Genomic DNA, 144,179 nt, shown 5'->3' with positions numbered 1-144,179 from the left:
CCTGAGGAGAAGCAGAGAGTGATAGCGAGGAAGGCCAGTGTTCCTGGGGCTGATAGTGGCCACCTGCAAGGGCAGCTCCAGGTTGATTAAGGCTTCTTGGGCTGCCTTGAGCCCACCAGGGCATTGCAGTGAGAACCAGTTGGTGGGAACTCTCCCAGGATCTTCCTGCCTAAGTTCTGAAAAGCAGCTACCTTGGTTCTTCTGACTGAGGTCTTCAGTGACTATTTCCCAAACTTCTGGATATACCCTTAACTGCCCTTAACTCCCCAATTCTTCCCACAATTGTGTAAACAGAAATCCTATACTAAACACACATGTATTAAATGGCTCTATTTTCCTGTCCAAACCCAGGCTGACACTGTAGGTATCTGGCAAACTGGCACCTTGCTTCCATTCTGCCTCTCCATGAAGCACTGGCCAAGCTCTTAGGAATTGCTAGGATAATGTCCCTAATTCTGGCCTTCCTCCAGATATTCTTCTTTACCATTTTATCACTCATGGACTTGTCCCTTTGGTTTCCCCCAAGCTGGTCCAAGTTAGTCCATTCCAGGTTTGTTGCCTTAACTGATGTGCTCATTCTAGAGAGCTGTCCATTATGAGCTGCTCAGAGTTTATCACTTTAATTAAAGACCTCCCACTTAAACCAAACATTATTCACCTGTAAGTCTTCTGTTTTCTGCTATTTCAATATTTTAAGAGTTCCCAGTATAAATCCACACAATCCAGGAAGTACAGGAGAAACTTCAGGAAACAGGCTTTAGTCAAGCGTGGTTCACATGCCTCTTTCTGTAGGTTTTATTAATTCTCATGACCAACTTGTGAAACAGGTACTATTCTCACTTCACAGCTGAGAAAATTAAAACTTAATGAGGGGGAAGATGGTGCAGAAAGAGGGTCCTGGGCTCACCTCATCCCATGGATACACCTAGAAAACACCCACACCAGTGTAAGCAACCCAGAACATGACCCAAAGACTGGCAGAACAGATTCTCCTCAGCTAAATGTAGAGAAAATGCCACATCAAGGAGGGTAGAAAGGGTGAAAACACAGTCAAGAGCCATGCGGAAAGGGAGGAGTGGAGCAGAGAGTGTGGAGAGGAGAGAGGAGCAAAACCCCAAGCCAGGCACCCCAAGCACACCAGGCATGGGGAAGCTGCACTGGGAAGATGAATCCGTATAACATTTGGCTTTGAAAACAAGGGGGCAAATGGTGGGTATTTATCATTCTAACAGCTGAGTAATATCCCATTGTATATATAGATCACATCTTTCAATGGACACCGAGTCTCACAGTTTGGCTATTGTGGACATTGCTGCTATAAACATCAGAGTGCAGGTGTCCTGGCATTTAACTGTATCTGTATCTTTGGGGTAAATACCCACTAGTGCAATTGCTGGGTCATAGGGTAGCTCTATTTTTAACTCTTTGAGGAACCTCCACACAGTTTTTCAGAGTGACTGTACTAGTTCACATTCCCACCAAAAGTGCAAGAGGGTTCCCCTTTCTCCACATCCTCTCCAATATTTGTTGTTTCCTGTCTTGTTAATTTTCACCATTCTCACTGGTGTGAGGTGGTGTCTCATTGTGGTTTTGATTTGCATTTACCTGATGGCAAGTGATGTGGAGCATTTTCTCATGTGCTTGTTGGCCATGTCTATGTCTTCTTTGGTGAAATCTCTGTTCATGTATTTTGCTTATTTCATGATTGGATTGTTTGTTTCTTTTATGTTAAGTCTAATAAGTTCTTTATAGATCTTGGATAGTAGCCCTTTATCTGATTTGTCATTTGCAAGTATCTTCTCCCATTCTGTAGGTTGTCTTTTAGTTTTGTTTGACTGTTTCTTTTGCTGTGCAGAAGCTTTTTATCTTGCTGAGTGAAGTAAGTCAATTAGAGAAGGACAAGTATTATATGGTTTCATTCACTAGGGGAAAGGAGAGAAAATGAGTGGGAAATATCAGAGAGAGTGACAGAACATGAGAGACTCCTAACTCTGGGAAACGAACAAGGGGTAGTGGAAGGGAAGGTGGGCAGGGGGATGGTGTGACGGGCACTGAGGGGGGCACTTGATGGGATGAGCATTGGGTGTTATATTATATGTTGGCAAATTGAACTCCAACCAAAAATATACAAAAAGAAAAGAAAAGAAAACAAAGGGGGCCTAACTTCCAGAGTTATTACAATCAGTGGAACTTAACATCTGGAACTTTTAAATCAGTGAACATGGCTCTGGGAGAGCTGGTAGGGCAAAGGGAAACTAAATCCCCACCCTTACAGAATTAACATTAACAAACAACCCCACGAAGATATAGCATATAAGTAGCAGTTTGAAAAATGACTGGGGTAAACAGGAGGGAGACTTATCTACTAATCTCAGAGATGTACCGGAGGGACAGGGATCTTTGGGAAACTTCTCCAAGAATATAAGGGCTGGCAGGCACCATTTCCCTCCCTTGCCCCACAGCCTAAACATATGGATGCCTGCAGGAACCAGTGCAACATGAACACTCTCTACCTATCTTGCTAACAGCACACACCACTCCCATGTTCTTCTGTTGACCCATCCTCCTGCAGACCCGCTCTAAGCAAAAGCCCATCCAAACTGGTGCCACAAATGGCAGTGTGCAAACAGTCCCAGCAGGGGCAATTACCACCCTAAAGTTAATCCTGCTTTGAGGAGAGGGGAAGATAATCACAGACACCAATCTGACTGAAACCCCATCAGTGAGTTGGGAGCAGACAGCTGGTCTGCCTACAGGCCCCACCACCAATGAAAGCTTGTCAGGGGATAACATAAGGAAAGCACGTTATAGTTTCATGGGACTACATCTCTGGCAAGCACCTGGTCTGACTCAACTCATGCCCAAAGCAACTCAAGACTGGCCTACTAACAACACAGGAACCAAGCCCGGCCCACAACACACGAAGAGAGCCATTGCAGACAATGAAGGCTGAAGGCAAAAGTGACTCAGCCACAAACACAACACACATAGCAGACATCTATAAGTGCTAGGTTCTGGTGAACAGGGGACACTGCAGTACAGGGCACTACAGGGCTTCTTCATTAAGTCACCACTTTCCACAGCAGGAGACATAGCTGGCTTTCCTATCACATAGAAACAGATACAGAGAGAGACAAAATGAAGAGACAGAGGAATATGTCCCAAAATAAAGACAAAATCACAGCAAGAGAGCTAAATGAAACAGAGATAAATAATATATCTGATAGAGCATTTAAATAATGGCCAAAAAGACCAAGAAAAGAGTAGAGGATCACAGTGGGATCCTCAACAAAGAGCCAGAAAACATAAAAAAAGAACCAATCATAGATGAAGAACTCAATAACTGAAACTAAAAATACTCTATATGGGGGGGCACCTGGGTGACTCAATCAGTTAAGCATTTTTCTTTGGCTCAGGTCATGATCTAGGGTTCTGGGATCAAGCCCCATGTCAGGCTCCCTGCTCAGCAGAGAAGTCTGCCTCTCTCTCTCCAACTGTGTCTCCTCATGCTCATGCTCTCATTGTCTTATTCTCTCTCTCTCTCTCTCTCTCTCTCAAAAATAAATAAAATCTTTTTAAAACACACTACAGGGAATAAAAATAGACAAGAAGAAGCAGAAGAATGGATCGGTGACCTGAAGGACAGAAAAAATGTAATCAAGCTGAACAAGAGAAAGAAAAACGACTAATAAAAAAGTTTTTTAAGCATAAATGACATCAAGCATTATAACATTTGTATTATAGAAATCCCAGAAAGTGAAGAGAGAGAAAAGGAGGTAGAAAATTTATTTGAAGAAATAAGAGCTGAAACCTTCCCAAGTCTGGTGATGGAAATAGAAATCCTGATCAGGGAGGCATAGAAAGCTCCCAATAAAATCAACCCAAGGAGGTCCACACCAAGACACACAAGGTGCTGAAAGAAAAAAAAATCTACAACAAAGAATGTTGAATCCAGCAAGAAAAAATTCCTATCTCTCAGAATAGGAGATAAAGAGTATTTCTAGGCAAATAAAAGTTAAAGGGATTAATTCATCATTACTAAACCAGCCTTACAAAAAAAAATGTTAAGGAGGACTCTTTCAGTGCAAAGGAAAGAACATAAGCAAGAGTAAAAACAGTAGGAAGCACAAAAGCAGTAAAAATCAAGTATATTATAAAAATCACCAATGGATTCACAAAACAAAAGGATATAAAGTATGACACTATATATCTAAAATGTAGGGGGAAGAGGAGTAAAAATTTAGTGCTTTTAGAATGGATTAACACTTAAGCAACCATCAACTTAATATAGAATCCTCTATGCATAAGATATTTTATATAAACCTAATGGTAACCAAAAATTGAAAACCAGCAATATATATGCAAAATATAATGAGAAAAGAAACGAAGTATACCACTAAAGATAGCCAGCACACCGTGAGAGAAGATATCAAGAGAAGAAAGGAACAGAAAAGAACTACAAAAACAACAATAAAACAAGTAACAAAATGGCAAGACATAGGGTGACAGAATGGATAAAACAGCAATATTCATCTATGTGCTGCCTACAAGAGACTTTTCAGACCTAAAGACACCTGCAGATTGAAAGTAAAGGGATCAAAAAACATTTATCACGCAAATGGAAGTGAAAAGAAAGCTTGGGTAGAAATACTTATTTCAGACAAAATGGACTTTAAAACAAAGATTGTAACAAAAGACAAGGACATTACATAATAATAGTAGGAACCATATAACAAGAAGATAAACAATTGTAAATATTTATGCACCCAACATGGGAGCAACCAAATACATAAAGCAACTAATAACAAACATAAAGGAAGTAATCAACAATATTACAATAGTAGTAGGAAACTGTAATACACCACTTGCACCAATGGATAGATAATCCAAATAGAAAACCAGTGAGAGAAGAGTAACTTTCAATAACACATTGGACTAGATGGATCTCACAGATATATTCAGAACATTCTATCCTAAAATAGCAGAATACACATTCTCTCAAGTGCACATGGGACATTCTCCAGAAAAGATCACATGTTAGGCCACAAAGTCTCAACAAATTAAAAACCACTGAAGTCATACCATGTATCTTTTCCACCCACAATGCTATGAAACTAGAAATCAACCACAGCAAAAAATCTGGAAAGAACATAAGTATATGGAGGTTAAATAACATGCTACTAAACAATGAATGGGTCAACCAAGAAATCAAAGAAGAAATAAAAAAATCATGGAGACGGAGGAGGGGCAAGATGGCGGAAGAGCAGGGTCCCCAAATTGCCTGTCCCCACCAAATTACCTAGATAACCTTCAAACCACCCTGAAAATTTACGAATTCGGCCTGAGATGTAAAGAGAGACCAGCTGGAACGCTACAGTGAGAAGAGTCCGCGCTTCCATCAAGGTAGGAAGACGGGGAAAAAGAAATAAAGGAAGAAAAGGCCTCCGAGGGGGAGGGGCCCCGCGAGGAGCCGGGCTGAGGCCGGGGCGAGTGTCCCCAGGACAGGAGAGCCCCGTCCCGGAGGAGCAGGAGCTGCACCAACCTTCCCGGGCGGAAAGGGGCTCGCAGGGAGTTGGAGCAGGACCCAGGAGGGCGGGGATGCCCTCGGGCTCCCGGGGACACTAACAGACACCTGCGCCCCGGGAGAGTGCGCCGAGCTCCCTAAGGGCTGCAGCGCGCACGGCGGGCGACCGGAGCAGCTCGGAGGGGCTCGGGAGCGGCTCCGCGGAGGGGGCTGCGGGGCGGGAGCGCGAATCCACCAGCGCAGGCCCCGGAGCACAGGGCGCCGGGACACAGCCCAGGATCCGGCCTCCCCCGGGACAGGCAGAGGCCGGGAGGGCCCAGGACAGCGAGGACGCTCCTGCCCCGAGCTGAGCAGATCAGCGGCCCCGCCCCGGAGCCTCCAGGCCCTGCGGACGGAGCGAGAGCCCCAGCCCGTAGTTACTGTGGGAGCTGAATCCAGGCTTCCAGAGTTGCCATAGCAACTGCGGCTGTTCCTCCTGGGGCCTCACGGGGTGAACAACCCCCGCTGAGCCCTGCAGCAGGCAGGGGCAGAGCAGCTCCCCCAAGTGCTAACACCTGAAAATCAGCACAGCAGGCCCCTCCCCCAGAAGACCAGCTAGACGGACCAGTGATACTCCCCCGTGTTCCAATACAACTTGTTTTTGGCCACTCTGCACTGAGCAAAATGACTAGAAGGAAAACCTCACCTCAAAAGAAAGAATCAGAAACAGCCCTCTCTCCCACAGAGTTACAAAATCTGGATTACACTTCAATGTCAGAAAGCCAATTCAGAAGCACCATTATACAGCTACTGGTGGCTCTAGAAAAAAGCATTAAGGCCTCACGAGACTTCATGACTGCAGAATTTAGATCCAATCAGGCAGAAATTAAAAATCAATTGAATGAGATGCAATCCAAACTAGAAGTCCTAACGACGAGGGTTAACGAGGTGGAAGAACGAGTGAGTGACATAGAAGACAAGTTAATGGCAAAGAGGGAAACTGAGGAAAAAAGAGACAATCAATTAAGGGACCATGAAGACAGATTAAGGCAAATAAATGACAGTCTGAGGAAGAAAAACCTACGTTTAATTGGGGTTCCCGAGGGCGCCGAAAGGGACAGAGGGCCAGAATATGTATTTGAACAAATCCTAGCTGAAAACTTTCCCAATCTGGGAAGGGAAACAGGCATTCAGATCCAGGAAATAGAGAGATCCCCCCCTAAAATCAATAAAAACCGTTCAACACCTCGACATCTAATAGTGAAGCTTGCAAATTCCAAAGATAAAGAGAAGATCCTTAAAGCAGCAAGAGACAAGAAGTCCCTGACTTTCATGGGGAGGAATATTAGGGTAACAGCAGACCTCTCCACAGAGACCTGGCAGGCCAGAAAGGGCTGGCAGGATATATTCAGGGTCCTAAATGAGAAGAACATGCAACCAAGAATACTTTATCCAGCAAGGCTCTCATTCAAAATGGAAGGAGAGATAAAGAGCTTCCAAGACAGGCAGGAACTGAAAGAATATGTGACCTCCAAACCAGCTCTGCAAGAAATTTTAAGGGGGACTCTTAAAACTCCCCTTTAAGAAGAAGTTCAGTGGAACAATCCACAAAAACAAGGACTAAATAGATATCATGATGACACTAAACTCATATCTGTCAATAGTAACTCTGAACGTGAATGGGCTTAATGACCCCATCAAAAGGCGCAGGGTTTCAGACTGGATAAAAAAAGCAGGACCCATCTATTTGTTGTCTACAAGAGACTCATTTTAGACAGAAGGACACCTACAACCTGAAAATAAAAGGTTGGAGAACCATTTACCATTCAAATGGTTCTCAAAATATACCCTAAAAACTATAGAACACTTCTGAAAGAAATTGAGGAAGACACAAAGAGATGGAAAAATATTCCATGCTCATGGATTGGCAGAATTAATATTGTGAAAATGTCAATGTTACCCAGGGCAATTTACACGTTCAATGCAATCCCTATCAAAATACCATGGACTTTCTTCAGAGACTTAGAGCAATATTTAGATTGTGTGAAAGAAAGCCGGGAATTTTAAAAAAGAAAACCATATCTGGGGGCATCACAATGCCAGATTTCAGGTTGTACTACAAAGCTGTGTTCATCAAGACAGTGTGGTACTGGCACAAAAACAGACATATAGATCAGTGGAACAGAACAGAGAACTCAGAAGTGGACCCTGAACTTTATGGTCAACTAATATACGATAAAGGAGGAAAGACGATCCACTGGAAGAAAGACAGTCTCTTCAATAAATGGTGCTGGGAAAATTGGACATCCACATGCAGAAGAATGAAACTGGACCACTCTCTTGCACCATACACAAAGATAAACTCAAAATAGATGAAAGATCTAAATGTGAGACAAGATTCCATCAAAATCCCAGAGGAGAACTCAGGCAACACCCTTTTTGAACTTGGCCACAGTAACCGGAGAAGGACAGTGTATGTTCTCATTCATTTGGGGAATATGAATAATAGTGAAAGGGAATATAAGGGAAGGGAGAAGAAATGTGTGAGAAATATCAGAAAGGGAGACAGAACATAAAGACTCCTAACTCTGGGAAACGAACTAGGGGTGGTGGAGGGGGAGGAGGGCGGGGGGTGGGGGTGAATGGGTGACGGGCACTGAGGGGTACACTTGACGGGATGAGCACTGGGTGTTATTCTGTATGTTGGTAAATTGAACACCAATAAAAATTAATTTATAAAAAAATCATGGAGACAAAAATAAAAACACAACAGTCTAAAATCTTTGGGATGCAGCAAAAGCTGTTCTAAGAGGGAAGTTCATATTAATACATGTCTACATCAAAAAGCAAGCAAAATATCATATAAACAACCTAACCATACACCTAAAGTACCCAGTCTGAAACTTTGCATCTTTTAATGGAATCATTTAGCCCATTCACATTTAGAGTAACTATTGAAAGATATGAATTTAGTGTCATTGTAATACCTCTTCAGTCCCTGTTTTTATGGATTATTTCTTTGGGCTTCCTCTTTCTTTTACGTGGCAGAGCTGTTTGGTGGTCAGAAGTAGATAGAAAAATAACAACAAACAAAACCTAAAACCAGCAGAAGGAAGGAAATAATAAAGATTAGAACAGAAATAAATGATATAGATACTAACAAAAAACAATAGAACAGATCAATGAAAATAGAATTTGATTCTTTAAAAAGATAAACAAAATCAATAAACCTTTGGCCAGATTCATAAAAGAAAGAGAGGGTGGGGAGACTCAGACAAAATCAGATGATAAAGGAGAATGAACAAACACCACCATAGAAATATAAAAGATTATGAGAATATTATGAAAAATTATATGCCAACAAATTGGACAACCTCGAAGAAATGGATGAATTTCTAGAAACATATAACCTCCCAAAACTGAATCAGGAAGAAGTAGAAAATTTGAACAGTAAAATTACCAGCAATAAAAAAAAATCAGTAATCAGAAGCTCCCACTGAACAAAAGTCCAGGACAAGGCATCTTCACAGGTCAATTCTACCAAATATTTAAAGGATAGAGGCCAGATGTCCACTGACAGATGAATGGATAAAGAAGATGTGGTCTATATATACAATGGAATAGTACTCAGGCATTAGAAAGAAATCTTGCCATTTGCAACAACGTGTATGGAACCAGAGGGTGTTATGCTAAGCGAAATCAGTCAGTCAGAGAGAGACAAATGCGATATGGTTTCACTCATATGTGGAATTTAAAAAACAAAGCAGATGACATAGGGGAAGGCAAGGCAAAATAAAAGAAGATATAAACAAGAGGGAGGCAAACCATAAGAGACTCTTAACTATAGAAAACAAACAAGATTGCTGAAGGGGAGGCAGGCGGGGGGATAAGTAATTGGGTGATGGACATTAAGGAGAGCACTTGATGTAATGAGCATTGGGTGTTATATGCAACTGATGAATCCCTAAATTCTACCTCTGAAACTAATAATACACCTTATGTTAACTAAATTGAACTTATTTTTTAAATTAATACCTATTTTTTTCAAACTATTCAAAAAAATAGAAGAGGAAGAAAAGCTTCCAAATTCATTCTATGAGGCCAGGATCACCCTGATACCAAAACCAGAGAAAAACCCTTTAAAAAAAAAAAAAGGAAACTACAGGCCAATATTTATCATGAACAAAGATGCAAAAATCCTCAACAAAATATTAGAAAACCAAATCCAACAGTACACAGATATGTCTCCTAAGGCAAGGGAAACAAAAACAAAAATAAACCATTGGGACTACATCAAAGTAAAAAGCTTGTGCACAGCAAAGGAAAAAATCAACAAAACTAAAAGACAACCTACTGAATGGGAGAAGGTATTTGCAAATGACACTTTCAAAAAAGAGTTAGTATCTAAAATATATAAAGAACTTATACAACTCAACATAAAAAAAGCCCTGAGGAAACAAACAAACAATCCAATTTTAAAAAGGGCAGAATTCATGAGCAGACTTTTTTCAAAGAAGACATACAGATGGCCACTAGACCATGAAAAGATGCTCGACATCTCTCATCATCAGGGAAATGTAAATCAAAACCACAATAAGATATCACCTCACACCTGTCAGAATGGTAAAACCAAAAACAAAAGAAACACTTATTGGCGAGGATGTGGAAAAAAAGGAATACTCGTGGAATGTTACTGAGAATGCAAACTGGTGCGGCCACCTTGGAAAACACTATGGAAAAAAATTAAAAGAATTATCATATGAGCTAATAATTCCACTACTGGGTATTTGCCCAAGAACACCAAAACCCTAATTTGAAAAGATATATGCACACTTATGTTTACTGCAGCATTATGTACAATAGCCAAAGTATGGAAGCCACACAAGTATCCACTCATTGACAAATGAATAAAGCAGATGTGATATATACATATAATGAATACTACTCAGGCATAAAAAAGAGTGAAATACTGCTATTTTCAACAACATGGGTGGATCTAGAGGTATGATGCTGTTAAATAAGTAAGTCAGAGAAAGACAAATACCTATTTGTGGAATTTAAGAGGTAAAACAAACGAACAAAGGGGGAAAAAAAACAGACTGTTGCTTACCAGAGGGGAGCTGGGTGGGGGGAATGGGTGAAATAAGGGAAGGGGATTAAGACCAAATTTATGATGAGCATTGAGTAATGGATAGGAATCGTTGGATTACTATATTGAACACCTGAAACTAATATAACATTGTATGTCAACTATACTCGAATTAATTTTTTTAAAAAAACTTAATGAGTTTAAGTAACTAACAAATGACAGCATCACAATCTGAGGCTGGCTTCTGACTTCCATTCTTTTGAGAGCATAATGGCATTTCTCCCTCAACATGACACACACCACAATGACTGAAATGGAAAAGACTGCCATTGTCTAGTGCTGGCAAGGATGCGAGCAGCCTGACTTCCATGCACTGCTGGTGGGAGTGGACGGTGGTTCCACCGCTTTGGAAGACTATGTCAGTTTCTTATCAAGTCAAACATAAGGGTACGTGGGTGTCTCAGCCAATTAAGTCTCTTACTCTTGATTTCAGCTCAGGTCATGATCTCAGGGTTGTGATGATGAACCCCAAGTTGGGCTCTTAGCATGGTCTGCTTGAGATTCTCTCCTTCTCCCTCTGCCTCTCTCCCTGTTCATGCTCGCACTCTCTCTCTTAAATAAATTAATCTTAAAAAATAAAATTATACACTTACTATATGGTCTCAACAATTTCATTTCTCGGCATTCACTAAAAGGAAAACATATGTGCACAAAAAGACTCTCACATGAATGTTTCATACTGGTTTTATTCATCGGAGCCCCAAACTGACAACAACCCAAATGTCCATCAACATGTGAATGGATAACCAAATTATATTATTATACAATGACATACCACTCACTGATTTTTTTTAAGAAAGAGTATGTTATTGATACAGAGAACACAGATGAATCTGACAACCACTGTGAGGCAAAGCCATACACAAAAGAGTACATCCTCTACGTTCCATTTATGTGAAGCTTTACAATTACACAAAATGTAAGTGGTTGTTTCAGGTGGGGTGTCAATGGGCTGGAAAGAAACATGAGGGAACTTTCCAGAGTTCTGAAAATATTTTATATGTTGACAGGATGGTTTAAAAACTCCTCAAACTTTCACTTTAAAATCTGTATATTTTATTATGTACAAATTATACTTTTAGAAGCCCAATGTGCTATCCATTGCTCAACAGAGCCACCTCAAATTATCCTTTCAATAAAAAATAAAAATTATAGTAACATTTTTGTATTTTGAAGGTTTGGTTAATGATCTTTAGCTTGCCCACATCTTCACTTAAATTTAAAAAAAAAATCACAAACACAAAACATTTATAAGTCCCAAATAAGTGACCTTATTGGTATTTATAGATTCCTTTCTCATTCTCCTAACTGCATTTTTTTTTGTTCTGGCCACTAGACATGTAAAGTAGGAAGATTTATTAAAGTCAAATTTATGGGGAGGCTGAGTCTATATTAATAGGATGCATCAATTATTTACAGATCACATATTATATACAATATGGCCATATAAAATTTCTTCTTATGAAATGATGCTATTAATCCACTGTCAGGAGGACATGTCATTTCAATACTAGTACACATTATTTCCTTTAATTTATATAAAGTTGTGAGTAAACAAGCATGCCTCATGCATGCCAAGTAAGAGTGTAATCAACAGAGGTGTCAATGCATATTGACTCTTCTTTCTGCCGTGGGGTAATTAAGCACAAATGACAGTTCACTTTCATGTCTAGTTACATTTTTTCTTACACTTTTAGTTTCTCAGAATGTAGTTTATGTCAATATAATCAATCTTCCCTGACAACCCATACCTCTCAATCACTACATACAAAGACAGGGATGAATTTGTCTCTCACATGTTGGATGACTTTGAATCCTGCTCTCACGCATGAGCAGTACTCCCTTGATTTGTTAAATGGCAGGAGGTATCAGTAGGTGTTAAATTGTATTATTTTGCAAGTATTAGTAATAATGTGATACATTAGCCCTGGGTACTTGTGATAGCATATTCCTCTTTTGATGTGGAATATATATGCTAAAATTTTATTAAGAATTATATCTGTTTGGATGTACACTTAGTCCAAGATTTTTCTTTGGTAAAAGTACTTTTGATGACCATGTTTTAGGGTCTGAATTATAAGACGTTTGAATTTCACCAAACGTCCCCTGAGCATAATAAGGTCACATTTCATTAATATCCAGAATTATCAAGCCCTTAGCCCCTATCAATATAATTTCCTCCATCAGAGTCTTTCAATTATTTCTGGGAATCCTCGGAAAATACCTGACATTCTAAAGAGCAAGTCTCTGAGGCCCTGACTCATATCTGCTTACAGAAAAGCCACATGAGTATGACCCTGCTAGGAGCACTGCTTCCAGCATCTTCTGTGAGAACGCTGCCTGCCTGGCACTTGTCCTCTGACACTCCTTGGTGTCCACAGTTGTCCTGGTGCCCCTAATAGTACTGAGGAGAATGTCCTTTCCCCAATAAGCAGGCACCCTTTGTCACCCAGGGCCAGGCCACTCACCTCACAAAGCCCCAGGTGATGGCAGCCCATGAGCTTCTACAGGCAACCCCTCTTTCCATAAGGGTCAGACTTTGAGGCAGGGAGGCTCCATAAGACAAACCGAGCAGGATTCTGGACCTGACTTTCACACTGTGGCCTATCATTACTAAAGAAGAGAGATATTTATTCTTTATAGAGTTTCCAGCATGCAAAACAGAGAGGAGTTTCAATCTGGGAGTTTCCCCCCAACAGCCATGGTCTATGGAATTCTACATGAGATCATGGCCTTTTGGTCAACATGATTTTTTGGTCAAGACTGAGGGCAGGGATTTTCTTAAAGACCCCTTCCGGCAGGTCTTCAAGTCTGTACAGTTAGAACTTTAGTATCAAGACCCAGTTAGGAAGTCATCAGGGTAGGCTAGCTCTCTCATGGTCCTTGGCCTGGCTGCCAATGTCCTTCCTGTAGCAGATAAAGTTGCATAGGAGTCTGGCATCATGGGCATCATGCCAGCTCATGACCTACTGGCTTCCAAGAAAGGGTCTGTCACTAAATGTGCAGTATCATCGACTTACACAAAGTTTAACAAGCCATTGAAGAGGAAACCCCACACAGCCACACATACAGAGCAAGAAGCTCTGCATAGGCGCTCAGCAAGCAAGCTCCTGTCCTTCAGATATGCCAATCCTGGAGCTGTTCACCCCCACCTCACTTTTCCCCTTCACCCCTCGCCCTGCTGGTCATGCACCATGGGAGTGGAGACTTGGCAAGCTGCTCCTCAGGGCTTCTGGGTCTGCTGCATTCGGCCTGGGTCCTGCAGCCCCATCTTTTTCTTTGTCCTCAGGATGGTAGTGGCTTCCTGCTATCACTAATTTCTGGGATGCCTTCCATCTCCTGGTTCAGTACTAGCATCTTCATTCTTTAAATAATAGATTAATCTCATTAAGTCCCCTCTTGTAAATACTTGAAATGCTATCTTGTTTGGAAAATAAGTTTCTTAAGGTGGGTTCCTGCTTATGACTTCCCCCACTCCTGTCTGTTTAGGTAAAAAAAAAAAAAAACGACATGAACAATTACCAACTTTTTAAAATATTTTAAATGATGGCTTTAGAACGATTAAATATTTAGCTTAGAAAAGCTTTCCAGTAAATTTATCAAGTCTGTATTCTTACATGTCAAGCTTGTAACTTTTATTTTACTTGTGTTGCTAATTCATGAATATCCACATTTCCTATCATACCAATTTTAAAACATTTCATTTCTTATAATGTCATCTATTTTTTTTTGAAAGATTTTATTTATTTATCTATGAGAGACACACAGAGAGAGGCAGAGACATAGGCAGAGGGAGAAGCAGGATCCCATCCTCCCGATGCGGGACTGGATCCCAGGATCCCAAGATCATGACCTGAGCCAAAGGCAGACACTAAACCACTGAACCACACAGGTGCCCCTAATGTCATCTATTTATCAAATTAATTAGCCCACTGATGAGAACAATATGCTCCCTTTTTATTAACTATTATGGTCCTTTTTCTTCCTAATTTTATTTATTTACCATTTCATTATTTAGTCTCATAAAGCATTATCAATTTCATTAATATTTTCTAAAATAAATGCATTTGGTTCACCAGTTCTGTTTAAATTGCTTGCTATTCACCTCTGGTATTATTTTTTAACCCAATTTCTCTTTGTCTTTTTTATTTTTTAACAAATGCAAGTATTTAAGGTAACATAGTTTCCTAAGCACTATTTTGGTGGCATTCTCTTAGTATTGACAGGTGATATTTATATTTGTATGATATTGAATACTCTATGACAATATTTTTGATCACTTACATAATGGGGCATTGCTTAAATTTCTTTTTTGGTTCCATAGAATTGAGTACCCCGATTTTTCATCATTATGCATTTCTAATCCTGCTCTACATTATGAACTTTGCCTTTTGTTAATTCATCTTCCTTCTTAAATGTCTGATCTGCTTGGGTCTCTGTGGGATCTTTGGCATCAGGGCTTGCTTGGCAAATGTTCGAGGTCTCCAGGTGCTGGAAACAGCCTCTCTTAACAGGCAGGAGGGAAAATCCATGTAGGCAGGCACCGGACTTACCAATTCCACTTGACCCACCACTGTTCTAGAAACAAGATCAAGGGCAGCCCCGGTGGCGCAGCAGTTTAGCACTGCCTGCAGCCCAGGGTGTGATCCTGAAGACCTGGAATTGAGTCCCACGTCAGGCTCCCTGCATGGAGTCTGCTTCTCCCTCTGCCTATGTCTCTGCCTCTCTCTGTGTGTGTGTCTCTCATGAATAAATAAAATAAAATCTTTTTTTAAAAAAAGTATTATTAAAAAAAAAGAGAACAAGATCAAAAGCTACCCTCATTTTATTTATTTTCAAAATTAACTCTCCTTTAAATACATCAGTCTTCTCTTTTTCTTGTTCTTATACACACATGTCTTTATGCTTTTGTTTTAATTTACTTGATAATTTTGTTCTTGGGGGGGTCACTGAGGTCTGTTCAGAAGTGAACCTCTTTGAAACACCCTTGTTCTCAGGTTGTTTCCAAGCCACTATCCATGGCTACCTCCCTGGTTATATTTTCATTCATTTTCTCTTTCAAGTTCTTTTTTAACCACGATTGCCCTCAGGGTGCTATGGTGGGGACAGGGGAGACAAAGCAGTAAACAAACGGGGCACTCTCCCTTCTGTCCTAGAGCTGGAATGTCAGTGCGGGAGGCAGCCGGAACCCAGCATGTCCTGCAGGGTGAGGTGTCACAGAGGTCCCGCAGGGTGGAGAGGTGCCCCCTGCAGGACACGGCCAGAGCTCTGGCCTAGGTGTCCTCTGGCATCACAGGGTCTGGCAACTGAATCCCTTCCCTCCCTGGACGGGAGGGTTGGGGGAGCTTTCATTTCTCTTGTGGGCCGTTTGTGCAGCAAGGCTACAAACTGTGTTGGCTCACACTGTACCTGCGATCTGCGATCCCGCTCACCCTTTTCTCTGGGTGGCACCTCTGCCCTTCGCAGCCTCCAGGCATCAGAGTCTCCGGGATTTACAAGCACCACACATTCCCTAGTGCATCGTGTGTGCACATTTGCAGTTGCTGTCTCTTTTCAAGAAGTCAGTACTTTGTTTCCAACGGGAGTCGCAGGCAGCCCTTAAAGTGTACCTTTAAAGCAGGGCTGCAAGTGCACCTCTGAGTTCTTGCACGCGGGCTCTTGCCCTTCCAGGCTGCAGTAAACTTGCATTCCAGAAGTGGTTTAATTCCACTTCTTGATTTTCTCCTCTTCCTCAACAATGCAGCAAGAAAGCCATGAGGTGAGGCCGAGGGAGGCTCACAGCCCCATGCGGAGGAGGGAGGAGGGAAACTAGAGGCTCAGAATGGTGTGTGGGAGCCTGAGAGGGATGGAGGGCTGGGATGGGATGGGCACCAGTGTCAGGGCCCCACGGTGTGCACCCACAGAGGACGGTTGCCAGCTTGCAGGGTTGGATCTTGGGCAGGGAGACACCTTCTGAGCTTGAGGGAGGCGGCGATGGAAGGATGGTCTCGGACAGGGAGATGGCCCAAACAGGCAAAGACGTTCAGGGAGATGAAGACAGATTGTTCATTATCAAGGAAGAGATTTGCATATATGGAATTGAAGAAAACCAGTGTTAGATTCGGATTGGAGGGATCAGTGCACCCGGGAGGTAGGTAGATAAACAGACTAGATAGATAAGCAGTTGTACAAATAAATGTAAGTAAAAATCCGTGTGTGTGTGTGTGCGTGCGCACACGCATTCACACATCCCGACCTCTGCCCACTAAGAGGGTCTGAGAGGGGTTCTGTCCCAGTAGCAACAAACCTTGTGCCCAGCACTTGGTTTCTAAACACACCACCCTCCTCTAAGAGGAGGCGCTGAATACAGAAACAGTGGATTCCAGGGCTGGAGCAGGAAAAGTACAAGGTATGCCAGGAAGTCTTGTGCCAGAAAGAAAGGGCATGTTCAAAGGATGATGGAAGGACACTAGGACACCGAGGAGTGAGATGAAGGGGCTCCCCTGGCCAGGTCTGGGGCAACACAGGCAACAAAATAAATGACACTCGTTGAATAGATGGGAAATCATGATTCCATGCTCACCAGTAAAATAGATTAATGGGTTGAAGTTGGATGAGAAAGGGGTAATTTAAATAATCTAACATCTTGAAGGGGAGAACAGTAGGTTTTCCAAGGAGAAGCTTGGCAGACAGCGCTTTCACCAAGTGACCCGAGTGAACACCATCAGAAATGAGGCATCGGAGACTGGGTGCCACCTCAGAGGATGCCTTAAGAACACAGCAGCATTCAGGGGCATCCCTCCCAAAGACAGGTAATCTGAATCTAATTGGGACAAAATGGCAATCAATCCCAAATCGAGGAATACTCTCTAAAATAACTGCCCCGTGATCTTCAAAAGTGTCAAGGGCATAAAAAAGCAAAGAAGTCTGAAGGACCATTCCAGTTTGAAGGAACCTAAAGACACAAGGACACCTACATGTAACATGTGATTCTGGACAGGACTGTTTTCCCACAAAGGGCGTTGTTGGGACAACCGGTGACACTTCAGTGGAGCAGCGATAATGTGTCAATACTTTTTCATGATTGTGATGATTGTGTAATACAGGAAATACACTTAAAATATCCGGGAGTGATGAGGCATCAGGTTAGCAATTGGTTCTCCAACAAGTCAGGAAAATAAAAGGTCTATGTACTGTATTTCCAACTTCTTTATAAATTTAAGATTGTTCCAATTTTTAAAAAATTTAAATAAAACAAGAATAAACTGTATTGTTTTTCAAAATGTGCTGGTTGTTTTTAAAATACATTTTTTTCTGGCTTTTATTATCTACCCCTTTTTGTCTGCCATCTTCCCAGAATTGTTTGTGTCTCTGATCCTACAGACTATAAAGCGTTTCCAAGTTACTCAATTCTCTTGGAAATTGAAGTAAAATTTCTTGTCAATCTAAATCTCTCAGCCTAACATCTCCTGAAGATTATTTTTTCTTTGAGACAAAAAGGAAGAAGATCCCTGACTACCAAAAAGAGTCCCTTATGCTCAGCATAAAACATCCTGCAGGTAATTTGTGTCAAGGTTGCCGAAAAGTTATTTGAAAAAGAAATTAGAAATTGTCTTTTTCTTATTATACACTTTCTGCTAACCCTCTCCTTCATCTGGATAGCAGACATGCTGGGTACAATATTCCACCTGTCACTATGGTTTAATAGAAATCCAGAGAGACACCACAAAAAGCAATGTATCTTATTGATCATACTGAAGATATTTATGACAGTATGGCCATCGTGTCAAGTTTTATTCCATTAATGCTAAAATAAATGAGTTTGTCTTATCTCCAGGCATCTGAAAATCCTTGGCAATAAAGGCCTATTTACTTGAGCTGCATCAATAATCTAAAATAATAAAAATAAGGCAGAAAAACCCAGCAGACCTACAGTTTTTCATTCCATGTGGAGGACCTGTGGCCTTATTCCATGTATACTATGCTTGCTTCATGGTCGTTGACTATTGTAGAGATGCACATGCATACATTTCGTGCTCTCAGCACTCCCCCCAGCTATATTATATACACACAATTCACTGCCATATAAAGAAATGAGATTATTAGAAAAGTACTTTTAATTAGTAAATCATTCATGTAAGCAAGATTCAGGCTGATGAGTTAATGGTTGGTAAATATTACTTATTTAATTATTTAACTTATTTTAAATCTTCCATCTCTCACTGTTACCTGACCCTTGGCATGGTCATGGCCAATCTTTTTCATGGCCACAGAGTCAATGTTTTTTTTTTTTTTTTCCTGCACGGGCCTAAGATACATATTTGTGAGAAGAGGAACTGAAATAAAGTAGTTTCTCAGTATTGAACACACACACACACAAAAAAAAAAAACAAAAACAAAAACAAACAAACAAAAAAAAAACAAAAGGTAAGTAGTGCCCTTCTGAAGGTTGTGAATTGAATGAAATATTGTCAACTTTTGAAGAAAAATCAACTTATTCCATTTCACATTATGTATGTTGTAAAATAAAATATACTGACTGCTGAGAAGTGGCTATCATCCTCAGATTGCCAATTATCCAAAATTACAATTTAATGCACCAAATGTTTCAAACATAATTAATTTGGTCTTTATGTGTACAACAAGATGTGTTGAATACCTACTAGTCCACGCCAGGAACCATGCTAGGCAGTGGAGAAACATAGATAAATTAAGGAGAATTCCATCTTAATGACTTCACAGTCTAATAGTAACAGCAAATGAGCCCAGAGATCACAACAAATGTGCAAAAACTCCCGTAGGTCCAGTGAGGGTGCGGAGGAAGAAAAATCAGCCCAGAAAATGAGAAGCTCTGAAACACCACTGGGATGGTGTCTTACAGGAGTTTATTTGGCAAAGTGAGAAGGACAGGGGAAAAAGGGCAGCATGCAGGCCCATAGAGATGCAGCAACAGCCACCAGGATCTTCAGGGAGCACCTTACAGCTGAGAGTGGCTACTAGTGGAGTATGGGGCAAGGATTGGGACCTGGAATAATCAGAAAAAAGCTACGTCTTCCAGTCCCTCACTTACCATGTCAAAGCCACTGACTTAGGTACGAAATGTGGTCACTTTTAAGATGTAAAACTATCCACATAGTCTCCTAAATTGGTAAAAATCTCAGCCCACTGTCTTAAATTAGCTACAAAGTAAACATTCACTCAACATCTACATGAATCCCGCTAACTTGATGAAGGAGTGATGGCAACAGTGAGTCCATCTTTGGCCTTCCATCTTGTTCTCCCCTCTGGCACACAGATGGCACCACATTAGGTAACTCCACTGTGACCTCACCATACCCCTCGCTCCGTTAAAGCTGGGGATTAAGATCTCCAAAGGGACAGAAAAGAGGGACAGGTGTGTAGTGCCCTGAACCATCTTCCCCTCCACCCATCGGATTGCCCCTGCCAGCAAGTCACCCTGAATAAAACCGTGTGAGTGATATGGAATGGCCTGCTATGTTTTTCGGTATTAAAGTGTCTTCTCAGGGGGATCCCTGGGTGGCTCAGTGGTTTAGCGACTGCCTTTGGCCCAGGGCGTGATCCTGGAGTCCCTGGATCGAGTCCCACATCGGGCTCCCTGCATGGAGCCTGCTTCTCCTCTCTCTCTCTCTCTCTCTCTCTCTCTCTCTCTCTCTCTCATAAATAAATAAAATATTTTAAAAAAATAAATAAAGTGTCTTCTCAGTCTGGAGGGTACAGTATGGAAGCTCCTCCAACTTCTAAAACTTGACATGAAAGAAACATTATAAACCCAACAGCAGTCTGATCTGCTTTGCTCCAGACAAGTTTATTGTTATTCTCTAAGGAACCAGCCAGCTTGACGTAACATAGAACCAACCAGCAACTGGACTCAATAGGTTTAGCTCTTTTTGGTTCCACTGTCAAAGACAGCTGGCAGAGAACCTAAAAAAGAAAGTCAACATCACAAAATCTCGCCAATTTAGTGAATCTGGGGAAAGCATTTAATAAGAATAAAAATTCTTAAAAGCCCAGAATTTTTATTTTTTAATAGTCTCAGGTATAGCCATTGACCAAAACCAGACTAGCAATGGGTAACACAGTGGACACACTAAGAAATTATGAAATATACCCATATAAAAACATTCTATAATTGGCATGTGGTTCCAGCTCTTCTTTCCTGCACAACTTTTCCAAGAATAGTCTTTACGTGTGGTCCTAGTTCCTGTCCTCTTGCTTAATGCTCAAGTCTACCCTTGCTTCCATCATTCTGAGACTACTCCAAGTCCACCTGGACGTGCCTACTGGACTCACATCCTATTTAACCTCTGCTGGAGTGGCAGCTTGTCTCTTCCAAAGAACCACAAAAAAAAACATCCCCCATTTCCTGTTCTCTTCTTATACTATGACCTTATGACCTTGCCCCAGCCATATCATGAGGTGGGGTCTATGTCCCCTCCCCGTGAACTGGGAAGGCATTAGTCACTGCCTCAACTACTAGAGTACGGCGATGTGGCACTCCATGTCTTCTGAGGAGAGGTCACAAAGGGCAGTAGGGCTCCTGTGCTCTCTCCCTTCTCCTTCCCCCAACACCATCCCAGACTGCAGGAGGAGGATGTGATGGGACAATGCCAGCTAACATTCCAGTTGACAGCATTAACTACTAGACATCCTTCCTCAAGGAGTGTTCACTCTTACGTGGGAAGACGAGAAAAAATACATGTACTGGCATGACTGAGGGATAAACACTGGTTGGGGAGGACCCAGAGCTAACGGAACACAGGAGAGACTCCCAGACCAATATGGGAGGGATGGTGGGGGGTTAGTCAGAGGAGCTTCCCAGGGGAAGTGAGAGACGTTTCCCAGAGAAAACTGTGTCACTCCATGGACAGGGATGTTGACACTGAGATCTGAAAGGTAAGGAATAGCTGGGTAAAGGCAGTGGAGGAGGAGGGTGGGGGAGAGGGTAGAAGTGTACCTCCAGGTACCTTCACCATCGTACCCCACCCAACCTTTCCAGCCTCACTTTATCCTTATTCTCTCCATGCCTTGTACTAGGCTATAGTTACATGAAACCAAGTGTGTAGTCATAGTATTTGCTCGAAAAGCAAACACTGAGTATCTAAGGGCCTGGGATTACATGGACAGATAGGGTCACTACCAACAGAGTTCACTGTCTAGTGAGAGAGTGTGGTTATTTCACCCAACAATTCATCTTCATCATACACATTTATTGATGAAAGAATGCAAAGATGACTTTCCAGGGTAGGGGGCTGTGACCTAAGAATACAAGAACAGATTTGAATAGCCAAGGAGTACAATTTTGGGAGAAGTTGAGTTTGAGATACTTGTAGCCATTGAATTGAAGACATCCAGCTGGCAACTGAAGCTAAAGGTTCAGAGGGAGCAGTCTGCCCTGAGGATGGTAGCAGAGCATGGTGATGGTGCATCCTGGTGGCAGGACAGGAGGGTGGCAGTGTAAGATGCTGGCACCACAGTATGACAGCAGGATGGCCCAGTGGCTAAGCACCCCGGCACCAGACTGAACTGAGTTCAAATCCAAGCTCCATCACCTCTCAGCCCTGAGATCTTGGCCACCCTCCACCTCCCAGCCTCATCCATGAAATGAGGGTGAGCATGGAATCTACCTTAAAGAGCTTGCATGAGAATAAAATAATGATGGGCACTGTTATTTGGGGGACACGGTGTTTCTGTTATGTATGGGATGGCTCAAAATCAACTTACTTTTGGCAGCATTTGGAAATAATTTGTCTCCCTTAAATTTGGGCATTCTTCCTAACAGCTGAAGAGAGTTATGTAACCCAACCTGTTCCCGTCAATGTTGGCTGCGGGGAGACTGAGTTCAGTGTAATACTCAGCCACGGAAACCAGAGATATGGGCCATTAGCACAGATAGTGTTCAGTTTGATTTTGTATTTTAATGGTTTCCCTTATATATCTCTTTCTAGCAAATTGCCTCAAATCCTTTTTTTGGAGGCAAATGTAATATAAATATAAATAAATAAAATTCACTGAAGGGAAATAACTTTGCGATGTAAAAAATGCAAAATGTTTCAGCAATGCCTATTTGAAATAATGCAAACCAAACCGAATCCCTTATTTTAAAAGTGGTGCTCTAGCTCTCCAGCGCAAACATACTTCGCTAGGCTGGCATGAGTCCACACTCACGGGCGAATCCTCCTACTTGCCAGTACTTCTTTCTTGGCCCCACTGTGAGACCTTCCTCTCCTGGCGTGTTTCCCTCCTCCCTCTTCTCCAGCCACACTCTTCTCGGCAATGTCCTGGCCTGTGGCATTAGGTACCATTTACACACCTAGGACTCTCACACCTGAATTGCCACGCTACTTCCCTGAATCCCAGATTCATATATCCATCTGCATCTTTTTTATTTCCACTTGAGAAGATAAGAATTGTTTTGAATTCAGCACAGCAGAAACTGAACTACTGACTGTCACCTTAAGCCACCTCCAACGCCTGCCAGATTTGCTCCTCCCGCAAGCTGACGTCTTTTCCTCTGCGCTCTTTCCACCTGCTCCACGCTGCCGTCCTCGTCACTCTGCTGGACAGCTGCAAGAGCCTGGTCAACGTACAAGCCACTGTGTGGTTCACAGCAGCCTCTGGTCACTGTTTCCCTCACAAACAGAGTAATATCTAAACCTGCAATGGTTTCCGCCACAAAAGGAGTAAAAGCTACACCTCTTGCTGGGATCTGCAAGGCCCTGCTGCACGAGGAGACAGTGCAGGCCCCCAACTTCATCCCTCCCACCTGCCTCCTCCTTCCTAGACTCCCACTGCTTTCCCCGGGATTCCCTTCTCTCTCTTTCTCCACTGGGCTCCTTTCAGTTGCTGGACATTCTTGCTAGGATGTTCCTTCCTGGGCCAATTTGCTGCCTCCTGTCATCACGTGGATCTCAGCTCACATGTTACCCACTCAGAGAGCACCCCCCTTCCCAGGCCTCCCCCAAGTACTGTCTGAGCCATTACTTAGCATCTCCAAGTACCTCTTCGTATTGTGGAGACATCCCAAGGTGTCTGCTTACCGCAAAGCTGAAGGTGTAGGAAAGGAGATATTCTCTCTCCCGTCCACCAGGAGCTGAAACATTCACTCATGACCTAAGCAGAGTCCACCCGGCACCCTGCCCCTGAAGGGCCAGAGGTTGGCAGGGGGGATCTGAGAGCCAAGTGGCAGCGTGCTTCCAGCCACAGCAATGCAGTGCAGACAGGCCAGAGGGAAGGCACATGCTTCTGTGACAGGGCCTTACCTGAGCCTTGTCTCTCCTCACTCCTGACCAGGCCTTCCAGTGGATTCCAGAAGCAGCCTAACACTTTCAAAATTCTTTTTGTTATTTCAGTTGACCAATTTGTGCTGTTTGCTACTTAGAACTCTGACTTCTCCATACTTACCATTATCTAAAATTACCTTATTTGTGTCTTTGTTTACAGGTTTTCTATCCATTTTCCCCTCTAAAAGGTAGAGTCAGGGCAGAAAATTTGTCTTCATCAACAGTGTGACAACAGTACATAAATACTGTTCTCGATAAATATTTGCCAACTGATTGGTTGAAATGAGTCTAGAGCTCTTATGAACAGAAATACTTTGTATTTTATATGCTCCCTTATAGCCCCAAAGATACTCCTATAGGTTTAAATTCTAGAGAAAGTAAGATAAAAAAAAAAAAAGTTTTGAAAGGATTTTGAGATGGTAAAGAAATTGATGCCAAGACCAAACGCCACATAGCTCTGATTCATCTGTTTGAATTCAGGCCAGAAGCATCTAAAAGGAACTATAAATCTGGTAGCTGCGAAGTTATCTAATATCTGGAAAGTACAAACCATTCAGCAATCCCATGCACATATGACATGCTCCGCAAGGCCGCCAGGACAAGCCTCTGCTGACGACGGCCCTTCCTGGGGGCAAAGACCCAAGCCCACTAGCACTAGCCTCCCACATGCTTCTGTTCCCAGTCACCATGACACACTGAGTATCATCTGAGGAGGATCAGGACTGGAATCAATGGTGAGCCGTCCTCGTGTCCAGTGATTGAGGGTGACAGGTACAGTGGTTCCATGCCTTTTCTAGCACTTTCCATCTTGGTGCATATCCAGAAGACCAGAGCGTTAGAACTGTACCCTTTCCTAAGAATGCTTCCATCAAATGAAATAAAGTATTCTGGGATCCCTGGGTGGCGCAGCGGTTTGGCGCCTGCCTTTGGCCCAGGGCGCGATCCTGGAGACCCGGGATCGAATCCCACGTCGGGCTCCCGGTGCATGGAGCCTGCTTCTCCCTCTGCCTATGTCTCTGCCTCTCTCTCTTTCTCTCTCTGTGACTATCATAAATAAATTAAAAAATTAAAAAAAAAGAAATAAAGTATTCTACCTCCAGTAGACAAATTGGAAGTGGAAATAATAGGGAGAAATTTAATAATAGAGAGAAACTCGAGGCAACCCAACTGGGGACGATACTCAAGTTTTTTATCAGAACTACAGAGAACCAATTAACCAGGACAGAACCAGACACATGGTCAGTATTAATAAAATGCCACTTGAGGAAATGAATAAAAACACCAGAGCTCATCTTTTGAGGTCCTAAAGTTTTTTTAGGTAAAAATCTCCTCTGAGGGACCAGAAAGAATACTTATAGATCCTACTCCTGGGAAGTGCCCATCTGATAACCTGTGTATTTTGCACAATATCAATATCACTGCCTCCCTGGTACATCTGAAGCAAATTCCTGGAGTCCTTAGAGGTCTTCAGACCTGGTTCCAGAACCCATAGCCTGGCTCTAACCAACATTGAAAGTCACTGAAGGAGGGAGCATGCAGGAGGATGGTGGAGAATGATGAGTCTAAGATTTGGAAAATGAAGGAGAAAGAATCAAAGCAGCCATGGGGTCAGGAAATATTGTCTCCACTCCTCCCTCTGACCAGTCACCTCACTTTCCTACCCTGCCTCTTCTTCCACAGCTGGCATGAATGATTCCAAGAACTCTTCCAAATCCCAATCCAATGACACTGTACAGTGCTCACTGAAACTTTCCTGTCAACCCATCATCAAGTTCTCTAGGAACCAAAAAAAAAAAAAAAAAAGTCGCTAAAGTTTCTTACCCTTTTAGGAAAAAAAAAAAAAATTCCAAAATAAGGTGCTCCCTTAAATAGATATGTGCCTGTCTCAGTAGATAGCTGGAATTGTCACTTGAGAACAACTGTAAAAGAATCAATCAAGAAGCTTCATAAATATTCCAGGCTCTTGCCTCCTACCACCTCCGTAAAGCTCTGTAAAGCACTCGTTATGACAGTGAGCCCCAGCATTCGTCTGTCTTCTTACGTGGGGGAGATAATAGCAGAGCCACCAACTGTGCTACTGGGAAATAAATGGTGTCGGCAGGTTCAACAACAAATTCTGGACTCAAAGCATTCTACCTTAGAAACTTGGTTTGAGTTCCAACACAAAGCTCACAGGCGCATGGGATCAATCAAAGCATCGGTTCAGCACCTGTGCTGATGAGGTCTGACCAACTCTGTGCAGAAGCCTAAATATTAACTTTAACATATATATGGTCTCCTTGCCCCAAGGGGCACCCCCAACGCTACTTTTCACGGCAACTAAAATCGTACATGGGTTGCCTGGCCGGCTCAGTCTGTGGGGCGTGTGACTCGGGGTTGGGAGTTCAAACCCCACACTGGGTGGAGAGATTACTTAAAAATAAAATCTTTATTAGTAATTTAAAAATAATAAAAAATAAAATCGTAGAGATTTCCTTATCCATGGAAAATCTCCACTGACGGTTTTAGGCAAGCAGGACAGTTCGTACGTGGTAAGTGTGAGTATACTGTTTAAGTGTCTCTCCTTTTGTATGGACACTTTTGAGGAAACAGCTGAAACCCATTGTTGTAGTAGTTAAAAAAAAGATTCACTGCAAAATTTTGTCATTCCACGGTTTTCTTCTTTACTGGTGGGTGTTGTGTTCAGACCAAGAGTGTAACGATTTCATCTCCGAGAGGCTTTCTACTCCAGCTTTATGGCTCTTCCCCTACACAGCTCCCGTCTCACTGCAGGGCCAATGAGTAGCATGGCTCCCTCTTTCAATCACTCGGCGTTATTTCTTAAGGAGAGGTCCCATGGAGCTGGTTACTCACAAAACAATCCTTCATTTCAGGGCTATTAAGGAGTTTCCATTAAAATACATGGGCCAAGGCGGGCCTCATTTCTCTTGGACAAAGATAGGAACTGTCAAGTGAGGCAACCACAGTGGAGCTGGCGGGCAGGTGGAGGGGGTGGGATTCCTCTGGGGGCTGCCTTTGTAGGGGAAATCATCATCATACTCAAGGTTAAGGTAGGGCATGCTGGCCTGGGATGCCCTGCATCCCGGTCCTGTCTACTCAGTGCAAATCAAGCAGGTCCTTCCCTCACCTGGGAACCTCCGAGGGTCAGCTAACAGAATGACGATGAGTCCTTTGGACAAGGTGGATTTGGTGCCCATGGAGTCAGCCCTGTGGCTGGTACTAGAGACCCAGAAACCAACCAGACACACAGTTCCCACTGCATTCCAGTGATAAGATGTAGATGATGAAGATGGAAGAGCATACTAGCTCACAACCAGCTCAGCAAGGCACTTCTCTAGACTGGGTGCTCAGGGTTCATCTCCCTAGGTGCTGTCATAAACCACAGGGTCCCCTTCCTCTTTAAGGCTAAGTAGTATTCCACCGTATGTATACACAACATTTTCTTTATCCACTCATCTGTCAGTGATATTTAGATTGTTTTCTGTATCTTAGCTCTTGTAAATGAACACAGGAGTTCTCCTATCTCCTCAATAATCCTGATTTCAATTCCTTTGGGGGAATACCCAGATGTGGGACTGCTGGATGCTATGGTAGTTTGAGTTTTAATTTTCTGAGGAAGCATTATTCCACTTCTAGAAGGTATCTAAAATAGAATCAAAGAGTAGATCAGTGGTTGCCAGGGGTTGGGGGACTGGGGACTGGGGAGTCTTAGTCGATTGCCATGCAGTTTCAGTTAAGATTGATGAATTAGCCTAGAAACTCCGCTAACCATCACTATACCTATAGTCAGCAATATTGTATCACACCCTTAAAAATCTGTTAAGAGGGTAGATCCCATATTATGTTCTTACCATAATAAAATAGAATTTTAAAAAAAGAAAGAAGAGAAAGAAAAGAAAGAAAGAAAGAAAGAAAGAAAGAAAGAAAGAAAGAAAGAAAGAAAGAAAGAAAGAAAGAGGATTTGACAACTAATTTACACAAAGGTGCCAGGACTGGCAATGGCAAAGCAATTTACCACTTTGATGTATTTGTACTAATACTAAGAAAGGATTCTTGAATAATATAACCACAGGATTGGATTTGGGGCACCAGTTTGTAGCTTCCTGGCCTTCCTTGAAACACCCATAAAGACATTTCTGTTCCGCCAGCAGAGACTGTCCCGAGCACAGACACTCATTCAAGAAATCGTTACCCTTCCTTCCATAAAGCCCCAGGTACATCTCCTCCAAAAGGTTATTCAACCAAAGCCACCAACAGATTGACTTTTCAGTAAGTCAACTAGTCAGCTGGTCAGCAACATGTAAGGACCACCTCCTCTGTGACGCCCAAGTTCCCAGGCACAGTTCTAGACAATACAAACATGGAACCCACCAGAATTCACGGTAGAGCATCACAGTGAGATCGTGTGCCCTACCTGTGTTCTGTGAACAAAACACACCATCCACACAACGTAAAACATCCAAGTAGTGTGTTTGTCTTTCTTCTACAAGCAATTAGAAGGAAGCAAAACAAGTTAGAAGGCAGAGGGCTAGGGTCTAGAGGTAATTTATTCAGACTTCATACTCTCCAAGGATAATAAAAGGTAGTAAATACTAAACTAAACACAGTCAGCAGCAGGGAGCCACTCAAAATTTATTCTACTCCAGATTAGTGACGATTAAATCATACCGTGGTCTATTTTAAAATACAGTGCATTTCAGTACTGCATATGTTTAAAACATTCAGTTTTCTCTTTTGGCTTAAAACAAAGAATACAGTTCCTTCATTTTTTTTCAACAATACTTCTTACATTTCTCTTCTCCTCCACAGCTGAGAAGGAGCTTTCTTGCCTGAAATACAACTTGTGCCTCCTTAGAACAAGTAAATTTATTCTTTAACTATATTGCATGAGAATGTGCATGATTTTTCAAACTAGCAACTTTCCATGAATTTAACAAGGGCACTGGAACTTTCCATGAATTTAACAAGAATTTAAAGAGCCATCTGCATATATAAAACTGAGAGATGATGAAATGCAGAGCAAACAAGAGAAGTGGGGGGTATGCCCCTTCCTCCTGGGCTCCCCCTTCATCCCCCTCCCAGTTCCTTCTGACTCCCCGACATCTGTGTGGGCCGATGTCATCCTCTGCGACTGGGGGCAGAGGGTGCTGCCTCTGGGGGCTCCCCACTCGGATCCCTGACATCTTGCCCAGGATTGAGTTCTCCTGGTGATGCTGCTGAGCCGGAGAGCCTCTGCCCCCAGCACAGTTCCCAGTGTAGGCTCTCGGTCTTCATTTGTGGAATCGAGATCACCTCCAGTTGACAAATATGAAATAAGGGACTAGAATTCTCCAAAGGTTTTCGTCAATTAAAACAACTCACAAGTGCTAAGTGCAGGTCATATAAGTATGTCCACAGGAGGCATGTGACACACACTCACATGTGATGCCACATATGGGCCTTTGGGAACATTGAGCTCTGACACTGGGCCTTGGACGCTCCATTGCTTTTCCTCCCTTCCCAGGGCTTGCACACCCCAGCTTCCCGAGCTGCCCATTCGGTGGCCCACCCCCACATATTTAATACACAGTAAAATCAGATGTCTCCTACCTTAGGATATGAGCTTAGTCATGCTCAACAAACCTTTGTTGCCTATTTTATAAAGTCTCAATGTAAAGAGCCCTCAACTCAGTACTGTTGACGGGCAGAGGCCTGCAGCCAGGTGGGCCCCTTTCATCTGTGAGACCAGAGACGCTAAGCCCCAGGGCAAGAGCAGCAGCACACGGTCAGGTTACCCTCCCTGGATCTGCTGCTCACAATGGCCCTGAAGACAGACCCCTGAGAGCAAGGATTCAGTAGGAGGTGTGTGGACCACACGATCCCCCTTGGATCATCTCAAATATTTCCCGTGTCCAAAAGGACACACTCAGGGAAAATGTGAGGTGATAAATGAAGAGCTGTGAGAATATTTCTCATGAAAAACTGGACAACTATATTTCTGAGATGCTTTGACTATAATCCTTCTTAAAGACAGGAAGGTGACGAGATGATTTATTCAAATAACTTCCCATAGTAATACATAGAAACCATTGCAAAGACGAGCATTCCACTTTTGCAATGCCCTACAGAAAAAATTCTGCATGCCCTTCTGCTGAGCTTCTGTAGCATTTAACAACCTTCTCTGGTTCTGCTGTTAGTAGTAAGAGCAGCAGTGTGATGGCCGTGGTGGTGGTGGTGGTGGTGGTGGCTGTGGGGGCTGTAGGAGTAAAAGTAATAGTAGCACAGGTTCCACTTTTCATCTGTAAGACTTTCTGAACTTTTTGAAGGTTACAGAGCTTGTCGAGGATTTCTGAAAGCCATGAATGTCCTTCTCAGTGTGGCCGACAGTTATACATACATAGTTTGATTAAATATTTGATTAAAAATTTGACTAAATGAACAAAAAATATTCATAACTTGATTACAAAATAATTCTTATGGTTTGAAATGAGAGGCCAAAATTCAGGTGTTGAAGCCATAACTTTATTTGGAGAGAGGGTCTTCACAGAGATAAGCAAGTTAAAATGAGGATGTTAGGATGAACCCCAATCCAATATGACAGGTATCTTTACGGAAAAGGTAAATCTGGACACAGAGATACACGTAGAGGAAAGACAATAGGACGAGTCCAAGGGATAAGATGACCTCGATAAGCTAAGAGCCTGGGACGAACACTTCCCTCCCAGCCTCAGCAGGAACTAGTCAGCTAGCACCTAGATTTTGGATTCCCCGGCTCCAGAACTATGAGACAGTAAAATTCTGTTGTGTAAGCTGCCCGGCCAATGGTGCTTTCCTAGCGTAGGCTTAGCAAACTGTAATTCTGTAAACTTAGCAAACTTAAATACTGTAATTTTGTTGATATGTGTACCTATAGTTCATTTCACTGCTGTGTGAACATACTGGAATTTATTTATCCAATCTGTTGCTGGTGGAGTGTTTCCAGGGCTCTCCAGTGGTGAGTGATGCTGTTATAAACATAACACGATACCTGCCTCTCTGTGCTTGCATTTACTATCATCAGCATCGTTATTTATGCCTTGTATTAATCGATCATTCAATTTGTAAAAAACCGTAAAATATGATTTGATGTTAATATCTTATGCCTCAAATATTGTCAGTTTACAACATGAGCATAGTTCTCATTAGAGAACTTGTTAGCAGCCTTCGCAATATTGTTCACCCCCAGCGACCCCCCCAGAATGTTTGTTTCCATGTCCAATTATAAGTTCAGAGTGATCTCAATGACAAGATGCAGACAAGAGCTGAAGACCCTGTAGAAACGAGGGCTGTGCTGGTGTCTTCCTAGATCTACATAGTGAATGTCGATTCACCTTTGTGGCTATAACTTTTGGTTATTTTCCTGGAGAGTCCTCATTAATGATAAAATATCATCACCTGGCCATTAGAAACCTCATCTTTTTTTGGGAAAATATCATTCTTTGGATATAGTCCTCTCATAACAACCTCTTGAGGTAAGAAGAAAAATTGCCCTTAGATGCTTAACGGAGTAAAGCACACAGATAGGATTTAATTTCCCAAGCGTCAACCTGCAGGTCAGTGGTAATATTTAAAATAGAGACTGAGTGTCCAATGTCCCATTGCTGCCCCATCCATTAAATGACGCCAGTTCCCTTGGTAAGCATTAGCCTTCAGTTCTTGCTCAGAAGAAGTGAAGCCTTTGTACACTTCATCTAGTCTTCTTGACATGAGCTTAAACGGGTAGAATCAATATTTTAAAACTGAAACAAGCTTAAAAATCACCTTCACCCAATCTCTCCCATCTTAAATATTTCAAAAACAAAACAGAGAAAATGGCATTCTTAAAACCATACACCTATTTAGCTATAAAACAAAAATAAGAATCCTGGATCTTCAAAGTCCCAGAATTGGGCTCCTTCCGCAGGACAACCGTACAATTCTCACTGTGTCCTGGGCAGCCTGACACTTTGCAGTCAGCACCTGTACGAGAACACCATGGTTCTCTGGGCCGGTCTGCAGACCTGAATAAAGAGCAGTTAATGATGGAGAGTGGACATGCAAGGATTCCTCTCCAGTTGAGAAATATTATGTGACCAGAGAATTTTTTTTTCCTGTTTGAGCAAAGAAATCTGAGTTTGTATTATGAATATGAATAAAATGATGAGCAACATCACAAAGAGCAGAAAAAAAGAATGAAAAATATGAACATGGTAATGCTATGCCAGTTGTATATCAAAATTTTAAGAAAAGATGTCATATAGAGAAAAAAAGGAAATATTATTTATTGGGCACTTCTGAGGTGGGCATCGTACTGGTCTTACTTCACATAAGATCTTATTTTTTTTCTTTCCAAATTTTTGTTTAAATTCTAACTCATGCAATGTTGGTTTCAGGAGTAGAATTCAGTGATTCATCACTTAAATACAACATCCAGTGCTCATCACAAGTGCCCTCCTTAATGCCCTTCATTCATCTATCCCATCAGCCACCCACATCCCTCCATCAACCCTCAGTTTGTTCTCTGATTATCTTATGATTTGTTTCCCTCTCTCTTTTTTCTTTTCCCCTCCTTCCCATATGTTCATCCATTTTGTTTCTCAAATTCCACAGATGAGTGAAATCATATGGTATTTGTCATTGTCTGACTGACTTATTTCACTTAACACAACACCCTCTAGTTCCATCCACGTCATTGCAAATGGCAAGATTTCATTTTTTTTTTTGGCTGAGTAATACTTTGTTATATGTATACATATGTGTGTATATATATGTATTTATATCATATCTTCTTTTTTCATTCATCCATTGATGGACATTTGGGCTCTCTCTGTAATTTGGATATTGTTGATAACGGTGCTATAAGCCTTGGGATGCATGTACCCCTTCGAATCTGTATTTTTCTATCTTTTGTGTAAATACCATAAGGTCATACTATTACCCCCATTTAACTATAAAGTAACTGTGGCTTCACAAACATAAGTAACCCACCCAAATAAGGTAAATAACAAGGCTGTAATTCAAACCTTATTATAATGCCCTATACGTGCAACTATAATTTGGTGCAGTGAGGGTTTTTGTTTTCTATTTTTGATGATAGTAAAGTAGAAATCCAGTGTAAGTATGAAGGAGAGAACAAGTATATCAATATATACATATATTTATATTTATAAATATATAATCACATCACCTTCAGAAACTTTTTAAAATTTGGATGTACGTTGCATTGGATAGCACCCACAGATGGTTGCTATCATTCCTCTTCTCCCTCAAAGTGCATTTGCCCCACCCTCCCCTTGAATTTGGCCTCGTGATTCACCTTGACCAATGGAATGCGCAGAGGCAACACAATGCCAGCTTTCAGTCTAGCCTTTCAAGATCTGGCAGTTTCTGCATTATGTCTAAGGAGAAGCTGGCTGCCGTGTAAAAAGCCCAACTACCCCAGACCCCCTTGCTGTAGGAAGTCTTGGCTAGCCTCGTGGATCAGCTGCATAGAGGAAAACTGAAGCCCCAGGCCTGGGAGCGAAACCTTCCTGGGCCTACCAGCGAAGCCCAACCTCCAGCGAAATGGAGTCATATAAGGGACCCCAGCCAAACCCAGGAGCAGAGGAACCCTGGCCCAACTGCCAGCAAAGCCTAGTCAAGCTACAGAATCATGAGAAATAACAAATTATTGCTGTTTTACAGTAAAAGATAACTAGAACTTCATCCTCATAGATATTCTATGTATGCACAAAGGTATGTTTATATGCGTATTCAAAACCTATTTTGTGCTCTGCTTTTGTCATTTAGAAATACTGTCCATTTTCACTAAATAGTCACATTCTTCTATAATGTGATTTTTAAAGTGACTACACAGTATCTCCTTGTGTGGCTCTCTCATGGTTTGTGTGATGATTCTTATACTGCTAGGCAGACAAGTGACTTCTATATTTTCACAAGTAGACACAGGCCCATAGTGAGCAGGCCTGTGTACAAATCTGTGCCCAAACAGTTCACTTTCTTTGCATGAATTAGAGCCTCCAAGGATTAAATGTTTTTTTTATGGTGCTGGTCAAACTATCTTGAACAAAAATCATCCCAATTCCATTGGTACCAGCTGTCTAACACCACCAGGCACTCTTTTTATTACTCACTTCCAATTTGGTAGATGAAAGATGGTCTCTCATTGTTTTAATTTGTCTTTCATTAATAAAGGATCAGACCTTCCCTTCTGGGTGTGAGATGCCCATGCCCATCATCCTCTGCTGCCCCAACCTCGTGATGATGTCGAACATAATGTCTGACACTCAAGGGTAAATGGACAAGGCTACCAGGAAAAGTATATGATGGAAAGAATATTTTTAATACATGAATGACAGGAATAATTTTGTAGTAGGGCCTAAAGGGTCATAATCAATTTTTCTGACAGAAGAATTTCACAATCCATTGATTTAAAATCACATGGATGGATGAGGACGTTTCTGGAGCATTTGTACCTGCCACTTATACTTGTTTCCTATGTTTATAGAACACTGTAAATCACTTCTCAGGCAAGCCATTAATTGACAAAATACATTTCCACTTGATAAAAATTCTAAAACCATTATTTTATAACATGAACTTATAGCAATAGGAACTAATTCTCAAATTCCTCATCTACACAAGTCAATTTTTAATTAAATAAAACACTACTAGCCTTCAGCAGTCATATGTGAGAAGTTTTATGTGAGACGTTACTCTTGGCACTAACGATAAGAAAATATTATCAAGGGATCCCTGGGTGGCGCAGTGGTTTGGCGCCTGCCTTTGGCCCAGGGCGCGATCCTGGAGACCCGGGATCGAATCCCACGTCGGGATCCCGGTGCATGGAGCCTGCTTCTCCCTCTGCCTATGTCTCTGCCTCTCTCTCTCTCTGTGACTATCATAAATTAAAAAAAAATATTATCAAATAAAAAGCAGATCTGAGACAACATCATTTATAATGTGACATTCTATACACAGAATTTTTCAAAATTACTTCATCAAAAATTTTCTTTAGCTTTACTTATCTGAAATACAATAAATAGAGAATAAAAAGTGAAAAAAAACTAAAAATGTACAGTTTAGGAGAATGCCACAAATACAACTTTAGAATCATGCCGCATTTTCACATTATTGTTAAAAAGAAAAGCAACTACGTTTTTGCTAGCTTTGCTCCTACTTTGTTTTTTCTTGTATACTCTCCCCCACCCCTTAAATATCCCCCCTGGGTTCCATTTGTTCCCTCCTATTTATTGCATATGTGTGCTGTGTGCTCATTATTGAGCTGAGCTCCACGTAGACGTCCAGTTTTACAGATGTTTACTGGTCACAAGAGCTAGAGGCGAGTAGCATTAGCCTCAGCTGACAGATGGGGAAACTCAAAGTTAAATGAGTTAAGACACTTGCTCAAGTCATAAAAATATTCTCTCCCTGAGAATATTCTCTCAGTGTCATGAGCTCATCCTAATACCAGAGTGATGCCAGAGAGTTCCCAGATCTGTGTCTTTTGTCCTAAATTTTCTGTGTGCCAGAACCATCTCGTGAGATACTCCATCAGCATTGCCACCTCCATGGGCCACAGGCAGCACCACCACAATGACACATCTGATGGGTCCCCGTGGTCTTTCTTCCTGAGCCTGCTGCTCACTCTACATGGCCTGGTGCTGTGGGGCCTTACTAGCTACTCAGGGACCCCCCACCCTGGGAGCCCCGGAGCCCCCCAAACCCCCAGCTCTCCTCCTATTCACTCATGCCTACAGTCACTGCTGCACCTGTGCCGCCAGCCAGGTTCCGGGCAAGACCCGGACCATAAAACAGCGACAGCCACAAGACTCTGTGAGCACAGGCTCTGCCTCCTGCTCATGTTCCAGTGGGAAGATGGAAGAGTCCAGTGAAATCTAAACAGAAGTCATTGTCAGCACTCATATGCAGAATATAAAAAATAGTATAAGAGACCACAAGGGAAGGAGGGGAAACTGAGTGGGAAAAAAATCAGACAGGAAGACAAATCATGAGAGACTCTAACTCTGGGAAACAAACGGGGAGGGTCACTGGAGGGGAGACGGGGTGGGCTGATGGGGTCACTGGGTGACGGGCACTGAGGAGAGCATGGGATGCAATGAGCACTGGGTGTTGTATGATGGATTATTGAACACTATGTCTGAAACTAATGATGTAGGATATGTTGGCTAGTTGAATTTAATTTTTTTTAAAAAAAGAAGTCATTATCATCATATTAAGTGGCATAAAATGATGGGGCAGGATAGGAACCAAGGTCTGCTCAGGCCTGGTGGGCATAGGGGGTGTCCAAGAAGGTGGGGAAAGCCAGATGAGCTGGAACAGCACCGGCAGGAGGGAAGGGCGGAGAGGAAGACAGTGCAGGCCTGTAGGGCAGGGGTGGGGGCAGGGGTGTGAGAGGACACAGGGGAACAGAAATCAGATTTTAAATTTCTGTCCCCATGAAGAGAAATCTCATAGAGGAAGACATAGACATGGCCAACATGCACATGAGAAAATGCTCTGCATCACTTGCCATCAGGGAAATACAAATCAAAACCACAGTGAGATACCACCTCACACCAGTGAGAATGGGGAAAATTAACAAGGCAGGAAACAACAAATGTTGAAGAGGATGTGGAGAAAGGGGAACCCTCTTACACTGTTGGTGGGAATGTGATCTGGTGCAGCCACTCTGGAAAACTGGAGGTTCCTCAAAGAGTTAAAAATAGACCTGCCCTACGATCCAGCCATTGCACTGCTGGGGATTTACCCCAAAGACACAGATACAATGAAACGCTGGGACACCTGCACCCCGATGTTTCTAGCAGCCATGTCCACAATAGCCAAACGGTGGAAGGAGCCTCGGTGTCCATCGAAAGATGAATGGATAAAGAAGATGTGGTTTATGTATACAATGGAATATTACTCAGCCATTAGAAACGACAAATACCCACCATTTGCTTCGACGTGGATGGAACTGGAGGGTATTATGCTGAGTGAAGTAAGTCAATGGGAGAAGGACAAACATTATATGGTCTCATTCATTTGGGGAATATGAATAATAGTGAAAGGGCATAGAAGGGAAGGGAGAAGAAATGGGTGGGAAATGTCAGAAAGGGAGACAGAACATGGAAGACTCCTAACTCTGGGAAATGAACTAGGGGTGGTGGAAGGGGAGGGGGGGGTGGGGGTGACTGGGTGACGGGCACTGAGGGGGACACTTGACGGGATGAGCACTGGGTGTTATTCTGTATGTTGGCAAATTGATCACCAATAAAAAATAAATTTATTATTATTTTTAATTAATTAATTACATTTCTGTCCCCTCGATTTCCAAAACATCTCGCAAACCTGTCTCCTCTCAGTCTGGAATACGGCCACAGCTCGCCGACTTACCCCCGCCCCTTCTCACCTCCAATCACCCTAACACTGCACGCCGGACCTCCAGTCCCTGCTCAAAGCCTCGGGCTCGGGGATCCCGGGGTGGCGCAGCGGTTTAGGGCCTGCCTTTGGCCCAGGGCACGATCCTGGAGACCCCGAATCGAATCCCACGTCGGGCTCCAGGGGCATGGAGCCGGCTTCTCCCTCTGCCTGTGTCTCTGCCTCTCTCTCTAACTATCATAAATTAAAAAATTAAAAAAAATAAAAAATAAAAGCCTCGGGCTCCCCATCACCTCCAGCTCAGGGGCGGGCTCCCCGGGCCTGCCGCCGTTCCAGGCACAGGTCACACCAGCCCATTCCTCCGTGGGGTGCCCCTCCTGTCCTAACGTTTTTCCCGAGAGCCCCCAGCAGAGTCCTGCTGCCTTTGCACTCATCTTACCGCCCACCAGGTGCATGTCTATGCAGTTCCCTGTGACTTAGATATGCATCATTTCAGGAAAAAATACGCCTAGGAACCTAGTCAGTCTGTCAACAAACCTTGAGGCCAAGAAGCCAGGGATCCTCCTTGGACCTGTCAGGGGAGCTGAAAGACCTACTGCAAGAGGGGCAGTGAAGAGGAGCCCCCCCCCCCAGGGCTCTGGTCTACACCCACCCCCCGCCGCCCCCAGCCATGCTCTTGCCTTTGCAGTGAGCGCCCCTGCTGGATGGTGAGCGCGCGGCGGCACCCGGACAGCCGGCCCCTGGCCCACCCCCAAAAGGACAGAGGTTAAGTCGTTCACCATCACAAATCACCGTCCTGATTGTAACACAGGAGTTTTTAAATAGACAAGGACTTAATTTCAATTCCTGCCTAGGGGAGTGTGTGTTGTTAGCGAATTTGATGCGCCGTGGCCGCTTGAGGAACGCGGCTGCCCCGCCGGTGGGGCCGGAGGTCAGGTTCTCCTGGCCCAGGACAATCCGGGGTAGACACCGCGCACTTCTTGCGAGCTCGCCTATCCTCGACTCTCTTCAGCTTTATTCAGAAAGGGAGAAAGAGCAGGAGCTCACCACAGTGCAGGAGAGGGGGCCTAACAGAGGGCCTTGGCTCCCAGAGGAGTCCCAAGAGGGCTTAAAGAATGAGCATAGGTTTGGGATCGGGGGACACCGGGATGCACAGCTGCCTCAAGCAGAGATGTTGCAGGAAGACCTGCTCCTGAGGAATCGGAGACGAGTGGTCGTGGCCCCTCTGCGATGCTCCCTGGCCAGCCACCTTGCAGACCCCATACCAGCCGGGCGCTCTGGGCTCTCCCCCAAGGTGTCTGCAGTTTGCCAGCGCCCTCCTTCTCTCCTTCTCCCATCTCTGGGAGGATAAAAGAAGGTAGGATCTTACTAGCTCCCTGCTCATGAACAGGATCATGAAGAGAAGACATTAGTCTCCCCTTGAGGCTGGGGATCACAAGGTGTGAGAGCAGGTCTGCGTGCCCCCTCTACACCCCCGTCACAGGACAGATGCCCCAAACTGTGCTGGAAGAGGTGGATTTTGTTACTGAGGATAAGGGCAATTTCAAAGGAAAAGGAAAAGTGACACTGGCCTTCAGAGAACCAGGACACCGACAAAGCCTTCTTTGGAACACACATGCTCATGCCCACACTCACCTGCCCACAGATTTGTGCACCAAAGTGTAATGAAGCCCCTCGTTATCTGTCCCCCAGGGGGAGATCCCACTCCGGGCCCCTCCCCAAGTTCTGTGACATTGAGTGCTTTGGCCCCAGCTCCAGTGGCACCGGTGTTTGTGGCCTGTCTCTACCTGCTAGGTGAGCCGTAAGGGGAGGGGAGGTGGATTCCAGTCCCGCAGGCAACTCCGGGGCAGCTCCTCCTGCAGGAGAGCCACCTTTTCTGTTTTCACCAGTGAACCGTCTCTGCAGATGCCGCACTGGCTAACCTCCAATGTCAGCACATCTCCCTCAGAGACAGCACAGCCGTGACACGAGGAGCGGAGAGCACCACCTAACCAGTGTGGCACGGGTCCTCCCCCCAGTGCTGTGCTGAGTCCTGCCATGTCCCAGAAGGGCTCCTATGGCCTCTGATGGCTAGAGGCTGATTTGTTACAGGACAGGAGCCCAGCTCAGGTTGTCTTTCTACGGAGGAGAGGGTGGGGGCTGGGGGTGCAGAATGCCCGTGCCACCTGCCCTGTCTGTAGCACACTGAACTTAGTGTATGGGTGTGAGAGCACATGTGACCTAAGTGAGACTTCAATTGCTTCGTGACTAATTATAACTGTAGTGGGCAGAGGGGAAGGAATGTTCCAGAAGGCAGATGCTGGCCTTTGGTGTCAGATCACCTGAGTATCAGTATCTTCATTATGACCTTCATTTGTCTTATTCGTACAAGTGAGAAGAGGAGTACCTACTTTCCAGGGGTGCTATGAGGATGAACTGCATGATCTGAAAGCATCTACCCAGCGCCTGGCTTGCAATCCACGGTGCCTTCTGTTCTTTTCTGCTAAGTCTTACGATTGGGTCAATAATAAAGAGAATTCTAAAGTTGCTCCGTCGTTCCCAAAAGCAAGTTGTTGTAAAAATCTTCAAAAAGAACAAAGGGGCAGTTTTAACTCCCGTATAATTTAAAGTAGATTCGGGGGGGGGGGCGGGGGAAGGATGGACACATTTTTCAAAAGCATCAAATATGCCAGCAATGGGAAAAAACGCCGAATCATCTCTAGACCATAGACTTTCATACAGTTCTTAATTGTTCTAATAACTCACTTTTACACAGAGATCAAGTTACCGTTGAAGGAAATGATATCCTGTTAATGTCTTATTAATAACAATTACATTCTTCAGAAATTGATACAGAAGGCAGAATTCAATTGGTTCAAAAAGATACAACTTCAACTGTATCATTTGGTTGGAAGTGTTCTGGTCACAAAATGTCCATAATTACTGTTATTCTCTTCATTATTTGAGCCTGAAATTACAGTGCTGACATCCCTTTAGTGACAAAAGCACTTTTCACAGCCAAAAAATTTTAGATATGGCTTGTAAGTCTCTTTTGATTGGAACTCTGTTGGATGCAGCTGCAGTATTTCTGAGTTAAGCTATGTTCATATGTTCTCATTCTGGCTGGAACATTTCAGCCTCTGTTGTTTTGATTGCAATATTGTCCAGCAGGCTGGGCTTATGATTAATTCACGTTATTAAGATGACTAACACTCCTTTCAGATGGCAGTCGAAAATCCACAGCAAGAACAGCATTGAAAGTGATTTGACTGCAGATTCAGGAGTGGAGGTTATGTACTTTTCTCCTCCTATAGTTCAGCAATATTTAAGCAGGATGCACTTAACATCATGTAGGCCACGATGGCTTCTCAAGGACCCTGTGAGTGGCCAGAAAGAGGAGTCATAATCCCGGTGTTCCCAGGGGGAGCATGATGAAAGCCCAGACACAATCGGTTCACTGCTGAGATAAGCATCTTGGGGTCCCAGCAGGAAGTCAGAGGGAGGACTTTAGTAGAAACACATTGGAGATGTCTGGCTAGCCCATTCCTTCTTTAAAATATCACCCACATTCTGAGTTACAGGGTGGCTCTAGGAGATACCTAGCATTGTGCCAGAGTGGGTACCTGACCCAGGGTGAGCCAACAGGATTTTATTTTTACCTTAAGAGTTTGAATTGGAAGTTAAAAAGCATGTACCTGGACTGTATTATTCTGGGCATTGACCACATAAGCCCACATAGAGGTGGGGATACGTCTCGCACTCAAAAGCCACTCGCTTATTGATGCTATGAGTGGGCACGAGCTAAAAGTCCACAGGGAAACCAGTCCACAGAAACAGCATAGCATAAATCAGATGCACATGGGAAGTGGAACTTCTGGAGGAGACTGCACAGAACACTTACCAACACTTACCAACAACTTACAACTGGGAGTTACGACTCTGTTATATCACTGCTGTAGATCCTCACCTACCTCAAAACCAGGACAACTGGAAAACTCCAAATACCAAGGGCCACCACTGCCCATCCCACGACCAGCACAGGGATAGGGCTGATGGGCATGGGGGGCATGGGAAGGAGACCTCTCTTACCATGACTCTAAAATGACCCTCACAGATCACTCTGGCAGCTTAAGGTATAACTGGATGTTCTTGCAGTATCCTATAATTCTTCCTCCAATTTGCTTATTCAACATAATGCAAAAATACAAAATTGGAATCAGAATACATGGGCTCAACTCCTGGCCTTATTACTTCCTGTCTGTTTATATTGGGAAATTATTTAATCTCCCCAAATCTCTCCTCCTTTAAAAAATAGAAGTGATTGTAGTATCTGTCAATTATTTCTATTTTACTCCTTTACAAAGCCTTCTTTGTTCAAGAAGGAATTAGCTTGAGTGGAACCTAGATCACATCTCTGTAGCAACAAAGGGCATCATGATGGCTAACTTCATGTGTCAACTGGACTGGGCCATGAGGTGCAAAGACATTTGGTCAAATATAATTCTGAGTGTGTCTGTGAGGCTGTTTCTGGAGGAAGTGAACATTTAAATCAGGACACTGAGTAGAGCAGATTGCCCTCCCCAAGTGGGTGGGCCTCATCCAATCAGTTGAAGATCTGAAAAGCACAAAAAACTGACTCTTTCTGGAATAAGAGAGAATTTCTCCTGCCTGAATGTCTTCAAACTGGGACACTGTTTTTTTTTTTCCTGCCTTCAGACTCAAATTGAAACATTGGCTATTCCTGAGTCTTGAGCCTGTCAGACTCAGACTAGAAGTACATCATCAGCTCTTCTGAGTCCCCAGTTTGCTGACTGAGGATCTTGGGATATCTCAGCCTCCATACTCATGTGAGTCAATTCCTTATAATAAATCTCTTTCTATATATATGCACATCTTATTGGCTCTGTGTCTCTGGAGAACCCTAACTAACATAGACATATTGTATAACAGTCCTCTGTCCATATTGGTTTTCTCCATCATACTATGAGACCTTCAGTTGCACAACACATAATATATCATCAGGCAGAGAGTAAGTGCTCAATAAATGTTGGGTGAAAGAATGTCTGCCTTTCAGATTGGCTTTTGTGGCTGTTCGGAGGCATAAATAAAATGTATGAGTACTTGAAAATGGCACAACTCTATACACAAAGTAGAAGTAGATATTGCTCCACATTCATCCCCAAGCCCAATCTTACTGGAGAAAATCAAGTCAAATGAGGACTTGCATGTTTTTAACCTCTCTGTTTTCAATGAACCTCGATTAACTCTAAATGTAAGCAAGGACTGCCTCTTGTTGTGCAGCACCATTCTTGGCCCTGAGGACAAATGATGTAGACCAGGTCCCCAAGCTTCTATTCTAATGGAGGTGGGGGCAAACTTTAAACATGTAAATGCATAAACAAGCAATATAATCACTAATGATGAAAACAGAGAGGGAAACCAAGGAGGGTCATCCTGGAGCACCACCTTCCCCACTAGGAGATCTCCCCACTTTTGTGTTTTTCCAGGATCTTCTTAGCTCATTTTCAGTCTCCCCACCTCAGGAAGGAGCTTTAAACAAACTCTGAATTCATTCAAATTAAGTTTCTTACAACAGAATTTCTATCACATCATTTTCTGCTTAAAAAGCTGTGTTGTTGTCCACTTCCTTGTAGTAATGTCGAAATGGCTTACTGGTGCCCAGGGCTCCTGGGGTCTGTTCTCAACCCATCCATACCCTCCCATCTTGTTAATCCATGGATGTACCTACCCACTTCCCATTTCATGAGTGTGCTGTGCCCCATCTCCACTCCATGCCTTCATTCACTCTACCCCCCAAGAAGTCCCCTCTTAGCTTCCTCTGACCTTCATATGTGCAGAGTTCATCCACTACACGGACAAAGGGTTGGAACACATGTTACCTGCTTAATAATAATAGTTCCTTCCTTTCCAGCTAGAAGAAAACGCTTGCTCCCCCAAGTCTTACAGCACTTGTCCAAAACTCCCGTCTGGCGCTGCCTTGTATTATCATTCTTTAAGAACATGTCACATCTTCCATCTGGGAACAAAGTGTTTTATTCAACTACATTTTTCCGATAGTCCAGTACAAAACAGCATTCAATAAATGTTTGCCAAGTGGGTGAGTTTGGTGAAAAAACAAATGGCCCAGCAAGGAAAAAAAGGAAGAAGCCCAAACTTTTCATATTTTCTACTTGAACTAATGTCATATTCATAGTAACTCTCATATAGATACATTCATCATTCCTTACAGACTTTAGTGACAAGCAGGCACCACAGAAGTTCAGGAAGTGAGAATAATTTCTTTAACCAAGAGTGACCGTTTTGGTGACAATTCAGCAAATTATGTGCTAGGTATAACTATGAACCATTTCCAACAATTAAAAAATAAGTAATTTTAAAGTTTTATTTTACAGAAGATTCTAAGTTTTTGAGTCTAGTGACTACTCCACAATCATCATGGTGACACTTCCTGGCAATAGGACACCCATGGACAGCCCTAACAGCAGTGTCAGGGCTCGAATATCCTGTTGGAACAGGTAGCCCCGTGGATGGTCAGCATGATGGTGAGGCTGTCTTAGATCACTCAGCCCCAGGTGAGCCACCATATGACCACAGCCATACGAGGAGCCTCCAGTGAGACCAGAAAACCACTCAGTCCTCTGACTGCTGTCCCACAGAATCATGAGCAGGTAAAACAGCTGTTGTAGGGCACAGACTTCAAGGCATTTTGTAACATAGCAGGAGATGATTGATATGCTGTCTACCACTAGGGGAATAAACAAGAAATATGTGGGATCACGACAGTCTAGTTAAAAGCAACAAACCAGGTATATATTCAGCAGTATGAACAGATATCAAAAAAAAGTGGAGAGGAAAAAAGCAAGAAAGAGAGTGGGATTTATAGATCAACACCATGTAGGGAAATTAACGCTAACAATCACTATCATCACAGGCCTGACAGGGATACCTGTACACCTATGCCTGATCAACAAGCATGAGTATCTGTGGCAGAAGCAACAGAGGAGACCGCTGTCATCGAAGGTTAACCGATTCCCAACACACTATGGTGTGTGAGGCATGGGTGTCATAACTGTGCTGTAGACTAAAACTGAAGGGCCTTGCAGAGACCATGGCATGAGGTATCAGGGGAATCTAAGTCTCTGCAGCTAACTAAAAATAAAGATAGTATTTACTGTGTTTACTCAGATTGCTTTGCCAAGTTTAAGTTCTCAACCCACATTAAACAATCAAAACTAAAAATCATAGGTGGTGGAATACATTTGTGGTTTATGCAAGAGAGAGGACACCGAATTGTAACCTGTAGTCGAAGAATAGATTGATCCTGTATCAAAAGACTGGCAAGGAGCCCCTGGGTGGCACAATCAGTTAAGCGTTCAACTCCTGGTTTCGGCCCAGGTCATGTTCTCAGGGTCATGTGTCGGACTCCACGCTGGATGAGGAGTCTGTTTCAGACTCTCTCTCCCTCTCTTTCTGCCCCTCCTCTCCATGCTCTCTCTCTCTCTCTAAAATAAATAAATCTTAAAAAGAAGAAGAAATCTTAAAGAAAAAAAAACCTGGCTACATACTTATGTTTTAAATTAAAATATTTAGATTATTCATGCAAACATTTCCTTATGATCCCCCCCCCCCCACTTAACTGAGCTTTTTCCATTAACTATCCAAATATTGGGTTCCTTCAGATTGCAGGCTGCTTCTGTATACAACAATATATTGCTCAGACTTTGGAGAGGCACGTGGTAACACGAGTGTCTTGTTTCTGCCACAGGAGCCAGTCTACCACATGGAGAAGTGGGTGTTCGTTCTCTCAGTCCTTCTGAGGTGGGAAAAGGAAATTGACCTTAGACAGGTGTTGAGGAGGACCGGATTCTCCTCTCTGAAGAATTTTCCCAATTCTGCTCAGCGTCCGCATTCCAGCCCCTGTCACCGAGGTGTGCAGCCAAGTCATGATCCACAGACACAATTCATTGTGATATGCTGCCCAGTATAATACAGAAAAATAATAACTGAATTAGACGGACATTAATAACGGGCCACGTGTTTCCCATTTCATTTAATACAGCGATTCTTTGAAGAATCTATTGTCATTATACAGACGACATTTTACAAATGACAAAAGTGGGAGTCAGAGAATTAAATCACATGCACAAGGCTACTCAGTGAAGGGGAAGCAGATGCCAAAATCAATGCTTTAACCATTCTACTATCCTGCCTCCAGGCCGAAGGCCACTTGCAATGAAAACCAAAATTGAAGGACTCTTGGTGATTTTTCTTGAACATGAGAAATACTCAACTTTAAGACTTATCTGATCTCTATCACAATTTCTTCTCCATTCTGTCCTATTCAGATGACTACGCCAAGACTTCAAAATAAACAGGTGTTTTTAAATAATTCATTTAAAAAAAAAAACTTTTCTAAAAATTTAGGGAGAAAATGTTTGGTGAAGTCCACACAGCCATTTCAATTTTACCATGTTGTCTTTTCTCTTATTTACATGTCCTCTTCTATTCTCCAATGACATCGGTGTGTTTTCTACCACACGCGCACATGCACATGCACAGAGCTATCCTTCCTACTTGTCATCATTGTGTCTCCTTTCTTCCACTGGCGCAGGAGCCGTCTCCATACTTTCACTTTCATCTCTCCCAAGAAGAAGAGCACTGCACCCAACAAAGACAGGCAGACCGCTCTACATACCCCCATATAAACAGCAGTCATAAAATATATTTTAAGAAATGTAGTCTCATGAAAATATGCCTCCAAAAATTCTCAGAGTGCTCATTACAGAGCTTGGTGCAACCAGGCAGTTGTGTGATGTAGTTGCACAAACATGGTGCTACCTCCAGTGTCCCTGGAGCCTCGGGTCCCACACAAGTTACCATTTCCTCCTGCACCTGTACAGGCCCAAGCAGAATGGCTTGTCGCACCCACATCACACAGCAGAGACAGTTCTAGAAGTCTGGCACATACAAAAGAAACACAGCGCCATTGGCTTCCATTTTAATATAACTGAAAAAGCTGAAGTAAAAGTTTCAAAGTGTACCCCTCCACTCTTCCGTCACAGAAACAAACACACAACTCATCTGCATGTGAAGCCCTCAGCCCAGCGCTGGGTCATCTGCAGGTCACAAAAGTCTTGGTTCCTCCCTTCACCTTGTTTTCAGGCCTCACATCCATTCCAATTTCTGAAGGTCCCCATGGAAGAGGAAATAGCCAGAGAGCAGGCACCTCCCATAGGTGTCTTACCCATGTGATGGCATGACAGTGATTCCCCACTGTGTGGCAGGGACTATCTCTGTTTGGTAGATGGTGAACCCAGGATGGGAGAAGGGAAGGATGTGGCCCTGATCACATCCTGGTAACTGACAAGCTTATGACTTGAATCGGGATTTGTTGAACTACAAAGTGTTCCTGCTTCCCACTTCATCCTCCTCATTTTACATGTTGGTCAAGTGCAGTTTCTCAGTGAAATGCAGCTTTCTAAAGTAACTTATTTCAGTATACCCACCAGTCATAGCTAAAATGCAAAGGCCGGGGGGGTTGGGTAAAGACAATTTCCTTTGAGGTCCAAAGTTCCTCGATTTGGAGCTTTAATCATAACCTTTCCCTTATAAGGTCCTCCTCTGTCCCTGCTTCCAGCTGACCTCCCTCCACGGCTGGTCCCAGTGGAAGCCCCTTCTCTTCCTCACGCCTGTCATCTCACAAGTCTTGACAACCAAAAGCAAATGATGGTGATTCTCCATTTTGCATGGCTACTAATAAAATATGCGATCCAAATTATAAAGCCAAAGCCTTTCACTTATAAAATGTTTTAATCTTTTCCAAAGCACCTGCCCATTAGAGACACAATTGTGTTTATTCTTTCCACATTTTTTAGGGGCCTTCTGATTGACACTGAGCAAACACATGGTCAGAACCAAAAGGAAAAGTCTAAGAATAAAATGGAGACTTAGGATAATAAGGCTATAACTGCAAGGCCTCAGGCTGGCCTTCACGATCCATGACATCTATTTGCTTTTCAAGTATTAAATAGCAATTATCTCCTTGACCTACATAAAGTGCAGGAGTGTTAAAGAACTTGCCAAGCTCAGTACAATAGGCTGAAGTATGTTCAGAAATATTGAATCCATGTTACTCATGTTAGTGACTTTTAGTAAAACCAAGTCAAATTATGATGGCAGATTAAGACAGATTTTCATTCATTTATTCATCGAGTAAATTATATTTTTATTGGGTATTGATTGTGTGCCAGGCACTGTGGTTTGTCAGTATCCTAGTAGGAAAAGGAGCCCAAACATCCTGTGTGCCTGCCTCCACTCGTCATCATCACCCTTCCTCCAAGAGGACTGATCCTCCCAACTGTATGCAGAAATAGATGTGGTGAACGCCTCCCTGGGGGGCTGAACACCCCACTTCCAGTATTGGTTTGTGCTGGTGACTAAGAGAAGAATCTTTGGGAGCTTTAGAAAGCTACTAACAGACACTAGGTTAGGTGTGTTCCAAAATTTTCACCTAAATTTTCATCTTCCTACTGCAAGGTTGAGCACAGTCCTATAGTAGGGCCTCTTTTTGAGAGTCCAAAGTTGATGCTAATGCCCTTGAAGTACATTCCAACGAGAGAGCAGAAGGAAGTGAGCCATGCCATGCCTCAGCGTTCACAACAAGCCTACTTGACTTACCCATCACCTAAAACAACTTTGCAAATTGCTACATAATAATGAGTAGCCCCAGGGTGACTCAAGGGCCATAATTGTCTTAATGAGATTTTGTAGTTCCTCCCAGTCAAATCTGGAAGTGACAGCAGAGCTCTGATTACAGGAATTCAAGACTCAGCTGTGCATCACTGGCTCCTTGCTCATGGCAGAGACTACTCCTTGCTTTCCATCAATTTGAAAGCTACACAGAGCAGTTCTCTTAAAATCAAGGAGTAAGTGACTATTAGTGTAGCCTAATGTGTGGTGAACCAATACCTGAAGAAAAAGATGTCAAAGCAAGTAATGGAAATGTTTGTAATCGCGTTCTCTTCCTGGCCCGATAAATTTGCATCTTAAAACTCAAATCATAGTTTTTTACAGTGATACCTCGTTTTATTGCACTTCACTTCCTAGCATTTCACAGATTCTGCACTTTTTACAAATTGAAGGTTTGTGGCAGCCCTGCATCGAGCAAGCCTACCAGCACCATCTCTCTAACGGCATTTGCTCACTTCGAGTCTCTGTGTCACAGTTGGGTGATTCTAGCAATATTTCAAACTCGTTTTGTTATTATTATCTTTGTTTTATATATATATATTTTTATTGGAGTTTGGTTTGCCAACATATAGTATAACACCCAGTGCTCATCCTGTCAAGTGCCCCCCTCAGTGCCCATTACTCAGTCACCCTATCCCCCTGCCCACCTCCCCTTCCACTACCTCTTGTTCATTTCCCAGAGTTAGGAGTCTCTCATGTTTTGTCACCCTCTCTGATTTTTCCCATTCATTTTATCTCCTTTCCCCTATAATCCTTTTCACTATTTTTTATGTTCCCTGTATGAGTGAAGCCATATAATGATTGTCCTTCTCTGATGAATATGTGGTATATTATTATCTTTGTTATGGTGATCTGTGATCACTGACCTCTGATGTTGCTCTTGTAACTGTTTGGGGACATCATGAGCCACACCCACATAAGATGGAGAACTTAATGAATTTTGCGTGTGCTCTGACTGCTTTCTATCCACTGTCTCCTCTCATCCAGCCTCACTATTCGCTGAGACACAGCAAGATTGAAATTAGGACAATAAATAACTCTATGATGACCACTGAGTATTCAATTGAAAAGAAGAGTCACACCTCTCTCACTTTAAATCAAAGCTAAAAATGAGTAAGCGTGTTGAGGAAGGCATATCAAATGCTGAGACACACTGAAAGCTGGGCCTCTTGCACCAAAAGTAGCCAAGTTGTGAACTCAAAGGAAAAGTTCCTGAAGGAAATTAAAGTGTTACTCCAGTGAACACACAAATGAGAAAGCAAAACAGCCTTATTGCTGAGAGGGAGAAAGCTGGATAGAAGATCAAACCCACCGTGATTGTCCCTTAAGCCAAATCCTAATCCAGAGAGAGGCCCCAACTCTCTTCAATTCTGTGAAGGCTAAGAGATGAGAAAGCTGCAGGAGAGAAGTTAGCTGGTTCCTGAGGCTTAGAAAAGTGGCTCCATAACATAAAAAAGTATAAGGTGACACAACAAGCGCTGATGTAGAAGCTGCAGCAACTTATCTAGATCTAGCTGATGTCATTACAGAAGGTGGCTACAATAAACAACAGATTTCCAGTGTAGATGAGACAGCTTTCTGTTGGAAGAAGTCATCTCGGACCTTCCTTACTGAAGAGGAGAAGTCAATGCTTGGCTTCAAACTTCAAAGGACAGGCTGACTCTTGTTAGGGGTTAATGCAGCTGTGGCTTTAAACTTAAGCCAATGCTCATTTACCATTCCAAAAATCCTAGGGCACTTAAGAATCATGCTATAGCTACTCTGCCCCTGCTCTGTAAATGGTACAACAAAGCCTGGATGATGGCACATCTTCTTACAATATGGTTTACTGAATATTTTAAGCCCACTGTTGAGAATTACTGCTCAGAAAAAAAGATGCCTTTCAAAATGTTACTGCTCACTGACAATGCACCTAGTTATCTAAGAGCTCTATGGAAATATACAGTAAGATAAATGTTGTTTCCATGACTACTAACACAACATCCATTCAGTAGCCCATAGACTCAGAGTAGTTTTGACTTCAAGTCTTATTATTTAAGAAATACATTTCCTAAGTCTGCAGCTGCCATCGATGGTGATTCCTCTGATGGATCTGGGCAAAGTAGGTGGAAACATTTCTGGAAAGAGTTCACCAATCCACATGCCACTAAGAACATTTGTGATTGGAGTGCCTCGGTGGCTCCCCACTGACTCTTGATTTTGGCTCAGGTCATGATCTCGGCATCATGAAATTGAGTCCCAAGTCAGGCTCTGCACTGAATGTGGAGCCTGTTTAAGATTCCCTCTCTCCCTTTCCTTCTCCCTCTGTCCCTCCCCACCCTAACTCTTTGTCTCTCAAAAAAAAAAAATTGTGATTCATGGGAAGAAGTCAAAACACCAACATCATCAGAAGTTTTGGATAAAGTTGATTCCTACCCTCATGGATGACCTTCAAGGGTTCAAGGCTTCAGTGGGGGAAGTAACTACAGACGTGGTGGAAACAGGAAGAGAACTAGAATTAGAAGCAGAGCCTGAAGATAGGACTGAATTGCTGCAAGTTCATGACAAAACTTGATCGGGTGAGGAACTGCTTCATTTGAATGAGCCAAGAAAGTGATTTCTTGAGATGGAAGCTACTCCTGGTGAAGATGCTGTGAAGACTATTGAAATAACAACAAAGGATTTAGAATATCCTATAAACATAGTTGATAAAGCAGCAACAGGGTTTGAGAGAACTGACTCCAATTCTGAAAGAAGTTCTGTGGGTAAAATGCTATCAAACAGCATCACATGCTACAGAGAAATTGTTCATGAAAGTAAGAGCTGATCAACATGGCACACTTAACTGTTACATTATTTTAATGAATTGGCACTGTTACTCAACTTTCATTGACCCTCACTTTCATCAATCAGCAACCATCGACATTGAGGCAAGACCCTCCACTAGCAAAAACATTACAACCCACTGAAAACTCAGATAATGGTTAGCGTTTTTTAGCAATAAAGTATTTTCAAATTAAGGTATGTACATTGGTTTTTAGACACAATACTATTGCATTTACTATGGTGTAAACATAACTTTCATATGCACTGGAAAGCCAAAAAAATCATTTGACACATTTTATTGTGATGCTCAACTTATTATGGTGGTCTGGAACTAAACCACATCTTCAAGGTGTGCCTGTGTATTTGAGTGTTCATTTAGGCTCACAATCCTTTGTTCAGCCCTTTAGGTATGAGGGATTGACATAGAAGGGCTTGGGTTAGGTGGAAATTGTATGAAAGTCAGAGGTAGCAACCTCCATCCACCCACTTTTTGTTCTTTCACAGTGTTCTTGAGAATTGCTGATACATTAAATGAGATTACAGGTGTATGTAAATTTATATATTGCAAAGATTTTTAAAAATCTAAATAAAACCAAACTTTAGATACATTACAGTATGATCAGGAAATCACTTTTTAATAGAAGTCTATAAATATGTAATGTCTCTCTAAGGAATACTGAAGATCTTAATAGATAGATAGATAGATAGATAGATAGATAGATAGATAGATAGATATAGATAGTTATAGATAGATGATAGATAGATAGATAGATAGATAGATAGATAGATAGTGAATGGGTAGATGGATGTATAGATAGAGACATGACACATAATGATGATGGTTTTAATTCCATACAAAATATTTCAAACATATCCTTACATATCATTTAGCCACTTAATATTTTGCCAATATTGACTTCTTATCAGCTGAAGTATTAGTCCCTTTATCTTCTTTCCCTCCGTAACCACTCACCTGAATTGAAGTTTGTCACTCCCATGCATATTTTTAATACTTTAAATACACTATCTATAAATCCATGTTTCCATAAAATATATGGTAGTTGGTTTGGAAGATGTTAAACCTCATACAAATTGTATCATATTGTAATGCTATGTTTTTGAGATTTATCCACATTCATGCATGTACCTCTGTTTCATTCATTTAAACTGCTGTATAATATTAATGTTTTATAAATATTCCACAGATTTAAAATTCATTTTCTTGTTGATGAATGAACATACAGGATTTTTCCCATTTCTTGCTATCACAAACAGTGTCAAAACATTACATATCTCTCCTTATACACATGTGCATAAATCTTCCTTTTGATAACACACTTAGAAATAAAATTGCTAGATTGCTGTGTATGCAAATTTTCAACTTACTGGAGAATACAAATTTGCTTTTCAAAGTGGTTTTACCCCCACAAGCAGGATAGATCAGTTTCTAGGCTCCACATTCTGACTAAAACTTCGAATTGTTAGATCTTTATATTTTTTTCCAATTGAAGAGCAGAAAATAGTATCTCAGGTTTTAATTTGAACTTCTCTGATGACTAGTGAGGTGGACTATTGTTCCTGTGTTTGGTGCCTGTCCATTCTTCCTGCCCTGCGACTTGTCTATTCATATCCTGTGTCATTTTCCTTGTGAGTTTCTAGTCCTCAGCTTATTGCTTTCAAGGAGTTTAATACACTCTGGATATTAATCATTCACCAGCTATATGTTTTACAAACATATGTCAGTCCATGTTTGTCTTTTCATTTGTTTATGAATGGAAGTTTCCTTTACATGTAGTCAATTTGATGTGGACTTTCTTCTGTGTTTGTGTTATTTTTGTCTTTTTACTTAAAATCCTACCCTACGCTGAGGTTAGATATTCTCTGATATTTTCATTTCAAATTTGAAATCTTGATTATGTCTTCAGTCTCCCTAGAATGTACTTTTGTGTATGGTGTGAAGTAGGAAGTCTAATTTCATGTTTTTAATTATTAAAATTTTAATTTAAATTTTATTTTTTATTTAAATTTGAATTTATTTAAATTTTATTTAAATTTGGTTTAGTTAACATATACTGTATTATTAATTTCAGGGGTAGAATTTAGTGATTCATCAGTTGCATTAACATTCAGTGCTCATTACATCAGTGCCCTCCTTTATTCCCATCACTCAATTACCCCATCCCCCTCCCATCCATCTCCCCTCCAGCAACCCTCAGTTTGTTTCCTATACTTAAAAGTCTTTTGTGGTTTGCCTCCTCTCATTTTTATCTTATTTTATTTTTCTTTCCCTTCCTCTATGTTCATCTGTTTTGTTTCTTAAATTCCACATATGAGTGAAATCATGTGATATTTGTCTCTGACTTATTTCACTTAACATAATACCCTGTAGTTCCATCTACATCCACATCCATGTATGTATATCTTGCAACTTTGTTGAATTCCTGTAACAATTTTATCCATTTCTTGGTGGAGTCTTTCAGGTTTCCTTCATAGAATATCATGTCATCTGCGAAGAATGAAAGTTTGACTTCTTATTTGCCAATTCTGGTGCCTTTTATTTCTTTTTATTGTCTGATCACTGAGGCCAGAACTTCTAGTGGACGTCTCATTTCTTAGGGGAAAGGCTCTTAATTTTTCCCTGCTGAGGGTGATATTCACTGTGGGTTTTTCATATATGACCTTTATGATACTGAGGTATGTTCCCTCTATCCCTACATTGTGGAGCGTTTTTTATCAAGAAAGGATGTATTTTGTCAAATGCTTTTTCTGCATCTATTGAGAGGATGTTAATGGTTCTGATGCTTTCTTTTATTAATGTGGTATATCATGTTGATTGATTTGTAGATGTTGAATGATCCCTGCAGCCCAGGAATAATTCTCACTTCGTCATGGTGAATAATCCTTTTAATGTACTGTTGTATCATGTTGGCTAGTATCTCGGTGAGAATGTTTGCATTCATAGTCATCAGTGATATTGATCAGTAATTCTCCATTTTAGTGGGGGTTTTGTCTGGTTTTGGGATCAAAGTAATGCTGGACCTCATAAAATGAGTTTGGAAGTTTTCCTTCCATTTCCTCTTTTTGGAACAATTTCAGAAGAATAGGTATTCTCTAAATGTTTGGTAGAATTCCCCTGGGAAGCTATCGGGCCTTGGACTCCTGTTTGTTGGGAGATTTTTGATTACTGATTCAATTTCTTTACTGGTTATGGGTCTATTCAGGTTTTCTATTTCTTCCAGTTTTGGTAGTTTATAGCTTTCTAGGTATTTATCCATTTCTCCAAGATTGCCTAATTGGTTGGCATCTAACTGCTTATAATATTCTCTTATAATTGTATTGGAGCACCTGAGTGGCTCAGTGGTTGAGCGTCTGCCTTCAGCTCAGGTCATGATCGCAGGGTACTGGGATCAAGCCCCACATCGGACTCCCCATGGGGAGCCTGCTTCTCCCTCTGCCTATGTCTCTGCCTCTCTGTGTCTCTCATGAATAATATATATATATATATAAAGTTGTATTTCTTCAGTGTTGGCTGTGATCTCTCCTTTTTCATTCATAATTTTATTTATTTGGCTCGTTTCTCCCAAATAAGGAGTCTAATTTTAATCTTTTGCATATGGGTCTCCAATGGTCCCCTGTCACCATTTATTGAAGAGTCCATCATTTCTTGTTTGAATTATAATTCTACCTTACCATAAACTGTTTCTGTTATGCATGATTTTGTTTCTGGGTTCCCGACTGTATGTGTTTGTAAATCGATATATTACCCTTGAGCTAATTCCACACTGTTTTAATTACCATGGCTACAAAATAAATCTTAGAAGTATGTCTACTATCTTCTTCCTCAAAATCATCTTCTCCATTCTTAGTCCTATAGTTTTCCATTTGGCTTTTTGTCTTACCAACTATAAAACATTTTTGCAATGAGGTTGCAATTAGATTGCATTTGTAGATTAACTTGTTGGAAACCGATGATGTTGTTAGAGTCTTTCTATCTACAAAAATGGTAACTCTATTTAGTTACATTTTCATTAATGTCGTTGGAGAAAGTTGTATGTCTTCTCCATAAGGGTCTTACAGATCCTTTGTTGAGTTTGTTCCCAAGAGCCATAGAGTTGTTAGTTTTGGTTTTGGGTGGATGTTTTGGCAATTACAAATAATACATTACTTAAATCTTCTAATTATTGATTTTCAAAATAAACTGAATTTTACTCATGGATCTTTTATCCAGAAGCTTTGATAAAGTCTCTAATTTTAATAGTCTTCCAATGGGTTAGCTTGGGGTTTTGATGAAGAAAATCATATCATCTGCAAATAATAGTTTGAGTGTTCTTTCCAATCACGTTTTTCCCTTTCTCCAGCCTTCCTGCACTACCTCAGACTTTTATCCAAAACGTTACACAAAGTTCACAAATGGACAAAATTAAGGCATTTAGGAATGCATACCTAGATTATTAAAGTATGGAGAAAAATAAGGATGTGATAACCTAAAAGTCAGGATACTGGTTATCTTGAGAGCAAAAAGAATTTTCCTTGGAAAGGCACCTGGGGACCCATGGGGTGAGGGCAGTACTGGGTGGGGGTTTTGCAGGGTTTTGAACCGTAGTTCAGCCATCTGTACACTTTTCCTTCATGCAGTTTTCCTATATGTTCTATAATTGACAATTTTTACAAGATTTTTAAATTGTTTAAAAATGAATTTGGAGAACATTCTGTTTTCATGTGCTCCAGAACAGTTGGCAAAATGTTGGTATTATTTGGTCCTTACAGGGCAATTACTGTGGAATCATAGATAAATTTTATTACAGACTTCGGTAGAGTAATATAAAATGAAAAATCAGTTTTAAATTCTTTAAACTTAGTGAGGGTTTTTTAATAGATGGGGCTTTGATTATTGAATCTCTCTAATGATTTTATTTCATTCATATGTTCCATTTCTTATTAAATCAATTTCTGTTGTACTTTTCCTCAAAAAATCATGTTTTCTTTGTTTTCCATTGAATAAATTAATTCATAATCTTCTCATATTTTCAATCTCTGTCACATCAGTACTTTTGCCCTTTTTTCCATTGTTAATATCATTTATATCTACACCCTTTTATTTTCCCATTGTACTTCATTTTGTACTTTTTAAGCTTCTTACCAAAAGCCTGTATTGCTTTTATACTCCTCAAAGATCTAAGAAGTCTCTTTCGATTTGGGGAGGAAAAAAATAAGACCCCTGGGCATTCTTTCATAACATGCAGCAGCAGCAGGTCGGGCAGCAGCCTCACCCTCGTGTCCTAATTAACTGTCCAGCATGTCACAAGTCAGGCTTGCTAACCTCAGTACAGGAAGATGGATGTCACACAGCACTTTTTAAAATGAAAATGCTTCTATAGGAATGATTATCAGAGCAAACAGATTCCCTTTCACATGTGTATCTTGCCCAAGGGAAACTCCAACCCTGGGTTGTCTCTAGTATGGGAGGGAAGTGCATTTACCACAAATCCTTGCTCTTGTGGTCTCCTGAAAGCAAGTGTTTCATTGTTTCCATGACCACTGGCCACTGGAATGAAACTTGCCAACATCCATAGAAAGGTCACTTCCCTCAATGGGAAGAAAGTAGACTGAGCTATTTTCACCAAACGCTAATATTCTGAGAGATTGTAGGAATGCAATGTATTAGGAAAATTATCCCATTTACTTTTCAAGCAGGAGTCATTCATCAATTACTTCATTTTTGTCATGCCCCTTAGCTGCTTCTTGGCTTTTATTTTAAATAGTAGTACTCCATGATCTCAATTTATCTTTATCTTGTATTTTAAGCTATAGGGCATAGTACGTAAAAACATCATCCTCATAGGTCAGTGTTTAACTACATCTCTTTTTTAATTCTCAGAGACAGACAGGCTCTCTCAACTCAAAATCTCATCCTCCCTCTGCCTCACAGTCTATAGAGCTGGTAGGCTACAAGGTAATTCTGCAAATGACAGGAGCAGTGATTTATCATTTGCAAGGTTCACGGATTGCTAAAAGAGGGCTTATCCCAATGTTTGTTAGGTGAATTCCATCCCAATCACATACATCTCCCAGAGGCTAACTCTGGCTAAGGAATTTCACAAAAACTACATTCCCAAAACCAAAGCTATTAACTTCTCTGGACATAGAGCCGTGAAATGTGCTGTGAGCAGAGACTGGGGCACAATCTCCAGGATTCATCTGCCTCTAAAAATAACTGGCCTGATCAGATAAACAAAGCACCATTTCTTTAACGGATATTAGCGGCTTAATTATTTGAGTCAAGTCGGGAAGACATGCATAATTGCACTCACTTCGACGAATTCACTGGAGTTGGACATTTGTTGACTGCCTACCATGTGAAGGATGATATCAGTTGGTTACTGTAATCGCTTTCTTTGCAAACTTTAATGAAGAATGAAGCTTCATCAATTCAACATGTCCTCTCTGTGGGCTTTATTTAGCATGCTATCTCGGTCAGCAAGATTCCCTTCTAGATGATATCCTGAAGGTCACTGTGAAAGTGAACAGCAAAGTGAGAAGCAGGGTGCATCCACTCTTTCAATGCCCAGATGGTTACAGTAAACACTCTAACCTCGATGCAATCTCAATGCTCCTAACTTTCTAAAATTGAATGGTTTCAGCTGCATCCTGCCTTCCTCATCCACACATTAATGTCTTCCTTCAGATGCACTCACAGTTTAGCTGCTGAGGAGGAGGGAGAGAATTGCGCCACAGCGTTCAATACCATCTGCAGCTGGTTGCTATATATACCGGATTTCCGATCCCAGGATGGGCACAACTGACTTCCTTTCACAGAACAAATTCTCTAAGATTCCAATACAGCAAGTGGAAAACAGAGTTATGAACCCATTTTTAATTCACAGGGAGTTTCAATTTCCTCACTGACAGGTGTCCAGAACTTTAATTTGAGCTCTGAAATTTTAGGTGTATCTTCAAGTTAAATAGACGCTGAAGGTTGAAAACAGGGCAATTACTGTGGAATCATAGATAAATTTTATTACAGACTTCGGTAGAGTAAATGTTGTAGAGACAGGTAATAATTTGTACCTGCTATGTACTCAGTAAATATTTGTCATACTGGATTTAATAACCTGAGAAGGAGCCTGAATAAAAGCAGCTCTCTTCAGTCTATCATAGCTGTGGCTTCTCCTGTGTTTCTCAGGATCGGACCCTGTCCTCTACTGGACTCTCCAAGGGCAAACACGAGCTCCACAAGGAATTTCTACTCTCATTACCATGTGATTTGTCATCCTCCACACTGCACCAATGGGACAGTAAGGACACAGTTCTCTATCTGAGGCTGAATTCCTGGTGGCCTTAATTTAGGATTCAGAACTCTCAGGGAATATTTTCCCAGAAAATGAATGCTGTTAATGTTTCTGGTGGAAGGAGAAGGTTGGGGGAGAACGCAGTAAGAGCTACATTACATGTTTGCCATTGTGAGCTACTGAATCCACACCCACCTCTACCTCCCTCCAAATTTACACAGGGTGACCCTGTCATGTTGCACTGTGCACGTACTACACCAGATGCTTTGACTTCCATTGCTCATTTATTTCTGTGGTGAACTCCATTCGGGGTTATACACAGCATGCAGATTCTCACCATCCAGAAAGTACACAATTGCCCACTCAAAGAGCAGTGTATATTCATTTTGGAAGGACTCAGTGACCAGCATTAACCTCTTGGCATCAAGCACCTGGAATGTTTACTTCCAGCCTCCTCCATCCAATGAGACAGCACATTCCCCTCCCCAGGATGGCCCACCAGGGCGGCCAGTGCTGCTCCATCAGACTGTGAGCAGGATAGTAGTAGACTCCTTGGCTCAGCCAGAGCACAAACTATCCCTCCTTTGAGATCACAGATCCCACGAGATCCCCTGGCTAGGCTGTGCATGTTTTGAAGGCAAGAGGAACAGGGATATACAGAACATGCAAAAACAGAACAATGTCTCCCATGTGCTACAAGGCTGGGAGTGTGTGTTCTGTGAATGAATGAATGAATGAATGAATGAATGAATGAATGAACGTGTTTGAGATTCCTTCTGCTAGCAGGTGTTTCTCAGAGGGAAATGTACAAATATTATCTGATGGGTTCAGAGCAGATACGAGAAGGAAAAGTCTTGCCCTAATAGAATACTATTACACAGGAGTCTGACATTTGGCCATGACTTCTGAGAGGGACTTTGTATGTCTAGTTTGCGAGTCCTTACTGAGTCTGATGAGCTAGGATAATGAACAAAAAGATGCACCAGCCCTGCCTAGAGGGCAAATCTTCTATTCCAAGCCTCTACTTCTCTTTCCTTAGGCCTTTGTAGGCCTGTCCCCTACTTGGTCTCCTCCATGGCTCCCTCACCCCTGATCTTTTTGACCATCACCCTCTTCACCGCCCCCCCCTCACTCTATCCTTGAATTAAGAAAGAGTTCTTTTCTGTCTTCTGCTTTGGTTCCTAAGGCTCTCATAACATGGTCAGCTATGTGTGGCTGCCTGGAGACTGGCTAGGTGTTCTCCAAGTGGGGTCCTGGGAGCAGCAGATTGGTCTCATCTGGGAGCCCATTAGAAATGCAGAGTCATGGCTCCACTCCAGGTGTTGTGAATCAGAAACTCTGGGGAGTGAGACCCAGAAATCAGAGTTTTAACGAGTCTCCCTCAATTCAGATGTGAGCTACACTGTGAAAACCCCCACTTCAATCTAATCTCCCAACCCCAACCTGAGGCCCTCCTACATGGGAAATGTTATTCTGGGCATGAAGAGCAGCTCTGGAGCACAGGACAGGCCCTCAGGAGGCTGTGAGGCTGTGTGGGGCTGTGGTGTAGGCGACAAGCACAGGGGACACGAAGGAAGGCATCTTCCTTCACGTGAAAGGAAGAAAGGATGACAGAGAAAGGCGAGGGCCCAGCCAGCGGGTGGCAGGGACATGGTGTCCCACCCCAGAGAAACAGAACCAACAGGAAATAGGCCTATTTGTGATTCACTTTAAGAAATGGCTCACTCCTCTGTGGGGGCTGGTTAAGTCCAAAACCCACCGGGCAGGGCCGTAGACTGCAGACGCATCAGGCAGGGGTGGATGTGTAGTCTGGAGATTGAATTCCTTCTTCTCGGGGAAACCTCAGTTTTTACTCTTACGTGAAAGATGAGGCCCACAGAGATAGTGGAGGGCCATCTCCTTCACTTACAGCCAAAGGATTGTGTTATCTACAAAATGCCTTCACAGCAGCACCTCAGTTAGTATAAGTTAGTATACCAGCCTGGCCAATGTGGTGCGTTAGACTACCCACCACAGACCCCAGAGACAGACCCCACCTGTATGGAGATTGTCTGAGGACCACTATCACATGAGACAGTGCAAGCTAAGACTGATGTTCCCAGAGGACCAACGTCCCAGCAGAGGCAGAAAACCTGCCATTTCAGTGTAAGATCTCAGCCCAGAGATCACACAGCTACGGGGCAATGTCATCTAGATGGATTTCACTGCCCACACTTGTAATTGAGGTCAACAAATAGTTATTGAGCAGCTACTAAAGACACAAAATTAGGCATCTTTTCCACTGCAGCCAGACCTCATCTCCCATCCTGGTGAGCCATGCAATCTGCTTTATCTCGGAGCGAGCAAATCTCGTCATCTTAGAAACCATGGCACCCAGATCAGGGCCCCACGCTGCACAGATGCACAATACATGTTTGGATCACTAGTCAAGGTTTCCTACCTGTGGGTTAGAATGAGTGCCATCAAGTACCAGCAAGAACTTGCAACTTAAATGTGAAGTATTTGCTGGAGCGCAAGGAGAGTTCACAGATCTGAAACCCCAGAACTCATACTGAAGTCTGAAGCACGGAGTTTACATTCACCAGCTACACAATAATCTCACCCCTTTCGTGCAATCCAACACATTTGAAAAGACCTGAAGGCAATCCTCAGGATTCTATCCAAGTTCCAAGCCCATACAGGGTCTTGAGGGAACAATCTCCTCACATAGCTCAGCATCTACAGATTGGCAGGGAGGATGTCATACACAGAAGTGATGCTCTCTGCCACTATTAGGTTTTTAACATAAATCATAGTGGTTAAAATGCATAGCTATACTTCCTAATTTAATAACACCTGCGAGGAATAAATGTGAATGGTAACGTAAATCCATGAGATGACATTAGGCTCTCTGCTTCCGGAAGGAAACTTTTCACCTTTTCCTATTACCATGTGGAAGGCTTTCCACTTTGCTCCCCTGCCTCCCAGTGAAACAAAGTTTTGCCATCTGGGGACTTTTTCCTGTGCAGAGCTTTGAGGATCTCTGTAAAACATAGTTATAAATGTACCGTAATTATCTCCTTGTGTGAGAGAGAAGAGCCTACAATTTATGGTCGGGCATCACGCGGGCCTATTTTCGCTGCACACAGAGTGCGTAGTAAATAGACACGTCAGCACAGTCACTTTAGAGGGCCGCTTCAGAGACAAATTTCTCTTGCATGACCTGTCATTCCACTTGGGCAGAACAAATAATAAGGCAAATTAGCAATTGAGTTGTGCAACAGTGGCCAGTGGGATCCTATTACAGAAAGAAAGTATCGTGTTCTGGGAAGATGGGTGGCCAGGGTTTCTGAGTCTGTAAGAGATACCACTTAATCTCATTCCATGACAGCCACAATTTCTTGTGCCTGAATCAAAGGCAAGGAATCCGGATGTATTGGAAAAGCACAAGAACCAGGAGCAACAGAGGACTACTGGGGTGTCAGCTGGATGTGAATAAAAGATCAAATGATTTTTCTTGCAGGCTCTGGAGTCTACTTACATCCGAATTTAACAGAGTTCGTGCAGCCGCAAACTAAATTTCAGATTTTTAAATATTTTATTACATTATAGCGACATTAATAGAATTACACATAAAATGTACTCATAATTCCATGACTTCCACAAATCAAATTGCATCTATTTGTCCATTTTTCCATCTAGTTCCTGTTACAAATATATATATATATATATATATGTATAACTTTTGCTGAACTTAAAATGCACTGCAGCTAAGAAGTGCTTGACATTTTAAATCAATACAAAATGTTTTTAACCCCGTCGTTCTGACCCTGAGGATATTTAGTCTCTATTTATCAATAAAAACGTTTTCCTCAGAACTATGGCAACGCTAAAGGCCATTAAGCCAACACAACCCTTTGATGGGCTCTCTAGACGGCATGAGTGAACGGTGCAAGCCATTCCCCCTTGGGAGCACCAAACCCTTTCCATGTACAGTTCACAACACCAATCTGACTCATTTATTTTTTTTTTGGTCCCTATTAAATTTTACACATTAACATTTTTGCCACTAAGTGTCTTCTTCAGTCCTTTTTATTTATTCCAGGTCTAAAGTTTTTATGTGAGATTTCGGTGACCACAAGTCTTCTTTTGGGCTATTTGCACCGAGGCTACCGTTCCTAAGATTGTGTGCAACCAAAACATCTCTGCAGCTAAAATGCTAGTGTACAAACATCCTGCTTTAGTTATACATACATCACATAGTAGGATTTTTCTTTTGTTTCCCATGGGGACAGTTATCCATGATTGACTAAAATCCTGTAAGAGGTGTACCAGAGATCACTCCAACAGCTCCCCTGATGCTAAGGGAGGCCTCAGCCTCCCTTTATTTTTTTTTTTAAGATTTTATTTATTTTTTATGAGAGAGAAGCAGAGACATAGGCAGAGGGAGAAACAGGCTCCATTAAGAAGTTCGATGTGTGACTCGATCCCAGGCCCTGGGATCACACCCTGAGCCAAAGGCAGATGCTCAACTGCTGAGTCCTTGCCTCAGCCCCCCTTTAAAATACCAGTGGTGGAGCCAGGTGGTCAGATGTACACTATGCACCTCTGGTCAGGGGAACTCTGGCCCAGGAGTTACATTCTATTTTTGACAGTTATTTAGTCTCAGGCGTTGGTGCAACACAGAGAGGAATGCTTAGCAACAATTATCAAAACGGGAGCGCCTGCAGGGTGCCGTTGGTCAAGCATCAGACTCTTGGTTTGGGCTCAGGCTGTGATCTCAGGGTCATGAGATCATGAGATCGAGCCCCACATCCGGGTCTGTGCTCAGCGAAGAGTCTGCTTGAGATTCTTTCTCCCTCTTCCTCTGCCCCTCCCACTCATGCTCACTCACTCTCTCTCTCTCTTTCTCCCCAAAATAAACACATCTTTTTTAAAATAAGTTATCAAGAGAGGGAATATGTTTCCTAACAAGAGAAGGTCTTGTTTTTAAAAGAATAAATGCCTGGGGCATCTGGGTGCCTCAGCTGGTTAAGTGGCCTACTCCAGATTTCGGCTCAGGTCATGATCTCAGGATCCTGGGGTTAGGCCCCGTGTTAGGCAACATGCTTAGCAGGAGTCTGCTTAATGATTCGCTCTTCCTCTTCTTCTGACCTTCCTCCATGTGCTCTCTAAAATAAATAAAAAACAAACCTTAAAAAAAAAAGTGCAGTGCCTTGAATGCCCATCAGAGATGCTTCTGCATGGAAATACTACCCATGTTGTCTCTCCTTTTTTTTAATTGTGGTGAGAACATTTAACATGAGATCTAGCCTCTTAACAAATGTTTATGTATGCAATATTGTAAAATACAGACACTGTGTTGTACAGATCACTCAAGTTTACTCCTCTTGTGTAACTGGGATTTTATACTCACTGAATACCTCCCCCACTTCCCTCCTCCCCAGGCCCTGACGGCTGTTTCACTCTCTTCTCCTCTGAGCTTGACTATTTTAGACACTCTGTCCTTTTATGACTGGCTTACTTCACTTAACATACGGTCTCCAACATTCATCCAATACAGCAGGATTTCCTTCTGCTTTAAGGTTGAGAAATATTCCACTTTACAGATACACCACATTTTCTCTATCCATTCATCATCTATAAATAGACTGTGTCCATCTCTTGGCTGTTGTAATGAACATGGGGATGCAGGAACCTCTTCAAGATCTTGATTTCTTTTGCATATATACCCAGAAATGGGTTTATGATAGCTCTGGATCATATGGTATTCCTATTTTTAATTTTTTGAGGACCTTCCATCCTGTTTTCCACAGCGGCTGCACCATTTTTCATTCCCACCATGGCGCACGAGGGTTGCAATTTCTCCACAGCTTCACCAACATTTGCTATCTTTTGTTTTTTTATTTTAGTCATCCTTCCAGGTGTGAGGTGATACCTCACTGTGGCTTTGACTTACACTTCCCTAGTGATTGGTGATACGGGCCATTTTTCTACCTGTTGGCCATATGCCTATCAAGTCTTTTGCCCATTTTTAAAATCAAGTTATTTTTGCTATTGAGTTGTAGGTTGCCTTTCCCACAATAAGTGTCATGGAGTATGTAGCAGTGTGCAGCAACAGTTAGGCACGGACTTTAAATTAGACAGATGAATCCTAGCTCTGTTACCAGATGTCCACCTCTGGGCTTTTAACCTCTCTGAACCTCAGCACCTCATTGTACAACGATGTTAGCACACACCTATCTCACAGGGTTTTTAAGGTTTTGTTTTGTTTGTTTGTTTTAAGCATGGGGCTTGAACTCATGTCCCTGAGATTAAGACCTAAGCTGAGATCAAGAGTCAGTCAGATGCTTAACTGACTCAGCTACCCAGGCGCCCCAGGTTTCTAAGATTTTCAAAGATACAGTTAAAGTTTCTTAGGCTGTGCCTGGCACACAATAAGCATTCAATTTTTAAAATGAAAGCTATTATTTCATGATGAATTTCTCACTTTCTCCCCAGCCCACAGCAAGTCAGCAAGAGATCACAGGTGTTTCATCTCAAGTGTATGAGCACATGTCGGAATTAGACACATAAAAATGAATGTACTTTTTTTAATACCCATTTCACTGTGACTCAGTCATATGACTGTGGGTCAACCAGTTAACATACAGTTGTCCTCGGGGTAATTCCCAGAGTTCATTTTATAACCCCCAAGAGGCCAGAAGGTAAATGAGATGGTTAACTAAGGCCAGCTGTCGGGTAAGACTCTATAACTTGACATTCAACAGATAAATCCGTATTATGCATTTCTCAGAGCACCCACTCATCCCTGTGCATCATTTTTAGGAACAAACTATAATTTCAGGTACACCTGAAATGACGGGTGTGTGAGCCTGAGTATCCTTGTTTCTCCTGCTTTGAAGACTGGGCCCGTCACTGTTTATAGCTGTGCCCAGACGAGCTTTCTTCCCCGACCTTGCCCACAGCCTGGTGGACCTTGCCCGCTGGGTGGACCCTGTAGCTGTAAAGTGGGAGAGGTGCCTTCAGCTGCTCCTCCTCTCTCCAGGCACCTGCTGCCCCCCTTTCTTGCCCTGTGCTTAATCCTACTGAGCTCTACTCAGTGCAAGTGGCTTTCAGCCCCAGAGGCCTCTGCAGCCCAGGTCTTGTCTAGTGGAAGCACAAGGAAAATCCAGATGTTTTTCCTTGAAGCCCCAGGAGACAACAAAAGACAGCCTTTGCTGAAGTTGATGTGATATCTCACATACGAAACGTACCCTGGTGTGCAGGACCCACTCCTTAACATCAGCTCTTTAAAGGCACATCCTTTACCTTATGAGCACTAGAAAACATTTTTGCAGAATAATTTTCTCATGTGAGCATTTTCTTTCTGCAGCAGTAACTAACCAGAGTTATCAGAGGTTAAATGACAATGAGGCCACAGTCAGGTCACATATAAAGATCATCTTTAAGAAGACTGGTCAGATCTTTGGTCTGATTTTAAATCAGGCAAGATTTTGTATCTGGAATACACCTGAAATAAGAATATGTCCCTTTTATTCTACACTATTGGTAGGTATGCTTTTCTGGGTGTAACTTGCACTTGTTTCCTTTGCCAACTGCATAATTAAGAGTCTGCACCTGTTACTTTTCTCGAATTGATTTAGCTCCATAAGCCTCCATCCTCTCGTTGTATTTAAGACATCCAGCATAATGCCTCCTGCTTTGCAGTCAAAAGGCTTCCTCTTAGACAAAGGAGTATGATGAGTAAATGCTTTTATCTTAGGTGTCTGACAACTTAATGTCACTACATACAATCCTAAAATGGCCAGCCCCCTATAAGGTTTACTATTTATGTTGGGCACATGTGTGAGCATTTAGGACGCACACTAATATATTTTAGCTCTTGAGAAACATCTCCCTTTCCCCCACTGGTGATTCCTACAGCCATGAAATTGGGTCCAACGAGGTGGGCACCTGCAGTGGGTGGCATGGGGGATCCACACCTTCCAGACGGATTGAGGAAGGCTCCTCAATTGAAGCAGCATGGTGAGGGAGGACGGGCTTAAGGAGGGTAGTGAGGACATCCGTGCAGAGGAGTGGTTGTAATACGGTTGATTTTGATTTGGTTTGAGGCTTTTCCTAATGCCGTCCTGAGCCAGTCCTGAGGCTACAGGTAGGTCAGTCCCCTTCCTAAGTGGCTGATTAAGTCCACATCCCACCCAACTCCTTTACCAGAGGGGCTCTCACCAGCCAGTGCCACCATGCACCTGTCCGAGCGGCCCCCGGTCCAGACCCTAGACCACCAGGGGGCAGCTCAGATTATTCCAATTTGCCAATCCACAGGAGCTTTCAAAACCTAGCTTTACGCACCAGGCTTTTCATTCATAAGATGGTCCCTGAAGTTGCAGCGTGCTGTTACCCTGTCCTCGGGCACGACTCCTGGCATGGCCCTGCCTCTCTCATATGAAACTGCCTTTCACCTAACCCAGCATTAGTAAGTTGTGTCCCAGCATCAAAAGACTCTGTAAATCTTATAAAATGGTGGCCCTACTGTGAATTTTCTGGGCCCATGTGAGATGAGGAGGTTGCATATGCAGGAATGGGGGGCACCGAGGTATATGTTGGGGCCCTGGCAGGGTAGGAAGTGTCTTCTCATGGCAGAGCATGCAATCACGGTGTGCCCAGGGTGAGGTGGAGGCATCTGGTCAGAGGGGAACAGTGGGACAATGGGCTAACATGCTATCTCTCCAAGTTCCTCCACTGTGAACACACTCTTCTGTCCTTTGTATCAGCAAGTACCTTGTGGCAAGATGCTCTGAGACTGTGTCCCTATCTTGTTCTTCATATTTTCACCCACGAATTTTAGCATCCATTGATGATCCCTGCCTAAAAAAAAATCAACTATGGTTTGCCAAATGGTAAGGATGCAAAGTTTTTTGAAAACGAAGAATAACTTCAGAGACTTTTGTGCAGTACTTGCAAACTATGGCGTGGGGACTTTGGGAACACAAGCAGGCCCATTCACGTGAACACTGTCTAGCTGACATCACGCTGCAGTGGGACAGGTGAGCAGACGCAACAGGCACTGTGTGTCCCCACAAAAGTTCAACTGTGATCAGGCCCTTCACAGAAAGGGGTTGCCAACCCCTTTGTTTTAGGAAAATATTGCATTATGAGACAAGTAAAATGTTTTCTAAGGAACTAGAAAAATAATTCTGATAAAAGCCTGACCAAATCATCAAAATAAAAAAAAAACAGATTAAAAAGCAAAATTGAGATGATATTCCAGAAGCAGAACATAGGCTAAGATAGAAGATGGAAAAGATCATGTCTTTTGCCCATTTCATGATTGGATTGTTTGTTTCTTTGCTGTTGAGTTTAATAAGTTCTCTATAGATCTTGGATACTAGTCCTTTATCTGATACGTCATTTGCAAATATCTTCTCCCAATCTGTAGGTTGTCTTTTAGTTTTGTTGACTGTTTCTTTTGCTGTGCAAAAGCTTCTTATCTTGATGAAGTCCCAATAGTTCATTTTTGCTTTTGTTTCTCTTGCCTTCATGGATGTATCTTGCAAGAAGTTACTGTGGCCAAGTTCAAAAAGAGTGTGATGGGCAAAAGACATGAAGAGAAATCTCACCGAGGAAGACATAGACATGGCCAACAAGCACATGAGAAAATGCTCCACATCACTGGCCATCAGGGAAATACAAATCAAAACCACAATGAGATACCACCTCAAACCAGTGAGAATGGAGAAAATTAACAAGGCAGGAAACAACAAATATTGGAGAGGATGTGGAGAAAGGGGAACCCTCTTGCACCGTTGGTAGGAATCTGAACTGGTGCAGCCACTCTGGAAAACTGTGTGGTGTTTCCTCAAAGAGTTAGAAAATAGATCTGCTCTATGACCCAGCAATTGCACTGCTGGGGATTTACCCCAAAGATACAGATGCAGTGAAACGCCGGGACACCTGCACCCCGATGTTTATAGCAGCCATGTCCACAATAGCCAAACTGTGGAAGGAGCCTCGGTGTCCATCGAAAGATGAATGGATAAAGAAGATGTGGTCTATGTATACAATGGAATATTCCTCAGCCATTAGAAACGACAAATACCCACCATTTGCTTCGACGTGGATGGAACTGGAGGGTATTATGCTGAGTGAAATAAGTCAATCAGAGAAAGACAAACATTATATGGTCTCATTCATTTGGGGAATATAAAAAATACTGAAAGGGAATAAAGGGGAAAGGAGAAAAATGAGCAGGAAATATTAGAAAGGGAGACAGAACATGAAAGACTCCAAACTCTGGGAAACGAACAAGGGGTGGTGGAAAGGGAGGTGGGCAGGGGGTAGGGGTGACTGGATGACGAGCACTGAGGGGGGTACTTGATGGGATGAGCACTGGGTGTTATGCTATATGTTGGCAATTTGAACTCCAATAAAACATAACTTTTTTAAAAAAGATGAGAAAACCAATCCAAAAAGGATGACAGCTAATAAAGGCTACAGAAAAAGAGAAAATGTTCTTTTAATCCAAAATTGAAGTACAAACACTCTTATAATGACCATAATGAATGAAAAACATTTACTCCAAGGCACATTATCTTGAAATTTTGAAATACCGAGAAAGAAGAGTAAATTCTGAAAGCTTCCAGAGAGAGGAGAGAAAGAGAACAGGTCACATACAGAGGAAGAACAATCAAAATGGCACTATGACATCAACAATGCCAGGATACACAAGCGTGAGAAAACTGCCTCCACGTTCTAAGAGAAAATATTTGTCATCCTACAGTTTGTACCCAATTAAACTATTCTAATTTAATTTAAACCCAAATTAAATCCATCAGACATTTTCAGAATTCATGCATCCAAAATTGTCTCCCACGTCACTTTTCTTAGAAAGCTGCAGGAGAATGTGCACCACTAAAGAAAGAGGGGGGGGGGACATAAATTAAGAAAGAGGAAGACAAGACTCCATAAAACAAGATTCCCACAGGAACTTCCCAGGATGACAGTTGTCCAACAGGGCTAAGAAGAAGTTTAAAGCAAGCAGAGGCAGAACTCTGGAAATGAAATAGCCTGGGGGAAAAAAACAAAATTTGTAGATTATTTGATATGATTGGGTTAGAAAAAATACTGAAGAAATTGGCCAACATATGATAGATTCAACTTCTTGGAAAATTTAAGGTTCACTAAAGCCGTGCAAGAAAAAGAGGAAGACAATAATTCATACAAGAAAAATAAAAAGTTGTCAAAGAAAGAAGTATCCTACTACTCTCTGTGACTCTTCAGGGAATGATACTGCAGTCATAATTAACAAACCATAACGACTTATATAAAATTGGGTATTTGGTATCATGCAAGAGAGGAGGTGGCTGGAGTAGAAAAGCTGTATTTTATCTACCTTAAGTCAATAGATGTCTACAACTGACAAATCCAAAAACAGCCACAAAGGAGTATCATTTAGAAATATGGGGCAAATCTAAGAAGAAACAGCCTTAAAAAGCTGAATATTATCTCAGACCCAGGTAAGGGCAGGTGAGGGCAGGGCTGAGTCTTCTCGCACCATTTGGTGCTGTGTGGTCAGGCTCTGATGAGACACTCACAAACGCCATGGCTCTGTGAATGCCTTCCTTGGCCTCATTTCCCCTTCCCCCAGAATTGCCCAAAGTCAACTCAGATGTGAAGGGCTCCCAAGCTCATCCTTCTTGGGATGGATGCTTCCTTCATGCTCCCAAAGCTGCTGGTATATTCCTTATAATAATTGGTTGATTCAACAAATACTATTATGAGACTGACATCCTGTTAGATGCTAGAGACAGAGGAAACCGGACAGCAGATACACACGTATTCAATTCAATGTGGACAAGAGTTATAACGAGATGCCCCGGCCTGAGTTTCCCCACTGTACTGTCATCACAGGACTACTTTGCTTCTCATTCCATCCAGGTATTGCTCACCTGGGAGTAAAGAGAACAGTGCTCTGCTCTGTCTCAGGCTCTGCTGCACCTCCGACATTTCCAGGACACCTATACCCTCTACCGTTTAACTCAAGGAGTTCCAGGTGTCACCACACACTTTCCAATTCTATCCTGCAAGTGACATGTGGCTTCTCCCGACACCTGGTCCTCTTCATGACTCAAGCCACTGCCTCCACATTCCCCCAGGTGGGGCAGGTGCTGTACACCCTTCTGGTGGTGCCACAAAATAACATCGTCCTTGCTCTTCACTCTGACCCAGATTTCAGATTTCTCCCTTCCCAGGGCTCTGGCCCAAGGCCCCAGAGGTCAGGATGGCAGGGACAGTTTCGGGGCAGGAGTCCTTTGTATGGTCACATTTCTTTGGCTAAGAACCTAATATCTGTCCCAGATCTTTTATTGCTGTCTTCAAGTAGCTCACACAGACACTTCCCTCAAGAGAGATAGCTGACCAGATAGCTCAGGATGAGAACAGAAAAGAGAGAGGAGGGGACCACTCTCCACGCCCCCCCCCCCATGGCAGGAGGAGCAACATGGCATTTCAGAAATCACTTCTGAGAGTAACCTTAAATGGGAGATAAAAACATGATCAAAAAATAATCTATACAACATAAAACTAATTTAGAACCAAATCCCTAAAAGAACCACATATGCTTCGATACATGTTATCCCTATTTGAAGCCCAAATATCTTGTCAGTTCTCTTAAAACACTTGTGCAGAGGATGTGCTCACCACTAACTCATCCGTCTTGGTCTCCACTTTTGTCAAGCTGGGAGTCTTCACTGCATTCGTATCACACTTTGCTCTTTTAAGCAGTACCAGTTGCTTCTGATGATTTCAGATACATCTTACCTTGTGAGGTAGGCACCTGTCTCCTTTAGTTTCATTAAATAATAATGCAGCTGCTGAATGCCATGAATACAGCACTTTCTCATTTTAACAGATACCATGAAGTTCATATTTAAATACACTTTTGCATTTTGGGTTCTAGCCAATAAAGAAAAACCCATACAACACACACACACACAGTGATCGCAAACATGTGCACCTACATACATACGTGTGCACACACATACACATGCATGGAGTGATCACATACGCATACACACATACAAACAGTGATCCCATGATCACATGCTTAAGCAGAATTCCTTGCCTTTTAAATTCTAAGGGCAGAAGTATCTTTTTTCTTATTTTATATGAATTTTCATTGGGATTTGCTATTTCATGTTTTTAAAATTTAACTTAAATTCTCTGAACATAAACTTTAAAATGGCCCAGGGATCATAATTTCTAATGTGAAAGAAGAAAGCATCAAACAGATAACTGCTTTATTTCAATTTCCAACACCAAGAACAAAACCAGTTAGTTCAAAATAAACAAACAGCAGAAATATTTTGCCACCCCCAGGCAATACTTAGTATGCTGTCCCAAACCAGTGGTTTATTTTTGCTATCTTCAGGTAAAGGACCAGGCTCACGATGAAGTATTCTTCTGTCTCTTTGATCCACACCAGCTCCACGTGCACTTTGCCTTCCGAGTCCACATAGTCAACACAGTAAGTCTGTCCCAAGAAGTTAGGGCCATCAGAGGGCACAGAAGATCTCATGCAAACAGGGGAACTGAGACACCAAAAGGGTTTCCCATATTCGTCCAAAAGAGTTATATCCATTATAGAACAACTCTACAAAATAAACATAAATATTCATAAGTGAAAGGACAAAAGGGCCAACTGGACCTGATTTACAAGTTTAAGTAATAGATGTATAAATGTATAAATTAAGCCTCTTCATGAAGGTTGAAGTGAAAGAGGAGGGAGGAGAGAAGAGAGAGCAGAATTACACAAGAAGGCAGGGCCCACACCAAGACTGTGAGAGCAAGAAGTGCTGGAAGTCTCAGGAATTGGGCGCTGGGGGGCAATGGGGTCATGAGGGTGGCAGGTTGGCTGCCCCTCCTCACCTCCACCTGTGTCAATAAATGCACGTCCGATACACAAAAGAGCAATAAAACGGGGTGGGGGGGCAGTGAGAACAGCACGGGAATGATGGTGATTGTTACATGCCAGTGAAGTGGTGCTAAGAGCCCTCAACTGTTGGTGGTAGTAACTCATAGGGCAGAGAGAGAAGAAGTACTGACACTGAGCAGAATCTGGTATCTGGAGGTGAGGGTGAGGGAGAAGGGGGTGCTAACCTCCTACTCCCTCCCCCACTGCTGCAGAAGAGCAGGGTCTGGGGAGAAGTACCAGCTGCATCTCAAGTGCCACGGGGACCTGAATCAGAGGGAGATGCTGATAGTGATTATTGTTAATGAGCTATAGTTTTAAATTTATTTTCTAATTGTGGGAAGACACATGCAGCAAAACTTTGCCACTGTAACCATCTTTAAGCGTACAGCTTAGGGCATTACGCACATTTACACTGCTGTGTGGCCATCAGCACCACCTACCCCCAGAGCTCTTTTCATCTTGCAAGACCGACACTCTGGAACCTATGAAACGATAACTGCCCCTCCTTGCATCTCCCCAGCCCCTGAGAACCACCATTCTCCTCAATGCCTCTGTAAACTGGTACCTTGTATGGTACCTCATACAAGTGGAATCCTACAGTATTTGACCTTTTGTGTCTGGCTTATTTCACTTAACATAATGCCCTCAAGGTTCACCCATGCTGTAGCATGTGCTAGAATCTCCTTCCAGGAGACAACATTCCATGGTATTTGGACACCAAGTTGTGGCTACCCATGCACCTGCCAGGGGACACCTGGGTTTCTTCCATCTTTGGGCTACTGTGAATAATGCTGCTATGAAATGAACATGGGTGTATCACATTAGCTATATTTTTTTAACATGTTCTATTTGTCAGATGCTAATCCAAGCATTTACATCTACTACTTTATTTAATACTCAAGAATTAACTATATTTCTCAAGAAATTATGAAGTAGTATCAAGGCTAAAATCTTGGCTCATTTTTTGCCATGACTTGTGCCCTGTGTTAGTGTTTTATTAATTGGAATTTAAAGCTTACTCTTAGATATCAGCATAAAATGAACCTAATTATAGATACAGGTATTATAGATACCTACATAGAGAAATATATAAAATATTATAGGTGTCAGCATAAACATTGCTTTCAGAGATCTATACACAATCAAATATGGCCAATAGCACTCACCATTTGGACTAAATGAGTCCTGACTCCAAAAAATGTTTCCCATAGAGAAATTTAAGGAATACAAACATTCCAAAAGTCAAAAACAAACAACCTGAGATGGTCTAGTAAATGAGTGATGTGAAGTGGTTCCCACCTCTGGAGGAGACCTGAGTGAAGACACAGTGAACACGAAACATCCTCAGCCCTGACAGTGGAAAGAGCAGACCACATGAGGTGGGGGCCACCCAGCAGGGCAGCCTGAGGAGCCCAACACTAGACCTTGCCTCTCCAGGTCCTGAAACAGTACACATCAGCCCAATGAGAGCCCATTCCACCACACCCTCTGTTTCTAGCAGAGCAGGGACCACAGTTCACAGACCACGGAGGAGGGCTCATGGGGGCTGAGAACAGACGGACCAAAGCCATTCCCAGGGGCTAAAATGTGTCTCTGTGCTCAGGCAGCAGGAGTCCTTCGGGAATAAACAGCTACCATTATGGCCATTTGATGAAGGAAGCTCCGTGGCTTCCATGTCGATGCCCAAGATAATACATCCAGTCAGCGGTCCTGTGGACCCACACCTTTCTTTACCCCAGTGCTCTTCATTATCTTAACTACTGGTTTAGCAGTCTCTTGGTTTTGTTACTTTAAACCTCATCAAAATCCAGCAGCACAGACTCAGTGGCTAGAACCATGAGCAAGGAGGAGACCATGGAGGAGAAGGTGACACCCTGGGCTGCCCCAACATTCCAGAGGGAGGTGAAGGAAATTCAGGAGGAGCAGTCAAGAGGTGAAAGAACTCTTCCACAAGGATGCCACTCGCAAGCCCTGCGCTCCTCAGCAAATGGCTTACTCTGGCTGCATTCATCCCCTCAGCTGCCAGACAGAGTTGTGTCTGCACAAGGCAGCTCCATCTCCATTTGGTCCCTTCTCCATAAGCACTTCCATCCTGGGGGCCGGGGCAAGGAGAGAGAAGGAGAGGTATTTTAGACACCCCCCAACCTTCCTCCACTCACCTTCTGCCTTTTTCCTCAAGAGAAATATGTTTCCAACTACCCTTCCCTAAATTGATCTCTTTCAGCACAAAGTTCTAGAAACATGCACACCTATGCAGTAGGCAGAACTCACCTTCCCTAAGGGAGTAAGTCTGTTCTTCTACCTACCCCTCACTGACCAATGAACTCTGCAGAGTCCAAGGGCAAGGAGTGGGGCGTTGGGCTCCTCCCAAGGTGCTTACTCCTGGAATCACCCAGGTCACTGCAGCACCACCAGCAAACCTGCTAGGGCATCTTTCCTGGGGGGAGGGAGGGCACAGCCACCACTGCACACTGAACTGTGACACACCCATCAGCAGACTTCACTTGCACAAAGCACAACCACAGTTATACTAAAATATCTAGCTTGGATTACAACCGATACCAAGCTCCACATAGATTTAGAAGTAATGTTAAAATAACACAAAAAAATGCCAAAGAAGGCATGAAAGGACCAAGCACTAGGAACAGGTATAAGAAAAGCCTTACCAAAGGAAACTCCACCAACCAGCACTTCTGATAGGAATGGAGGGAAGGCAGAGCAGGAGAGTGTTTCATTTTGAATTACACTGAATTCTACTGAAGACTGCAGCGGGGCGACTACCCTGGCTACTCAAAACGAGTTTGTAAAACAGCATGGCAACCAGTTATAGAGCAGCTGGCCTGCGTGGACTCATAACCAACAGCAGCCACTGCAGGCATCTCTAAAATGTATTTGAGATCATAATCTGACCTTTAAAAAGTAAAAAAAAAAAAATACTGATCAGTTTTTAACGTGATTTTTTAAAAATGTTTAAGGTTGAGTAATCCCCAGTATAAAATGATGAGTTGCTGACGCTGGACTCCAGGCATCAGGCTACAGATACATGTGATTTGAATGGCCTCAGTGGCAGCAAGCGTTAGCTTGACAGCCCTCACACTCCTCTGATGGAAAGAAATCCTCTGGCGGCAATACACCAGGAGGACCTCAGCTCCCCACCGGTGAGACCACACACCAAATCAAATACCACAGTGCAACAGCAGCTCCTCCATCTGTCATTATCATGATCATTCATAGCGCTTCTTTGCTTTCTGGCCTGGACCCAGAATCACTGATGTGGGTGACACTTTCAAACCAACCTGTCCCTGATGGTGTGAACAACAGTGTCAGGAGGCTCCGTCCGGGACACTACTTATACAATCTCCACAACAAACAGGAGATTTAGCTTTTTGGCTTTTAATAGTTATGTATATATAAGAAACTTTTTTTTTACCATTTACCCTCATTTATGAAATATTTTTAACTCTAGAGCAATTTCTTAACACACGTTTTAGAGTTTCACTATAGTTACACTGATCAGATGCTTGAGGGAAATTCCTGACCTGTGCAGCAAACAGAAGGGACAGGACATCACTTACCTCCGCTTTTTTTCTTGAAAAACTCTGAGGACATCTCAGTCTTAACTACCAGACCCCAAATCATGAACCGCAGGCCCACAGGGGAGGGTCAGCTGTGCAGCCCCGCTCCACCTCCTCCCAAAGCCCAGCTGGGAGAGGGAACTGCAGGGAAAAAGTGTGTGGGGACAGGCAGTTCATGCCTGACTTCAAGGACTCACAGCCCCATTTGCAGATCAAGCCACTCTGTTGGAAACCTGCACACGGGAGTCACGTTGGTCAAGTGACCTATAGAATCACTGCCTGGAGCTCATTCTGAAGCTGCACCTTCAGCTTCTGGTTGCTGTAAAAAATCTGTCCCTGTATTTGCAGCTAAAATGCTATTTAGGATGGTCTGTTACACAGCTTAGTCTACCTGACATAAAGTCCCACCAGAGGCTGTGTGTGAGAGCTGGGATAAAGCTTTGTTTCTTTGTAGAATTACTACACTTCCCTCCCCCTGCTCTCATCCTGCTCCAAACAACAAAAAAAAACACAGAACAAATGACATCATTTTTATAATCACATGGACACATTAAGTCTTTCATATCTGTATTCTACCTTTCTTGGACCTCAAGGTCTACTCTGGCTTTAACATTTTATTTTAGTGCATATTTTTATAAGACCCATTGAAAAACACAAGTCTGTGCTCTTAAAGATGTGAAACAATATTCTTATGTATATGATAAAAATAATCTGTACCAAAATTAAAATATTTGTTTACAAATAAATAGAATCAATAAAGCAGTTCATTGTATCAAATAGCAAATGGCTCAAGAGATAATATTTAATGATAATTAACTGATTTTAACAGTCAATGATAGCACTGCTCTCAATCTCAATCATCATTGGTAACTATTCTCACAAGGTGTCTGTACTTGTATGGCGGAATAAAGTTACTCAAGATAGATCCCACGGGCTCACCAGGAATATGTAAATCCTGATGGAGAACAAAATAAAGATGGAGAACAAGGAGAACCCCAGCATCCATGGGCACAACTGTTTCAAGGACCCTCACCCTCCTCCACCTCTTCTTCCCTCTGTCCCTGCCAACTCCCAAACACTAAATAAACTCTCCCATCCATGGGGATAATTTTTGGTGAGGTACAAACTGATATAACTGTTCAAGGAAGGGTTTCAAGGAAATATCTGTATCCTGGTATAAGAGCAATTAAGATGTTGAGTAACTGCTACTTGTTTGGTCCAACCTAGAGCTCTACTTCTTCTCCAGAACACAGACAGAGGGGCTTCATGGAAGGGCAGAGGCGCAGAAATGCTGTTGCATGCTACCCACTGCTCCTGCTCCCCCACACTCAACAAAAAACAGACGGTACTCAACAAGTACCTGTTGAATGAATCAATCAGGTGTCAACAGCTAAGAAAATATGCACATATCTTCAGACATGAGAACAGTAAAACTAGGACTCTAAAAGCAGTGTCAGAAATATACATTGACAACCCAGGGCAATTTACACGTTTAATGCAATCCCTATCAAAATGACATGGACTTTCTTCAGAGAGTTAGAACAAACTATTTTAAGATTTGTGTGGAATCAGAAAAGACCCCGAACAGCCAGGGGAATTTTAAAAAAGAAAACCATAGCTGGGGGCATCACAATGCCAGATTTCAGGCTGTACTACAAAGCTGTGGTCATCAACACAGTGTGGTACTGGCACAAAAACAGACACGTAGATCAATGGAACAGAATAGAGAACCCAGAAGTGGACCCTGAACTTTATGGTCAACTAATATTCGACAAAGGAGGAAAGACTATCCACTGGAAGAAAGACAGTCTCTTCAATAAATGGTGCTGGGAAAATTGGACATCCACATGCAGAAGAATGAAACTAGACCACTCCCTTTCACCACACACAAAGATAAACTCAAAATGGATGAAAGATCTAAATGTGAGACAAGATTCCATCAAAATCCTAGAGGAGAACACAGGTAACACCCTTTTTGAACTCCGCCACAGTAACTTCTTGCAAGATACATCCACAAAGGCAAAAGAAACAAAAGCGAAAATGAACTATTGGGACTTCATCAAGATAAGAAGCTTTTGCACAGCAAAGGATACAGTCAACAAAACTAAAAGACAACCTACAGAATGGGAGAAGATATTTGCAAGTGACGTATCAGATAAAGGGCTAGTTTCCAAGATCTATAAAGAACTTATTAAACTCAACACCAAAGAAACAAACAATCCAATCATGAAATGGGCAAAAGACATGAACAGAAATCGCACAGAGGAAGACATAGACATAGCCAACACGCAGATGAGAAAATGCTCTGCATCACTTGTCATCAGGGAAATACAAATCAAAACCACAATGAGATACCACCTCACACCAGTGAGAATGGGGAAAATTAACAAGGCAGGAAACCACAAATGTTGGAGAGGATGCGGAGAAAAGGGAACCCTCTTACACTGTTGGTGGGAATGTGAAATGGTGCAGCCACTCAGGAAAACTGTGTGGAGGTTCCTCAAAGAGTTAAAAATAGACCTGCCCTACGACCCAGCAATTGCACTGCTGGGGATTTACCCCAAAGATACAGAGGCAGTGAAACGCCGGGACACCGGCACCCCGATGTTTATAGCAGCCATGTCCACAATAGCCAAACTGTGGAAGGAGCCTCGGTGTCCATCGAAAGATGATGGATAAAGAAGATGTGGTTTATGTATACAATGGAATATTACTCAGCCATTAGAAATGACAAATACCCACCATTTGCTTCAATGTGGATGGAACTGGAGGGTATTATGCTGAATGAAATAAGTCAATCGGAGAAGGACAGATATTGTATGGTCTCATTCATTTGGGGAATATAGATAATAGTGAAAGGGAATAGAAGGGAAGGGAGAAGAAATGGGTAGGAAATATCAGAAAGGGAGACAGAACATGAAGACTCCTAACTCTGGGAAACAAATTAGGGGTGGTGAAGGGGAGGAGGGTAGGGGGTGGGGGTGAATGGGTGACGGGCACTGAGGGGGGCACTTGACAGGATGAGCACTGGGTGTTATTCTGTATGTTGGCAAATTGAACACCAATAAAAAATAAATTTATTATTAAAGAAAAAAGAAATATACATTGACAGAAATCAGGTTACATTAAGAAAATAAAACAACAAATTACCTTTATGCAGCCACTGAAAACATCAGTTCTCCAAGAAAGGCCAACTTTTCCAATAAGAGGTAGGTGTTCTGTGTTATTTTTAAAACGTATAACAACAAGCTTCACATATCCATTTTCAATGGATCCTGAAAAGATTTAAGATTTTTAAAATTATGATCCTGAAAAGATTTTAAGATTTTTTAAATTACGATATGCGAACGCAGGACAAGTCAAGAGTCCTTAGGCTTGCTGCTTCCTAGAGAATGCCTCATATGGCCAAGTCCTGGATGTAGGCATCTGGCTTGAGGCTGGTAGCATAGCTGTTCTCCAGAGACAGAGAAACAAGTGCATATCCTGGAAACATGATCTCAAAAGTGAGTGGGGGGGAGATGCCTGGGGAGAACCTGGAGGTTACATGTCACTGATGGAGGCCAATGTTGCTAAGGAGGCTGAAGTTCTTCTGATTTGATTAAGCTAACAGCAATCATGGTACGGAGCCTCTAAGAGAGCAGATGCCAGAGTGGCCCAGACATTAAACAGAAGGGAACAAGGAGAGCAATGTTCATAGGAATGAGGAGTTTGAGAGCAGGGGAGTATGGAAAAGACAAGAAGCCCCGCACACACATCTTTCACATGCTTACTAGTAGGCAGAAATCCATGCCCATGCTACCAACAGCATGAGACCAGAGGCCTTGCCCCTCCTCTGATTAGCTAACCATGGACTAAGGGCAACATAGCCATTGGCAAGGGCTCCTCCCAACCCAAGCACACAAATCCACTTTCCAAGGCCCTTACACATGGAGAGCCTATGCATGCACTGCCGAGCTTCCTGTGATGATGAGCTTCACACATTTACCCTGAAACATGACCACCATGCAGGACAACATAAGAGCTCCTCCATTTGGATGTAAGCTCTCTTCAGAGAGAGACACCTCAACAAAGATAAGAGGTGAGTCACGCAGGGGAAAGAAGAAGGGGACAGAAAAAGGTTCCTTGACCTTAGGTGAGTTATTTCAAGGGACAAAGTAGAGCCAAAGCCCCACCCTAAGAATTCTACACGGTGTCATCTGAAGCACAGTCTCGGGCCACTTTGCCAGCAGCCTCTTCTGGGACACAGTAATGAGCCCCTTGGAGCTTTCCAGCCCCACAGGAGGGCACTGTGAGGCCTTCAGTACCAAGGACAGGAACAGCCCACAGGTCCCCTCCTGCTGAGTAATTAGCAACAACAGTGCAGCTTCTCTCCTCCTCTCCCCTGCTGCAGGAATGAATGCCAAAAGACACTGACCCTTCCCAGGCAACAGCTCCGCTGTCACCTCTGCAGGGCTCAACGGAAGCATGGAGGAAATGTGTGAAAAGCCAAGCCTCAGAGGAGACACAGTAATGACATTCTGAATGGACCAGATGTGGCTCTGCTCTGCTCTATATTACTGCACAGCCATGTGCAAAATCAAGAGAGACCTCCAACCGGCTGGCATGTGTGCTGGCAGCCAGACGATGCCATACAGAAAACCACGAGTTCATTTTCCATGTGGCTTGTCCTCAGGACACCGCAGAAAATGGACCCCAAAGTACAACAGCCAATAACATCTCAATGGCAATTGTCTAAGCTAATAAACATGAAATCTCTGTGGAAGCAAAAAGACTATTGTTATTTTATTACCAAATATTCTCCCACTTTAGAACAACTTTAACATTTGCAGTATCTTGAAAGGTCAGAACTCCTTCTGCTTGTACCTCTAAGAGAAAAAGGCTATTTAAGCTTACCCTACATTTAAACAATCTGCACATATGTTCTATGTTAAATATATAAAATAGGCAATATTCTTGAGTACTTACTGTACACCAACCATTGTGTTAAGCACTTTATAGTAGCTTAAAAGACTAGAATATCTTAAAATCCTACTATAAATTAGGTATTACAGTTTTCTGAATTCATAGATGAGAGAAATATACAGAGAGATTAAGAGTACCTCACCCAAGGTCATGCCACTGGTAAGTGACAGAGACATGATTTAAACAGTATGTGTCTATTATAATAGATTAATATAATATAGAATTATATAATAAATTAAAACATACACAAAAGGAAACATAATTACTTATTTGCTTAAATACTAAAAATTTATAATATTTAATAAATATATATTATATAGTATGTAATATTTTAAATTCTCATAAAGTTCTGCTTTCATATTACTGCCAATAGAGAAAAATCTATAAATCAGCAGACAATATATGCTAGAGAAGCATTTATGGCTCCCCCAAATTTGTGTCAATTTCTCCATTGTGAGTCTCATGCTTACTCACCTCCCCTCCTCAACCTTCCTAGAACTAAGTCATAAGTGGCCTGGGTTCCTTCACTTGAGCTAATATACCCCTACTGAGTTCCTCCGTTGCTTAAAACAGTCAGAATAAATTCTGGTAACTCCAGCTCTAACCTACAAAGCATAAGGCCATCCCCAAAATGTAGAGAAATTAAATTCAAGGCTCACTGCCCTTGGCTTCCAGTGACATTCACTTACAAGCATGGCTTTTAGTCATGATAGGCTTCATTCCAAACCCTGCCCAGCCATTTACTAGCTGTGTAACCACATTCAAGCTCTAAGCTAAGTGAAATAAGGACACGAATAGAAAGTATTTTATAAGGCTTTGTGAAGATTAATGGAACTAATAATATATATGAACATTACAGTATAGATTATTATATCTTCCAGGCTAAATATGCTAAGCACCTTACATGCATTATGTCAACATTATTCCTCTATCTAAAGAGCCAAGCCTACTGCCAAGCAGAAGGTGGATATGTACCATGTACATGGATTACAAGACTCAATAATTATAAATGCATCTATTTACCCAAATGATCTACAGATTTAATGTAATCATAATCATAAACCCAGCAGGAATTTAATAATTTATAAAGAATCAATATAGAAAAATAAGTAAATAATAAAATTTGACAATCTGATTCTAAAATTCAAAAGGAAATAGGACCTAAAAGAGCCATACAATCTTAAGAAGAAGAAAAAAAGTTGACTTCAAGACTTACCGTAGAGGTACAGCAATCAAGACAGCGTGTCATCACTCTAAGACATACAGATAGATCAACAGAACAGAATAGATGGATCTAAATACCTACCAACACTTTTACAAACAATTGACTTTTGACAACGACATCAAAATAATTCAATGAGAAACAAAGTCTTTTCACAAAAAAACCTTACTATCCATATGGAAAAACAGAATGAACCTCAGCCCTTACCTTACACTTAATACAAAAATTAATTAGGGATGGATCATAGACCTAAATGTAAGGGTTAAAACCATCATACAATCAGAAGAAAGAACATCTCTATAACTTGGAATAGGAAAAGTTTTTAAACCCCCCCAAAAAAAGTATGAAATAAAAAAAAACTAATAAATTAGATTTGATCAAAATGAGCAACTCCTAATCATGAAAAGATACTATTAAGAGGCAAGAATATACAATGGGGAAAGGATGATCTCTTCAATGAATAGTGTTGGGACCATGGGACAGCCACACAGAAAAAAAAAAAAAAAAGAAATTGGCCCACTATCTTACACCATACACAAAAATTAACTCGAAATGGATTAAGACTTGAATATAAGACCAGAAGCCATAAAAATCCTAGAAAAAAAAAAGAAACATAAACTCCTTGACTTAGGTCTTGGTGATACATTTTTGGATCTGTCTCCAAAAGCAAAGTCAACAAAAGCAAAAGTAAATAAATGGGACTATGTCAAACTAAAAAGCTTCTGCACAGCAAAGGAAACCATCAACAAAGTGAAAAGATAACCTAATGAATGCGAGAAAATATCTGCAAATAATATAGTCAATAAGGGATTGATATATAAAATATATAAAGAATCCATAAAACTCAATATCAAAAGAAAATCCAATTAAAAAGGGACAGAGAATCTAAATAGACCTCTTCCCAAAAAAGACATAGAGATGGCCAACAGACACATGAAAAGATGCTTGACATAAATCATCATAAGAGAATGTAAATCAAAACCAACTGAGATATCTCCTCACTCCTCTCAGAATGGCTATTATTGAAAAGCAAAATAGGAAATAACAAGTATTAGTGAGGATGTGGAGAAAAGGGAGCCCTCACTGTCGGTGGTAATTAACTGCACTAATTTATACTTTCCACTATGGAAAACAGTGCAGATGTTCCTCAAAAATCCTTTTTAAAAACTACTGTATGATCCAGCAATTCCACTTCTGGGTATTTGTCCAAAGGAAATATAATCACTATGTCAAAAAAACCTCTGCATCTTCATGTTCACTGCCGTTCTATTTACAATAGTCAGGCATGGAAACAACCCAAGGGTCCATCAATGGATGAATGGAAAAATATGTAATACACATGTAAAAAATCATATCAAAAAATATGTAACACACATACAAACACACTAAAGGAATATTATTCAGCTACAAAAAAGGAAATCCTTCATTTGCAACAACATGGATAGACCTAAAGGACATTATGTTAAGTGAGCTAATCCAGACACAGAAAGTAATATAATGTTATACATCAATTATACTTCAATAAAAAAATGTTTAAAAATACCATTAAGGGGGGATCCCTGGGTGGCGCAGCGGTTTGGCGCCTGCCTTTGGCCCAGGGTGCGATCCTGGAGACCCGGGATCGAGTCCCGCGTCGGGCTCCCAGTGCATGGAGCCTGCTTCTCCCGCTGCCTGTGTCTCTGCCTCTCTCTCTCTCTGTATGACTATCGTAAATAAATTAAAAAAAAAAATTTTTTTAAAATACCATTAAGGAAATTAACAAGCCAGCCACAGATTGGGATGAGACATTTTGTAGAACATTTATCTATCAAAGGACTAGTATTCAGAATACATAAAGAATTATAATTCAGAAACAGATAAGTCATTATTTTTAAAAGTTGAAAGGATTAGTAGACACTTCAAAAAGAAGATATGAAAATGGCCAAGAGGCACATGAAAAGGCGCTCACCACTACTGGCCATTAGGGAGATGCAAATCAAAGCCTTGATGATCGATCCTACTCCCACACGTCAGAACAACTAAAATTTAAAAGACTAATAACATCAAACGTCGACTGGGATATAAAGCAACCAGAACACTCATACAACACTGGTGGGAGTAGAAAATGTACAAACAATCTAAAAAAATATTTTGGCCATTTCTTATACATAGAATTTTCTTATACATAAAAATGATAATTTTTAATACATAAACCTCCTACAAAACCAACGATTCCAGTACTAGGTATTTTGCCAAGAGAAATAAAAAAACTTATGTCCACAAAAAAAAGACTTTCACAAGAGTTCTGTAATAGCCTTATTCATAAGTGCCCCAAACAGGAAACAACACAAATTCCCTGTCCATCAATAGGAAAACAGGTATGCAAATTGTGGCATATTCATTCAGTGAAATAGTACTACTCATCAATAAATAGGAATGACTAGCAATACTTGCAACAGTATAAATGAAACTCAAGGCATTTCGCTGAAAGTATCTGGACACAAAAGAGTACATCCTGTATGATCCCACTGATATAAAGTTGTAGAACAAGCAAAACTAATCCATGGTGAAAAAAATCAGAAAATTATATGTGGGAGTTCTTGTATTATTTTTGTAATTTTTTTCTACATTGGAAATTACATCACAATAAAATGTTACTAAAAAAGTAACATTCAATAGACGTTAGCTGTTAGCAGCTATATCAACCTTCCTCTGAAGGCCCCCTTCTGCTTATTACAACTAGCTGCTCTTTTCCTATCCAACCCATAACCCTGGAAATGCGCAAATCTGTGTCCTCAGATCGTCTTCCTCTTCCCTGAGGGAATTTAGTCCCTCAAAACTTCAACATTCACCTCTATGGCTAATAGCACCTTCCAGCCTACGCTAATCTCTTCCTTTTCTAACCCTTGCTAACATTAATGTTCTAACACCTGAACATTTAATTATACTGGATTGTTTCTGCATTTTCAAGGTTTCCTAAAATAATCTACAGTCTTTAGGAAAAAAGGTCATGTCTTCTACGGCATGATTAATGGCACTACTAATATAACATTCCTCATTTCTTAGCTATGATTAGAATTCATTTTTTTTTTTTTTGCCCCATAAATAGAACCCAGAAAAGGCAGGAAGTAAAAGAAGGTTCAGAGAGAGGACTACTGACTGGGTTGACTGAATGATTTTCCCAAGGCAGACAGGAAAGGGGCTTACATCACAGTAGTGCTGTCTGAGGCAGGAAAGGCAACAGGAGCCCACTGCACACATCACCCTGAGGAGCAGGCACTAAGTAAGGTGGGGCCCAAAAGCACCACCTGAGAGACTGCCGGAGGAACAAGAACACGTGAACACAGTGACACACCAGTGACACAGACATGTGGATGGGACATCAGTACACAGTTCTCAGGTGAGAGTGTGTAAGAAGAAAGAAGACCCTACAAACTCAAAAATATTTGCCGCCAAGTATTAACAGTTTAAAGCTGCAGAGACACCAACACTATGAAGGAATAACCAAGAACAAGACAGAAAAGTCATCAGACTCTAATGATCAAATTGAATAGGCTCTCAGACAAGAAAACCTTGAGTACTTCCCCCTCTTTCCTTGTTCAGCATCTTATATTAGATAAGGTAAACACAGAGCTTCTCTCTTTTTCTCAGTTGATTATTTTCAGATACTTTCATTGCTTTCCAAACCCCTGATACACGTAAAATTTAAGTAGCTAAGAATAGACACAGATCATGGACTATGAAAAGAGAGGTCATCTCTGAATGTGAGGAGGATCAGAACTTTCTCCCTGGTTTCACTCGTTGTACTAGCAGCATGAGTGAAATGAACTGGAGCTGTGTTGGAAGGATACTGGAAAAGGAGAACTTTCAAATCTGTAGGACAACATCCCTCCCAAATCCTGAATTGATGAGTGTGGCAACATCAATAAAATCCCCTAAGTCTTTGAGCCACAGACCCTCCACTTCTCTCAACCAGCAAGAACCCTAACAGGCTACATTTGCTGCTGGTACTGTTCCTGGTACTGCTGACAATAAACTTGATTTTCAACAGGATAAAGTGTGTACCTAGACTCTTAAAAAGCTCAGTGCTCATTAATTCAATAGTGTTTCAAAATAGCTTTTCCTATTGATGTAAAAATTCAGATGTATTTTTCACAAGACCCGATTTTATCTTCCATGCCGGGGGCCAATTTCCTAACAGTCCAGTCGATCTGAGTATGCATCATTTTTTTCCAGACTAGTCTTTCCAGAGATGTTTATGGGGAAGGTAAATGGATATTTGTTTTGGACTCTCCAACACCTGTTCTGCTTCTCTCACAAAGCATGTTCTGATATTCCTCTGAGACACATACCCACGTCAGTCCCCATACTTTAGATGAGAGCAGCCAGGCTCAGATATGGAGCATCCCATCCTCCTGACACATGACTAAGGCAGGATGAGTTCCTGAGCCAACAAGAGCCAAGGAGATGCAATGAGACTCTTGGGGAGGGGGTGTTTAAGGGAGGATCTTAGACTTGGACATGAGATCTAGGGCTAGCCAGAGCTGCCTTCAAAGGAGGAAGTATAACTCAGAATACAGTGAAGCAGGAAGAATCAGAATGGGAGAGACAAAGAGGGACAGGGTGTCCAGACATATCCAGCCCCACTGACAGGCAACAAGCCCTTGCGTCAAACTGTTTGAAATAAAACCTCCCCCTGGATTTTTCTACACGAATCCTTTTTGCTAAGCCAGTTTTAGGTTAGGTTTTCCGTAGCTTTCAACCAATTTTTTCTGATCTGTATGGAAGTGTTTTTTCCTTTTAAAATAATTTTTGAATCAAAAAAACATGAATTGAAAAAAAGATGATGGGAAAACAGATTTGAGATGATGCTAAGAGACAAATGGCTAAATACAGGTTCCAGAGGAGGTAGGAGCAGATATATTTAGGAATAGAAATTGGGATATACTCTTTGGAAAGAAGTGGGACATTTTTTTCCCTAAAGAAAAAAAAAAAAAAACAAGAATACAAAGAGACTGTAATATAGTGACAATGTGATGGCAGATGAGAGAGGACGATCAGGAAGCAGAGGGGTGACAGTTTTTCTTAGCACAGCAGGTAGTGAGCCCAAGCACAAGGAACAGAGCAGGAAGACGACTGTGATCATATCCAAACAGCCCTCACATGAAATACAAAGGGAACTTTAAGAGGGCTAATTAAAAGACTTCTGAGTAGCAACCAGGGGTGAGTCAATACTGGACAGCACCAACAGACACATACTTGTGATTTTCCCCCAAGGATCCAGGGAGCATTCGAGTCAGGGAAGCAACATCAAGGTGAGTGGTGTTTTAGTTACCGACGCAGGGAAACCACAGGGCCACAAGGAAAGGTAGCCCAGGCCATGTGCCCTGAAAATGATGCCAGAAAGGTAACAAAGAATGGGAAGAAATAAGAAGAAACCCAAAGAGGTGTGTAGAAGGCACAGGAACCACAGATGGTAACATGCTGGTGACCCCAGAGGTAGCCCTAAGTTCAATGTCCTGACAAGCTCAGGTTCTAACCACTAACTCCACCCTGGGGGAAAAAAATGAGAAAACCCATTTCTTACATTTCTTATTAGACGTAACTGCCTCCAGCTGCTTGTTTTAAGATTCTATTTTCACAATTGCCTTAATAAAAATCTATGAAAAAGGCTAAATGGGGATCCCTGGGTGGCACAGCGGTTTGGCACCTGCCTTTGGCCCGGGGCGCGATCCTGGAGACCTGGGATCGAATCCCACGTCGGGCTCCCGGTGCATGGAGCCTGCTTCTCCCTTTGCCTCTGTCTCTGCCTCTCTCTCTCTGTCTGTGACTATCATAAATAAATAAAAATTAAAAAAAAAAAAAGCTAAATGTATTATTTAAACAATATCCTTGAAAGTGAAAATATAAACAAAGACTTCATACCCTTCCTTTTAAATGATTTTTAAAATGCAAATCACCAGAAAGACAAAAATAAATCTCTGAGGTCAAAAGTCACACAGAAGCCAGAGTCCAGACCAGCAGATGAAGAGAAGCTGCAGGGAGGCCTTGGGAGCCTGAGGCAGCTCCTCACACAAGCTGTGTCTCTGCAGGGCCCACTTCAGGGGCGCAGCCTGGGCTCTGCTGCTGCCATTTTGAAATCCTTGCATTTTTAACAAGGAGCCCTACAGTTTCATTTTGCACATCTGTACCACGTCCCACAATCACGTGGCCTTGTTTCCAGGTGGAGTACTGTGCACTCTTGAAGAGCTCTGGCATTAAAAGGTATGGAGATCTGGGTTCTCCTGTTCTGCGAACAGTAATCTATAATGCTGATTTTCCATAATGGGTCACCAGACGGACAGAATAGGAAAAACGTACTAACAACCGCTGGAAGATGCTGTGAGGAGTTATCTGTTCTAATTTTCATAGGTAATCACCACCCAGGACTGTACTATTTCTAATGTCTTCCTGTTATGATAAATGCTGAGAGAGAATAATCGACCTAGAAACACAGAAAGCAATTAGTATCAACAGAGGAAACAAGTCATTTATTTTTGGAATCACAACTATAAAAATGAGATAACATGCTACCTATGAAAAATATTCGAAACAAACTATTAAAACTTTAAAAGTAGAATTTCTTTAAACAGAGGTCATCTGGGCTTATCAGGTTCTACTGCTGAATAGCTGAAACCCCACTTTTCTGGAGGGAAAAGAAGTTTCTGAAACCCATACCTTCTTTTTCTCCCCTCAACACTTCCTATTGTGTCTTACAGAGTTAAGTACAGCACATGTATTATTTAATCAGTATTTTAATGAAGAGCATACTGCAGAAACTCTGTAGGATATAGCCTGAATCTAACAGATCACAGAAACATAATCTCAAAGAATTCACTCACAATGGCACCACAAAAAATGAAGTATCGGTGACTGGCAGGTCCACACAGAGAACACTACTCCCGAGAGCAGTGACAGAGACTTAAAGGAGAGAGAGCGTCTGAAACTCTAAATGAAAAGAGATCAATGCCTTCCAAATTAACATACACATTTAATGCAAATCTGATCAAAATCCAAATGAGAGGGACACCTGGGTGGTTCAGCAGCACAGCATCTGCCTTCGGCTTGGTGTGATTCCAGGGCCCGGGATCAAGTCCCACATCAGGCTCCCCACAGGAAGCCTACTTCTCCCTCTGCCTATGTCTCTGCCTCTCTGTCTCTCTCCTGAATAAAAAAATAAAATCTTTAAAAAAATCCAAACGAGGTATTTTAAAATCTGGCTGAGTGATTATTAAATACACCTAAAAGAATAACTAGATTAAAATAACAGAGAAAACTTAGGGAAAAATTCACTAGTAAGAAATTTTATATTGGGGGAGGGACACATAATTTGATAACAAAATAAGAGAGCACTGAGCTGGCTCAGTCAGAGGAGCATGTGACTCTTCATCTTGGGGTTGTGAGTTCAAGCCCCACACTGGTATACAGATAACTTAAATAAACAAAGTTAAAAATATATATACGAAAGTAAAGCTTGAAATATCTTCTTGCCTGGTACGGAAACAAAAGGGGCATCGATTCTCAACAGAAAGAGTCCTAAGGGGGAAGGGTTTGGGAATCCATAGGCTTTGTACGTTTTATGTTTACGTATAACTGAAAACCTCAAAGCAATTCAGAAACAATATACACTAAATTAAACAGCAAAATACAAAATGGAGAAAATATTTTCAATGAATACAACTCCTAGAAGTTGTAGAAACAACAGAACCAACCAAACAAGCACATGGAAATTCAATTAAAGGAGAAATATAAAAACAAGCCTCACGGGCAGCAGCACAGGCCAAGCCTCCTGGAGATGCCTCTATTACCACCCTGGCCCTCAGACACCTTGGAAGGCAGGCTTTGACGTGGCCACACTTTGCAAGCAAGGACACTGACAGTGTCCACAGCCACGTGCCGGTGAGGGGCAGTAGCGAGGTGGGTCCTGTGACAATGCCCCCACAGGGGGCTACCACAGACTACCCACCACCCACCTCTGCTGTAGTCAAATTAATATTCAAAGACATGCAGATGTGAAACAATCAGATGTCACTTTCACCTTTCAAATTATCAAACATTTTACAAAATAACACTCATCACAATAGCACTGCAATCATGAAAAACTGAGACGGATGCCTGTTAGGATGAGTGGGTCAATAGATCATGATAAAAAGCAAACAATGGGAGGCCATATAACTTTTTTTTTCAAGATCAAATTTGCTAAAACAATTCAGTGACATGGGAAATGCCCACCATGTAATAGTAAAGGGAAAAACCAGAGTGTGGCACTGTTCACAAAATGTGGTCCACAGATAGAAATATAGCTGTATATCTGAAAATGGATCAAAATATAAACAAAGGTTGTCCTTGGTAGTTTTTATTTGCTTCTTTATAAACTTCTATATATTCAGAATTTTCAAACTCTATAATAAAAAGACATTAGGTTTTAAATGCATTTTTATAACAACTCAAAAAGTCAAAGGTCAGAAGACCACACGTTAAAAATCCTTTCCCTTTGCTTCTATCACTTTCCCTCCCAATCCTGCTAAAAAGGCTACAGTCTGCTGTCCTAGGCAAAACCCCCTTCATTCAGCTTCTGAAAGTTGGTAATAAATAGCTTGATACAAAGATAAAAAAATACATGTTGCCTCATACTTTGCATTGCTGATCATGCCTTTTTTCAAGCTCTATTTACACTTCAAAACTGCAGCTGCACTATCTCCTGCATGCTCCTTCCAGGTTGTGCCACACTCTCACAGAAGCGCTCACAGACCATGGAATGGAGCAGTTAGCACCGCAGCCCCAGAAGAGTCTACTCTCAGGGAGGCCTACTGGTCTAGCTGGCCCGGCACCTGGATTCCAGATGTGTTCCCACCTCATCTTTCCTAACCCACACAAGTGGCTCACTGCATCAAACAGCTTGTATCAACCACATGGTTTATGCTCAACATCCTTCCCTCTGGGGGTCTGGGAGGCTGGCAGTGCCAGACAGAGGGTGCCTACGTGACAAGTCACCACTAAGAAATCTGGGCATCGAGTCTTTACACGAACTTAGGCAGACAGACTTTCACGTGTTTTCACAACTCATTCTGGAGAAAATATGCTCATCCCAGGTGACTGCCCTGCAGAAGGCTTTCCTCTGTCCCTCCCCACATACCTTTTCCCTTTTACCGATTTCATTCTGCAGCCTTTCACTGTAATAAGTCGTAGCCACTAATACTATTATATCCTAAGTCCTGTGAGCTCCTCCCAGGACCCAGTGAGTCACAGAACCTGGGGTTGGTTCTGGGACCCAATGCCAGCAGCGCATCCACATTTCCCAAAGAACAGGACACAGATAAACACAGCAGGCACTTCTACAAGCTTAACTCACAGTTTCATTCACAAACCCCTCTTTTGGTATTTGCCTCACTGTTTATCCTTCCCACCCCTTGCCTCCCATAAATCTACATCAGGTGACAAAAATACTTCTTCTCCTAAACCGCCTTTTAGCTGGATTTTAGTAACAATACACAAAGAAGCAGGTAGCAAGTATGTGCAAGTACAGGGATCATAAATTTTTCTTTGAAGAGAGATAATATGGATCCTTTTTAGAAAACTCTGAATCTAGTCATGCCTTGTCAAAGTGGCAGAGCACATAAAAATACAATGAGAAAACTTTCCAGGTTTCTTGGGGGAGGAATATGACAAAGTTCCAAGGGGAAGGAATCAAACCTTTAGGGAAAGAAGAAAGGACACAGATCTTTTATTCACTAGGAGGTAGGGGAGGCAGAAAGTCCTACCCCTCAATACAGTGTCTGGCTGGGAGAGAATAATGTCTGGAAGCTTGAGCAATATCTTATAAAATGGGGCCCCAGTCTACTCCTGAGCACACTGGAATAATGCCTGCTCTGATGTGAAAGGGTGAAGGCGGGTGAAGAATACAGCAGGGCTAGGCAGTCACCAGCCTAAGAACTCAGCTCACCAGACCAGTGTTGGGATCCAAAGCCAAGGAGCATGAGGTATGGCCTCGAGGGGATGAGGAGGACAGCCCTGCCAAATGCAGGGGCCTTGCTTGTGGGCTGCCGACATACTGCTCATCCTGGGTATCTCCCACTGAGAGAGCTTTGGCCCAATCCCTTCTGAGTATCAGGAATCTCACTCGAGGCACAAGAACCAACCAGGGTCTTCTGCTTTTTTTTTTCAGTAAGTTGTAATAATAATAATAGTAAAATCCAAAGGACCGTGTAGCAAAGTCCATGAGACAGAGTCAAGAAAACAGAACAAAGGGCTATCTTGTTCAGAGAAAATACTGTGACAGAGAGGTAGAGCGTCTCAATTGGCCAGTGCTCACTCTGATATCTCACTGGGTTTGTGCTGAGTCTAAACATGGCAGGAATCCTCTGATTATGCATATTTCCTGTAGAGCCAATTCTAAAGATCCTCTCAGCCATTCTGAGACAAATGATTCTATACAACATATTCTACACCAATGCTCTAAATAAACATATACACATCCTCCAAAGGATGAAGATATACTCAGATACACAGGTATATCATGGTGTAACTCATTAAAACAGCTGGTAATTGCTGTGCTGTGAGCCTCACATTTCTGAGAATAATCTGTTAAAAGACTCTGGAGCTGCGAGAGAAGTGCATAGCTATTCTGCTTCATTTTAGGGGCACCATACACCATCCGTCAGTGTGTTTAACATGAGCAAAGGCCAGTCCCCTCTAACTATCCATCTTCAAAATTTAACCAAGATCTGGATGGTGATCACACAAGTGTCTGCTTTATGATAACCTGTCTTATGCATTTCTCAGTGTCAGTGCACAATACAAAGAAGATTAATTACAAAAAAATAAGAGAAAAGCAAGGGAACAGTTAATACACAAAACAGTGGTTAACACAATATACAGAACCAGAAGGAGAGACACAGGGCACTTCAAAGTCCCTGGCAACGGTCCACTTCTTAAACCGTGTAGTGGCTACATGGGTTTTACTGTTTTTTGCATGGTCTGTACACACATCATACATAGAAAAGAACTTATTATCTCACAACTAAAATTTTAAAACAAAAATTTTGTCAGCCATTCCATATGCACATGAGTATGTCTATGCAAGATATATCATAAATTCCCACTGGGATTTTTTAATAAAACTACAATGAATTTGTGGACTAAATTGGTACATCCTCAGAATTCTTATTTTAAGACGGAAAGCTGGAAATGACCCTATACAATCACCAAACTCAGGCTCTGTTTGTAATTTATGTCACATTTAAAGCTGTACCCTTTCCATGCCCCATGACTCCTACTAACCAGTCTGGACCCCTTTCCAGTAACCTCTATGAACATTGTTCTGGTCACTCTACCCCACCGCCAACTGCTCTTGGTCTGCCCTTCCTGAGGATGCCCAGAATCCCTAGAGCCCCACATGTGCCTGTCACCTGGCTCAGCACCAACCTGAGGAGGAAAGGCACCATGCCTGACACATCTATGCCCTGTGTCCAGCACATGTGTTCAATAATCGTTTGTTGATGAATGAATCAGATAAATAAATCCTCCCTTGTCCCCGTTACTTCCTGCCACTCCCTGCAGATGGCCTCATTAGAATCAGGCAGGTTTCTCGGGTCTCACTGATGACAAACAGTGGATAGAGCCACCTCAACACCAGGGACATGATGATAAAGCATTTTATCCTTGACAGAGAGAGAAAGTGTTCTTAAAACACAGGGCAAAGAGCTGTCGTTCCCAACTGCAATGACGTAGCCAGAATTTACTAAATATACCACATGGTACCACAGGAGAGTTTCTCAAAAACTGCAAAGAACATTCCAGTTTGTACTTTTCTAAAATGTGAGAGGAAGCTGATGGCGGCGGCGCCCTCTGCTGCTTCCTCATCACAGAACCACATGCAGAGGAAACGTGTCTCAGTTGCGCTGTCTTCTCACCGTGGAAATGTGTTTTCTAATTGTGAAAACAGATGAAAAGTGAGCTATCCCCATCTCAGCTTCCCATCCTCCTTCATGTTCCTCAGTCTCTCAGTCATGGATAATCATCTGGCCTTCCCTGTGAGCCATCAGCACTAACAGAACAGTGGCTACGGGCCGCCCCACGAGCTGGCAGAGAAAGGCCCTTCCTGATCGCTCTATGATGCAAACGCTTTGAAAAGACAGACCGAGTCATACACACAAGACACATATTCTAGAAGCATGTCCCTGAAAGTACAGATATACAGGAGACAGTGCAGCCCAGTGTTTCAGACCCGCACTCTGGAGACTGGCCTGTGCAGGTGCAGATGGGGCTCTGCCATGCGTGGGCTGCGTATAATTAAAGAACTGACCTACAAGACCAGTTCCAGCCACTTCACCAGTAACACGTGAGAGAAAATACTACCCAACTCACAGGCTTGCTGTGAAGATTAAGTTGAATAATTAATATAAATATAAAACATTCAGTAAGAACCTGTAATGAGCGCCCACAAGTCTGCTGTGTACTATCGTCTTCCTTATTAAGGGCACTGCTTGTATAAGGAATGCACACGAAGCTTCATCAAGGTTACGCTATATTTGTTTAAAACTAGGAGAGGGTAGGTCCTCTCCTCTGAAGTTCTACATACCCATCTAAGATCCCACCTAAAAGATCTAATCCTTGGAGGACCTAGCACAGGCTCTTGAGAGCACAGATCATGTTCATGAGAAAGAATGAAAGCTAAGACGTCCTCAATTAACACTAGCCAGAGGGCACACGCATTTGTACCCTAGGTATAGACCGCTGCACATTAGTAGCACCCTCAATAGGATATACCAGAAAAAGGGATGAGATTTTATTCTCTATTTCAAATAATATAATAAAGTTAAAAGGGTTGAAGTACCGAGAAGAAAGGCAGAACTTTCATGCCTTCATAAAACTGGGAGAACTGTTCCCAGGACAGTACTTCTGCCCTTGAGCAGAGTGCAGTCCAGCCCAGGAGGGCTCACTCTCTAGATCACCTTCCAGTTCTTTCCTGATTCAGACTCCAAGATCTGCAGAAAGAGCACTGAAGAAAAATAAGAAACCCTGAAAATTAAACAATCTAAGCAGCCAACTCAAAAAGCTAAAAAAAGATCAAAATAAACCTAAAGAAACAGATGACTTTCTAGGAAATCATATAAATACTAAAAAAATGATTCAATGAAAAGTAGAAAACCTGATTATAACCAGATCAGAAACAGATTTTTAAAAACAAAACTATAAATAATCTGTGAGTATAAATGGAAAAACACTAAATACCAAATAACTGAAACCAGTAGCTTAGAAATAAGCATACATAATGAGAAGCTTCTGTCAGAGGTTCCAGGATGCTTACTATTAGAAGATACACTGAAGCATTGTATACATTAATAGCATAAAGGAGAAAGAATCATATGATTATCAATAGTTGCCCAAAGATGTATCTGACATTTAAGAACCATTCCCAATTTTTTAAAAAAATCCAACTAATTTAGGAATAGAAAGTTTATTAACTAAACTGCCTTGTATGACCACATAATACAAACCTAGAACATCCCCAGTAATAAAATGCTTTAACTTCCTATTAAGTTAGAAATACCCCCTCATAAACAAGAATTTGACAGTGTCTTTCAAAATTATTGTGCATTTTCCTTAGACCTAGCAACCCTACCCCTAAAAAAGTATTCCAAAGACAAGCTGGCAAAATATAAAAGGATGTATGAAGAAGGCTATTTATTTACTGTGACAGCAAAGACTGGAATCCACAGAAGGAAACCATTAACAAACTGCCCACCTACAGATGGTTTAAAAAGAGAGAATGAGAAAAATCTCTACGTCATTCTAAAGAGTAATCTCCAGAATATATTACTAACAGGGGAAAAGCAAGAAATTAAAAAGGAGTATAGTATGCCTCTTTAAAAAACACTGGGAGAAATAGAAATACATTGATGTATAGCATATATTCAGAAAACAGCATTTAAAGAATAAACCAAAGGCCAATATCCAGGATCATCTTCGGAGGAACAGAGAGAACAGGGATGAAGGACAAGGATAGAAGTAAACCTCTCTGAACTTCCTTGTTTTATAGTTTCAACTATAAACCATGTAAATGTGGGATGTAATTTTTTTTAATGTAAAAAATAAAAGGAAAGCAATCCTGAAAAATAAAAAATCAACTGAAACAAATCACTCTGATTGTATGTCAAAGTGGTAGCATAATCACACAGAGAACTATTTCAGGTGACTTAACTCTCTGGCATGATGTATCTTAAGCCCATAGTGAGGTATAGGGAAATCCTAATTAAAAGGATGTTCAATGGGTTATTTGTAACAATATTGCTATTTTTAAATTATTATAGATTTTGATGTTTGGAACAAAGATTTCCAGCATGAGAAAACATATTCAAGTATTTACTCAAAGTAGTTAATTAAAAACCTTAAAATCTTTCCTTTAATGAAGCATGATTGATTTCTTCCCATTATAAAACCTACAAACTTGTTAGCACTGCCCACCGAAAACCCTAAAAGAAATGAAAACCCAAGGGCAAGGTGCATCTCCAGGGTCCAGATTATGGTTTCTAAATACCATAGTGTAGTGGAAACTAAAAGGAAGCACAGCTCCTCAGAAAAATGACAGTTCCACCTCTGTGCAAGAAACAGACAAGATGAGCTTAGGTATCTGGTCATGTAAGAGCACAAGCAAGCTACCAAGGATGACTAGAGTCATGTCAAAGGAACACAGGAGAAGATGACAATTTGAGCATCACAATAACAATAAAAGAAATAATGACTGAAAATAGACCAAAATACATAAAATACATTTTCTAATCTAGGAGTTCATAATAATATCCCCTCCCCCCCCAAAAAAACCCTCTAAGTCATCTTTGAAGACTGTTAGAGCATTGATCACTATAAATAGAAAGACTCAAGCATGTACCTTGCCCTTCCTGTATTAATTATATTTAAGTTAACAGTTGATAAGAGAAAACTCTTATTTACAGAAGGATCCTACATAATAGGCATACAAGGAATGAAGTAACTAGGGAAACATCATTTTTGCAATCTCAATAAAATAATGCATATAGATGCCCATCATTTGGTAAATATTCATGGAGAAATTTATAATAGAATGAGCAGGCCAAAAATCTCAACCACGGATCAATCTCAATATAATTAATATTTAGACAAATGTCTTAAAAGACACAAATACCAAAGCTTACTCAAGAATAAATAGATAATCTAAGTAGTCCTATATCTATAAAAGAAATTGAAGCTGTAGTTAAAAACCTTCCCAGAAAGAAACCTTCAGGCCTTGATGGCTTCCTGAGGGAATTCCACCGACCATTTCAAGGAGGAATTACTACCAATTCTAAGTAAAATCCAAAAAATCCGAAAGGTATGAATACTTCGCAACCTACTCTATGAAATCAGGAGTGGCCTGAGACCAAAGCCGCATTAAACATTACAACAACTGGGAGATACAAAGGGAGAGAAATAACAAAGATGAAATACTAAAGATCTTACCAATAAATGTGCAAAACTAGTATGAAGAAAATTCTGAAACACTCTAAAAGACATGTAAGTATTTTTGAACTAAATGAAAGACATACCACATTATTGGGTAGGACAAGTCAACAACAAAGATGTCAATTCACTTCAGGTGAATGTCAAATATACATTTGAAATGATTCTAATAAAAATGTCGACAAGCATAGAAAAACCTAGAAATCTTGAGTCAAAAAGCAAAGACTCAAAGACCAATGGGGGTGTATCAAACAAGCACAGAAGCCAGCTTGAAATAGAGCCCACTGATCAAACTAAGGACAATTTTAGCTTCAAAAAGAATAATGTTTGTATTTGTCTATAAATTATTAAATAAATTAAAAACGCAGAGTCCACAATGACCTAAACAACAAGAAGAGGGGGATCCCTGGGTGGCGCAGCGGTTTGGCGCCTGCCTTTGGCCCAGGACGCGATTCTGGAGACCCCGGATCGAATCCCACGTCGAGCTCCCAGTGCATGGAGCCTGCTTCTCCCTCTGCCTGTGTCTCTGCCTCTTTCTCTCTCTCTCTCTCTGTGTAACTATCATAAAATAAATAAAACTTAAAAAAAATTAAAAAAAAAAACAACAAGAAGAGTGTGCACTCAAAATAATTTCCACCATAGGAAGTGATGATAACATCAATTCCTTAATCTGAGTATTGGTGGTCAGAAAAGAAAGGATTAGAGCATTTATCCTGCCACTACAGGAGTTCACCAGTTGATGTGTGGAAATTCTTTATAAAATTTCAGTTAATAAATGTAGAAATATTGACATAATTAGAAAATCATCATTTTCTAAACTCTGAAAGAAATTGATTCAGGCAGAGATTAGTAATGGATGTCAAAACTATTAGAAAAAAAGAATGTTGGAGAATTCACAAATAAAGTATTAAATTTCCCCTATAAAACACTACTACCAAAAATGTTAAACTTGAGGGCCACCTGGGTGGCTCAGTCTGTTAAGCATCTGTCTTTGGCTCAAGTCATGATCCTGAGGTCCTGGGATTGAGCCCTGCATCAGGCTCCGTATTCAGCAGGGACTCTCCTTAAGATTCTCTCTTTCATTCTGCCCCTCCACATCCTTGTGCTGTCTCTCACTATCTCAAATAAATAAATAAAATCTTTTTTTAAATGTTAAACTTGTATCTATATGATTCTGTACATCAAACCTCCATGTTTACAGGACACAGACAAATGAAACCGAGAGGAAACAAGAAGACAAAGCAGAACAGGGGGCATTCTATATTCCTTCTTCCCTTTCATTCAACTGAGCCCCCTCCCTCTCAGCCTACTCCAGTCTCCGTCTCAGTTTTAGTGAGCATGGTAAACATGGATGCAGGATATACAGAAGAGTGGTTTCCCTTCATTCTTATCCTGGACAGGTGCTACACTGGCCCTGTGGGCAAGCTTACCAAATTCCTTTGAGAAAGAAGGGAAGAAGTTTGGGGTAAGAGGAAGAGGCACAGCAGGGCAAAATAGTAAGGAAAGTATCAGCAGAAAACATGAGTAGAGAATATTCCAGAAGGTAGAGAGGTGGTAATGAAAGAGATGGAGCCCGAGGCTAAAGAGACTAGATCTGGCCATGGTATTTCACAAGTCCTAGAATGAGGTGTGGGTATGAGAAGACAGAGTGCCAACAGATGATCAGTGAAGAGACAATTCTTAACTCAAATATAAAAATAGGTCCCTTATTGTCTCTAACCTTTTAATTTCATACTGAAACAAAAAGTCAATTAGTTTCACCTTTCTTGGTAAAGAGATTGCGAAATGTACCACACAGGTAGAAAACTCCACCGCTGTGCATATCAACATGCAGCTGGTAGCCATGTAGTCCATACTCCGGGTTGTCATCCAAAAGAGGAGTATGAGGAGGTAGCTCGTAGGGGCTAAAGAAAGCAAAACAAAACATACACACATTTGTCAACCAGAGATAAAATGTTTAAACTGAAAATACTCCTTAAAAAAATTAACATCTGTCCAAACACCAGCTTCTATCAATCCTCTACAGAGTTCCCAATAGCCTTCCACACCAGGAACTCAAAAGAATTGCTTTGTGTTCCTTTCACCAACTCATATAAAAACAGGAAAAGGAGTGAGTTCTGTAAGTATCCACAAGATGACCACGGATGAATACGTTCCTGGGATCTGCCTAGGATAGCAGCTCGGCAAAGACAACTCTGCTACCCAGAGGTCTCAGTAACCAGAGAACGGAGCTGCTCAACAGGAAAATGCACCAAACAACAGACCTATAGATCAGGAACCAGGCAGAGACCCAAAGCTACGATGAACAAAGTTTTATTCAGTAAGAAAAACCTTACTACATAAAGTAACAAACTCAAAAGCATTCAGGAGCTTTTCAAATAATAATTTTAAAAATGAATGTGAAAGCAGGAGTGAAATAAAAAGCATATTTCCCACCTCAAGACCTTCAAAGTCATTAAAAGACACGTACTATGTTGACCAAGCAAAACACATCTGCAGACCCAACTCAGCCATGGGTCTGTGTGCCTTGCAAGATATAAAAACTCACATTAATGCAAAGAACAGGAAACATCTTGATGCACTGGCATCTTGCAGCAATGAAGCTATTCTGCCCCCATAAATAACATTCTACTAGGGACATAATCCTTAACCCAGAACAAATAAAGCAAATATGTACTCATGAATAATCCAATTATTTTAGCAACAGCTAAGTAATTATGCCTATTGGCTTGTGTCTACTGATTAAAAACAGAATATCTTTGTAGCTACTCTCAGGATATTAAGATGGTATCAACTTCTAATCCTTTATATTTACTGTCAAAAATTTAATACACCCACACATAAATACATACACAGTGGCTGAGCCTAATGTGCTCTTCTCCACAAGGTGATGGAAATGAAGATTTGCCATAACAAAAGCCAGTTCTTCCTCCCTCTGAAAAGTCAATTAGAAAGAATACAATTTTCAACTGAAATATTAATTTTTCACAAGGTCGTTGTGAAGATCACAGCACATTCACGTTACAGATAGATGTCGTTTCTTACAACTCTAAGATCACCACGGTACGAATGCATTATTACTGCTAATACATTATTACTACCCAATAAGACTTATGTGTCATACTGAAAGCAGGACAATTCACCCAAATATGCAGAGCATGCAATACCAAAAGGATTAATGTCCTAGCACTTGTGAAATGTCAAATCACTCTATTACACACGATTGTGAAAATATATGTTAGCTCCAGGTCCCTTCAAACTCTTTACCAAGATAAAGATGGTACTGGTAAGACCTTCACATATACAAGATTAATTCCACAAATACTTAGCATTAGTGGCATACATTCGTCTCTTGAGTACCCACTTGACTTGGCAAAGCCAATGGGGATGAAGGGTTTCACCCACCAGGTTAAGTAGTAGAAAATATGACTGTAGAGGAACAGATATCCATTTCTCCCCAAACTCACAGCAGACACTGTCTGGTGTGGGTAACCCAGAATGGTCAATCCAAGGCACCTCTTTCCAGTAGCCCGCCAGAGGAGGGTCCTCATAACTATGTGGGCCAACAGACTGATGAATTCAAGTCCAGGAAATGTTTAGCAGGCCAAGTGTTGCCTGGGCCAAAAGTCACCCTCACACAGTGAGGGAGGGATGGAAAAACTGGCTGCTTGCAAAGGATGATGAGAGGATGATGCTGTATATCTTGGTTCTGTCTGGTCATAATTTAGAATCACATTTGTAAACTTCTATCTTAAAACACCCACAGACCACGGCCACAGATGCCCACACAACTGGTGTACAGAGAAACATCACACTGTTAACGCTCTTCACTAAAGTGCCTGCCTAGAAAGTAACCCCAGAGGAGGGAGCTGGCCAACAGCCTCACCCCATGAGAAAGGAAACCTCATCAAGTGGGAAAGGAGAAGTCTTCAGACACTGTATCCTGAAGGGCAGATTACACTTAACATCACATGCTTGGGATCAGACACACATGTGCCGCCTGGGTTAAACAGTAAAGTAAGAGACACTCTGGCCAACACAGGATATGAGAGGCGAACAGAGCATGTATTGACTGGAAGAGAAAGGGGGCGATTCCCATGACGTGGAAGAGAGAATGCAGACAAAAACATGCAGGCAGGAACAGGTGGCCTGTAATCCGTGACAGCAAAACAGCAGAGTAGCCTCCACAGAGCAGAGGGTCATTTCGCTGGAAAAATGAAATCGCTAAGAGCGTAAAACAGGTTTCCAGGTTAGTGGACACTCACAGGAACCTCACATTTGGCATCCTGCACAATGGTGAGTAAATGTGGAGTTGGGAGGGAGATGGCACCATGCAGGCAGGGGCTTCAACCTTACCTTCCACAGCCCCACCAGGAGGCCTGGGTGTAGACAGAAGATCCGAATGAGTCTGTCCCAGCCAATCATGGTGGATTCAGTTAAGTTACTCAGATTGTACTTTGCAATTAAAGAAAGCCACCGAGGTCTTTGAACATCCATGCCAAAGAAAGGAAAGAGAGAAATGAGCTTTCACGCCTGGAATGTTATCAATTCTGTCTAGGGTATCTAAAAATACTTTTGAAGAGCATGCTAATAATGTGCACCTTGCTAAGAAATAGTGCATGGAGGGCCAAGGGACACAAACAACTCCTATAACTAAAAAGAAAATGGATACACCCAAATTTCTTGCCCAATTATGTTTTCCTCCTCCTTGCTGTTACTGTCAACTCAACAGCCCAGTCAGAAGTGGAAGAATCATGAGGATGGGAAAGAACCATGTTCTTTCCTCTTCCCCTCAGAAACCAGCACAATGCTAGAGTCAAAAGCAGATTCTCCTATGTATTCATAACCAAGGGAAATAACACCTAAGCAAAGACAAAATATTCTAAATGACAAAAAAGCAGGTGGTATCAGTAGGCTGTCTGAAAGCAGATAACATACCTTTTAAAATTATTATCAAAAATAATTTAGAGTGTGTGAAAATTTTAATACTAGGAAATGAATTTAAACCAAAACCCTGAGTATTGTCATGAAGGAGATCCACTGTGAACTCTATATTAGAATCAGTGTCTAAGAGTAAGTAATAACTCAGATGTGTAAACACAATACTGCTGTTCACCGTAAGACTTAAAAACTGGAATGAAAGATTTCTAGGGACCTAGAGATAGTTCAGGAAATTATAAGGGAGATGAGATCACAGTGGTCAATTAACGCAGCTCAGTATTAGAAGAGGGTCCCTAAAGAGCTGGGGCCACATGGCATTCAAGCATTCTCCTCCAGCACCTAAGGCACCAGCTAGCAGGAGATGTATTCAAATATTCACTAAAAGAATCAGAAAACTAAGGAGTTCAGCTGTGGCACTGTTTCCAAGTGGGGGCATGGGACCAGGAGGCTTTAAGCATCAAAACCAGATCTGCAGTTTCTAGACTACCCTGGTCCCTCCCTCAATTTTCAAAGGACGTTTTATGCTGAAAACCATACTTGTTAGGGAGTGGTGGGGAGCAAGCATGTGTGTGATGTATGACCTAAAAATATACTCCACATAGGTAGAATACATGGAGCAGAAGCAAAACACAGGGTTAGGAACCTAAGTATGGCATCAAGCAAACCTTAAATCCAACCCTAAGGTGCTCAGAAATGGTGTTGTCACTGCCTCTGTGATCATTAGTGTGGACAGATGAGGTCAGGCAGGGTGTGAAAACCTTCCTCTCACACTCTTCAATGGGCCCAAAAGGAGAATACTCATCACCATGGCTCCAGAGCAGTTTAAACAGACTCCACAAAGAACAGGCTAAGTCCTCATGTGCCTTGGCCTCACAGGCCACAGAGAGAGAAATGAAGGCTAATAACTACCCAACATTCCTCCCAAGTTTGGAGAAGAATAAAATAAGCCACAGAATGGAGAACACTTACAGAGGAGAAAACTTAATGAGTCTGACTAGAATGGTATAAACTACAGGAAAATTCAAATAAGGCTTTCACTGTTCTTGAAAAAACTGTCATGGAGGAAACAAAAACGACCCAAATAACAATCCCCAAGTTTCTCCTTTGCTGTCACAGATGCAGATAAGGAATTGTACTTCTGCATGATAAACATATTCACTCTCAAACTTGCAATAAAAGAGCCCATCAAAACACGTTCCTAAAAAACACTTCCAGTGTCTGTTCTGCACAGTTTATCAAATGCTGGCTGAAGTCCACTGAGTTTTATTGGAAATAAATTCCATAAATCAATTTTCCCAATGAATTCTAGCACTTCTCTCACTGTACAGTATCTCGTATTCCTGACTCAGATGGCAGTTTTCAGGAGCACAGGATCTTTAACTGAGCTTTACAATTCAACACTATCCACTTCGTCTTCAGTGACTATCTTAATGTGATCTTGATAATGTCCTAATGCCTATAAATAATATTTCATGATATGACAAGTAACATAGTGTTCAGTCAAATCAGTACAGATTGTGGATTGATTCTCCAAACACAACTGCACAGCACATAATACTACATGAGAAAAATCTTGTGTCCATCATGATACCATATGAAATTTTAGAAATTTATCCAAATAAATGTACCAATTAAAAAAGTAAACATGCTTCCAAATTATCTACAGTAATATCATCAGGGAAAATCATTCACATATCATTCTTCATAGCATTAAGGTTATTTTCAGAATATGCTAAAGCCTGGCTTTATCATCACCAAGAAGCCCAATGCTCTCACATTCTCAGCATGGCAAGTGTAATCACTGAAAATATCCTCAAAGAATCAGCACCAGAGAGTGGAAACTAAAACAAGGTCCCAGATTACAAAGTTGTAAAAATGTGTGTGTCCAGGAAAGCCATGAAAGAATGCTGACCCACCATGACAACACTTTCCATCCCAAGGACACATGTGACCTGAGAGAAACCAAGGGTGAAATCACAGCACACAGGCTGGTAGGAACAATGAGGTGGTAAATGCCATGGCAACATCAAAGGATGCTGGGCAGGGAAGGAGGCATTCCAGCGCAGGACACTGGCCCTGGAGAAGGCAGCCATGACCTCTCTTTACCTCTGCGTTTGCTGTGCATTTTATGTAGGTGCACTTGCTTGCTCAGGAGATCAGGACGCTACAACCAGCAGCAGCTGGCTTTGAGAAGGAAGTGATTAATGACCAGAAGAGTGAGGAGAGACTTCTAATGCATGTGGATGCAGCACAGAACCCCTGAGGACAGAGCCCCTAAGTAAGGACTCTATGCACATCAGCAACATGACACACATCTATCTATCTGACTGATGCCTCTTGACAGTGAAACCTTCTGATCTTCTTCAGAGCAGTCGTGTATGCTAAATACTCCTCACCATCAGCATCACCCCATTCCACACAGGAAGGCTGAGCAGAGAGACTAAGCCCCTTGCACAAGGTCCCACATCCAGTCAGTTCAACAGAAAGGCATATAAAAATAAGAATTATTACCTTATGATCTAATGTTTAACCAATGGTTACTGTATCATTAACTAATGAAGGAAGATATAGCAATTTTATATATCTTTGTGTTAAAATGATTAAAACTAAAAGGCTCAAAAGGTTAGCCCATAAGTCACCTAGGAATTTTGTGAACTAGAATACTATTCTCTGTTATAGATAACCCAAGGTGTGAGGAACCTAAATTTAGATCTAATCATAAATGTTATAAATCCATTCTTTTTCTATTCTATAGTGATCCACATTGCAAAAGAAGCCTTTAAGATGCACTGGTGGTGGGATCCCTGGGTGGCGCAGCGGTGTGGCGCCTGCCTTTGGCCCAGGGCGCGATCCTGGAGCCCCGGGATCGAATCCCACGTCGGGTTCCCAGTGCATGGAGCCTGCTTCTCCCTCTGCCTATGTCTCTGCCTCTCTCTCTCTCTCTCTCTGTGTGACTATCATAAATAAATAAAAATTTTAAAAAAATTAAAAAAAATTTAAGATGCACTGGTGGTATTTTTAAAGTACAAGACTAATAGTATTCTTAAATTACAAGATTAATGGCAACTAGTATTTACATATAAGATGTTCTCACCCAAAGGTTCTGTTGAGTTAGTACTTACCCATTTTTGGAGGGGGGTTTAGACCGGTCCATAAAAACTGGCGTCACACCACACAAATCTAAGGTTGACAATGTGGCTAGCTGTGGCCAGTTTCTGCCATACCATATAATTGTCACTGATGAATCATTTATCAAAAGGTCAATGTGCTGCATGATGTATTCTTTTCCATTTTTTTCTTTCAATATAATTACCCAACCTAAACCAGATATTCTGGAGAAAGAAAAACTAAAAATGTTTGTCTTGCTGCAGGAAAAAAAAAAGTGCTAAGGTCAATTTCACACATCATCTCTAAAGTATCTAGTTCCTGAAAAGCCAAAGTTGAAGTTCTTAGAAAGTACCTGGCACAAATTTTCAGTTCATCAATGATCCTCTCTTTAGACTTTTTCTCCTCATCTAAAAATCACTGAACATTTACCATGTTCTCAGAAGTGGCAAAACACAGACAAGGCAAAGTTCTGCCCAGAAGCAAGGATGCTTTGGATGCTGTCGCTTTATGACAGCAGATTACTAGTTATTTCTGCTTTTGATAAAAACTTCAGACCATTTCTATGGTATATGGAAATACTACATAGCTAATAAGATGCACAGAAACATATGAATATCTCAAGAGACAGTCCCTCACAGTATAAATTGTACCTATGTCCTTATACACACAATACCCTGAGCTTACACCATCATTCTTTTTAAAGTGACATGCATATAAATGTTAAATAGTACCCGCAAGTAACCACGATACCCACTGATCAAGAGGATGCTGCGTACCTGAGGGCCTCTTTGGTTTTAACTGGAAGGCCTGTGTAAGGGTTGACAGGTTTGAGAACCCGCGCTAGCGCTGCTTTTACAGATGCTCTTTGCTTTGTAATATATTCTTTCTTCCAATATCCAGCTTCTTTATCCTCAACCGACAGTAAGTTCATAGATACAGGGGTCTTCTCTGCTGAATTAACTTGCCAATTAGATATTTTAGGTGAAAAGGCAGTTGAATAGATTCTGATCCAAATAAAACTGGGGGAGAAGAGGAACTATGTTAACTATGAGACACTGTCATATACCTGCAGTAGCAATATGTTACCGTAGAGATGCACAATCGTTTGGAAATAGTCCTAGTCCATGAATAAATCAAACGTTTACAGTTGCTCATGTGTTAAAGTGAACTGCAGTTTGAGGTTAAGTGTTTCAGATTCACCAACCCCAGAAACACATACTAAAAGGAAAAGCTTGTTTCCCAGGGTCAAGTTAAAATGAGTGATCTCACGGTATTTGGCATCATCCAAACCACTGCTGTCCTAAAGCAATAATGGAATAAGAGATTACAGAAAAATAACAAGAAATATACAAGGATACTCCTACTGTGTTATCTTAGGTAGATATATTTTTTAAAGGTCGGAAAGGGGGCAGCCCAGGTGGCTCAGTGGTTTGGCGCCTGCCTTCGGCCCAGGGTGTGATCCTGGAGACCCAGGATCGAGTCCCATGTCAGGCTCCTTGCGTGGAGCCTGCTTCTCCCTCTGCCTGTGTCTCTGCCTCCCTCTCTGTGTGTGTCTCTCTCATGAACAAATAAAGAAAATCTTTAAAAAAATAAAAATAAAAAAAATAAAGGTCGGAAAGGAACCATATGTACATACACACAGAGAGAAATGTCAGCAGAGCCACCAGCAACCCCCCAGTGCCACCATGGCAACTGCACCATACAACTACTCTTACATCTTTAAATATATTATTATTGGGGACATGGGAGTAGGAAAATCTTACTTACTTCATCAATTTACAGAAAAAAAATTTATGGCTGATTGTCCTCACACAATTGGTGTTGAATTTGGTACAAGAATAATTGAAGTTAGTGGCCAAAAAATCAAACTGCAGATTTGGGATACAGCAGGACAGGAGAGGCTTAGGGCTGTTACACGAAGCTACTACAGAGGAGCTGCGGGAGCGCTTATGGTGTATGATATCACTAGAAGAAGTACGTATAACCACTTAAGCAGTTGGTTGACAGACGCAAGGAATCTCACGAATCCAAATACGGTAATAATTCTCATAGGAAATAAAGCAGATTTGGAGGCACAGAGAGATGTCACATATGAAGAAGCCAAACAGTTTGCTGAAGAAAATGGCTTATTGTTCCTTGAAGCAAGTGCGAAAACGGGGGGAGAATGTAGAAGATGCTTTCCTGGAGGCTGCCAAGAAAATCTATCAGAACATTCAGGACGGAAGCCTGGATCTGAATGTCGCCGAGTCTGGCGTACAACACAAACCTTCAGCCCCACAGGGAGGCCGGCTAACCAGCGAACCCCAACCCCAGAGAGAAGGCTGTGGCTGCTAGTGACCTCTTTGCCGTCGCTCCCATTTGACCTTTCACCTCTGTCTGTTGGAAGCAGTTCTTTTTACTGCCTCATCTTCTGTACATCTTACTGGGTTTAATTAAAAAAAAAGAAAAAGAAAAAAAACAACTCTGTTGTAAAAACAGTTTAACACAATACTAAACTGCTAAACAACTAGATGTAATCAGGTTATCAAAGGCAAGTAGAGTAATAAATCTCTCCTGCATGGTAAAAAAAAAAAAAAAGAAAAAAGAAAAGAAATGTCAGCAGAATGGAATTGAATGTTTTTTATTTCTATGTTTAAATTTTTCCACAAGGACATGTAATGCTTGCACAAAGAGAGGAATATGCTCAATGAATGAAAAAAATAACAACAGTGTTTTCTGAGCACTGTGGTAAGCATTATTTGAGCATTTGGTAAACCGCAACTACTTTAATCATCAACAAATCCATGAAGTAGCCACTATCATTGTCCCCACTGGACAATGTAATGAGGCCCCAATGTGAAGTTGTGGCCCAGATGGGTCTGTGGATGCTGAGGAAACGGAAGACCCAGGATTGGACCCTCACAGCCTCAACCAGAACTCACACATCCATCCCCTGTGCTTCTCAGCCTCTTCAGGGACAAAGAGATGAACTTGAAGAAACCAAGTAATTCGCCTAAATTCAGAGAGCCCATCAGCCGCAAGGTTGAATTTAAATTCAGCCCCAAGGCAGAGCCTGTGCTCCTCCCGCCCATCACACTGAGAGGCCCAGGAGAAGCCATGGGAGCAGCAGCAGCTGGCAGGGGCCCAAGGGAGCCCAAGATACCTCTCTCCGAGCCAATGCTCTCCTCCAGGGAAAGAAGCAAACTTCTCTTTGGGGGAACTGAGCCATGGCTAAAGTCCATTTCCAACAGCAAAAAGTGAGCTTTACATAAATAAATGTAATAATCTGCTCATTTGTGTCTCTACCTGTTTAGTTCAGCATGGGATGACGTGGCCAGTGGCCAAAAGGCAGCAAGGAGAAGGCAATGCCCACAGAAGAGGATGGCCCCGCACTGCCTGAGATCCGCTGGAGATGCCACGCACTCTGGGGGCCAGCCAGTCACCACCACGACAGCAAGGTGCACTCGGTGGACACTCGATCTGCAGACGTGTCTCCCTGATCCAGGCAGTGCACGCACTTCCCAACACACTCACACGGAATCAGACCCCCGCTGACATCCTTAGATAGCATGCATTTTCAAATCATATCTCACCCCACAGAATCATTTCACACCAAGCTTTCTGCCGTAAGGTGTTTATTTTCTCAGTTCAGAAATTTCTGGACTTTCAGATGTGAGCTAAGAGTATAAAATGATGATTACTTGAGTACAACTAGGTAAATCTGAAACTGTTTCACCAAAATCTCTTGAGTAGGCATTTTTAAAAACTCCCTTTACATAAAAGCTTGTTCACATCTCCTTCAAATTTATTCTACTCATCATTTTACTCCACATAAGTGTTCCCAAATTTCTCACATTGGCGCCACGTGACCTAAAGCTGACTCGATTCTTGTCCATGAGCCAGCATTCCTGAATTACAAAAGAGGAAATGGGATGGAAGGAGCGGAGCCCGAACCCCACACACCTTCAGTTACAACTACACCCAACACCTGTATGAAGAACCACTTTCAACTCATTGGCTTACTGTATTTACTGTAAGTGAAGCTAAACAGAACATTTTACAGAATAGACTGTGCAGATTGTTCCACCTGATACTTGATAAAATACAAATGTCAAGTATAAGATGCATTTAACAAGTACTCAAAACCCAAACACATTCATTTCTGATCACCCAACGCCTCATCCTGTTAAAAAACAAAGGTGATTTTGAGGACAAGAGCGTATTTAGCTACTCTACCAGTCAGGCACAGAAAAACTTCAGTCAAACAAGTTGTTGACAAAATGGGGCCAATTTAATATTCTGATAAACAGTGTTTCCCAGAGTGCTGGAAAATAAACACCCCACATGATGATCCAGATCCAGCCTGACCCACGCTTCCCCGTTACCTCCACGCAGGTGGAGCCCGGTGCTCTTGCTGAGGGATGCGATGTGCGCAGCAAGGAGGCAGCCCCCGCTGATGTAAGGAGGGCTTCAGGGAGACCCCTACCCTCCATACAGGCCTCCCTATTAGTCATCAGTATGACTGGCTACAATAGGTACTCCTGCCCTCTCCAGAAGTAATGCTTAAAACACTCCCCCAAAACATTTATTGTTTACCCATCCAATCATTAAATATGCCCTTTTTGAAGTCTAGCTATAAAATCAGACTATGACTCTTACAAAGAAAATTCAGCATATGCAGGGGCGCATGGGTGGCTCAGTCAGTTGAGTGCCAGACTCTTGATTTTGGCTCAGGTCACAGTCTTGGGGGAGTGAGATTTAACCCCTTGTCAAGCTCCATGCTTAAGGTGGAGCCTGCTTGAAATTCTTGCCTTCTCCCCCCGCCCCCTGGCTCAGGCTTGTGCATGCATTCGCTCTCTAAATAAAAATATTTTTAAAAATAAAAAATAAAATAAAATTCAACAGATGCAATTAAGATATTTCCTATAACAAGAAAACAAACATAAGGGTAATTTCATCAGAAGCTCAGATTTTTAAGGGACAACTCCCAAGAAATGTGGGATAGGCACATAATTCATAATTAAAGTACAAAAGGAAGATTACTAGAGGTATAGCCCCAAATCCACTGGAGGGCTCAGTGCCTATACCACCTGAGCCTGTGAAAGTCAGTCGGGAAAGGTGATATTAAGAGAAACTAAGCAATTTATAAGTTATTGGCTTATGGAGTAATTGGAGTTCTATCCTTAAAGTAAGAACCCTCCAAAAAGCTATATTTTGGGATATTTAAATGACCTCCTTCATGAACAATGCCTTGCTACACTTTGCTTTAGTGAATGTCTTCATCTCTTATTAAGAGTCATTAAGAAAGAGACACAAAAACTGCTCTGCGTCCATTCTAGAATGACTGTCAAGGGCACACTTCTTTCCTTTGAACCCACACTAAACCCACTTGTGTGCCTACTGACACAGAGATGTATTCTTCCGTACATGAGACAACAGCTACATCAATAACAAGTTCGATCTTTTTCAGTTCATGCAAAGGTATTCCTTTTTTTTTAAGCATATAAATACAAATCACTGAAAATGTCAATTGACCACTTAAAGCATTAGACATATTACATCTGTGCCTAAAAACACTTTCAAAATTAATTCTCCTAAATATTAAAAATGGTTAAAATTGTCTTACTAGTTTTCATGACTTCCATCAAAATGCTATCAAAAGACGACAGAGAGATCTGGTTTTCTCCTTACTTGTCATTGGCCAGATGGTAAAAGCGCCTATTCACACATCCAGTACACAGCAGGGTCACAGCATCCAGGTAGGAAAAGATCTTCAGCAAGATTTCTGAAGGCATACTGAGAGAGGGGAAGAATCAAGCATTTGAGCTACAAGTTAACCAGAAAACCACCGGCTGTTCATCTCCAGACAGAAGGTGAGCAGCACCCTTCCTGTACGAGAGGCAAACTGACCCTTATCTTACACTGGTTTCTCAACTGAAATGTCCTGGCTACCACAATCCTCATGACCTGAACAAATCCAGAGACTCAAGGGTACAGGGAGCTAACTTCCTTGGCATGTTACTTATATGCACACACAATGGATCAAGAGACAGGATTTCCTTACTCCCTCATGAAAGTATGCATTATTCTTTGGTGAGATAAAAGGAAATAAGAGAAAAAGAATGCATTCTTAGCTATTAATAAAAAATAATAATAATAAACCACAGAATCCTCATCCTCCTCAAAAAAACAAAGGAACTGGAATAGGAAATACCCACTTATTTTCCACCTACCCTATACCACCCTCATATACTCTCTTCTTCCTCACACTTAAGACCTTCCTCTATGTTTTAAGAGACTCCAAGCCCTGTAAGATTTTCTGAACTCCCTTTTCCCTTTTCATTTATAACCTAAATGAATGACATTGAGCTGCATTCTCTGAGGCTGAAAGAAAGCAAGCCAGAGAAGACTGTCACGGGGAGAGGGGAGGGGCCAGGGGATGAGGAACCTAGGCAGTAAAATCCTTTGGCCAATTTAAAATGGCTTGCCCCTAATCTCTCCACTTGTGATTTCAACTATTTCAAATTTTTTAATTATGATGAAAATCAAGTTATTAAATGTGTCATAGGGAAATAATCAGTCCTAAGATTCTGATAATACTGAGAAAGAATGATGTGGACTCCCTCATAGAAAAGATGAAGAATACAAGACAGACCAGACCCATGTCACTAGTCACTACCCCAACTCAAAAGCTTCAGAGATATTCGACCAGAGACTCCCTGATGGTTTAAACAAGCAGTTTGGCTTGGGGTTAATTAAATCCCTCCCACCAAATGAAATTCCTTACACTCAGAGTCAATAAATCAGATGCTTTTAGTGACAAAAGGTTGCTAATGCATAGATGGCAAAGTTGCAAGAAAACACATTTTGTGACCATTTGGATGACCTGCTGCACATAGTTTTCATATTTTGATTCAACTATTTCACAAAAACTCATAGTTATTATTTTTTAAATAATTATAATCCAAAAAAATGTAGAGCTGGGCTTAAAGAAAACATTCCAGAGTGGTATCTGGCAAATCCTATCCGGGGAGAATTATTGAGTTGGACTAAAATCCTACTCAAAGGCCCTTAGAGACTAACCCCCACCCCCTACCCAGCAGACTAACATAATGGGGTGGGGGCTTTCCCTGTACTTCTAGCAAAAGCAGAAAACCCCCACTCCATAGTTAGAATAGTAGAGAGCAAAGACAGTCTTCATTATGGTTCATAAGGTTTCCACTGGGTCACCTTGTGCTGGATTCTAATCATTTTATACCACAGCAGGTGAAGGGGGGATTGGGGGGAGGAAGAAAGTGAGAGAGAGGCAGGACAATCCAAGAAGCTCCAAGTGTCAGAGCACAGTATCTAGTACAGAGAAGGTCCTCGAATGTTTAATGGATGGATGAACCAATCGAGTATTTGTTCTAGTTCCTACATCACATTATTGGATGACAGATCATATTCACAGAGTATAGGGTTTAAAGCTTAAATTGCTAACTTTTTTTTTTTTTTTTTTGGTTTTCATTTCTTTTAGAGAATACACTGAAAGTATGTACTCTGTGAGCTGAGTTATAGTGTCAAAGCCCAAAACTTGAAAATAAGGAACTTATGTTTGAATCTGAATTTTGCAATGTGCAGACTCTGTGAGCCCTACTCTCCCCACCGTACATGTCTACCGGAACGCCATGCTTTCAGGGCTTCACACAATGCTCAGCACAGGGTTGGGTCCCACGAGTGTCAGTGCACTACAAATCCATGGGCATCTCAGCACCGATTTCAAATAATTAGTTCAAAGAAAGGATTCTACAGATCCTGTTGCTGAGGTCACAGTGCAGAACCTTGCCATGGCACAAGGGGCTCCCAAAGCATTGAACACTAAAAAATCCAGAGACCTCTGGAGCTTTTTCATCTTCTTTCCACTGTTTCAAGGGTCTTTATCAACTAGAAAGTGAATAATTTTTAAGAATTTTTTTTAAGGAGGAAAATTGACTTGTCACTTTTAGAAGTTCACTTCATAAACCTAGTCTAATAATGACAGTGGTGACAGGCTGATGACTCACAGCAAACTCTCCATGTTGTACTTTCTTCCTACGCAATTCTATTCTCGGCTAAGAACAGCAGCTTGCTATGTACAGCACTGAAACTTTCTCTACAAGCTCCACCCCTGGGGCCTCCAGAAGAGCACCAACTACTGTGACTCACCTTTCCAGAGATGCAGAATGGTCAGCAGACGGCTGCTTGTAGTGCCTTCCTCGCCTAGCGCACTGCTTCAGGGCGGCAGTGCCTGCATAACTGGTGCCCGGTCTCTTCCTGAAAGTAAGCACAGAAAAGTGAAATCATGACAGGCGAACTGTCCAGTTCCCTCTACAAAACTGTAGAGGATTCATAAACTCCAAGAATGACTCCTTGTAAAATTGCATCATGGGAAGGAAGGAAGGAAGGAAGGAAGGAAGGAAGGAAGGAAGGAAGGAAAAAGGAAGGAAGGAAGGAAGGAAGGAAGGAAGGAAGGAAGGAAGGAAGGAAGGAAGGAAGGGCGCAGGCAAGAGACTGTGAAATATTCCATGTCCTGAGTCCATAAACCTGGTAACTGGGCTTACTCTGATATGTTTTAAACATAAAATTCGTCACTTCTGGCCTGTTGACTAAGATCAAGTAAACAAGATTAAATATTTGCTTTTGTAGGCTTTCAGCATATCAAAGACATTAAATAAGACTTATTTAATGGAATAAAAGGATAAACATAAAACGTATCACCTGGCCAGCTTCAACAATACCATAGCAGAAACCTAATGAAAACAGCATCAATCAGGTAAGAAAACCTTTAGATTTGCAAACCAGAACTGCCCACACAATCTACAACTTTGCTGGTCTTAAGGGATGATGAATCCAACCCTAGCTCTGGCAATCACAGCTGCAGAAATACCAAATACTCATCCTCAATTTTTTTTTCACATTTTAACTATCTCAGATTCAATGGAATATATTTTAACTGGCCATCTTTTTTTTTTTTTCATTTTAGCAGTACAAAAAAAATTGTAACTCTTACAATCAATGGCTTTTAAGGTTCAATGTAGTAAGGTGTATTTTATGCAGTTTTCAGAAGTTCCTATTTTTTTATTAAAATCACCCTCAAAACCAGCACTGCTCCACAGAAGTTTGATAAGGGATCTGAAACCCCAGTAAGGCATGGAGCCCAAAACCCTCATTTTCTAGGCAGCAGCCCACAAACAGAGCTACTGGTGGATATGCTACTTCTCTTGGAAAGGTCTGGAAGCTTCTTCTTTACCATGTACACACACACACACACACACACACACCAAACTACTGACCCATCTCCCACCCAGCATGTGACTAAAATCTAGAGTATCCATTCCATACATCCAGTTCACCAGTATGTCATTGCTCTGAGGATGTACTTTGTTCACCAAGAGTTTAGCACCCAAACACGGCCTGCCCCTAGAAGGCATGGGACTGAATCACCCACAACCCAGCACAGCCTGAAACCCACGGTGGAACCATGCGCCCCATGAAGTGCATATCCACAAGCACTCAAATTGCCTGATGACTCCCCAGGGGCTTCTGAGCATCCAGAGAATGTCTGTCCCCCCTTTATAGGTTTTTCTCTTTAGAAACATCATAATGAAGAGCCCATGATAAGCCCTCGATAAACACTGGCTAGCATCTGCATGCTGGCACTGTTGTCAACACAGGAGAGGGGGAACACAGGAAACCTTTCTAGATCCTGGAGGGTAACAAATTCGCCGAGGTAAAAACGCTGGCTGCCCATGCTTCTCCATTCCAGCTTCAGCAGAAGACAGTCAATGTGCCTTTTGTCTTACCTCCTAGCCAGAGAGTCCCTGGGAACGCAAAGAAGCTGGACACAACCAGTGGTTTGCAATCTGTGTGTTCCAGAACAGGAAGTGGAGGGAGAGGGGCAGAAGAGGCCCTACTCTGGAAAGTTCTGTAACGCTCCCACCCCTTATTTCAGAGAATTCCACCTATGCAGTAGATCTTTGTATTTCTGTTGAAAGTATTATTTAAGCAAAGATTTCCACAAGAGAAAATCTTCAACTCCACTGACCTGGCTCTAACACAGTAATAAGAAGTAAAATACAATTTCCTAATTGTATTAGTGTCCTAGGGCTCTCTTAACAAACTGACTTAAACTAGGTAGCTAAGAACAACAGAAATGTATTGTCTCAGAGTCCTAGAGGCCACAAGTCCAAAGTCAAGGTGTTGGGACAGCCATGCTCCCTCCACAAAGTCTCTACGGAAGAACCCTTCCTTGCCTCTTCCAGTTTCTGGTGGTTGCTGACAATCCTTGCTTTTCCTTAGCTTGTGGCAACTAAGATGACTAACTCTTATCTCTGCCCCATCTTTGCCCAGCCATCTTCCTGGTGTGTGTCTTCATCTCTTCTTCTAAGGACACCAGTCACATTTGATTTAGGATCCACCCTAACCAAGTGTGACCTCATTGTAACTACATCTACAAACACCCTATTTTCAAATAAAATCACACCCTAAGCTTCTGAGTAGACATGAATGGGGGGGGGGCACCATTTAACACAATTGTTAAACAATGTACATTTTTAAATGATTTAAGAGCACTCCTTATTTTAACTGGTTTACTTGTTGTAAATTCTATACCAACCTGTATTACATACTCAAAGATCAAATATCTTTAGTTGATAGAGGTTTCTAACATATAAGTTTTAAGTAAAAGGCATTTCTATAACTCCTCCATCAAATCCACTGTCTGCCTGGATTTTCCATACAGTGACCCTTAGACCCCTGCCAGTATGAATGGTCATGCTAAGAACTCCCAGAGTCTGTATTACACATTGTATGAAGACTGAGGAAGGCTTCTTTAACTTAAATGAATACTGCTGGGGTCACTCAAATATAAATTTGTTTAAAAGCATTAGTAAATTGACAACAGCTTTTTGCCATACATGTTTCCGCAATCAAAACTTGTCAAAAGAAATAAAATCTATTACCCTAAGTCCTTTCCACAGGAGTCGAAGAAAAGTAAATTAATACACTGTATCGATCAGTTTCAATCTAGCAAACTGGCAAAGACCACATAAAGAACATCTCATTCACTGCTGGGAGCATAAATTGGTATAAACAGCAAGGAAAGCCAAATCTGGCAGTGTTTATCAAGATCCTTAAAAGGCACATGTATTTTTTTTTAAGCCAGGAATTTCACTTGTACAAATATATCCCAAAGCAAGAAAATGAGCCCAAAAATGTTGCTGGAGAAAGTCCATCTCAGACTTGCCTACACTGACAAACTTCCAGAGTCGGTACAGGGATTGGTTCAACAGTGTGGCTACATACAGTGAACAATGCTCAGCCAATTAAAATGGACATTTTCAGCACAGAAAAAAGTGTCTGAGATAGAAACAAGCTCATTAACGTCTTTGTGTCTGCATGGCTCATGCCTCCATCTCCTTCAGGTATTCATGCAAATGTCACCAACTCACTGACAATTCCTTTGGCCATGTTCTCTAAAACTCCAATCCATACTACCCACACACACTCTAGGCCCTCTCCTTATTTCTCTCCTCAGCACATATCACCATCCTTCACTACATACACATCTTATCTCCTCTGCTTGCTATCACTGGAATTATAAGCTCCACACTGGCAGGTCTTTTGCATGAGTTTTGTTCACCCACAACATGCCTGGCATAGACAGGCAATTGATAAACACCTGCTAAATTAATAACCTATGAATTGAAAAAATCAGGTTATATCAAGATATATCACATAATATTTTTTAATTTGTCCCCTACGAGAAGAAGTAAACACACACAAAGAAAGAAGGTATGGGAAAAAAGACCATATACATTTTTGTATGTATGCAAAAAGCTATGAGGTTTTTGGGTGGTGGCTGTTTTTAAATGGGGGCTGGAGAGCTGAAAGGACAGAACTCCATGTGTTTTCTATTATTTCTTAATATATTGAATATGGAATGAACTGTGGGATTTTTGTTGTTTTAATTTCAAAACTGAAAATCCCATACACAAGGTTTGGATCCACAGTTTGATAGCACAATCCTTTCTTTAGGCAGGTGCAGTGGAGTGCCAGCTGCTCTGAAATCTGGGGGCACAGCCTGCAGAGAGCTCAAAAGTTCTTTGAAGTCTCTTACTTTATCTTAAAAATTAATACAGGGATCCCTGGGTGGCGCAGCGGTTTGGCGCCTGCCTTTGGCCCAGGGCACGATCCTGGAGACCCAGGATCGAATCCCACGTCGGGCTCCCGGTGCATGGAGCCTGCTTCTCCCTCTGCCTGTGTCTCTGCCTCTCTCTCTCTCTCTCTCTCTCTCTCTCTGACTATCATAAATAAATAAAAATTTAAAAAAATTAATACAAATGATGCACTTTACTGGATAATTTGTCGGTGGCTGTGCTAATATAACAAATGGATTATATTACCTACAGTTGAACTACTTAACATTTTTCCCCAAAGCCACTGCATTAATTTTACATCGCAGGAGAATGCCCCATGCATTACCTGCCCACTGGCACCTGTTTGAGAAATACAGCCTATCTGTTGCTGTTCTGCTTTTCCATAACTAAAATAGATTTCATATGTCCATATTTGACAAATCAAAGATTACCGAAGTTCTAACAAGGCAATCACAGGGATTCATTTGAGGTCCCAAGACAGAGGCCCAGAGCCCAAGAGACTCATCTCCTGACTGTTCTTCCAGAGCTCTTCTCACCGTATTATATTCTATATCCTATTAGTATGGGTTTCGGTATATTGAAAGTACATTTCTATTTCTCCATAAAATAAACCAACTGCATATTTTCAAGGGCCACACAATTAACAAATCAGTAAGTTGGGGATCCCCGGGTGGCACAGCGGTTTGGCGCCTGCCTTTGGCCCAGGGCGCGATCCTGGAGACCCGGGATCGAATCCCACATCAGGCTCCCGGTGCATGGAGCCTGCTTCTCCCTCTGCCTGTGTCTCTGCCTCTCTCTCTCTCTCTCTCTCTCTCTCTCTCTCTGTGACTATCATAAATAAATAAAAATTTAAAAAAATCAAATCAGTAAGTTGCATGCATGTCCTCATGTAGATTTATGGGTCTACAAAATTAAGCGCATACTTAGCTGACATAATTAGTAAGATGACATTCTGTTTGAAAACAATGTTTTCGAGTAATACATTTTGCCTGATAACCTTGAATATATTCAATATTTTTTAAGTTTACCTTAAAAAATTATCTTCTGAGCCTGATTTTTGATATATGATAAACCAAAGAAATTAAATCAAGTCAAAATTAAGCCAACCTAATATGCTGCCATTTTTCTCAGTTCATGTATTTACACATATTCACATCTTTCATTAAAAAGGGAACCATGGATTCCTTATTAAAATCTAATTTTTCTGTAGTGAAACAATAAAAATCACCACCCACTTAGACCATCTGCAATCATTTTTAGCGGCTTATTTGCCTTCCCATAAAGAATGCAGACCTCACCAAATCACAAGGTGACAAGCAGGCTCCTTTGCCAGACACTCTAAGTACGTCATCACCAGGATGTTCACTCAACTTACAAAGTAATAGAAGATTCATCACATAAAAATCATTCTGCTCCCCACTGACAGAGCTCTATATATAAAGACTAATTTTAGTGTTAGTGGCAAATTGATCTAAAGTTCAGACCTCAAATTTAAATGCTCCTACAGAAGTTCTGAAGGCATTGTCACCATTTTAGTTGTCACAAGTCCTGCGGTATATCCAGCACTGCAGCTACACTCAAGAACCAACTACTGCCATAATACAAAGGTGCAGAGCACCACTTCCAAAACCAACATGACGGGGTTATGGACCCTTGGATGAACATGGGACATAGTCCTGGAGATTCGGGAAAACAAAATTCAAGTTGTCGATTGTTAAATAACAATTGTTTTTCCTACATAAACACAGACATTCGGTTTATTAGAAGGCATGATACACATGAGTTTTTGTATCTTACAAATCACAAGGACGTGCAAGCAAAGAGAATCATCAAGGTTGCAAACTGCTCTTCATACTGTCGCTCCACCTGGCACACTAACCGAGATGGCGGCTGTAAAGTTAGGGACCACTCACCATAAGGAACTATGACAGCACCTCTGACAAACTGGATCATTCACTCTGAAATCAACCAACCTTTGGAGTTAAGCTAAAGAGCCTTCTGGATTATAGCTGCAGCATCCTGCTTCTTGCCCCTTCCCCATCTCCTCCAAGTTGCCTTCTCTCACTTAACAAGAGGACCACCCTTCAGCCGCAAGGTGCCCAAGGAAGAGAGGCAGAAGGGGATCAGGGGCCTGAACACCAAGGAGTGGCTATCAATACGCATCCCTTCAGGGTTTGCCTAGCAGACCTATGGGGCTTCTGGGTGGCTCAGTTGCTAAGCAGTGGACTGCTGATTTCAGCTTCCACCATGATCTCAGGGTTGTGAGATGAAGTCTCACAGTGGAGCCTGCTTAAGATTCTCTCTCTCCCTATTCCTCTGCCCTCCCCATCTCTCCCTCCCCCCCCCCCCCGCAAACTCCATGGAAGGAAGAAAAGAAAGAGTAAAAAGAAACCAAACGAAAGGCACTGGAGACCCCGAAATCCGAAATTCAGAAAGCTCTGCCCCAGGAAAACAAACTCCCAGACCAACCCGCCCACCAGAATTATCTGCTTAGAGGTTGTGTCCTCCATACAGGAACCATGGGCGGGAGAGAAAATCGGTAACCTTTTGATGAGTAGATTCCAGAGCCTAATAAAAAGAACGAAAGGTGATTTCCGGCCCCAGAAGAGACAAGCTACTTTAGGGATGAGCTCTGAACGGGTGCCCTTGTGGCGACCCGCAGGTGCAGACCAGGGATGTGCACCTGCCCTCGCAGGTGGAGCGCATCCCGCAGGAGGCGCTGCTCCAGGGCTCCCAGCTCCCCACAGCGCCTACAACTGAATAAAGGGAAGGAGGAAGCCTGTTCCCCGGGGGGAGCTAGGCTACTTGTATCAGGACTTGGGGTCTCCGCAAGTTTCCAAGTTGAGGGGACGTCCGCCCGCGGTTCTCTGGACCTCTCCTGCACTAAGAACAGCCGAGAGTGAAGTTAGAGGGGGAAAGGTGCCGGGTACCGCCCCGCCCCGCCCCGCGGCCCCCCGACAGTCACCTGAACCCCGCGGGCCCGGGGGCCTCCCCGGCCAGCCCCGGGGCCGCGCCGACGCCGCCCGGCGGCCAATGCAGCGCCTGGAGGCCGCGCCAGTGCTGCAGCAGGAGTCGGCCGCGTCCCGTCGCCATGGAGACCCGGCGGAGCGCCCAAGGCGGAGCGACCACGGAGGCAGGAGCGCGCCGCCCCACGCCACGCCCACTCGACGCCGGCGCGCGTGCGCAGAGGCGGGACGGAGGCCGACCCGCCCTTCCGCCGGCTCGAGGAGCGGTTCTGGAAACTTCCGGGCCCTGCTTCGTCCCACGCCCCGCGGCCTGATGCCGAGGTCGCCGCGTGGCAAGCGGGCCGCTGAGTTTCGGTCCCTGGTGGGGGCACTGCAGCAACCTCGTCTCTCCCCAGCTGCTGGCTTTGGGGAAGTTTGTGCTGCCTGCCGTGTGGTGGCCTTGGGAAGAAACTGAAACGCACAGGCTACATCATTTCCCCACAAGCAACAGCAGAGCCATAGTCAGACTGAGAATTTCGCAGGTTACAGTCCTCTCAAAGGGCTGCAAGAACACCCAGTCCGTAATCGCTAATTTGACTGCCGCCCGTTGGGCGATCGCCTCGCCCACCCTGGCGCCAAATAGGTGGAGCGCATGCGCAAGGAACTCTGGAAGGTGGCGGAAAGGCCACGCGCTGTCTGGCCGCCTTGCACTGTGGGAGATGTAGTCCTGGTGCCTTTCCCGCTGCGGTAGCTCTGCGAGGAGTGAGGGCCTCGGACTACTGTTCCCAGGACTCCCCGAGGTTTCCCAGGTTACTTTGCAGAGGCATGGCGGGTAGTGTGTGAATGTCAATACGGCAGGTAATTAAATCACTTTAATTCTAGTAGAAAGAGCACAGAAGGGAAGAAGAGGTGGACACGGCTTCTTTCGGGAGCTAACTTTTTTGCCGAACAAGCCGTGCAGAATCACCGATGTGACTGTGTAGCGCTGAGTACACTCTGGCTGGGTGTGTATTGGGTAGTGAAGCTTTGCGGTTCCCCGCTGGCACCTTTGTAAAGCGGAGCGGTTTTCTGTGATCATGATTTGTACTTTCTTACGGGCTGCGCGGTGTGCGGAGAAGCTGTGCAGGTCGTCAGGGAAGCCGTTGTTTCCGCCACGCTTAGTGCTTAACAGAGCTTGCTTGAGGGCCGCGTCGGGTTTGAGCTGGGCTCTGCGAGAGCAAAAGAAAGCGGTACGACCTAAGAGTGTCCTTGGAGTCACCCAGAAAACCATCTGGACGCAGAGGCAGAGCCCCCAGAGGGCAGGAGACGACGGCAGCAAACAAGTGTCCGTGCACAGCCAGAGAGGGGAAACCGTCGTCTCAACGTCACAGAAAGGTAACGGGAGTGATCAGTCTATCAGCAAACGTGGCGAGAGCGAGCAGGGTCCCTTCGCACAAGTTCAGGGCTAAAGGTAGAAAAACGGTTCACGCAAATTAAAAGGTAGGACCGTTCAACACAGTTCAGAGTTTGAGACTGTAGACCCACAGTTTTCTTCACAGACTTGAACTCGGATTTCAAAGTTGCTTTTTAGGTGACTTTGTTGAGTTGTGGCGAGAAAATGTTTCCCAGCTTTTATTACAACTTAACCGTTGTTGAGTACTTGATAGTAAGTTAGTATACTTCACAGATGCGGTTTACCACAGTTGAGTTTCCTGTTGCCTCCCTCAAACATTAAAATTCTGTGTGTGAGGCACACTTCCCCAGTTTCACACAACGGAAAATTAAAGCCACGTCTTCTACTCTTAATTTCCTAGTACCCAGGTCAGTGCTCTTTAGAACAGCCGTTCACCAGTAGTTCTTGAGCTTCCATTTCCTCTGCGTACACTTGAGCAGATGCTAACGGGTGTGCCAGAGAGTTCCTGTACACAGACAGATGCACTTAATGAGGAGGAGGTAGGTACAGTGTGAAACAATGAAAGCATGGTAGTTTGCTGCAAAGAGTACCAGAGAGCACAAAATAGATACAGAGTAATTGGGTGGAATAAATAGAAGAAATACTATTGAGGCATAATCCTTAGGGACCCACTCAACGTAGGTCAGCCCAACACTGCTCTTGAATGACTGCCGCGCCCAGATGTTGAGTTAGACTCTTCACGCTACAGAATTAAAGGTGTTCAAAACCGTTTACCTCCAAGTGACACGGGAAGTGATAGAAAGAACATATGTAATACGGAAGGCACAATGTCTTTCTGTCAGGGAAAGTCAGGTTTTCACAGATGAGATGATGGATTTAACATTTATTGTTTATTTCTTCATTTCACGGTAATTTGTGGAAAGATAAGTAAAAAGGAAGCAAAGAGTTCAGACACCTTGATTTTACCATGCAGAGATGACTTTTGTTAACATTTTGCTCTATGTCATTTCAGTGCATATATTTTTTTTTTGGTGCATATATACTTTTTAACATTAACAAAAAAAAACTGTATCCTAGCAATTGTTTTGTAATCTGTTGAATATGTAAAATACATGATCATTCATTCATAATAGCCTGAACAGGGCTGTGAGGGATGATTAAAAGTTCAGCATGAATGAACAACCTGTATGCAGAGGGCAGAGGCAGAGACTGTCAAACAGCATGTGTCAGGTCGTCGCTCCAGCAATGGGGCTGCTTACGCTGCAGACGGGTCCTGCTGCAGAGTCCTGTCCTGATCTGGACCCCATTCAAAGGCGACAGCCTTCCTGGTGACTCAGCGAAGGAGTGGGAGCAGTATTCTCAAATGTGGAATATGCTGCCCACAGCGTCCAAAGGAACCTATCACACACCACACTAGGATATACAGGATGCAGTAGTTTCTTTTATTTGAGATGGAGCGTCTTAGCATGCCCCATGCAGTATACCCCTAAGGGTTTTGCTCATGTGGTTGGTGAGCTCTGGATCTGTTTTTTGGCCTCATCCCCCACATTTGGAGTACCTGTGTTTACCAAGCTTCCTGACACACATGCCACTTGTTACTTTGGGCTCTGACGAATATGATGGCATAAATAGAATGGACAAATGTGACGTCTTGCAAAATGTCCACAACAGCTTTGTCCAAATAAAACTTTTCGCAGAGACAGAGATGTTCTATACGTATGAGGTCTCTACATGTGGCTGTTCAGCACTTGAAATGTCGCTAGTGTGATTGAGGGACTGAGTGTTTAAGTTAACGTAACTTTAAAATAACACTCACATAGCCGTGTATGGTGTGTGGTTACTCTACAGGACAAAGTCCAGAAGGCTCAGGTCCCTAACAGTCACATTGTAACACATACCTAACAAATCCTAAGTGAGACTACATAGACGTTGTTGTCATTTTGTGTTCCAACAAGTGCTACCTGTGGGTAGCAGGTGCTTCGTATTCTAAGTTCATCCGATTATCAGCTCTGGCTGGCCAAGCAAATTCCTGTTCTGAATTCCATTCTGCCAGTGGAGGCAGCCTGGTGGGAAGGTGACTGGAAGAGTTGAGGCCTATGCTGATCCCTTGGACTACAGTTAACAAAGCAAACACTTCATCTGTGAACAGAATGTGACCGGCACTGCCAAATCTGTAACATGTTTTCACGCCGAGGGCCTGGGGCACTTATTTCAAGTGTTTTGTCATCTTAGAAAGTAAAGAAGTATTAAAATTATACTACTAAATAAAATTAAAATACAAATTCCTTGGCCCAGAATTCTGCTGAGGTTCTTTTGAAAACTTTGTTCAGGTGGTTCTGATTTGTGGGGAGGCTTGAGAGCAGCTGTTCCAGCATGCATGCAGACCCCCTCATAGGGTCCTGGGTCCACATCTCACCCTCCAGAAGTGCTGAAGCCATGAGCGTTCCTGCCCATCTGGCACACCTCTAACTCAGTGGTGCTTTCTTTTTACAGTGAAAGAAGCTGGAAGAGATTTTACCTACTTGATAGTGGTGCTTATTGGAATCACCGTCACAGGTTGATCACAGCAAGTATAATGTCTGTCCCTAAAATCTGTTTAACTAAACATTTGTCTTGCTCTTGATTTGCTTGATCTTCTTTTTCTATAATTCGCAGGTGGCTTGTTTTACACAATTTTCAAAGAACTTTTTTCTTCATCCAGTCCTAATAAGATCTATGGGAAAGCCTTAGAAAAATGCAGATCACACCCCGAGGTGAGTCTTCCAGATGCAGTCACACACACTGTGAAGAACCGGAGAAGATGCCAGGGTCGGGGGACAGAACTCACATATTGGTTCTGAGACTAGTGACGTTTATAGGATAATAAAGTCATAACGGTTGGATTGTGATTATGTTATTAGCTCTTTGTTCTGTACTTGAAATGCCTTAAGACCACCTAAAGGTCTGTGTAGCGATGTTTCCATCCTAATTATACAAGAGAGTCACTTATCGTCATAGATGTTAAATGCTTAGATCTTCCCAGAGTTTTAAACTCATGCGGTAAGTTTCTAGTCTTATAAAAAAGCTTAGTGGCCCCATGATCATAATGGTAATTCTTGACACTAAAGGCACATTATGCACCAGGCACTGCACTCAGCACATCCTCTTTCTTGGATCTCATGAAAGCCATTTGTGTTAAATACTACTGACTGTGCCATTTGCAGAAGGGGAGACTGACACTTTAGAGATTGGGTAACAACTGAGATTGCTGAGCTGTAAATGGTACAGCCAGGACCTGAGGCCAAGTTTGTGTGACTCCAAAGCTTATGCTCTTAAGCACGGCCTGCCCAGAGCATCCCCTGGAAGGAGGCTGACATATGGGAAAGCTGCCCATGTTCTGTTACGAGTCCTGTCCAGAAGGAGGGCTTTCCGTGATGCTTTCCAGTCACAGGTAGAAAGCCAGCGCAGCCATTGTAGTGCCAGAGTGGAAACTCTTTGAAATCTTGTATCTTGAAGGAAAACAGCAGACAACACCAAAAACCAGGCGGGTGGCTTCTCACCCAGACCCAGGAGTAATACAGCACCCTGTGAGGGGGAGGCGTGAGGCTGCAGGTGCCCTCAGTAGGCGCAGGTCCCTGACCGCTTTCCCTGGGCTCCGTGGTATTTGCATTTTAAATTCAGGAAGAACTGCATGTCCATGTCATTGTGAGTTTTCCTTTAGGAATCGTGGGTTCATACCTCTAGATCTGGCTTATTCTAAGCAGTTGATTGTTGCAGGTTCCCTTGCCGTCTGGAAGTGGTGCGCTCCCACGAAAGTTCTCATAAGTCAGAAGCGTAAAGCGAGGGCGCAGCCACCATTTCATGGAAGCAAGAAGCATTTGGATTTTGTTCAGTTAGCAGAAACAGGTATTAGCGTAGGTCCTTCTTAAAAGCAACGTGGTCAAGCCAACTTTTGGATAGCTGGAGAAACCTGTACTCGTTCTTCTATTTCACTGTCTCTAGTGACTCAGAAAGTTGTCTTATTCTTGTAGCTTTGAGTATTAGACCCCATTAGATACATTTCACTAAAAACATTCAAATGTATATTTAAGCATTTGCCCCCATTGTTGTGCCCGGTCTTGAAATATATCCTTGTGGGAGGGTTTTCGCCTAATTCTTTTTTTGGTCCGTTTTCTCATCAGTGGAGTTGTCATTTTGAAAGGGTCCCAGGCTTAATGATTTGTTTTCTTTAAAAAAAAATCACTTGATTTGCCAGAACATATTTCCCTGGAAAGCTTGAAGGGTGGAGGCCTCACCGAGTCTGTCCCACAGGTCATCAGCGTCTTCGGGGAGCCCGTGAAGGGCTACGGGGAGGCGACGCGCCGTGGACGGAGACAGCACGTCAGGTACCCGTTCACATGTGTTCAGGAAGCTCGGGCGCTTGTTGAAGTGACAGAAGTTTGAGCCGCGCTCTTCCATTTTCTTGGCAGTTTTATTGAATATGTAAAGGATGGGCTGAAATACATGCGTGTGAAGTTCTACATCGAGGGCTCCGAGCCTGGGAAGCAAGGAACAGTGCATCTTGAAGTGAAGGAGGTATGGGGACCTTGTGGGACCTTGTGGACTTGGTGGAGACCTCATGGGACTTTGTGGGGACCTTGTGGGAACTTTAGGGGGCCTTAGGAGGATCAAGGGCTCCAATGCAGTAGGACATAAGCTCTGGGGACAGAAGTTACACCAAGAAATATGTTTATTTTTCAGAACCCAGAAAGTGGCGAATATGAATTTCGATACATATTTGTTGAACTTGAGCCCCACCCTAGAAGAACTATCATCATCGAAGACAATCGATCCTGAGCTAACTGCAGGACCCCAGCAAGCACGGTTTCCAAGCACACGTGGAGTGGTGCGGGCACACAGCTCTGCCCTTCCCCACTCTCCTCCCAAGGCTGTAGAATAAGATAGGAAAGAGTGTGTAGCACATAAAAGTGAATGTAACTGGGTAGTAGTTGCATTTAGATACACGTATGTGGAGAATTTCTTACAGAGGGCAAATCATGAAAAAGAACATACTTTATGGTATCTCTGAATCGATCATGGGCAGTATTTCTGTTCTAGTTAATATCTTTCATGATAAGAAATCTGTGTTATTAAAAACTGCACCATGTAAATAAGCAAAAAGAGTTCAATATTTTATGCTTTCATGCTGTATAACTGTAAAATCTGTGAAATAAAGTCAGAAGTAACAGAGATGTCAGAAGCTGCTTGCTTCCACACACTTGGGAATCTGACTTGAACATGTGAGAACATTTGAGAACTGTAGGAAGTTCAAGTGACAAATGCAAATGTTAAACGTATGGTTCAGCACACCTGTAGAAAGGCTGTATACACCACAGTTTGTAGCACTGTAGTGTGTCTCGTACTTCCAGCTCAGCAAGTGTGAACACTGGCTGCAGTGGGAGAAGCCCACGCCCACTCATCGGGGGCCATTGGATCCTCAACCAGGGCAGAGGCCTGTATAGATGCCACACCTCACACGTCTGACCTCACTGTCCAGCTGAACAAGCGGTAAGGTGCAAGCACCAACCACAAATTGGCATCACCGAGTGTCGCCACCCCCTGGAGAGCACAAGTCCCTCCTCACTGCTGAAGGAACATGGAGACAGCCTGGTGCCAGTATTTGTGGGACAGGACCACTGTCCCAAGTATCTACGGGCGATCTGGAGAAAACTGACCCTAACTTCCAAGAGTGCAGTCATGTGACTGTAAAGTGCCTGTGCACTAGAAATGTCCTTTTCTGTGGGGCCTGGGAGTGCTGCGGGGCGGGGGGGGAGTATATCACATGACAAGAGGGTTAAGTTTCTTCAGTAGCAACGGAGAACATGAGAAACTGAGCAGGAGCAGAAGCTACTGTGTCTGTGGTAACAGAAAAGGACTGGTGGGCAGCCCCAGTGGCTCAGTGGTTTAGCGCCGCCTTCAGCCCAGGGCCTGATTCTGGAGACCCGGGATTGAGTCACATGTCAGGCTCCCTGCATGGAGCCTGCTTCTCCCTCTGCCTGTGTCTCTGCCTCTCTCTCTCTCTGTGTGTCTCTCTCATGAGTAAATAAAACCTTAAAAAAAAAAAGGACTGGTAGCTGCAGGAGGGATGAGAGCCAAGGAGGAGGCCAGCATGAAGGCCATTAGGACAGTTCAGACACTGATGAAGCCAGAGAAGGTGTACCGTGGAAGCATGTTTAGGGGGTAGAGGCCAAGTGGGTGCAGAGGGAATAGCCCAGGATAGCCCTCGGGTCCACCTGGAGTGAGCATAGTAAGAACTAGGGGAGGGAGTGGAGATGCTAAGTTGAGCATCTAGGTAAACCAGCCCCCGAGTCAGCCACATGGTGGGTCTAGGAGCAACCAGACAGTCGAGTCTGGTGCTCAGGACACTGGCCTAGAGAAGGAGCTCAGAAAGCCCCACACGGAGGAAGCAGCTGAGGCTTACAGAGGTGAGCTATCCAGTGGAGCACGCACGGCACCTGCGCCCCCCCATTCTCTATAGTGGTTAACAGTAAAGTATCAGTGTGTTTGCACTTTGACTGGTTTTGTCTTTTTTCTAGGATTCCTAAAGATGAAAGAAATCTGGGGACATGCAAAAGAAAAGGAGGCAAGAGAGGAGATGCTGAAATGCAGGGAAGAAAAGGGACAAGGGCAGAGCGAGGTCCCAGGGGACTGGATTCAGGGCAGAACCCGGGGGGAGGGGGGGGCACAAGGGCAGAGAAGTCTGCAGGGGGAGGGGGAGGGGACAAGTTCAGAGTCGTCCCCAGCTGCTTCGCCTGAGTGTGTCATGAGCCAAGAAGACGCTCCGAGTGGGGTTGGGCCTCGGAGAGTGGGATGAGGTGTGGGATAGTCTCCGAAGGGCAAGAGGGGAGACGGGGGAGTGGTGGCCAGGGTGAGAGCAGGCCCAGAAAGTGGCACAGCTGTGTGACCGCTGTCACAGGGACAGAACAGATGAAGCAGGTGATTGGGTTCAGGTGAGTGAGGCCCCTGTGCCGCAGGAAGAGGGGGCTTGTGTCCCCTGGAGTCCACGCACCCTCACAGAGGGCCCTGCCGCCCAGATGGCCGTGCTCACTGGAGGGGAGGGGACGGCAGACAGTCGCAGACCGGGACACACCTACCCATGCGGAGGTTGGTCACACGCTCCAAGGAATGGCGCTGGGCGTCGGGTACCAGGTGGGGAGGAAGGGAGTGGAATCTGCCCCACACCACACAAGTGTCTGCCCCACATAGATTAACACCTTACAACTTCGGTCATCCTTGTGACCTTTGTGGGAAGGATCTTGTAAGACACAGAATGAGAAGTCATGAAGAAAAAGATTGGTTTTAAGATTAGGAACTTCAGGGGACACCTGAGTGGCTCAGCGACTGAGCATCTGCCTTCGGTTCAGGGAGTGATCCTGGGGTCCGGGATTGAGTCCCACATTGGGCTCCCTGTGAGGAGCCTGCTTCTCCCTCTGTCTGTGTCTCTGCCTCTCCCTCTCTATGTCTCTCATGGATAAATAAATAAAATTTTTTTAAAAAGATTACAGAGGGGCACCTGGGGGGCTCAGTCGGTTGAGCATCTGACTCGATTTTGGCTCAGGTCATGATCTCAGGGTCCCAGGATTGAGCCACAGGCAGGGTTCTGCACTCGGCATGGAGTCTGCTTGTTCCTCTCCCTCTGTTCCTCCCCCCACTCAAACTCTCTCCACCTCTTAAATAAGTATATATCTTGAAAAAAAAAAACTTAGAAAAAAATTAAGCCACTAATGAGAACGCTTTACAACACCTATAGCAAAGGAAGGATTACTTGCAAAGAGCTTGAAGACAACCGGTGAGCTAGAAGCAGCAACCCAGGGCGAAAGTGGGCATTTTAACATCCCAGAACAGTTAACAGTAAAGGGAGGGCACATGGAGCTGAGATGCTTCTGAGAAAACCTCCAGCCTCACTGAAATCAGGAACGTGCAGCGTGGGCTCCTCGTTTCCATCTGCCAGACGGGTGAACGCTTTGAAATCAGTAAAGAAGTGAATGGTCTTAGAACATAAACCCAGGTTTTTGTCCCCAGCGGACTTAAAGTCAATAAAACATTCTGTTTAAATGTTAAGAAAGAAAAAAACGAAGAAAAGAGAATGGACAGGGAGCCCCACTGCTTGGAGGGGCGGCGGGGGGGGGGGGCAGTGGCACTTTTTGGACAGCGCACTCGACACTGCTCAAAAAAGTTGAAAATAAATGCACAACGTCCCCAACCAGGACTTCCTCCCATCAGGTGCCTGGGACGCCTCATGCGCACAGGCCCCAAACCCAGAGCAAGACATGCGAGAGCCAAACACCGGCAAGTTTGGACCAGAGCCTGGAGGAGGACACTGTGATCCACCACTTCAGTCACCATGTGTTATGTCCAAATGTTTGTACCCCCCCCCCAAATTCATATGCTGAAGCCCTAACCCCCAAAGGTGATGGTGTTGGGCCCTGGGGCCTTTGGGAGGCCACTGGGCTGTAAGGGTGTGGGCCCCACGCATGGGGTTAGTGTTCTTGTTTTAAGATTTTGAGACCAAGGGATCCCTGGGTGGCGCAGCAGTTTGGCGCCTGCCTTTGGCCCAGGGCGCGATCCTGGAGACCCGGGATCGAATCCCACGTCGGGCTCCCGGTGCATGGAGCCTGCTTCTCCCTCTGCCTGTGTCTCTGCCTCTCTCTCTCTCTCTGTGACTATCATAAATAAATTTTTAAAAAAAATTAAAAAAAAAAAAGATTTTGAGACCGAGACAGAGGAAGTGCAGGCGCAGCGGGGAGGGGCAGTAGGAGAGGGAGACAGACTCCCCGCTGAGCAGGGGCTCAATAGGCCCCGGGACCGTGAGCTGAGCCGCAGGCAGACGCTTCACCGACGAGGGCCTCTGGCCCTGAGGACACCGCGAGGAGGACGCATCTCAGGCTCGGTGCCGACGGGGCTGGTCACCTGCCACCACGCTCCGCAAATTTACACAGATGAAGCCTGATTAAGCACAGGGTGCCCCGGTGTCACAGACCCCCCAGCCCAGCACTGCCCTGGGGATGATTCCCCATCTTCGAGGACTTGATTCAGGGTGGACACCGAGCGCCCCACCTGCCACGCGGGTCCTGCGGCCTGGTCTCGGCCTGGTCTCGGCCTGGTCTCGGCCTGGTCTCGGCCATGGACCCGCTCACCCCGTCAGTGTCTCCGGGCCGCAGGCACCAAACCCCACTTTCCCGTTCTTCTCCGCTCTCACAGCTCTGCTTGTGTCTCTCGTCCTCTCCGTAGCCTGAACTGTAGCCCTGTTTCGAGTTTGGCTACTTACCTGTTCTTCCTCATTTTTTTTTTAAGACTGGTGTGTATCTGTGCGAGTGTGTGCGAGCAGGGGGAGCGGAGGGAGGGGACCCGAGCAGACACCGCGCTGAGCCCCACGCGGAGCTCGAGCCCACGACCTGAGCCCCAACCAAGACTCAGCTGCTTAACCTGCTGAGCCCCCCAGGTGCCGGGTCTCTGTAGGATTTATCCATGTCCTACCCCGTCCCCACAGCCCCCTCGCCTGGCAGATGCTCAGAGCTGCTGTAGCTGGGAGGTAGGAATCCTCCCCTCAACCTCGGTCTGTGCTCCTAGTACCCCCTCCCTCGAAACCAGCCCCCCGAGTCTCCCCTCGACCTCCATCTGCGCCCCTAGGTCCCCCTCCCTCTAAACCAGCCCCCCGAGTCAACCCCTCGACCTCCGTCTACGCCCCTAGGTCCTCCTCCCTCTAAACCAATCCCCCCCCCATCGATCTCCACAGCTCCCCACAGAGGTCCTTCCCCAGGTCGCCCCCGCCCTGCTCCAGCCCCCCTCCAGGGGCTCACCTCCTCATACCCTGACATCCAAAAGCTTTGCTAACAGGTGGTTTTAGGACCTGCATATGTCTTCCTAGTAAATATTCTCAGCTACTTGGAATTTTTGTAAGGCTTCCCAGTGGGTCCTGAGCTCATTCCTTTCTCACCCAAGCAGCCCCAGAAGCTATGCTTTTATGGGCAAGAGGTCTCCTTCCCCCAGTGACATTTCCAAAACCATCTCCTGACCGTAAGGTTCCACCCAAGAAGCAGGTCACGGGCCTATCCTATGGCCTTGGCCCTTACGGGGCAGAAAAGCCAAGTCCCCCCCAGCCCAGGCCACAAGCTCGGGGGGCCGAGAGCTCCTCCTGGGGCACTGCCTGCTGTGGGCCTCTCGCCACAGGGGCTGAGCAGGGCTCCCCACCTACCACCACCAACAGGGAGCATGGGGCCTTGTTAGTCCCGGGAGCGGAAACAGGGTGCCTCACTCACCCCGCCTGCGCCTCCTGGGTCCCCCTGTGCCGAGCAAGGCGAGGGGCTGCTACCACCAGGGGCTTGGAACCACCCGCGGTGAGTCTCAGACCCCGATTCACCTCCTGCTGCCCCCCCGGCCCTCGTCCTGTGCAGACGCCACATGCAGACGGAACCCCCCGGAAACGGGTGGGTGACACGCAGAGGGAGATCCGCCTAGGAAATAACGCTTTCCTTCCTGCTCCATGGGCTGGCATGAAGCTGGTCAATGCTGGGCTCCCTGCCTGCAAGACGCTGTGACAAAACGTCCAGAGCAGGGCCACCTGGGGGCTCAGTGGTTGAGCTTCTGCCTTCGACTCAGGTCGTGATCCCAGGGTCCTGGGATCGAGTCCTGCATGGGGTTCCCCGCGGGGAGCCTGTTTCTCCCTCTGCTTGTATCTCTGCCTCTCTCTGTGTCTCTCATGAATAAATAAAATCTTTAAAAAAGAAAAAAAAAAAAGTCCAGAGCAGGTGCATGAAGCCCAGGGCCGCAGTGCTCCCTCCCGTGGAGACCCAGGCTGAACTCAATAACCCACAGCCTCAAGATCTTCATCTTAATCACATCTTTTGCCCTATAGGGTGACATTCACGGGTTCTGGGGATTAGAACGTGGACCTATCTTTTGGGACCCACTCACCATTCTGGAGGCCACCAAATGCATGGGCTGGAGCCACCTGCTCTGTGTGACCTTGGAAACAGCAGTCTGAAGCCTGGATGTTTCAACATTGTTTCATGCCAAGGTTCATGCCCCTTGGTCTCTCCACAGCTCAGCCTCCTCATCTCTCCAGTGAGGACAACACAACTGCCTCTGGTTGTTGTAAGGATTCTGTGAGGCCGTGAGGAAGGTGCTCCCACCCAGGGCAGCTACCAGTGTGTGTCTCGTCTTCCCTTCAGACTGCAGTTAGAGAAGGCATCGCTTCCATTTTTGGACCTCCAGTTTGAGGGTTATTTGGCAATAGTAGGTCCTCCCAAAATGTTTGTGAAAACCAAGCCTTAGAAACATCCATCATTCTAATGCAGCACGTGACTTGGAAGGCAACTGAACAGCTGCAAAATTCCTGGTAAGCCAAATCTAAGGAACAGAAAGCCACGAAATCTGTGGATGCGGTCCCCAAATGTTCACGAGCCACCCTGCATCAGTAAAATACAATAACAACCAAAATAACATCAAATTGATGCCTCTAGAAGGTGGATATACCCCAGGAGTGGGGTTGGCGGAAGGAAAACACTGCTCGTTGGGGTAGATATATATTTAAGGCAGCAAAAAATGGTTTATGGAAAAACCAACTTGTGAGACCACTTGCTTCACAATATGACAGAACGAAAATGCAAAGAAAAGTAATGTTCTGATCAAATAGTTACGAGAATCACAGTAAGTGGCTGCATTCACATCTGTTGATTTGACCAAAGAGAGTTCCATTCTTTTATAAAAGACTATTTTCATGGTAAAACATTTCTTTGACTGCAGTGCCAATGCTGTGACCATTTACTTAAAAATTCCTGTAGAAGCAGCTCGAAAGAACCACGTGTGTTCATCAGATGTGGTGGATGTGCTGCAATTAATCTGTTGACTGTCCAGAGCAGCAGGCAGCCTGACCCCACCCGGCCTTTCACTGTGTGGCCCTGATGCCACAGTTATATCTGTGTAGCTCGCAGGGAAGCTTCTCTCTCCCCGAATTTCCCTGACACCCAGATGCCTTGCTGGGGCACCGTGTCCCCTTTTCCACCAAATATCCTATTTCCAGATCCCCCACCCAACCTAGAAAACTATTAGTCCGCTCTTCTCTGGTTTATAATCATAATACTAAGATCTCTGATAAATTATAAAACGCCTCTCCTTCTTCTTCTTTTTCCATCCTCTCCCCTTATTCCCAGAATCTGTGATGAGCTTTTATTAAAAACAGTTAACGGAAATGTGAATGAATGAAACAATGTTTAACATGGATCGTTTCTATTTATTGAGATCTGAGGGATTAAAAAGGTAAAAAAAAAAAAAAGTTAGGTTGCCTGGGTGGCCCAGTTGGTTAAGCTTCTGACTCTTGGTTTCGGCTCAGGACGTGGTGTCAGGGTCCTGGGATCAAGCCCCATGTCAGGCTCCAAGGTCAGTACGGAGTTGGCTTAAGACTCTCCTTCTCTCTCTGCCCCTCTCCCTTGTGCTCTCTCTCTCTCAGATAAATAAATAAAATATTTGTTAAAAAATTAAAAAAAAAAACATAAAGTTGATAAGGTCAAATTCATCAAATGGAGAACCCAGACTTCATCCCTGGCCCTGGGTATCCAGCCCTGTGCTGACTGCACCCTGACTGTTATTCGGCACGAGCTGTGCCATCAAGTCACGGGAGGGGGGCGGCATGATGAGCGAAGAGCAGGACCATAATGATGTTTGTCTGATGATAATGATGCTCTAGCCCCAAGAGCGGTCTCCCTTATGGGAACTCATTGTTCATGTTCACTTACTGTTCCTGCCACATGGGAATGCAGCAGTGGGAACGTTCATTTATTTAGGCAAAATTGTCAGTATTGTTTTGGAGATAAGTAACTGCTATCAACAAGTAAATGCTGAGGGAGGCACAGGGCTTTCTGTCTGGAGAGGAGACTCTAAAGGAGTATATTGATTTCTCGATGAGCCAAACAGGACCCCTTGTCTTTGGCACAGATGATGAAAGTCAACTGTTTTTCTTGGAAGCTGCCGGCTGCTGTTGTGACAGACCACCGGGAAATGCTGTTATTTTTCCTCAGCAACAGTTGGGATAAAAACGATAAGTGTAATTAAGCTAGATGTCACAGTCATTGATATAAGTTCGTGTTTAGCCTATAGATATATGAAATGGACATAAATACGTAAAAATGATGTATGCCATTTCAATAGTTTCAAATAATATACAGATTGTAATAGGCTCATTATTTTTCATTTCAAAGTATTGTTAATGTGTTCATTTTTGTCCTTACCAAATGCAACTGCATCATCATTTGTGTTATTAATACTGACTTAACTTTATCGCAATTTACTTAATCCAGGAATGCCGGTGTGTTTGCTAAGGACTTGTGCAGATGTTTCTCGTTAACTGGGCCACCTGGAGGCTGCGATTTTCAGCGCTCACGTCAGGGGATAACGTGGGGGCATCTGACCAAGGGAGCAAGTGCAGCGCCTGGCTCGATTGCAACTGTCTTTGAAGCGTTCTTGATTTGGTCCCTGTGGTGGCAATCCTGGGGACGCTTCTGAAGTGGGCTGCAGGGTTCCTCCCATACAAAGGGCACCTCCAGATTTATTGAGTCTCAGCTAGAGTCAGGATTCCAGTGTGCAGGGAGCCCTGAAGAATAAACAGGAGCCAAATACCTCATTATCCAGGTGACTTCAAACAGCAGCTCAGGCCCCAAGGAAATAGGACACGATTGCTCTCGTTTAAAATCCATCAAGCCGCAGGTCCCCGTTTCTCCTGCTGTATCCCCTTCTCTCCAACACCACCTCTGACTCTCCATCTCTTTCGTCTCCTACCTCCTCTGCCTCCTCCTCGTCTTCTCCCTATTCTCTCCTTAACAGACTATACTAGAGACTTATGTCTAGCCACCTTCCCTCTTGACAAACATTTACGTCCCTTCTGGTTGATTTACATCAGGCAAGATCAATGTTGTGGGTCTCACTGGATCAGGAGAGGTAAAGATGTGTCTCACCAGTGGAAAGAAGCACAGAATTAGAAACAAGCCACTTCATGAAGTCGCCTAAGTGATCTGGAGCATCCCATGGATCCTCTGATGCCAACACCAAGACCCCATCTCATTCTCAGACCAGTTCCTTAAATGTTTATTGTCCATGTGCTGTGAATAGGGCCAGGGACTTGATCCACTTTGCTTAAGAGAAGCAGTGCAGCTTTACCATCCAGCATCTTGGGGCTGGGATTGGGGAAGGCTTCACACTGCGTCCATTGGCCAGGGCCTGGGGAAGAAGTGAAGTGACAGGGAGCCATGGGTGGGCCAGACCACAAGCTCAGTGGAGGGAAGTGCTGCAGGTGGGGGAGGAACGTCTGCCCAGCCAGCACCCTGCTGAGATGGTCAGAGTCTGCACCAAGGAGCGCCTGGCAACGGTCTCAGTCACCACCTTGTGTCAGCCCTTCTGGGGCTGCCTCTCCGCCTAGCTCCTCCCTCCTTCCTACCCTGCCTTCCACCCCCCATCCTCCTGTTCTCTCCACACCTGCTGCTGGTTCTAATCTCAGGCTGTCCTGTCCTTTCTCCGCTCGGCTTTGTCCCCGCAAGGCTGCTCTCCCAGGCACAACCGCCACCCCCATCGTCCTGCCCAACTCACCCCTACCCGGAAACCTGCTGCCCCACTTGCATTCCCTCAGAAGCCCCCACCTTGGCCCATAACAGCCTGGGGATGGAGCTTGGGTAAAAGCTGGGAGGGCTGCCCATGAGGAAAAGTATTTGCTCCTTGGCTGAGGACCCTGGACCCTCTTCTCCAAGTAAAGGGTAGCCATTCAAAGCTTTTAAGAAAGAGATTGGTGTTGAAGAAGACTATTCTGGAAGCCAAGTGAAGAGTGGATTAAAGAGGCAAGACATTAAAAGGAGGGAGGCTCTTGCTCAGAGACTGTGCGGTCATCATGAGAGGTGATGAAAGTGGGGATATTGAGGCAGAAAAAGATCGGGGATACCAGGAAGCAGAATTCGTGAGTACTGGAGCATTCATAGGACAAAGGTTAACTAAAGATGGCCGTGTGGTAATATTTCTCAAAATTCACTTCCATGGGTTTTAGCAGATTTTCTATTTTATTTGAAAAGAGGAGTTTATGGTTAACTTATTTTGAAAAATGCTGAATGATAATTTAACTTTTAAGCAAAGTTAAATTATGGCTGCGGGATTTGTAAGGGCATTTATGTGGCAATTTATAATGGTAGCATCTAAGGGAAAGTTAGAATGAAGGCAAATGTATTCGACAACAGAACCTCCCCCAACAGACACACACCCACACACACCACATGGACACATGGAATGTGCACATGTGTACAGCTCAAGGAACACAGTCTGGAAAATGCAACCTTGAAGTGTCTAACCTTACATCTGAGGAGGAGGATGGTATCAAAGTGGATGTAAATGTTGCAACACAGGGACAAAAGGTTGGGAAAGTAAAATTAGAAGTTCAGTTTTAGAATCTGAAATGCCACTGATACACAGTCGCCCAGCATTCAGCCACAAAATCAGACCTTGGGAGAAAGGTCGGGGATGCAGACACAGCTCTGGGACTTGTCCACATAGAGATGATTCTTTAAGGATGGAAGCTTAGAAACCCAGAGGGGGAGGAGAGACTGAACAGAGAAAAGAATAAAAATACCTAAAGACACAACGGCCAAAAACAATTCTGCATTTCATGAAAAGCAACAGCCTGCAAATCCAAGAAGCTCAAGGAGAGACAAAAGACCAAGAACACAACACATGGGGTGAGGGGCACCTGGGTGGCTCAGTAGGTTGAGTGTCTGACTCTTGGTTTCAGCTCAGGTCATGATCTGGGGTCCTAGGATCGAACCCCGGTCTGGCTCCGCTCTCAGTGGGGAGTCTGCTGGAGATTCTCTCTCTCTTTTTCCTCCTTCCCCTCCCCTGCGCGCTCTCTCTCTCTCTCTCTCTCTCTCTCTCTCCTCTTTCCTCTCTCTCTTTAAAATAAATAAATAAAATCTTGGGGGGAGAAAAACTACACGTAGGTATGTCGGGCTCGAATTAATGGAAACCAAGTAAAGGGAACCATTTAGAAGAGTCAGGGGAACGAAGACAGGTTACATGAGGGGAACAGAGACACAATCTCACTGCTAGAGGTGATAGTGCGGGGGTAACTCTAGGGGCTGAGAGAACTGGCCCCAAGGGGATTCAGAACATTCTGGGGTAACCATCGTACAGATACAGGCAACTGCAAATCTCAGGCGTTCCTACCAATTGCACACTCTGTATGTCAATAATACCTCTGTTCAAAGGGGTAAGCAGGGGGAGAAAGGGCAGGAAGGAGCGGGTAAGCAGTGTGGCCAGAGCTGGGAAGACCCAGGACCGGGCCATTTCCAAGGCCAGCTGCTGGAGGGCTCGGGTGAACGTCCAACAGGAACCTGTGTCTCCACCTGCAGCGGCCGGGCAGCCAGAGGCTGGCACCTTACTGCACATCACAGTCACGGGAGAGCGTGCCCGGGTCCATGCCATGCCACCTGACTCAGCATCTGCATCTGCAGTGTGGCCTGGGCATCCCCGACGTTAGGTGCTCCGAGGGTTCAGTGTGCAATAGGGCTCGAGCACCTCAGAGCCGGACCAATGACTCCCATCGTATTTCCACAAATCACCTGCTCATCAGAATAGCTTTAGCGCTTTTTGAAACTGGATGGCTTTCAGGGGGCCTGGGGTGGGCCCTGCCTGACTCCTGCGGCCACTGAAACAAATGATCACAACCTGGCTTGCGGCTATGGACACCGAGACCTGCAACGTGACATCCAGGCTGGGCAGGGCCGTGCCTCTCGGAGGCTCCAGAGGGAAAATCCTACCTTGTCTCTTTCTACCTGTGGCGGTGGTGCTCGTCCTCAGTGGTGCAAGTCCCCGGTGGTGCACGTCCTTGGCTTCTGCATGCAGCATTCCTGTCTCTGCCTCCCTTGTCATGCGGCCTCCTCCCTGGGTGCCTATCCCCTTCTCTTCTCTTAGAAGAACACTGTCACTGGATTTAGAGCCCATCTGTATCATCTAGGAGGCCCCATCTCAAGATCCTTAACTTAATCACATTTGCAAGAGCCTTCCCAAATAAAGTCACAATCACATGGTCCATATATTAGAACACTGGCATCTTTTTTGAGGGGCCATCATTTAATCGGCTAGGGGACCCAAGAATCTCATTTGTAATGGGTTCCCTAGGTAATATGGGTGAATTAGAAACAGTTGGCCAAGAGCACGCCACCCCTGGCTCTCAGAGCTTAGCCAGCTCTATGTTCTCTGGGTTTCCGTGTTGGTTTTGTCTCTCATATTGGGCATCTTCCTACTGGGGTAGGACTCAAGCTGGGACTGCATAAACACCCATGGTGAGATGCACATCTCTGAGAGATGAGGACCAGGGTCACATTTAAGCAGCTCCTTCCCAAGAACTGGGACATGGGGGTCCTACTCCCTGCGGAGCAGGCTGCACGGGTCTCTGCTCCCATCTGTTCACACGACATCTGCGGTAATTTAATAAAAACCAGCATGCAGAAGGTAACTCCGTTTAAGAAGGACATTTAACCTGCCGCAGAGGTAAATTATTTCACCTGGTGAGAGCAATACAAGTTGCCACGAATGCAGCTTCCATGGGGCCCCTGGTGCCCCCAGGGAGAAGTAGCACACTGTGGGCCAGGAGAGGTTTCCAGAACCTCTTTTCCACCAGCTGAGCTTTGCTGTGCCCCAGGCGCTGAAAAAGCCACTCAGAGCCAAGTGTCAAAAAGTGATAGAGAGTGTGTAATGAACTATATAACTCACAAGTTAACCCCCCCGAAAAGAATTTTTTACTTTAATAGAGGTGCATCTTTTCTATCCCGAAAAACCACACTGATTCCACTCCACAGGGACGGTGCCCGTAGCATGACAAGGTGACAGAGGGAGTCTTGGTCAGAAATAACCAGAGGGATTCAACAGCAGATGACTGCCCCCATCACCCATCTGCTCAAGGTTAAAACCGCGGTGGAATTTTTGAGTTCAGGTCTTTGTCCATCTTAATGCCTTTTACAGTTGTAACCCTGAAGCCCTCGTGGCCTGGCTGCCGGAGGGAAGTCCCGGGTATGATTTCTCTGCTTACTTGTAATGGACTTTACAAACACCCTTGGCTCTTTATGGAAACTGCAACAGTATGAAGTTGCATAGAAACCAACAGCACGTTACAATTCATAGGAGACCAGCCTTCGGATTTGAGCATATTTGCAGAATGAGGAGGAAGATTGACTAGTTTAATGTGCATAAAGGCTTTAGCTTAATTAAATTCTGCCTTTTGGTCAAAATAATTTACATAGCAAAAAGGAAATAAGTTCTTAGCTCTGAAGCATTTTTAATATGCCACTCAGAGTCCTTGTTTAAGATTATATTGAACGGAATAATTTGAAGAGGTGCTGAATCCGTTTCGTATGCCTGCTTTAAAGCCTTGTCGTAGGGTTCAAGTATGTTCCAAAACTTACAGCTTGAATGGGAGGTATGGTTTTTTATGCCATGAAATCCTTCTGTACACACAGCACTCTGCATATAACATCCCTCCTGCCATCATTCTCTTCCATGACTCTTGTGTGTGATGATTTAAGTCATAGCAGTCCTGTTTTCCTGCCCTATGATTGCGTGTGTGCGCGAGGACAGGAGCTCCCATCCAGGAGCACAAGGCGTGCAGCACAGGGCCCCGGTCTCACACGCCCACTCAGGGTGCGGAATGAGGAGCACGGGGCCCTCCAGGTGACAGGACACAGAAAACCGCTCCTCTGTGTGGTTTTCCTTCTACATACAGCTGCAGGAACATTGTAGAAATCAAGTATCAGACAACCTACACTCCCACTTGTTAGGGAAAGAAGTCTTCTGAGAAATCCTGACAGCACTGTAAAAATCAAGATGTTGTGTTTTTTTTAATTTATTTTTTATTTTTTATTTATTTATGATAGTCACACAGAGAGAGAGAGAGAGAGAGAGAGAGAGAGAGAGAGAGAGGCAGAGACATAGGCAGAGGGAGAAGCAGGCTCCATGCACCGGGAGCCTGACGTGGGATTCGATCCCCGGTCTCCAGGATCGCGCTCTGGGCCAAAGGCAAGCGCCAAACCGCTGCGCCACCCAGGGATCCCTCAAGATGTTGTTAAACTATGATTTGGACATTAGTAAATTAATTACGGTCAAGTAGTTAGGGGTATGGGCTTTAGAGCTAGCCAGACACAGGAATGAAATCTTTGTCCCATCACTCACTTGGCTGAGTATCATGGGTGATGTCACTTAATCTCTCTGAGTCTCAATTTACCTCCAGATGACCCTGAGACCCAGAAGCATGAGGGTCAGAGGCTAAACACACATGTCCAGCTGACCATGGGGTCTGGAATATGGGAAGCTCACAGTCAAACATAATCTGCTATTACCACTTCTAACAACTTGCCTTTGCCAAAAAATAACTATTCTCATTGGCTAGGACTAGAAGGTTTTTTTTTTTTTAATTTATTTATGATAGTCACAGAGAGAGAGAGAGAGGCAGAGACACAGGCAGAGGGAGAAGCAGGCTCCATGCACCGGGAGCCCAACGTGGCACTCGATCCTGGGTCTCCAGGATCGCGCCCTGGGCCAAAGGCAGGCGCTAAACCGCTGTGCCACCCTGGGATCCCAGAAGGTTTTTTTTTTTTTAAAGATTCTATTTATGCATTTATTTTGAGCAGGAGGAGGAGCAGAGAGAGGAACAAGCAGACTCGACACCGAGCGTGGAGCCCAATGGTGGGGGGGGCTCAGTCTCACAACCCTGACATCATGACCTGAGCAGAAATCAAGAGTCAGATGCTCAACCGACTGAGCCACCAGGCGCTCCTAAGGCTAGATGTTTTAAAACCAATGTCATATTTTTCTATCTAGTGGGAATGTGTGAGAACAAGAATTCAGTGTTATTTTCCAAGGACAGTTTAATGCACGTAATGCAGGAATGCAATGTCAAAATGCAAAAGAATCCTGCAGAAATGAGAACATGGGAGAGAAATCTCAACACCACCACAACAATATGTAACTATTTTTTTTAAAGTGGGTCCTTTCTCCCCTCCTACTTTATCAAATAGCATTTTAAAAAAGCTATCTTGTTTTCTTATTACTTGCCCTATATAAACGACCTTCCCTCTAGTTAGTGACAGCCATTCATCCTGGGTTTCAAATACTTGGAAAGTAGAAAATTTTTAATTTTTTCTAACTGCAGCTGTGAACAACATAATAATTTACAATAATACATTATTTAGCTCCTCTGAGCTTACTTCATAATTTACCCAAAAGTAATATACCGTAAAAGGAAAGTATCCCCTGTAGTTTCCTTCCTCAGTAAGCCTATAGTGAACTATCTGGCTTCTCTTTCATTGCCATAAATTCTCAAATTGCTACACCATAGATGGGCCTAATAAGTTTAGCCTTGATAATTATAAGACTCAGATGCCTCTGACACACCAGAGGAGCTGGGAGGTGGACCTGAATGGCAGTGGTGGACAGAGGGATGGTGCAAGAATGAATCCTACTAGACATGCTGGATTAAGTGTCAGCTGTGCTGGGGTAGGGGCCCGGCAGCTGTGCCTACTGCTCTTCTGCAGGATTCAGGCCTGGAGACTAGAACTGCAGGACATTCATATGCATACACCGAGTATTCTATGGGTCCTGATCTCAGGATGAACATGGCCATCTTTCTGAGGGGATGTCTGGGGGTGGAGAACTATGGTCTGACAGACACCATGATCAGGATGGACGTGGGAAGCAAAGACAAGCCCAGTTCAGCCCTTGTAGCGAGCTAGAATGTCCTTCAAAATTCATGCTCACGTGGAATCTCAGAATGTGACCTTATGGAATTAGTGTCTTTGCAGATGTAATTAAGGTAAGGATGGAGATGATATCATACTGGACTAGGGTGGGCCTTAAATCCAATGACAGCCTCCTTATAAGAAACAGAAAAGGACACATGGGAGGACAGTCATGTGAATCAGAGGCAGAGATCGGAGAGATGATGCTGCAAGCCAAGGGCACCTAGAGCCCCCAGAACCTGCAAGGGGTGAAGAAGAGCCTCCCATGGGCCTGTGGAGGGAGGGCAACCCTGCCCACTCCTTGGTTTGGGACTTCTGGTCTCCAGAGCAGCAAGAGAAGACTCTTGATGCGTCAAGCCACCCAGTTTGTGGTGATCTGTGATGGTGGCCCCAGGAAACTATTCCAGAAGCCAAAACAGGGGTGCTCTCCAGGGAGTGGATGGGGAGCTGTGGCATGTCCTTCAAGAGTGTCAAGGAGAGAAGGACTGAGAGGGATGTTACTGGACACTTTCAAGGAAGCACGTGGAAGGAGAGCATCCTAGAGGCATCCTAGAAGGGATGCTGGGCGGGAAGTTCAAATCAGCTGATGTAGGGCCTCAGGCCAGACACATAAGGTGACAAGAGGAGGAGCTAGAGGAATAGAACACAGCTGCAGTGGGGACGGGGGCAGGAAGGGGCATTTGAGGGAGAGCAGACCTGCTCCGTGGGACAGCTGCAAAGGACATGCAGAGTCCTCGCTCTGAGCATTGTAGCCACCATGGAACCGGGCGCCAGGTGGCACGTCAGGGAAGCAATAATCCACTGGCACCTCATCCCTGTCACGTCATGCCACATCACACAAAACCAGGCATTCAGCCCCTCAGCTGGGCACATGCGCTCGCCTCCTGAGGAGCTGCCCATATGCTGCTCACATCTCATTAAGGCCAGGCTGCCCAGGAAGTGTTAGTGGCTCTTTCCTTTCATCAGTGGCCCACAGAGGACAAGGACATTACAGGTGCTCATCACCCCTGGGATGCGGCATTGCTCCAGCATGTTTTATGGATGTCTTATAACCCAGTCACAGGACTCTGGATGCCCTGGTTTTGAATGAGATGTGACAAGGGAAACTCCTTGAGCAAGCATCTAATTCTTATTCAAGGAAATATGGCCCCATTATTGCAGAATCAAGTCAGTGTGAAGAAAAAGCCATGCGTTGTGACCAAACATGACAGGTGTCTCCATAGACCGGGGTACAGGGAGTAGAATGGGGAGCCCGGGGCAGGGTGAAGGTGAAGGGGTGCCCACAAGGGGCACTGTGGCCTGGGGTTGGGGGCCAGACCCTGCATACAGTGAGCAGGGGTGAGGGATGAGGGGCCTGCAGGTGTCAGAGCTGCAGGCAGGAGGGGGTCAGTGCAGGGGCGGTGCTGCCTCAGGGTTGGAGCTCAGGCTGGCCTCTGGGAGAGGTGTTGGAGCTCAGGTGGGTCAGGAGGTGTCACATACGGGGAGGTGGTCCAGCTGTCACATACG

At 43.2% G+C, this 144,179-nt stretch overlaps 2 protein-coding genes and 1 pseudogene across 3 annotated transcripts; 2 read left to right on the top strand and 1 right to left on the bottom strand.

Annotated features, from left to right (window-relative positions):
• Window positions 1-71,415: 71,415 nt before the first annotated feature.
• Window positions 71,416-121,213, bottom strand: LOC129514635 (F-box only protein 15-like). Of its 2 annotated transcripts, XM_055333366.1 has the most exons (10): window positions 120,527-121,213; window positions 113,570-113,677; window positions 111,077-111,181; window positions 106,183-106,425; window positions 105,421-105,630; window positions 101,714-101,840; window positions 100,210-100,292; window positions 99,119-99,261; window positions 78,829-78,953; window positions 71,416-71,782 (listed from the first exon to the last, which is right to left on the bottom strand). In XM_055333366.1, exons 1-10 carry the CDS (start codon window positions 120,652-120,654, stop codon window positions 71,516-71,518), a joined length of 1,539 nt encoding a protein of 512 aa, XP_055189341.1. In that variant the 5' UTR covers window positions 120,655-121,213; the 3' UTR covers window positions 71,416-71,515. The 2 variants fall into 2 exon arrangements, with proteins under 2 accessions (XP_055189341.1, XP_055189342.1); XM_055333367.1 differs by lacking the exon at window positions 78,829-78,953 and having other exon boundaries at window positions 71,569-71,782.
• LOC129514637 (ras-related protein Rab-14-like) lies at window positions 107,071-107,835 on the top strand (annotated as a pseudogene).
• Window positions 121,214-121,332: 119 nt separating the features above from the next.
• On the top strand, window positions 121,333-127,109 carry LOC129514636 (mitochondrial import inner membrane translocase subunit Tim21-like). The gene is made up of 6 exons (XM_055333368.1): window positions 121,333-121,880; window positions 124,393-124,455; window positions 124,555-124,652; window positions 126,190-126,263; window positions 126,348-126,453; window positions 126,619-127,109. The coding sequence occupies exons 1-6, from the start codon at window positions 121,583-121,585 to the stop codon at window positions 126,712-126,714; spliced, it is 735 nt and encodes a 244-aa protein (XP_055189343.1). The 5' UTR covers window positions 121,333-121,582; the 3' UTR covers window positions 126,715-127,109.
• The last annotated feature ends 17,070 nt before the right edge of the window (window positions 127,110-144,179 follow it).

Source organism: Nyctereutes procyonoides, unplaced genomic scaffold (genome assembly GCF_905146905.1).
Source record: "Nyctereutes procyonoides isolate TBG_1078 unplaced genomic scaffold, NYPRO_anot_genome, whole genome shotgun sequence".
Lineage (NCBI taxonomy): Eukaryota > Metazoa > Chordata > Mammalia > Carnivora > Canidae > Nyctereutes > Nyctereutes procyonoides.
This window is presented reverse-complemented; position numbering and strand designations above follow the sequence as displayed.

Coding starts and splice junctions, on each gene's coding strand:
- LOC129514635 (XM_055333366.1), bottom strand. CDS start 120,654: ATGGCGACGGGACGCGGCCGACTCCTGCTGCAGCACTGGCGCGGCCTC. Junction 113,678..120,526: donor CCCGGGCCCGCGGGGTTCAG/GTGACTGTCGGG, acceptor GCTTACTTTCAG/GAAGAGACCGGGCACCAGTT. Junction 105,631..106,182: donor AAAACCAAAGAGGCCCTCAG/GTACGCAGCATC, acceptor TTCTTTCTCCAG/AATATCTGGTTTAGGTTGGG.
- LOC129514636 (XM_055333368.1), top strand. CDS start 121,583: ATGATTTGTACTTTCTTACGGGCTGCGCGGTGTGCGGAGAAGCTGTGC. Junction 124,456..124,554: donor TATTGGAATCACCGTCACAG/GTTGATCACAGC, acceptor TATAATTCGCAG/GTGGCTTGTTTTACACAATT. Junction 126,264..126,347: donor GGACGGAGACAGCACGTCAG/GTACCCGTTCAC, acceptor TTTTCTTGGCAG/TTTTATTGAATATGTAAAGG.